The 121,896-nt window shown below is 37.0% G+C and overlaps 1 protein-coding gene and 1 long non-coding RNA gene across 5 annotated transcripts; both read right to left on the bottom strand.

Annotated features, from left to right (window-relative positions):
• Positions 1-25,783: 25,783 nt before the first annotated feature.
• AKAP11 (A-kinase anchoring protein 11) lies at positions 25,784-106,865 on the bottom strand. Of its 4 annotated transcripts, XM_078147610.1 has the most exons (14): positions 106,776-106,865; positions 94,207-94,317; positions 83,806-83,895; positions 73,155-73,272; positions 64,224-64,340; positions 62,772-62,819; positions 61,483-61,617; positions 52,167-52,434; positions 46,787-51,425; positions 42,013-42,162; positions 37,700-37,783; positions 36,741-36,787; positions 33,201-33,361; positions 25,784-29,675 (listed from the first exon to the last, which is right to left on the bottom strand). In XM_078147610.1, exons 4-14 carry the CDS (start codon positions 73,221-73,223, stop codon positions 29,535-29,537), a joined length of 5,859 nt encoding a protein of 1,952 aa, XP_078003736.1. In that variant the 5' UTR covers positions 73,224-73,272; positions 83,806-83,895; positions 94,207-94,317; positions 106,776-106,865; the 3' UTR covers positions 25,784-29,534. The 4 variants fall into 4 exon arrangements, with proteins under 4 accessions (XP_078003736.1, XP_078003739.1, XP_078003738.1 ...); XM_078147613.1 differs by lacking the exon at positions 73,155-73,272; XM_078147612.1 differs by lacking the exon at positions 37,700-37,783.
• A 461-nt stretch (positions 106,866-107,326) lies between these two features.
• Positions 107,327-115,271, bottom strand: LOC144454851 (uncharacterized). The gene is made up of 2 exons (XR_013483414.1): positions 113,826-115,271; positions 107,327-107,899 (listed from the first exon to the last, which is right to left on the bottom strand). It is a non-coding gene; the product is annotated as an uncharacterized LOC144454851 (long non-coding RNA).
• Positions 115,272-121,896: the final 6,625 nt, after the last annotated feature.

The following is a 121,896-nucleotide window of genomic DNA, read 5'->3' on the forward strand; positions in this document are numbered from 1 at the left end:
GCCCACTTGACATCATTCTCTAGGATGTATGACTTTAGATTAATAACCACACCATCATGATTATTTGTGAAGTTAAGATCTTTCTTATATAGTTCTCTATATTCTTGCCACCTCTTCTTAATCTCTTCTACTGTTAAGTTCCTACCATTTTGTCCTTTATCATGCCCATTTTTGCATGAAATATTCTCGATATCTCTTCTTTTCTTTTCTTTTTTCTTCAGGCAATTGGGGTTAAACACAGCTAGTAAGTGTCAAGTGTTTGGTCAAAGGCCAGATTTGAACTCAGGTCCTCCTGACTTCAGGGCTGGTGCTCTACCCACTGCACCACTTAGCTGCCCCTATCTCTTATTTTCTTGAAGAGATCTGTTTTTCCCATTCTATTGTCTTTTCTATTTCTTTGCATTGCTCATTTAAGAAAACCCACTTATCTCTCCTTGTTAGCCTCTGGAATTCTACATTCTACATACCTTTTCCTTTCTCCTTTACCTTTTGCTTTCCTTCTTTCCTCAGCTATCTGTAAAGACTCATCAGATAGCCATTCTGCTTTCTTACTCTTTTTCTTTGGGTTGCTTTTGGTTGCAATCTTGTGCAATATTGTTAGCCTCTGTCCGTAGCTCCTCAGATACCAGATGTAAGTCCTTAAGTCAATTAATCACTTCCATTTCATATTGACAAGGGGTGTTATTCAGGTCATAACAATATGGCTTGACAGACTTCCCTAATCTCTTCAATTTAAGTCTGAATTTTGCAATAAGAAGCTCATGATCTCAGTCACAGTCAGCTCAAGGTCCTGTTTTAACTGACAGTATAGAGCGTCTCCACCTTTGGCTGCAAAGTACATAATCAATCTGATTTTGATATTGATATCTGGTGATGTCCATGTGTAGATTTGTCATTTGGGTTGTTTAAAAGGAGTGTTTGCTTTGACCAACAAGTCATCTTGACAAAACTATTAGTTTCTGCCCTGCTTCATTTTGTACTCCAAGGCCAAACTTGTCTGTTATTCTAATTATCTTTTTATTTCCTACTTTAGTATTCCAATCCCCAATGGTGGATGTGACATCATTTTTGATGTCATTTCTAGAAGATGTAAATCTTCATGCAGCTGATCAGCTTTGGCCTCTTCAGTATCAGTGGTTGGAGCATAAACTTTGAATGGTTTGCCTTGGGTTCGAACAGATACTATTGTGTCATTTTTGAGATTATACCCCTATACTACTTTTCTCTCCCTTTTATTGACTATGAGGGCTACTCCATTTCTTCTAAGGGATTCTTGACCATAATAGTATATGCAATAATCACATTAATTAAATTCACACATTCCCATCCATTTACGTTCACTGACACTCAAGATGTTGATGTTTAATCTTTCTATCTCCTGTTTGACCATGTCCAGATCACCTTGGCTCACAGATGTCATATTCCAGGTTCCTTGGTAGTATTGATCTTTACAACATTGGACTGTCCTTTTGTGACCAGACACATCTGCAACTGAGCTTCCTCTCAGCTTTGACCCAGCTACCTCTTTCTTTTTGGAGCTACTTGTAGTTGTCTTCCACTCTTTCCCAGTAGCATATTGGACACCTTCTGACCTGAGGGGCTCATCTTCTGATGTCATCACTTTTAATAATGTCCATGGCAAAGATACTGGAGTGGTTTGCCATTTCCTTCTCCAGTGAATCACTTTTTGTCAGTATGCTCCACTATGACCTGTCCATTTTGGGAAACCATGCATTGCATGGCTCATAGTTTCATTGAGCTACACATTTGTTTTACTTGTAATTATTCCCTCCCTAGCTTTATCCTCCCACTTAGGCTATCCCTCTCCTATGTCCACTTATTTTCTTGTTGGGTGTGATGTATTTCTTTGTGTGGTTATGTCTGTTTCAAATAAGAATAAGGTTTGTCTGCCTGTTGCCCCCACTCCTTTCTCCATATTTGTATAATTTTCTCACACCCAATTTGTGAGAATAGCTGCTTTTATCCCTTTCTCACTTCTTTCTATACTAGAGCATTCCTTTTACCTCCTTTTTTTTCTTTCCCCTCTTCAAATTTTCAGAATAGAACCAATCTATATTCAGAATATCTGGATTTTTTGTTGTTGTTGACTACTCAGTACATGTTGAAGACATTAAGGTTCTGAAGAGACATTTGTTTCTTTTTCCCTCTATTAGAATGTCAGTACAACATCATCATACAGCTCCTTCCAATTGCTCAATAAATTTACCTATGTTTTTCTGGATTCATTTTTTTGTATTTCAAAATTCTCACTCAGTTCTAGTCTTTTCATCAGAAATGTTTGAAAGTCTTCTATAAAACTAAAGGTCCATTCTCTTCTTCCACACCCATATGATTACACTTAGCTTTTCAGGATAAGTTTTTGTTTGGTTGGTTGTTTTTTGTTTTTTGTTTTTGTTGTAAGCTTATATATCATTTGCCTTTTGGAATACTGTACTCCAATATCTCCTCTGGTTTTTAATAGAAGCTTCCAGGTCTCATGTTCCCATTTGATGATGCAGACATCAAAGTGCTTTGAGGGTCCTTAGCAGGTAGGGACCCTCAAAATAATTCAGAGATTTAACAAATGGGATAATATTGAGCTCCTTTAGATTACCTGACTTCATCTTTTATTCTGGACTTCTCACCGGATTCAGTTTTATTGAGATTAAATCAGAGACATGTAAATTATAATGCGCAATTTCAGATTACAATTTCAAACCTAGAAGAGCTGAGTAAGAAAAAAGAGACAAAGCACTGAACTGAAGGCAAAAATAAATTAATAAAATTAAAACTAAATGGAAGCAAACCATATGTACTCCTGAGGGCCAGTACAGTGGCTAATTTATTTGACAGTCTCATAGATGCAGCCTCAAAAGATGCCTTTTCCAAAGCATTACCCTGAGGAAGAAAAAACCCACAACCATCAGAAAACCCATAGAGGGTTTGGACAACAGCTCCTCTAATTTTTCACAGAACAGAATGGTTAGGTATCATAACAAAAAGATTCACCACAGGATTCCTATTAATAGTGAGCACCAGTGGAGTGATCCCTAAACTTTTATTATCACAGAGGTGACTATTAGTTAAAAAAAAAAACAGAGAAAGAATATATAGAAATAATAATATTTAAATTACATACAGGTGATACAATTGATAAAGTTCCGGGCTTGAAGTCAGGAAGACCTGGCTTCAAATCATTCTTCAGACACTAACTGTGTGATCCTGGGCAAGTCATTTAATCTCTTTTAACCTCAGTTTTCTCATCTATAACATTAGGACTTTAGACCTCATAGCCTCTAAAGTCCTTTCCACCTCTAAATTTATGATCCTATGTATTTACTGTGCATAATTCTATGATTCTATGATCCTACATGTACTACTGAGTACATGTAATACATATAATGTATATAAGTACATATAATGTATTATGTACATTGTAGAATATACACAAAACAGACATTTAAATATATGATAATGAAAGAATCAATTTTTTAAATTTTATTTTTAGTGGTACAAAAACCCCTTTTGCTCTCATTAAAATATTATTAATAAAAACATTTTTAGTGAGAGCAAATGGAAGTGAATGTGCTTTGTTATTTTTGAAGAGTTCCTGTGTATTTCTGGGGCGGGGTAGAAAAACTTGAAAATAACAATTGTTTATAATAATTGGTTGTTTAACTTACTTGATCAGTGCAGCTAGACAAACAGATGAATTTATTTGGAAGAGATTATTTCTTAAAAAAAAAAAGCTATTCAGTACAATAAACACAACTTTTCAGCAGAAGTCATGTTTCTCTTGAGTACAGAGATTCATCATATACAAGGCAAAAAGAAGCCAAAGTGAATTTTCCTTATTTCAAATCAGCAGAATGTTTTCAATATAAATTACATAATCTTTATTTGCATGTGCAAGGGACTGCCCCCTCTGTTATGTGGCCATTTTAGTTGCTTTAGGAGAGAAGAAAAATAATACTTGTGTAAAGAATACAGATAAAATCATCTTGAAAAGGAACACAGACCCTCAGATCAAAATGCTTAAGAAGAAACAGACTGTTCTGAGCACCAGAGAAATCTGTCCCTCAGATAAATGTGATGACAGGACCTGGAAGAAGGGGGAAGGTGATTCAGTCTGGGTGTTTTGCTCATTTAGGTTATTTGTGTTTCCATGGGTGTATCCAAATGCAGCTTACAGAGAATTGTGTGAAGGATGAAAGATGAAATAACTGAGGAAAACAAAGGTTTGATCTTCTAAGCATTTCAATTCATTAAGCAATTCATTTCCTAACAAACCAAAACCAGACCTCTTGAGTTCAGGCCTGGATCCCAAATATAGAGGGAGACAGACATTTATACATTAAAATCAGTTAATCAAATAAGACCAATTAATTAAAAGGAAACAATACAATATTAGGTAATCTAATTTCTAATTGGATGAAAGATCAGAGACTTTCCAAGTTGGGAAAGGGAAAGTAAACAGGTACAATTCCTTGAAATCAAAAAAGGAGGTGTTCTATTCTCCCCTCCCCAGAAAGCCAGGGATATTTCCCCCCCAGGGTTCAGCTCAGTGCTGGAAAGGGGAGCTCAACTGAAAGCTGCTATGTACACAGAATGAAGTGGAAGAAGTGTGCTGTATACCTCTAAGTATTGAAGGTAAGTCTAATTGACCTTTGGTATGAAAAAAGTGTAAAATTTTGGTGAATTGTTGGAAATAGTAAATCAGTTTGAATAAGATAGAAACACAGTTAAACCTTATACCAGGATATCTTCCCAGTTATCAACCACAGACCTCAAGGAAAGGTTACCTTATATTGTTCATACTTGGGAGCTGAAACCCATCAATACTCTGATGACTAATGTAACATCAAAGAAAACCATTCTACTCAATGTAACCATGCAGCAAGAGACCCTTCTAGACAATCTGAAAGAGAAGAGATAGCTTTTGTTATAACTATGGATTAGATGGACAAATAATGTGTTCCAGAATGAGGAATAAAGTTTTGGTGTGTGAGAAGCAGAATTCCAAATAGTCAACTTCTGGAAATAGATCTGGGGCCAATGATGAAGGTCCTCATGGACCCAAAACCCAGTAAAAATGTCCTTATACTCAATGAAGTTACTATAAGTTGATTCATCAAGATACTGTTAGGGGGAAAAAATGTTTACTGTTAAAACTGTACAGGAACAGCTAAGTAGGGCTATGGATAGAGTGCCAGGCCTAGAATCAAGAAGACCCATTTTTGTGACTTCAAATCTGGCCTCAGACATATACCAGCTATGTGACCTTGAGCAAGTCACTTAACCCTGTTTGTCTCAGTTCCTCATCTGTAAAATGAACTGCAGAAGGAAATGGCAAACTACTCCAGTATCTTTGCCCAGAAAACACCAAATGGGGTCATGAAGCATTAGACACAATTTTTTCTTGCCTTTTTTTTTAAGGCAATTGGGGTTAAGTGACTTGCCCAAGGCCACACAGCTAGTAAGTGTCAAGTGTTTGGTTTGAGGCCGGATTTGAACTCAGGTCTTCCTGACTTCAGGGCCGGTGCTCTATCCACTGCGCCACCCAACTGCCCCAGCGTTAGACACAATTGAAATGACTGAACAACAAAAATAAATATAACTTGCTACTGATACAGTTGTTAAGTGTACTCAAGGGAAGAATTGTCACTTGTAGTAAATGTTACTTTTCTTATTTTTGCTTTCTAATGAGCGAATGTTATAATTATTCTTGCTTTTGCCTTATTGCTTAGTAAATGTTTCATGTTTAAGTCAAAGATGTCAATGTGAATGATTTTATATAAATGAGAATCACGCCATTGGGAAGTTGCTGGCAAAATTCATGAGTTGTCAAAATTTCTCCCTCTCTCTCTCTCTCTCTCTCTCTCTCTCTCTCTCTCTCTCTCTCTCTCTCTCTCTCTCTCTCTCTCTCTCTCACACACACACACACACACACACACACACACACACACATATTATTCTCAAGGACTCAAAGCATCTGATGCCACCTGGCAATGGCCATGGTAATTCTCCTCCTCTGGGGAAATCCCCTATATCTGCCACAGTAGATACAGGCTGTAATTGAGCCAGCCCCTAGGGAGGGAGGAGGGCTTGTGGGTGACACACTAGGTGCCATGCCCAGGCTATAAGTATGTAACTGTGACCATGTGTGGGGATAGGTATATGCCTTGGTCCTTTTTTGGTAGATCCCTTTTCTAAAGGTCATGCACAATCATAATTTTCTGGTTGGTTCCCAATCTTTCCCTCACTTCCACGATGGGAATGGACATATGTCAAAGAGGATTAGCCACTGAGTGGGAAAAATCTCTCACTCAATAGACTTTAAAAGGAGAGATGACTTCTGCTTCCAATCTTTCCTTTCTCTTCCCTTCTGAATTCCATGCCCCGTGACTCCTCCAGCTCCCCTTTGGTCTCTCTATGAAGGAAAAGAGGGACTTCTCATTTTTTCCTTTCCTGTCAACTATGCCTGTTGCTCCAACAAGGCAACAAGACTGTATGCTTTCCTATAACAGCCTTACAGTGGATCTCAAGGCCCAATCTGCCTCTTGTGTTTCATATCTCTTGGTTCTGCTTAATGGATGGTATCATAACTTACTTTCTTATTCATATTTGTATATTTTAACTCCATTTTTGTAGGAGTCTGAGGAGCAGAAATGTTATTTTGAAAGGATTGTAGAAAGTAGGAAGGGGAATGATAAGGCTGGAATATGGAGACAGGTCGGAAAAGGTTTTAAATGCTTGAGAGAGGAGTTTATATCTGATCCTAGAATCATTAGGCAGCTAGTAGAGCTTATTGAACACGGAGGTTACATAGCCAGATCTGAACTTTATGAAAATCATTTTGACAGATATGTGGAGTATGGAATAGAGGGGAGAAATATTTGAGACAGAGAGACCAAATGGAGGGCCATTACAATAGACCAGGAGAAAAGGGGATAAGATTGGTAGCTGTGTGAGTAGAGAGAAGGGGATGGATTTGATGGCTGTAGAGATAGAAAAGACAAGATTTGGCAACAGCTTAGATAATCTGAATGAGAGAATATCAGGAGTTGAGAATGACACCAGGGCTACAAACCTGGGGAACTGGAAGGATGATGGTGTCCTTGGGAGAAATAGGGAGGTTTAGAAGAGGGGTCAGTTGGGAAAGAAAGATATTGGAAGAAACCCATAGTTCACACCCATCTGTGCCTGCTCATCCTGTGCTAGTTGCAGCTTTTTTTTTTTTGAGATGATCCTAAACTAACTCTAGGTAAAAACAATGAGTTCACATGAGCAACTTACCTATTTGAAGTCAGCCCCAAGAATTTGACCGAAGTCTACATGAACCCAAAGACCTTGACAAGGACAGGGAGCACTTGTTACAAGGGAGTTGAACCAAATCATCTCTAAGGCCCCTCTGAAATATGAAATAAATTTTTATAATTGACATACACAAAATTTTAAGAAAGCAGTTATTTCAACAAAAGTAAAACAGAGCTGCCGGGTTTTAGCCACTGTGAAGATACTCACTGCCCAACTTTCATGCAGAAGTTCCCTAAGTCGGGGGTTGAGGGGTGATCTCTGTGGTCAAATGGGAGGAGCCAGCTGTTTGCACAATTGATCAGTGTGGCTACCAAGAGGCTTTGCTGCTCAATTTCTATATCACAAAAGTCAAGCATCATGAGTAGTTCACTTTACTAGCCACAGCAAAGTCTCCTCATCTCTGGCAGCAGATGTGACTAATTGCCGAGTCCTTTCCATTGGGGGTATCCTGAAAATGAGAAGCATATCCTGGATGTTCCCACTTTGCTCTCCTCTCCATCTTCCTTTCTAAATACTTAGTCACTTTAATGAGACAGCATTATCTTCTTTTGACCCACTCTGCTCACCTGATACCCAGAGGTGATGAGTCAACTCTTCAACCTCCTACTCTTCATTGAAGGACTCCTAGCAGCTGATAATCTGAACGAAAGAAACTAGAAATAGTTTTATAACTAGGATGCAATCATCCCCCTATGTTATCTCCCTCCTCCCCCCACCCTACCCAACATTTTGGCTAATATTTATTAACAGAACCTACCTTGCCCCTAGCTCTTCCTGACAATGGTCATTGACTAGTTCTAGGAAAGAAAGATGTCAAACAGGGTTAGAAACCTTGGCTTTCTGATCCCAAATACGAAGAAACAAGCCTGCACTGCAATTATTTCTGTTTGGTTTATCTCTTTATGTTTATGGTAATTTCTCAAAGGTTGACCTCTTGATATGGAAAGATAGGCCTCTCACATTTTCCTTGGAGTTCAGTGTTGATTAGTGTCTTGGCTTCTGGCTGTTTACTTTTCTCCTGTGTGTAGAAGAAGATTCTACATGTTTTGTCAGGAAGAATACTACTTGTATTAATTGGTCACCCTGTCCTCAGTGTTGATTAAATCTGGGAATGATTTACTACAGAGATGAAGGCAAGATTCAGGTTCTGAGAAACAAGTCCATTGACTCCTCTATAGCATGATCCTGACTCCATATTTCAGACTCTCTTTGTTATCACAGACATCACAGGGCACAAAATCTATGTCCTAAAAAAAAGCCCACCAGAGTTCATCAAAACCAAAATGTTAGCTTCCTTTTCCCCTCTTCTGTGATGTCATTTGTTTAACTCAAATGAACTTCTTGCCATTAAAAATGGGGAAATACAATTTTTTTTCAATGCTATTTGAGCCTGTTTTGAGGTCTTGTGGACGGAAATCTCCTGATTATTTGGTTGGAATGATTCATGTAGTAGGGCAGTCTGAGGAATGACCTTTATCTTGTCCTTGCCTTTATTTTTCTTTTCTAGATGGAAACTAATCATTTGAGGTTGGCAGCATGCATTAAAAAATCCTTTTCAATGGATTTTTTTTCCATATTCTACTACTTTAGCCCAAAGACCTTCAGTCTTAGGCTGTATTCCAAAGACACCTCACACAGGCTGTTTTAGCTAGTCAGAAATTATAGTAAGCCCCTCTTTGTGGTTGGGTTGACCTAGGATCCACTACATTTCTGTCAAAAACAGATAGGGTTACAGCTTACTTCTGATGAGGAGGAAAGGTTTGTAGTGATGAAAACACTGGCCCTGGATTTCATGCATTGGAGCATTCCCATGAATGAAACCAGACAAGCCAACTGCCATGCCTGAACTCCATGCAAATGGCTGTCCAAAACTGCTGAATTCTTGGGTATTGAAAACACCATGTTTTCCTATCACAGTCCCTCCATGCAATGCTCCTTTCAGCAGACAGGATGGCTGGTTTGGTTAACCACACACACACAAATAAAATAAAACAGTAGTGCTTTTTCCTGATGCTCCAAGAATGTCCATAAGTTAAGAAGAATGACATGACCCAGGAGCAACTGACCATCCTGTCACCATATACGATGTCATATTCAAAGGAAAGAAGCAGTACACCCACTGAACAACCGACTAGAGATGAAATGGTCATGACATTCACTTACTCTAGGCAGGCGTTGGGGAGGGAATGATAAAGACATAACAGTTCTATAATAGTCCATAGGAAGCAATTCCAAAGATATGGTTAAGATTTCTAACAGCCACAAATATTTATCCTATTCATCCAAGCTGTTTTCAATATGCCAAGTCAGCTATTTACTATGGAATAACCATCTCATTACCTAAAGAAGTGTTTATTTTGATTGACTAAATGTAGAATAAATATATCGAAGTTTAGGGGCAATACCATCAAGCCAAGTATAACTAAATACAGATGGATTTGGGCTCCTGGACCCTCTTATTACATCTCCCACTCAGCTCCCTTCCCTATGAACTCATCCCCTTAGTCCATAAGAATCTTATGCTCAGTTCAAAGACTGCTAAAAGTGAAGGTTACTCTTTTTCCTTTTCTTTTTCATTACTTTTCCAGTAAGTATAGAGCCAAAAAGTAAAGTATTATCATTTATTATGATCACTATTTATTGCTTATATTTGTGAAATGTGATTAAACTTTGTGGGGTTTTAATTTTTTTAATTTTTAAATTTTATTTTTTCCAATTACACATAAAAACATTTTTAACAGTTTTTTTAAAAAAAAAATTTGAGTTCCAAATTCTTTCCCTCCCTTCTTTCCCTCCTCATTGAGAAAGCAAGCAATTTGATATAGATTATATATGTACAGGCATGCAAAACATATTTCAATATTAGCCCTGCTGCAAAAGAAAACACAGACCAAAACAAAAATAAAAGTTAAAAAAATGTATGCTTCAATCTACACTCAGATTCCATCAGTTCTTTATCTGAAAGTGTACAGCATTTTTCATTTTAAGTCTTTTGGAATTGTCTTAGATCACTGTAATACTGAAAATAGTTCAGTCATTCACAGGTGATCATCATATAATATTGTTATTACTGTATACTGTGGTTCTGCTCAACTCACCTTGCATCAATTCATACAAGTCTTACCAGGTTTTTCTGAAACCATCCTGTTCATCATTTCTTAAAGCACATCACAGTCATATGCCACAACTTATTCAGCCATTCCCCAACTGATGGGTTTCCCTTCAATTTTCAATTCTTTGCCATCACAAAAAAAAAAAGCTTCTATAAATATTTTTGTACATATAGGTCCTTTTCCTTTTTTAAAAATCTCTCTGAGATAGACCTGATAGCACTAAGATCAAATGGTATGCACAATTTCATAGCCCTTTGGGCATAGTTCCAACTTGTTCTCCAGAATGGTTGGATCTGTTCACAACTCCACCAATAGTGTTCCAATTTTTCCATATTCCCTTCAATATTTGTCATTTTCCTTTTCTGTCATATTAGCCAATTTCACAGGTGTGAGGTGGTACCTCAGAATTGTTTTAATTTGCATTTCCCTAACCAATAGTGATTTATAGCATTTTTCATATGATTATAGTTTTGATTTCTTCATCTGAAAGCTGCTTATTCATATCTTTTGACTATCAATTGGGGAATGACTCATATTCTTATTAATTTGACTTAGTTATATATTTGAGATATGAGGTATTTATTATTAGAGGAACTAGTAAAATGAGATATTTATTGGAGAAACTAGTAAAACTTTTAGTTTAGAAAACAGTAAAAGTTTAGTTTAGAAAGCAATAAAATAGTAAAAAATTTGTATCTATTTCTGCTTTCTTCCTAATCATGGCTGCATTGACTTTGTTAGTACAAAAAACTTTTAAATCCCATGTAATCAAAATTATCTTTTACTTTCCATAATGCTATCTCTTGTTTGAGCATAAATTCCTCCCTTATCTATAGATCTGACAGGTAAAATATTCTATGATCCCCTAATCTGCTTATGCCATCACCCTTTATGTCTAAGCCAGGTACCCATTTTGACCTTATATTGGTATACAATGTGAGATGTTGGTCTATATCTACATTCTGCCAAACTGCTTTCTAGTTTTCCCAGCAATTTTTGTCAAGTATTAAGTTCTTGTCCCAAAAGCTTGGATTTTTGCATTTATCAAGAACTAGATTACTGTGGTCATTTACTACTGTGTGTTGTGTGCCTAATCTATTCTACTGGTCTACCGCTCTATTTCTTAACCAGTACGAGATTGTTTACTGCTTTGTAATACAGTTTGAGATCTGCTACTGCTAGACTACCTTCTTTCACATTTTTTTCATTGATTCCCTTGATATTCTTGACCTTTTGTTCTTCCAGATGAATTTTGTTATCATTTTTCCTAGCTCTATAATTTTTGGTAATTTGATTGGAATAGCACTAAATAAATAAATTAATTTAAATAGAATTGTCATTGTTATTACATTGGCTTATGCCACACATGAGCAATTCATATTTCTCTATTTAAATCTGATTTTATTTGTATGAAAATTGTTTTGTAAATGTGTTCATATAGCATTTTATATTATCTAATTATTTTAAGTGGAACTTCTTTTTCTATCTCTTCCTGCTGGATTTTATTGGTTTTTATGCCCTATGTGGTCAATTTTTGTGTAGGTGACATATACAGCTGAGAAAAAGGTATACTCCTTTCCATTTCCATTCAATTTTCTCCAAAATGTCTCCAAAATTTTCATGTCTAACTTTTCTAAAATTCTTTTTCTCTCCTTAACTTCTTTCTTGTTTGTTTTTTGGTTAGATTTATCTGGTTCTGAGAGTGGCAAGTCAGGGTTCCTCAAAAGTATATTTTTACTATCTATTTCTTCCTGTAACTTACTCATTCTATCACCTCCTCTTTCTCTTATTCCCCTCCCTTCCTTCTGCCCTTGGTCAAGACAGATTTGTATACTGAGTATGTATGTTGTTCCCTCTTTGAGCCAATTCCAATGAAAATAAGGTTCAAGCATTTCCCACACACATCCCCATCTTCTCCACTCTAAAAGCTTTTCCTTTCATACCTCTTCTATGTGAGATAATTTATCCCATCCTACCTCTCTACCTTCCCTCTTCTTCTGGTGTATCCCTTTTTCTCACTCTTTCATTTAATTTTAAAAAATCATTCCATCATAGTCAATTCATGCCCATACCCTCTAAGTATACTCCTTTTAACTACCCTAACAATGATGAATTTTTTAGGAGTTAAAAGTCTTATGTTTTTATGTAGTAGTGTAAGTAGTCTAATTTCATTTAATCCCTTAAGATTTCTCTTTCCTGTTTGCCTTTTTATGTTTCTCTTAAGTTTTGTATTTGAAAGACAAATTTTCTATTCAGTTATGGTCTTTTCATCAGGCATGCTTGAAAGCTTTCTATTTTATTAAATATCCATTCCCCCCCCCCCCGAAGGATCATACTCAGTTTTTCTGGGTAAGTGATTCTTAGTTATAATCCCAGCTCTTTTACCCTCCAGAATATCATATTCCAAACCCTTCAATCCTTTAATGTAGATACTGCTAAATCTTATATTACCCTGACTGTGGCTCCACAATATTTGACTTGCTTCTTTCTGGCCACTTACAATATTTTCTCCTTGACCTGAGAGCTCTGGAATTGGCTATAACATTCCTGGGAGTTTTCATTTTGAGATCTCTTTCAGGAGATGATCAGTGGATTCCTTCAATTTCTATTTTACCCTCTGTTTCTAGGATATCAGGGCAGTTTTCTTTGATAATTTCTTGAAATATGATGTCGAGGCTCTTTTTTTTTATCATGGCTTTCTGGTAGTCCAATAAATCTTAAATTACCTCTCCTTGATCTACTTGCCAGGTCAGTTGTTTTTCCAATGAGATATTTCATAGTTTTTCTATTCTGCTTTTTTTCATTCTTGTGGTTTTATTATTTCTTGATGTCTCATGGAGTCATTAACTTCCACTTGCCCAATTCTAACTTTTAAAGAATTTTTTTTCATTGAACTTTTGTACCTCCTTTTTCTGTTTGGTCAATTCTACTTTTTAAGGAGACAAATTAGACAAAAAACTAAAAGGATAAAAACAACTAAATCACAAACACTATCCTATTCACTTTGTGAGGAAAGGGGATATATCAACTTAGTAACAAATTAATAACAAAATAACCTTGCCTATTCTGTATTCTATTCTGAGCTCCTTTCAAAAAGCCCATATTTTCTTCTTTCTAAGAAAGAAGGGCTATATTCTGGTTTAGTGGTCAAACATTTGGTTCTTACAAGATGCTAACTTGAATCATTTTAAAATATTGGAACTAGCACATGTTAAAAATTCAGTATACTTAAGGTGGGTATGAAGCAAAAATAACTGAGAAATGTCATTAATTTCACATATTAATGTATGTTTTCAAGCTCTCTGCCAGCATTATTACAATTTGTTTAGAAGTATATACTACTGGAAAATAAGTGCTTCATATTAAACTTTGCTCCCTTTCATTTGAATCATTGTCAAGAGCGTCCTAACAGGTTTCCTATTCTGTGTTTCTTCTAAATTCTTTATCACAAAATAAAACAAAGTTTTATTTTTAAAAATAAGTCGATTGACTTTCTGATTATCCATGAATTTCCATTAGTTAAGAGTAATGACATCACTCAAGAGGAAATGATCATTCTGTAACCATGTTAAATGTCATATTCATGGAATGTTAAGAGCTTGCTCACTGAGGATCTAGAAATGAATCAAGTAATCCCAAAGCATATTTCTCTGTTGCTTTCCCCATTTCCATCAGAAAAAAAGAATGGAATAATGTATAGAAAAGTGTTTGGTAATCATTTTTAAAAAAAAAACTGTTTCTTAGCACTTTGATAAGGAACTGGTTAACTACTAATATGGTTTCATTAAGAATAAGAATCAGTGAAGTATGTAACACAAGCATAGGGCTGACCTTCCTTTATTTCTTCTGTATCTCTGGATTTAGGCTGGCTCACTCACCCCAAGCTTGCTTTGTCAATATTTCATAATTTAAACTAATTCTGATTTACTTAAATGAGTTGGGGCTTAGAAATTACAGTTGCCAGTAGTACTACAACTAACTTTCAGGATCCTAGGGATAACCCCAGTGTGTGAAAGCTGTATGTCAACTACTGACAACTATAGTTTCCAAGACTCCACCACTGTGCTTCCTATTTAAATAAATCAGCCAGGCTGGTACCATTACTATGAAAGGTATATGAGCTACTTTGAATTTGTTATAGGATATGGCATAAGATACTGTTTTAATTCTAATATTTTTACAACTATTTTTCAATTTTCCCAGAAGTTATTTATTTTTATCAAATAGGGAGATATTATATATGTAATTTATATTTTCCAGGTTGTTCACCAATGGGTTACTAAATGGTAATTATTTTTGACTCTTACTTGTCTAGATTGTTTCAATGATCTCCTCTATATTTTTAAGCCAACAACAAATAGTTTTTATTGTTGGTGATTTTATAATGTAGTCTCAGGCCTAAAAGTGTTTATTTCTCCTTTATTTCTGCCTTTTTTCATTACTTTCCTTGATATTCTAAATCTTTTGTTACTCCAAATGAATTTTGTTATTATTTTATCAAGTTCTGTAAAGTACCCCTTTGATAATTTGATTATTATAGCATTAAAATGGTAAATTAATTTTGGACATATTTTCATTTTTTTTAATATCAGCACAGTCCAATCATGAGCACTGTAGGTTCCACCAGATATTTAAGTTGTTCCTTATTTTTTTAAGGAGTACTTTGTAATTGAATCTACACAAGTATTTTGTATATTTTGGTAGATTGATCTCCAGGTACTCTGTGCATTTTGTAGTTATTTTAAATAGGATTTCCTTTTCTATTATTTTTTTATTTTGTAATTATTACAAAGAAATGCTGTCATTTCACGGGTTTATAGCCAATAACTTTGCTGATACTATAATCATAATTAAAATCTATACTGATTTCCTAGTATCTTCTAGGTAAACCATTTCTCTCCTCTTATACCTTTATTTCTCTTCTTTCACTGCTATTCCTAGGTTTTCTAGAACTCGGTCAAGTAATCATGGGGAGAATGGGCATCCTTGATTTACTCTTCTATTTATTGGAAAAGCTTCTAGTGCATTTGCATTGCCTATGATGCTTACTTGTCGTTTTAGACAGATACTTACTATGATATTAAAAGGCCCCTTTATATCTATGCTTTGTAGCATTTTTTTTTAACAGAAATGAATGTTTTACTCTGTCAAAGGATTTTTCTGCATCCATTTAAATAGTCATGTGGTTCTGGATGTGTTTTGGTTTTAGAAGGATTAATTATATTAATGTTTTCCTAACGTTGAGCCATCCTTGAATCCCTAGTATAAACCCAACTTGGTCAAAATGAATTATTTCTTGGAAGAATCTCTGTAGTCTATTTGACAGGATTTTATTTGAAAATTTTGAATGGATATTCATGAATCATATTGGTCTAGAGTTCTCCTGTGTTTTATCCTTGCTTGGTTTAGGTATGAAGACTATGTTTGGGGACTTCTAGATCACATCAATAACAAGATGGAGGAGTAGATATTTTCTCTGATCCCCACAAAACCTCTCAAATCCCTTCAAAACAGAATTTATGCACCAAAGATAATACAACTTCAGCTGTCTCCATGTCTAAAACACTCAGAATCCAAGAGATGGTTATAAACAAACAAACAAACAAACATGAACTAGCACCTACCTCAAGCTCACTCAGCACCTCCTACTCTACCACAATGAGGCTGCACTAGCCAACTTTGATGGTGGGCCCTCCTGGGGCTGGACCTCAAAACAGTTTCACCCTCTTACCATGTTCAGGAATTCACTTTCATCAAGCTTTTTCTCTGACCCAAATCATTTCTAGGAGGATAGGAATGGCTTCAGCTAGACTCAGATTCCCTTTCCTTCAGTCCTGATGCAGCTCCACATGAACTCTAGCACTCTGCTCTGGTTCCTCTTGTTCTTTAGGACTCTTGCTGGATGCTACCACCCAATCAAAGCATATCACCACATTTCCACACATTACTCTCCTGAAAAGGTAGTGAGTTCCCTCTAACTGGAGGCCTTCAAAGAAAACATAGATGACCACTTGTTGGCTATGTTGTAATAGGGCTTTCTTTTGGGGTGTGAGTCAGATTAGGTGATAACTCAGATCCCCTCCAATGCTAATATTCTTTGATTAAATGATCTGTGATTCATATGTAGATCAGATGAAGGAACTTGGCATATTCAGCCTGAAGAAAATAAAACTTACAAAACATATCTTCAGTCGTTTAAAGGGCTTTAATGTAAAAATGGGCTGAGCCTTGTTCTGCTTGGTCACAGAAGGAAGAAGTTTGATGTTATTTAAAATATTTCCTAGGTAGTACTATTGATATTATATGTATGTAGACATACATGTGTATATATGTATGTATCTACGCATGTTCGTTTGCATGTTGTCTCCCCTACTAGATGTTAAGTTCCTTGAGGGTTAATATCTTTTGTCTCTTCTTATATCCCCAGCATGCACTTAGCACAGTACCTGGCACATAGTAGTTGATTCTTAATAAATGTTGATTGACTGATTGGAAGAAATACTGCATTTGAAGTTGAGTACCTGGCTCTGCTATTTATTTCCTACATAATATTGGACAAGTCACTAGACTTTGGTTTCCTGATATGTAAAAAATAAGGGGTTTGAATGAGATATTTTTTACAGCTCCTTCCAGCTCAAAATTTATGAACCTATGACCTTAGGAATGGGTGAGGCTATGGTGCATTTTAAAAAATTATATTCTTTTTCTTTATTACTTTTGCCTGTGAAGAGAAAAGGAAACCTAAGATAAATCCTATTGGTATTGTTATCCTCTGGGGATAGTCTGGGAAACTAGCTATGAAAAGAAGTTCAAATTACACATGGTACAATCTAATTAAAATAGCCTTAGAAGTGAGCATAAAAATTAGCCCCCTGTTAAAGTAATTACAGCCCTGTTAAATTTCCTTGACCTTTTCACACTGACCAGTTTATAGCAGGGATGTCCAAGAGGTATGAACGTGACAACTCAGTCCTGGTTTATATAGAGCTTTTCTTAAAAAATCCTGAGATAAGTAGTGCAGAAATGATTATCTCCATTTATATATGAGGAAACAGATCAAGACTGTGAATTGTCTCCACAGCTACAATGTTTAGAGCCAGGATTCAAAATTATGAATTCTGACTCGAAGTTTTTAGTGCAATTTCTATTAGAAGTCTTACTTGACTCTAACCTCATTTATATTGGATGCAACCTACTTTATTTTAGCTTGTGAAAATTTATAAAACATCTTTCTCAAGAGAACATCTGCATTCTTCATAATCCTCAGAGTAACCAAGTTGGGTGTTTCCCTGTCCATGTTTCTCCTAGTTAGACCAAGAAACTGTAAAGGTCCAAAGATGGAAAACCCCTGAAAATTCTGAGCTATAAAATTTCCTTTTTTTCCCTCCAGAATGGAAAAATCTATGGTGGAAAGACTAAGAATGGTCATGGTTGTTACATGACCAGTGTTAAAAACATGGCAGCAGATTCTGTGTTACTCACCTAGCAAACATCACCCACTCAAGCAAGCCACAGAAATGCTGAAGGAATTGCCATGACTGCTCAGTTGATGGTGGTTTTCTGAGTACCATCAGCCAGACCACAATCAAACATCTGCCAGAGTCTCCTATCTCTAGTTCTGCTTCCAGAATAGGATTTGAAATATAGCCAAGCTTGCCATCATCACTCATGGTAACTCCATTATGACCCGCACATGAGTCCCAGGTTTTAGCTGAATTATTTACAGTAATTCGCTTTGCCCCCATGGGATCAAGTAATCTGATGCCCTGGATGCACAGCCCAACTCCAACATGCTCAACTTCAACACTCAGTGAATCCTATCATTACGGTCAGACCTAGGGCCTAGCAGATGCTGACTTCAAGCTGGATGCAATGCCCAAATTAAGCTGTGACTTTATAAATTAGTCCATGAAATTGGTTCCCTAGTGCATCCCTAATGAGAAACTGTGCACAAATAGCTTAGCTCTTGGAGTGAGGTTGTGTTTACTTTGAGTCTGGTTAAATATCCATTATTAGCCAGAAATGAACCATGACGTCAGTTTGGTCTTTGTGGATTTCCTGATTTAGTGTTTATGGTAGAGACACACCATTAATGGTTTAAGATAGCTAGGGAGATATCCGGTCCAATTAGTATCATACGATAGTCATTTTTCATTTTCCATTTCCCTGGGAATAGAAGTTGTACTGTATTAAACTGTTGCAAGGAATGACTGAGAGGATTGTGAGGAAAAGTGCTTTTAAAACTTCAAAGTGCTATACAAACACGAGTGGCTTTTGTTGTTGTTTTTGAGAAGCAGTGCTGCATACAGTGGATACAGTACTGCAGTTGAAATCCAGAGGACCTGAGCTTAAATCCTGTCCAACAATTCACCAGCTGTGTGAACTTGGCCAAGTTATAACTTTCCTGAGCCTCACTTTCCTCATCTGGAAAATGGGGATAACATGTCTCTGGTACCTTCTTCTAAGGTTTCTTGTGAGGCTCAAATGAGAGAATGTTCTTAAAGTGTTTTTGCAAACTTCAGAACGTTTTATAGAAGTCAGCTATTATTATTGTTATTATTGTGCATAGTTTGTATTAACTATGAAGAGATGGGAGAGGGAGGGAATCATCTTTGATTCTTGTGAACAACAGCAATGAAATAAGAGGGGGAAAAGACCCTTAAAGGGTAATACTGAGCTAAACAGTTTGAAGAACACAATTTCCAGGGTCTGTCTTAAAGCAAAGCAATATATGAATGACCAGATTTATTTAGCTATTCTCCATCATTCTACATACCCAGGAGGACATGAGGAAGGCTATCATAATACTGGAACCTGCAGTCTTCTTTTTGTTCCTGAATTGTCCACCAGTTCACTAAGGACCTGGACAATCTAATAGCTTTTGCCCTTGCCTTTCTCTTCTGTGGAGCATGAACTGAAAACTTACCTCCACCTGCTTTCAAGAGGTGAGATAATATCTTTGAGGTACTTTAAGGCCCTCAGAAGAGAGCTGTTACAAGAAAGGGAGATGAAAGGCTTCAGACATGAAAGGCTGATGGTCTTAGGCCCCTTTGGAAGTTGACAGCCTCAGCAAGGTAAGTTTCACAGTCTCTGAACTGTGAAGACCTTGGTATTCAATTTGTCATACATTGAGTACTTGATTTGAGAAAAGCAGAGGTGGAGGGAGAAAGTTAATGTAATGGCTTCTTTTTCCTTTCTGTCCCCTCTGCCTGGGGAAAGGAGGGGGGGTGGAGGAAAAAGGAGATGGGGAGAAAAAGGCAGGCAAGTCATTTCTGAGCGGTTTGTTCCTGATCAGTAGATGTGCCAATTCCTTCCACCTAGATTCATTCAGCTTAAAGTTGATTCAATCATTTTTAACTAAAAGAACTCTATTGGGGCAGCTGGGTGGCACAGTGAGATAGAGCACTGGCCAGAGCACTGGTCCTAGAGTCAGAAGGACCTCAATCAAATCTGGCCTCAAACATTTGACATTTACTAGCTGGGTGACCGTGGGTAAGTCACTTAACCCCACTGCTTAGCCAAAAAAAAAAAAGAGAGAGAGACAGAACTCTATTTTCTTTCCTTCCCACCTCCATTCTCAAAGGAAAAAAAAAATCAAATTCCTTTTAACAAATATGCACAATTAACCAAACTAAATTTCCTTATTGGCTGTGTTCCAAAGATATATGTCTCATTCTGAAACCTAAATACATCACCTCCATGTTAGGAGGTGGAAAACAGGCTTTATCATGGGTTTTCTGGATCTTAGGACTTTCAAAGTTATTTGTTGTGGTTGTTGTTTCACAGTGTTGCTATACAAATTATTTTCCTGGTTTTACTTACTTTTTCCATCAGTTTATGCAAGTTTCAAAATGGTTCATTTTCATAATTATTGATGCTATGTTATAAATTCTTCTACTGGTTATACTTACTCCATTCAGCGTTAGTTCTTACAAGTCTTTCCAAGTATCTTTCAAATCATCTGTTTCCTCATTTCTTATAGCACAATATTATTCTGTTACATAGAACATCCATACGTGACAATTTTTGTTCAGCCATTCACCCAATTAACAGTGGCCAGACAGTTACAGACCTGCGAAGTGCAGAGTCTTGTTGAGATAAAACATGGTTCCCAACCTCATGGAGCTTACAGTCTGATGATGGATAGGGAAAAGGCAGAGAACTCTGACAAAACACAATAGTAACAAGTACATTACAGCATTGGTTTCCAAAGAAATGTTGGGAGAAAAGGGGTTTTGGCATGACCCCCAAAGTGCCAGTCAGTCAGAGACTAGGAAGCTTAGTCCCACGGTCACTTCCTTTAGCCAATCATGGGCTTATTTCCCACACAACTAAACTATCTCATCTACAAGAGGTTCAATACTTCATCTCTTCCCAGTGTTATCATCTTGGGTTGGTCATGATCTAAATATGACCCAGATACTCTACCCACCTTCATAGGGAAATTCCCAGGCACCATACCTACCCTTTCTGCCTTCCTCCCCAATATTATCTCATGGTTTCCTCAGGTATCTTGCAGGTGGTGCTCCCTGTGCTCTGAAGCAATGGCTACCCCAAGTAAGAGCTCCACTCCCCCAGAGGGAGTTGCGCAGAATAACCTGGCATGGATGGACTGCAACATGCTTTTACGATTTATCTCTGCCACCCCCTCCCCTAAAAAAAAAACACCCTAACCTTCTCTTGAACGTCTCTATTTCTAACAAGGTCACTACCACATGGGGCAGCTAGGTGGCATAATGGATAGAGCACACAGCCTGCAGTCAGAAAGACATGAGTTCAAATCCAACATCAGTCACTTAATAGATGCATGACTGTGGACAGGTCACTTAATCCTGTTTGTCTCAGTTTCCTCATCTGTAAAATGAGCTGGAGAAGGAAATGGCAAGCCACTACAGTATCTTTACCAAGAAAACCCCAAATGGAGTTATGGAGAATCAGACACACTAAAATGACGTAACACCACTACCACCACATTTCAAAAAAAAAAAAAAAAGGGTGGGAGGAAACCATTGCATTAGGAATGTATAAAGAAAGTGCTATGTGAGATATGAGGGGAAAAGTACAGGAGGACTAGGAAATACTTCAAAGTTTGCCTCAAACACTACATAGATTTCACCACTATTGATACTAACAACAAATGAGATATTTGTGAAGTGCTTAGCACGATATTAGGCACATAATAAGCATTTAATAAATGCTTATCTCCTTGCCATGCTTCCTTAGTATTCATTATAAGTCATCATCGCTTACACAATATATTTTTATTGAATTTTTCTGTGACCCTAACCTGTGACTTCACTGGCCAAAGAAACTCCCAAGGAGGCAACTCCCTCTACCAATGCATATCAACACATGTTCTGCAATCCCTGTAGCCTGGGAAATTTAGCTAGCACTGAAAAACTGAGTGCCATATAGATCATCACACAATGTCAGAGCTGGAAATCAATGTCTATACACTTTTTGATTGAGCACTCCTGATAGTACTTTTTTAAATGAACATGGATTCTTTAATATGTGTTTATTTGTGAATTATATAAAGATAGACTATTACTATTCATGTAATTAGTAATTACATGTTAGAGTACATTTTTAAAAAGGCATTTTAAAAGTATGACATGAAAATAGTTGATCCTAGAGTTAACAGGAAGCCATTGGTGTTTAATCCAGGGGTGTGACATGATTAGACCCATTCGGACCATCAATGAGAACTGCACTGAGGATGGATTAAAGTAGGGAGAGATCTGACGCCAGGAGATCAATAAGCGCAAAGCACGTCTGCTGGGGGAAGTGGAGGGAAATTTTGGTCATAGAGAACTGCTGTCAGTGCCTGCATCAGGGTTAAGTTATAAGCCCCCTGACAGGAAAGAATAAGCTATCAGTGGGAGTGGGGAAAGGTGGAGAGGGGGGTGTCGGCGTGTTAAGCAATCATGACTAAAGAGGACAGTATAGTTCAAATCTATGATTGGCTGTCATTGAAGGGTGGGATTCAACTCAGCTTTCTACTACATGAGCATTTACAACGCCCTTGAAGATACCTGGCCCCTGGGCATACAGTGCTATGCTACATCTCTGAAGTGAACTTCAATACAAATTATATATCTTCAAACTTAATGGTATTCTTGAAGGTACCCCAAGGCTAGAGTTCATGGTGGGAGGCATCATATGTGAACCTGAGGTATTTACTATGTGTGGCTATGAAGTACTCTATTCATTTCATCAGTCACCCCAAATCACTTTGATAACTAAAATATTGCTTACAACTGTTACTCAAGAATCAAAAGTATATCACATTTATTTACTGCCACAAAAAAAGGGATAGAATATTGGCCAAATAAAGCATAAAATAGTTGAGAAGTATATTTTTAACTTCAGTTGCATATTTCTAAGCATTTTATGTCATTTCAAGTCCCAAAGGCAGACATAAAAAAATATAAAATTAGATTCTACTTCATGTAAAGTCTGAGGTAAAGAGTACTATTTACCTGTACCGTACATACTAACATAATTTGAAATTTCCAAATTAATCACAATGCATTCAATTCTCCACAGTCTCTTTTTTTTTATAGAAATCCCTCAATTTGTGGAAAAATCTGCCTTTATTCAAACATACAAGATCGATCAATACTAAACAATGCAGTGGGAACATTTACCTCCTGGTGCAGAACTAACTTACATTCAGAGGATTATAGATACTGTGGAAGGGACTTTAGAGGTCATCTAATCTGGCCTACTCATTTTACAGATGAGGAAACTGAGCTGTGGAGATGTGACTTAAGGCCAAAGAGCCAGGATTCAAACTTGTTAATTTTGACTCCCAGGTCAGCACTCCTTCTATTGCATCACACTGCTTCCTAGTGGCTAAACTTTGCATTTTAATGTGAGTCTTTGTTCCCAAAGTAGTTCAAGTTAACCACTCCTCGCTACTTTAATGCAATGTTGATTTGCAGAAAGTATTTACTGGGCTTAAGGGTACAGCTACTAGTTAACTTTTCAAATAAAACCAGGAATTTACTCAGACTCTAAACAGGATACAGTAGATCTAACACTGGCCATAAAACAGGGTGAACTGAACCATCAAAAAAAATCACTAAATACTTAATTTTTCATAGAACCATACTAGATGCTCTGGAAAGGCAAGTTTATGAATCATAGCATAAAAGGTTACTGCCTTTTGTAGGCATGTTATACATAGGTCAGAAACCTAAACAGAACCAAAAAGCAGTAATGTGTAAATGGGCAAAAGGTCAACAACATGTCTGGGGATAAAAGTCTGTATCTGTAGATAGAAGGGTAAGCTAGCATATTTTGGAGGTGGGAGACAAGGGTTAAGTACCTAATAGGCATGATTAGGAAGAATGGAGAACAGCTCCTCCAGGACTAGGTCTACATCTTTATAGCTCAATATTTAGAGATAATTACTAGGAAGGAACATCTTAGAAATCCACACACAAACAAAGATAAGTTAGAAGTCTCTACTCAAACACAACCTAATCAAACTTATGGCAAAGAAGATCAAGAAAATGGCCAGAAAGCAGAACCAAACCTAAATGTAAAGACAGGGAGGAAGATCAGCCTAATGCCTAATACAGGAACTTAACATTGGACTTAAGCAGTCCAGTCAAGAGAGTGCTCCAGGGTACCAGTCTTCAGCCTTTGAATCCCCATCTTTTCTCTGATTTTGTTCCAATGTACATGAATGTTTTGCAGCTTCTCCCTTAGCTTTCCCTGCCTAGAGCTCTATTTTACATCTCTTTCCCCACCCACACCACTTTGGTGATTCTACATCCCTGTAGGTCCATTTCCTGCAGGGAAATATAATAAAGTCATGAGGCATTTCTGACATGCAGAAATGAGCTACCTACTGTCCAATAAATAGCATGTGTTGATTAAGAGACAAAATAAACCTTAACAGAAAAATTGAACCACATATTCCCCAACTCTTTATCCTAAAAAACATGCCTTCAATTTTTTGTTTTAAAACATTTCCTGTCACATCTTCTTTTTGCCAAGCTGCTTTTTCTCAGGTGATAAGGGATTTAACTCAGGCTTTGGTAGGGGGATGTGATAGTCACAGCAATTTATGGAAGTCTGAAGAAGTTAAAATTGCTCCCCAAACAGTCTAACTTGCCAGAAGACTGTAGTTAATTGGGATACAATCTTTACAACAAATATCAAGATATATAATTGATTTGATACATAAGAACAAAAGCCATTCCTCAAAAGTGGTTTTCAAAAGAAAGACAAGTTATCAACAACCATATGAAAAAAATGCTCCAAATCACCAATAAGAAAAATTCAAATTAAAATAACTCTGAGAGGAAAATAGCAAATGTTAGTAGAAGAATTGTGGGGAAATAAGCACTGTAATGCGTTATTAGTGGGGCTTTGAATTGGGTCAGTAATTCTAGAGAACTTAGAAATACATCCAAATGTTACTACACTGTACATGCCATCTGACCTATGGATGCCACTCTTAGCCATATGTCCTCAAAGACAAGGGGGAAAGGATTTACATGAACAAAAACAAGTATTGTTGCTAACATGATGGTATAGAGTCACACAGTCACTGGGGGAAAAGGCAGATAATTTAGCTGCCTTCAGTTCAACAAATGTTTGAGAGAAATGCCTTACACATCATACTCAAAGTGGGGAGGATATACTTATAATTGAATTGAAAAAGGAGCTTCTTCATATCATGCTTTTAATAGCTTCTCAAAGCAACAGCAAGTGTTTCACTCTCATAGAAGCTCAAAGCACATGCTGCACCTTAGCATCTCAAGTCACATTTTTCAGAAAGTAAAAAATAGTATGTGACAACAGTCCCTATAAGCAATAAAAAAAGACCTAGGATTTTTTTGTGTTTTTCCTCCAGTCTAAATTTTTCCTAATTCTCCTCAATCTTCAGAAATGCGATGATACTTAGATCAGTGATATCAAACTCTAATAGAAATGGATGTCTGTGGGCTGTATATTGTCTTAGAAAAATCATAAAATAACATTATCTGTATTTTTATTATGTTTTTATCGACTTTATTAAAGATTTCCCAATCACATTTTCATCTAGTTTGGGCTACACTTGGGAGTTTTACAGGTAGTATGTAGTAGGCCACAACACAAGTGTGGCCCCTCCAACTTAGATGAGGACAAATTACTTGCCCCTTTCACATTTTTTAAAGATAGCAAACCCATCCAAATACCACTAGTTTCTAGTTAACAGAAAAGATTATCACTTAGTGAATAACCAAAACCAAGTCCAACAGAATCCTGAAGCTACTGGGGAAGCCGGGAGATTAAAGACTTTTAAAATTTTTGTCCTGGAAGGTAAAATAAAAAGTGTAAATTTATTACAAAAGTATTTTTTGAAATGTTTATTTTAAGCCACTGCGAAAACAAAGACAACTGAGTGCAACTGGAGTTCATCATTTGGGAACTGAACATACCATGAAATTACTGAACAGCAAAAACTGCCACTGTTACAAAATACAAGACTGAGTTACATAAAGAGTTACTGTTTTCAGTAGACATCTGACTCAGTAAACTAAGGTTGTGAATTACTATACCACTGCACAAACAACAAAAATAGCAAATCTAATTAATATTAAATATTATTCAGACCTAACAATGAACTTGTAGAACTATAACTTCACTTATACAAAAGGAATGTACACAAATGTTACAAAACATAATAAGAGTAGCTAATACTGCATCCCTCTCTTCAAAACAAGAATACAGTAAATGCTTGAAAAAGTTTCTCGCTGACATGTTATTCTTACTTTTTTCCCCCAAAAGAAAAAAATCAGTAAAGAAAGAAACCAGAAAAAAAAAATTTTTTTTTTTGCCTTTTAGTACTAATAATCACCAATACCCACTAATTTATATAAACTTCATGTGCTGGTGACAGGATGTGTAATTTTGGGTGCTCTTGTATACCCTAAGGATGAACAAATAGCTCATTTCCACTGTACCCTTCCCTTTTCCTTCCTTCCCCTCCCCTCCACAAAAAGACATGGAAAGTTACCTTAGAAAATTGTAAATTTCAAAATATGATATATTAACAGATTGAATTACTGACAATGTCAAATCTTTAAGAATAATTTTTGCTGAACCAGCACCTAAAATATACATTGATGAGATAGTACTTTCTTCCAAATGCAAAGTTTAGTTCCAATTCCTTCAAAGCCACATGAGTAAACTACTCATTTTTATGTTACTGAATGGCACATTTAGTAAGCAATTTAAAACCCTCTCAGCAGCAAAATAAAACTCATTATTTAGGCTAAACTAAACTTTACAGATAATTTATTTAAAATTTGCAAGCATTTTTAAAATAAAGACACTACCACATATATCCAAAGGGATTTCAAATTTTCCCCCACTCTTTATCAAACCTTGAGAGTTTCTCTGTGGTTTGTGAAGGAATCATTTGTGTAAAACAAAGAATCTTAAAATAAATCAGGTACTAATTTTAAATATACCAAAAACATGACAAATCTCTTTTCGTGAAAGTGACCATCTAAAAGAATCAAATCTTAGCACATGCTTTAATCAATCTGGAAATAAAGATACACTAAAGCATATCTCATTTTATCTTCAGTCTTTTTTGATTTTTATTCTTACACTTCTTGCAATGGCTTGAGATGGAACTGATTTACAAAGAAATCAACACAAGTCACAACTTTGAACAGGTCAGAACATGACATTACATTTCATCAGGATTTAAATCTCCACAAATTGGACATTTTATGAAATTAGATCAAGCAGTTTTTGTCATTAAAAAACGTCAATGACAGCTGTTCCAAACATAGTTAAAGAATAACCTAAGCAGTCAAAATGAACTGGAATATCACTGAAAAAAATCACACACACACACACACACACACACACACACACACACACTCACACACACACAACAGAGAGGCATCTTTTAAAAAAATTTTTTTGAACTGTGGGATTGATTGAATATACTGTTTGAGCCTTATTATTTTCTCTCTACAAAGAAACTTAAATAATGCCTGTAATACCTACTTAAAAATGACTTATATTATCACAGTCCTGATATGAATATGAAATTTCCATTATTTTGTTTACTCTTAGTAATCACATTTATTAACAACTCTGTACTTCTATAATGGATCTCTGAACTCAGTAATGTTCCAAAGAACTGTGAGGGAGGAATCTAATCTGAAAACAAGAATTACTGAGAAAACTACAAAAATTTCTATGTGTGGAAAAAGATCTTCAAAGCAATTAGTTATACTGCCACTTCAGAATAAAACAAATTCAGAATTTTGGTTTGCTGCTGATTGACTATGCATGTTAAATGCAATGACAGACTTTTTAAAATAAAAACGGATATGAAAAATACAATCTAAAATCTAATATGCAATTAACCCACTTTATGGTTAATAAGAGAAAATAATCCTAATATTTATAGCAGCCCACTAGTGCTTCATCTCACTGTATGAAAAAGTAATAAAAATTCTGCCTAACATTTCCTGTGTTTCTCAGTCCAATTACAAAAAAATAATTTCAAGAAGAAATAAAAGAAATGGTAAAGGTTTGTTTAAGTTTGCCACAAATCATAAGGTATTGCAATACTTTTTAGCACTCTGCTTTAAAAAAAAAAGAGAAAACTTCACTGTAACAATAATACTATTACTCAATGTAAGTGTTCTGAGAAAAGGCCATGCCTTCTATTCTGTGCATATTTGATGCTCAGGAAAAAAGACAACAGAAACCGAAGTACCCACAAGGGATGTGTTGAAGGCCTTCCAGCTATCAGTAAGACTGAAAGCTGAATCAAAAATTTATGATTAATATAGATCTCCTAATCTCTAGCTTGTATCAACTTTCAATTTACAAAGACAAGCAGTAGGAAACATTTCATCCAAAGGATTGGTGAAATACTGTGTTGTAGAAAAATAGCATATAAGGTTTCAAAAAAATTTTTAAAAGGCCAATACGACATTTTCTGGAATTTGGGAAGGTCTTACCTTTTCAGAAGAAAGTTGATACCAGACTGTAGTGCTGTTGTAAAATCTGTCAATCAACTGTATGACTGTTTCTCTCTATGAAAAGCACACCTGCTCTAGCATTGGTTTTCAATTTAAATAATCTCTATTTTCAGTATTATATTATAGGGTAAAATTGGAAATTTAATACGTAAATAGCAACAAAGAGAAATCAAAGCTCTTCTTGTTGTGATGTCAGATTTTAAAGCACCTTTTTAATGTTCAACAGTGAGTTCTCCCTAAGACACAAGTAAAATACAATGAAATCTTAGAAATAGGGCAAAAATCATTTGCAAAGCCAAGGGGATGTTTACTTACACTCTCTCTCACATACAGACTTTCATTCCAACATAAATTGGCAACATTAGCAAATAATTTGTTTTGTTTGATCAAAGATTATGAAACCTATCACTTCTGGTGTTTGTAGCAACTTTAAAATTTTAATGTATCTGCTCTTTAATAAATTATGTTGTTCTGTTTCAAGCAGTTACAGTAGGAAGTTTGATAGTATCTTAACTATGAAAAATAAAACTATGATTTAAAAAGATTGGCCAAATGACAAATTTTTCCAGAAGAAAAAACTAGCCTGAATCTTATTAATAACTGATGTTAAATTAGTCATTAATACTATTTTTTCCCAAAGGGGCACATATGTTGCAAAATTGTAGCAAGTAAAAGTGTTATAAATCTTATTAGCCAGCTAAATTCTATTAACAGCCATCTCAGTAATAAAAGAGTATTCAATAAATCACAAATGCAGTTTTTAGCAGCACTATTGGACACAATGAAAATTCTGTGAGACAAAGTCACCTGAGAGCTTCATCATCAGACTTTCCTTCATATACCAATTTCTTAGTCTAAATATGACAAACACATGGATAGAAGAATAAATGAAGATAATATTCCAATACAGATTACAAAGATATGAACTGGATTATCATACTGTGTATATATCACAAATAACTGAAAAAAGGTTATTTATTTACCTTCAACTATGCTAATAATGTTAATGTTTGTTAGTTAACATTTTATCCTGCATATATATCTTTTCATTCAAAAGGAGGAATAAAATGTACAAGTGGCTGGATTTGTTTTATGCATTTTCCAAGATCCAACAAAACAGAGGTTTGCATCTCTCCTCATCAGAAGCCTTTTCCATCATTTCATAATATTTAAGAACTGCCTGCAAGAGGTCTCCCACTTTCCACTCTTTCTCCCGTACTCTTTTTGAAAGCTAGCAAAAAAAAGAAAACACAGAAAGAGTTAACCAAAAATCTGACAGCTATGAAAACACTATTTTTCATTGCTAAGAACCTCACTGTGATATATTATTCAAAATCAACAAATTTTCCTCAAGCTAAACATTTTTCCAACCTGCTGTCTAGAGGTCTATCACCAAGAAAGGACCCTGTACAGCGATCCAACTACATAAACCTGGTACTTCAAGAACTAGTACAAAGGCTTCACACAACAGGAAATTCTCAACCTAAAGAATTTTGACACACACTCCGTTAAGAACAAGAAATCATAATAAAAGATGCCAATCTTAATAAAGGGATCGAGGTTTTCCTTTCGCAACATAATGTGAGTTTGAGAAAGAATACACCTGAGGTTCAACTGAAATATGGTTTTCCAACTTAGGAAATTTTCATGGTCATGTAAAATATGACTACGTTTAAAATAACAAAAACTTCAATTCCACATTGTTTTCATTCTACTGGAAGGAGTTAAAATCTGATGAGTGAGGGTTTTTTGGAAACTGAGCACCAAACCAGAGTGCTTCAAGGCCACCCCTCTATTGTAACAAGCGTGACTTCAGTTCTTCTTCCCATATGGACAAACTGAGCTAGACTGGTAAAAGAGGGATGGTGGGAGCTGAGCCTCAGAGCAGTCTTTGTTAGTCATTCTAGGGTAGCTCCTTCAAAGCTCTCAGGATTCTAACTACCTACTGGGACTACTATTCATTCTCTCCGCTACAGGAATGAAGGAAGAAAATAAGGAAATAAGTTTTTATTCAGAGTCTCCTATGAGCCAGGCACTGTGCTAAGGCACTTTACAAGTATTACCTCATCTGAGTCTCACAATTCTATGAGGTAGGTGCTATTATTACTGCCATTTCACAGCTGAAGAAACTGGCAGACAGTTCAGTGACTTGCCCAGTGTCACCCAGCTAGTTAAATGTCTAAGGCTGGATATGAACACAGGTCTTCCTGACTCCAGGCCAAGTACTCTATTCACAGCACCACCTAGTGGCCCCTAGGCTGCTCGTCTCCTTCCTGTTTTTTCTACATAACCCTAACACTCCTGAATTCACAAACTTAAGTCAAAAATTCTAAAAATATAAAACTACAGGCAATATATACTTTTAAAAGATATTATGTTGGTATACTCATATTTAATCACAAATCTGTTTTATCAATCACTCTGTGGGTAATTCTACTTCTTTTCAATTTATATTTTATACAATGCCTTCCCACAGCCAAATGTACACTGTAAATATTCAATACATTTTTTATCCCTCCCATTTTTCTTTTTTGATGCCATCAAAATATACAGAAATCAAAAATGAAATATAACTATGACATTAAACACTCCACTATTAAAATAACAAACACTTTTTAACCAAGAAGAAATATAAGACACTGACAAGCAAAGAAAATGAAGACTATGTTACATGCATTAACCCATGAATTCCACCATTTTCCCCCATCGAATGCTTCAAGGAAATTCCAAACCAGAATTCATTCAGTATAATTGCTATAGTTGTTTTTTTTTTTTTAATTTCACTTATACTAAAAATGCTGATGAGAGGAAACTGACTGTTAACACTGGCTAGACAAAGCAAATAAAAATCACCCCTCTCAAAAGTTAGCATGCCAATTATGTGAAAGCTGTTAAGCCCTGGAAGTTTGGTCTGATGAATTTTCACTAATCCAATATTCAATCTGCTTAAGTTAACTTGGAGCTGTATCAAAAACTAATGAAAGAAAGACAATTATTAACCATAGAGTCATCTTAGAAGTCTGTACAGCATGCCCTAAAAAAAAAGCAGGTGTGATATTTAAAACAGTTTACAAGTTATATCTTCCCCATTACTCCTGAGCTCTTTCTTCATGAAAATTTGTAATTTTATAACTTATCTTAATTACTTACTCCTCCTAACAGGACTTGCTCTATTTACACAGATGCATCAAAACATTTCATCTCCATATTCAGAACTCAAATTATTTTACTTAGCTAATATAGTACTTTAGGTTAAAAAGTACTGTCATAAAGACTACCTTATTTGACTCCCACATAAAACTCTATGAGACAGATAATATAAGTACCATTATCCCCATTTTACAGATGAAAAAACTGAGGCCACACAATTAGCAGACCAGATCATTTTACCAAGTTTTAGTGCTAAGTTCAATATTCTTTTCATTATGCAAACCCTGAATTTACTTTAAGAGATGTATTTCATACATCTCTATAAAACATGTAGAATATAGTCTTTTATTAGACAAATTCATGTAATAAAATCTGACTATTCCTATTCAGGTTTTAGAGATGAAACATGCTTTGCACATGATAAGTGCTTAATAAATGACTGCTGAATTAATGAATTCAAAGTAGCTGAAGTGTCTGTTCAGCTCAAAAGTTAGGACGGAAATATTTTCACACTGAAAAATACAAAGTACAGATACATAAAGCCTTTTTGCTTGTATATCTAGCTACCTATACCAGCTTTCCCTTAGTTCCCAGCTTCATCATTATCAACAGGAATGTAAGAATGAAATGGCTAGCAATTCAGACCATTTGGCTAGGAGGTGGGGGTACAGGAAAAAGACACTAAAAAGTGTATGCATGTTCGCACATGCACATGTCCATGCACATATGCATATACAATTACAGCAATGCTCTGGTAGTACATGTACCTTCTATCCCAGATGGACACAAGGAAGGCAAAAGGTCCTAGGTTCTTAAAAAGCTAAGCATTCTCAAAACACACACACCTAAAGAGCTTTATACCTATTATTAACTCTGCCATAAGCAAGTCTATGATGTTCTTTAAATTGCTAAATTAATTATAATTTAATTGCAATAAAAATACCAAAATAATGGTTGCAATAATAATGGCAATAAAAATTTCCAAGCTGTTATCACAAATAATAATCTCCTTTTCAACAAAACAACAGTAGAATTAATTGCCTTTGAATCATTTGTGGAAAAATGACATATATAAAATAGAATTATTTTTTAAAAGACAGAAAGACAACCCAGAACGCATTCTATAATATCAAAACATGCCTCAATACTACAGCAAGTTGATAAAATTAGACCATTAAGATTGTGCTATCATATGGCACATCAGTAAGGCAACAAATATACCATAATATTCAAAATTCCAATACTAATGAGATGAACTATAAAGCTAATGGCTTCAACTTAATCTCACTAGACTGGCCCAAGTCCTGACATCTACAAGATTAATTTATCACTAATTCAAATGTTGATGATATTGTTGACAAAAAGTAGACTATTTTTTTCACTAAGAGAAGACCTGAAGATTTTGTTTAGAATAAGCCCACTAACAAAGATTAAAAGGGTAAATCGTTATGAAACAGAAAATTGCAGTTAACTTAAGTTCCTTGATTCTTGTTTCATAGGGAACTTATTGGAGATACTGAGTCAGACACCTTTACCAAAACATGATAATAGAGGACTAACAGATGGGTGATAATGACAAGGTCTGCAGTCCTCTAACTGTACTCACCAGCATGAATTCTTTCTTGGCAGAGTCATGCAAATAAAGCTGTTCCACCTCTGCCTCAGAGGCAGCCAGCCACTGAAGGGCAAGCCTCAGCTGAGAATCCACAACACATGAGGCCGTATCAATATTCACTATTAGCAGTTTCTTCCCAACTTTCTCCAAACCTAATATTTAAGACAAAACAGGAGATGAAGCATATGAACCAAACTCAGATCACTATGTTTTCCAAATATTAATAAGGAGGTTCCATTTCTTATGATTCTAAAAAAAGATGATGGGAATCTATTTTTTAACTGTATCACCAAAAGTGTAAATCTCACAAACTATAACAGTTCTTTTAAGCTAGTAGAAATGTCAACTCCATTATACATTTCTTCTGCTGCATATTTATAGCTAAACATATACTTCTGAAGCTTTAAACAGAATGTCTAAAGTGCTATGAATAATCAATGTCTAAAAGTTAGAACTATGAGTCACATATGTCAAAGAAAAAAAAGTCACCAAAAGTCCTAAAATAAATTTCTTATAAAATGAATTTGAAATACATATATACATATGCATACACACATATACATACATACATACATATGTGAATTTTAAAAAACTATATAGTCAGATTTCTTTTCTGTAAATATAGGTAATATATATTTCACAGGAGGAACCAGTCCCTGTTAATTAAAAAAAATCTGTTTCAAATGGGCTTATAATATATTAAAATAAACTTTACTTTCATGCTAAACTGCTGAAATGAATGCACAGAGCAATTATTTACACAACTAGTAATTAAATTAGTTACATATGGGGGAGAGAAGAAAATTCCTAGGAAATTAACATTCTGGAATAAAAACACACAGCAGTATCCTATTAATTGGAAAAGCAAAGACCAGAAAATACAAATTTTATATTAACTGGGTAAGAATTAAGTCTAAGATCTGCACTAACTAGCTCTGTGACCTTGGAAAAGTCATTTAATATGACTAGGCCACAGTGGTCTCATTTGTAAAATAAAGAGGTTTGGACTAGTTTGCTTCTAGCTATAAATATTATAACGTTAAATACACACACACACACACACACACACACACACACACACGCATGCATGCATGTACACACATTACGAACACAAAGTCAGAATTCTAGTGCCAGACGGGACCTCAGAGATTATCTAATCCTAACTTTACAAATGAGAAAAATGAAACTCTGGTGGATTATGATTCGCCTAAGAGTGCACTAAGAAAGTAGTATTTAGTGAAGGAGTAATAACCTAAATTTAGTACTTCAATATCAACAACTTCATGAGCAGGCAGAGCCAGGACTAGAACTCAATGTTTCTTGGTCCCCAGTCTTGGGTTTTTCCCATTAAATCAGACTGAAGACCAAAAAAGACATACAAAGATATACAACTGGAAAGCACTAGTCTATGGTAATTAGGGTCTTGTCTATGTGCCAGACTCTCTATCTTGATTACAGCTGTTACAAAGCAGGGGGAAGAAGTATAAAAACCACCACTGTTTTAATAAGACTTACTATACAATAAAACCATAATTAACTAGAATACAATCAAAATACTCAAGTCATTAGAAATTTTCTGTTAGACCATATGAAAAAAGAAACAACCCTCCCCCAATCACATACACACAAACCAAGCTACTTTCAAAGATTTAAGAAAAAATTTCATGATATGCCTTGACTCAAAAAGAATATACTCATCCCAAACTACGTATTTCTATATCTACAGTATTATGCTATCAAAAGTGACATTTACAATGACCACAGAGACACACTAAAAGGTCCTCAAAGAAAAATTCAATTATGTTCATTGTATTATAATCTAAAAGAAATGCATAAACTTATTTTTAAATTTTCAACAATGATTAAACCAAAAAAGTTTGCTGATTCATCTTCAACCCCAAATTTCAACAAAACTAGAAAATCGAGAACATTAAATGAATGTTGATATATTGATATGAGTTTCTATATACATTAGATACACAGAAGGCATTAAAGGAGGACTCAGGGAAGGAGTAATAATTCACAATTGTATAGCATTTTCCTTCTCCAGTTAGGTAGCACAACTATTTTGTAGTGCAAAAGGGTAGTGCCTCTGTTTTGGACAAGGAAACAGGTTCAAAGTGCTTATGTGAGTTGTCCCTGGCCACGAAGCTAGTAAGACTTATAGCCAGGATTCACCCCACGTCTAACTCCAGGTACTTCTCTGGTCACAAGACTCTTTACCAGAGTCTAGAACTTCCCATGATCATTTCTGTTTCTGCCACTGTTGATCTTCACCCAAATGTCTGACACTATGCTTCCCCTTTGGTCCCTAGACTTCCTCATAATAGTATATCCTTCTTAGTATACAATCCAACTTAGTGCCACACCAACACCACAACTTGTGGCCACTTTTCATCCAGTTCCTTTTCAACAATGACTAACCTTTCAAGAGTCATATTCTAGTACTAAGTTTATAAGTTATAAGGTTTTTTAGATATGAAATCTTACTGATACCTTCTAAGGTCAAATTGATTCCCTGTATTAGGATATCCAGCTGACCTTGCTTGTTAGCCATGTTTTGTGCATAGGGGCATAAGCACCAGAGGCCACATTTTTACTGCTGGCTTTTACTGGATTTTGTTTCCTGTGAATTTCTGGGCATGTCTGCTATTCTTTCTACACAGTGGAGATTCTCAAAGGTATTTAACCCTTTTGATTAAATTTGCAAGACTCCAAGCAAATAGATTTTCACCAGCCTTTATTAGGCATATTCCAAGCCAAGCTGGTAGCTGTCATTCCCACATCATTGTAGGTATGAAAAAACTATACACTAACATGAAAATGTAACGTAACTCTTCAAAAAGTTATATTCCAAGACTATTTAAAAAATGACTCTTTTACCTGAAAAGACTGCTGACTCCAAAAAGCAACATCAAGTATCCATACAACATGTGTTATATTAGTAAGATAAATATTCAACTATTACCTAAAATAATGTGAGTGTGGAGGGATTAAGTTAGGTAAACATTTCTGGTATTATTTATAAGCTGAAATTCTTACATTGGAAACTAAAGCTATTTTACTATATTTTTATCTTCTGGTTGAGAATAAAAGACCATGCTAATGTTATGCCATAATTATAAAAATAAAATACTATGCCTTTGTGGTGGATTTTTAGAATTTTGGGGACATTTTCATACTTTCAACAAAATATTATGTGAACTATGATTATACCCAAAAGAACATCAAATGAATTGCTTATAATTATTTTAGGGCATATATTAATATGAATTTAATTACTTTAGCAAGTACTTAGCCTACTTTATAAAGAACGTAAAATTACATAAGTAATATTCAATCAAGACTATTTTGGGACTCTTGTTATGATTTATATAAACAACCTTGATAGTGTGTAATTCACTCGTCAAACAGAAGAATACACGAACGCAAAAAAAAATCTTAAGAAATGTGAGAATAATGGATGTGAAAATATTCTATAAAACATTAAATGCTATACAGTGCCAGATATTTTTAGTTAAGATCCATTACCTTCTACATCATGTTTATGTTCTTCATCTTTATCATCTGTTCCATCACTGTATTTTGAAATAAAAAGACAAATATTAATAAAATTTTAGCCAACAATGTACAACGCCAGTTCTAAAACACAATAATCATGTATATGAAAATGGTAACACATACAATGTTTAAAAAAGAATCAAGAGGGGGTGGCTAGGTGGTGCAGTGGATAGAGCTCCGGCCTTGGAGTCAGGAGGACCTGAGTTCAAATCCGGCCTCAGACACTTAACACTTACTAGCTGTGTGACCCTGGGCAAGTCACTTAACCCCAAATTTTCAAGAAACAACAATTAAAAGGAAGCTTTGCTTCTCACACCATTTCATGTTATAATCTGACCTGCCAATGCATTTCAAAGGATAGGTAATCAGTGATCCAGAAATCCTACCTTAATGTGACAAATACCCAAGTAATTTTAGACACAGAATTTAAATGCAAAAATAGTCTACAACATTTGTCTTAGATATAGATCTCAGAAGACAAGGCTTCAGTGTCACTCAGTGGCTTTATATCATGCCATGAAGATTTATTTAGGCATTCAATACATAATAACACAGATATTTCTCTTTAGAGTAGAGAAAAGTTCATTTTTCTTACACATGAGATCATCCATACAAAATAAAACCTCCATGAACTGAAGAAAAACAGAAATTCTGTAGGAAGCAAGCTCTTTAGGCAATAATAACTGATAGATTAAAAAAGAGCAAGCAGAGCATGCAAAAAAGATAACTTACTTTATAATTAGATGTTATTCATACTTGACATAGCCATATCTTACCAAATGTAAGTTCGCTAGGCAAAAATCACGCCAAGATTAGGAGAAAAGCATGTTGATGTTCATGTGCATGGGTGACACACTTTCATTTATAATTATAATTTCATGCATTAGTGATGAAAAACTCATCTGTTTAAATTTCTGGACTAGACCAACCTGTCTGATGTTGGAAAGGATAAATTCTCCTCATACATATCTCCTTCTAAACCAAGACTGCTCCAGCTACTGCTGTTACCATTACTGCCAGAGAAGAAGAAAACAGAGCTGAACTAGAAAATGAACAATAGATCTAAAGAGATCTTGCTTTTCCTTCAGAGCTGTTGCTGTCCTTATTATACAATGAGAGAGGCAGAGATAGCTAGGTGGTGCAGTGGATAGAGCACTGGGCCTGGATTCAGCAAGACCTGGGTTCAAATCCTGCATCAGACCGTGTAACCCTGAAAAAGTCATTTAGCCTTTGTTTGCTATAGTTTCCTCAACTGGAAAATGAGGATAATAACAGCACCTCCCTCACAGAGTTGTTGTGAGGATCAGACAAGATGATGTTTGTAAAGCACTCAGCAAAGTGCCTCACACACAGTAGGCACTAGACAAAGGCTTATTCCTTTCCCCACCCCAACCCCCCAAGGATGTTCTGCCACTGTCAAAATTGACTGGAGCACCAAGCAGTACTCAGAAGTAATTAGGGATGGCTGATGTTGTCCTGAAAAGAAATGTACAGAGACACATGATTTGGGGTGGGATTTGTCCCCCACTGTTTGTTTTCCAGTGACAACAAATGATCCATTATAGAACAGCATATGAAGGAACTTTTAAGGAATAAGTTCCACCGTGAACAAATAAGCTTCAGACAAATTTTTAATCAAACCATCTTCAACTTCAATGTGAAGATGGTTTAGAAAAGAGAAAAAGCTACTAAAATAGAGTTTGGAACAGACTACCTTCTGCTATATTGTTGTGTTGCTTGTTTTTAATGCTATGTAAAAGTACTGTAATTACATAAGCAACCTTCAATTCCTATTTTACATGTCAATTAAGAGGTAAATGGAGACAATAGCATTTCCAGAGTAAAAGAAGTCTGACAAAAATGAAATCACAAATGAATGGGGCCATCTAATAAACAATTACTGCAGTTTTGGGGTTGGCTAGTCTTTAATATGAAACAGATAATTTGTTACATCTCCATGCCTGCTACCTAATAAGAAGGAAAAAAAAATAGCAGTGGCCATTTCTAAACAGGAAAATAATTGTGTTTTAAAACTGCAGCAAAGCAACTACAAAGAAAATGGCAACTGCACTCAGAAATAAAATTAGATGCAATTTCTTACAGAAACTTTCAACATGCAATTTTAAAATCTGAGTAATTAAAATAATAATAAATCTGTTAGCTCACAGTAAGCAGTTATAAAACATTTCTCAAACTAAATGAGATTGCAGAAGATATCTCTTGTAATTACAAAAATATTTACAAATACACTTTATTTCTAAAAATATGAACAGCTTACCATGTCACATATATTAAATAATAAAGCTGCACAATTAATTTTACAATCTGTAATCATTCTAAGCCTTTCAAGCTAGCTTTCTTATAATTTTTAAGCTATTCCTATTAACTTTAATTTGTTAACTGGTACTATAAAGAAGTCTATGCTGATAACATCAATGTACAATAAAAACATTGTCCATTGCAGAGTATCATGGGAATATGTTGCAAGTCGAGCCTAAAATTTCAAGGTTTTTTGGAGCTGTGTCACACAATGAGCTAACACTAACTTTATACTTAATTAAAACTCTCAGATATTTTTCATGCTGAACATCCTCCATTATGAGTTTCCAGCCTAGATTTGTATCATTCAAATTTCAAAACTGGATAGAGCTGGACTCTATTCAAGGTACTGGTAAAAATGATGGATAAGAAGCAATAATAAGAGCCCTGTGGCATACTACATATTCTACCATATTTTTCATTGATCAATTAATACGCATTCCTTGAGCATATTATTCAAACATCCACAAATCTACATTTCAAGCACCTTGCTGAAAGTAAGCTGCTGTGCTTTCTAAAGATGACTGATAATTACTGTTACAAGAAATAAAACCACAGTTTGTAAACTGCAATCTCTTTTCATGTTCTCTTACCTATTTAAAAAATATGGAATGAATTCATTTTCTGAAATGGTTTTAAGAAATAACAGTGGTTTTCATAGGTATAGTAAACTATGACCAAACTAATATACTATCAGTACTTGTTGGCTAAATTCACTACCAAGCAGACTTTTTGGTAACAAAATGCTTAAACAAATATCAATATTTAAACATGTACCTCATTCATCAGGATATATTTGAACTATCTCTGTGAGAAATACATGAATGCAAAAGCACTGATTAAATGCTTACTATGTAAGCTCTACTTTGAGGTGCACTCTTTTAACTGGAGAGTCCCTGGCCCAATCATTTCATGACATGCCCTGGCCATGTTCCCTTCACTCCTGGATCTACTCCTCATTGCCTAGTCTTCTTCTATCTCCTCCACAGCAGCCTTTCCCTTCCCCTGCCCCTATCTATCTGAACAATGAATATAAAGTAGTGATGAGGGCTATAATTTTCTTATACAAGTTTCATATCCATATTACAAAGTAATAGATTTTGAAACGTATGCCTAGTATCTAATGAAAAACAACAATTCTTAGTGGAGTTACAAAACAATAGTACAAAAAGTGTACTACTAAGAGTATTAAAGTGGCAAGAGTTTGAGCCCAGAGTTTATTAAAGAATCCCGTAGTTTCTAAAGACAAACATCACAGAACAAAACAGCATCAAGAGACAGAAATTTTGTGTTGTAAATGAAAACTTATAAACATAAAATCTTAAACTACTTCCATTTCTGTAATTATAATTGAATAAAAGTACTTAAAATCTCAGAATGATAAAGAAATTAAATAAAAATTTAAAAATTCCTAGGAGAAATACATGATCTTGAGGAGTATAAGAAAATAATAAAAACAAGAAAACTTACTATTTTCTATTTTTTAAGTTAATGAAAAGCTAGTGTCAAAAAGTATGTTTTAGTCAGTGTTTCATAGGTTTTTATCAGGAATACACTTTAGTTAAGGTTATGAATAAGGAGAAATAAAATTTTAAAATAATAAAATTTTCTAAAATATTATTATGAGGGAAGTTGGGTATGATACAAGCACCCTCTGCTGTTCAAAATCATACTTGATTTTATAATGGCTATAGTTTTGCAACTTGTATAATATAAGGGTTATGAGTCATTTTTCATTTAGTAATTGAGCCACTTTTTTCAAAAGTCCTTTTAAAAAAGGCCTAATTTCAACATATCGTATGTCAATTTGCAAGTTTTTTCCAGCTGAAAAGTTTTACAGATAATTTTTCTTCCTACCTTCTTCCCTCCAGTTCTAAATCTGTGATCCTATGAGCAAGGGGAGCACACACACACATGTGCATGCTCTCTTTCACACATACACACACACACACACACACACACCACACACACACACACACACACACACACACACACACACACAGAAAGGAGATTAGATTATCTGGTCTGCACCTATGATTTCATCAGTGTAAGGAATTCCTGGTTTGGAAACTCCCTCCACAAATGCAAATGAGCAACTCACCTACAAATTACAGTTTTAAGAGAGTTGAGTAGGGTACTGAGAGTTGACCCAAGTACCCAGTTAATATGTGTCAGAGGAAGGACTTGAATTCAGGTCTTCTTTACTCCCAGGCAGGACCTTTTAGTCATTATATGCTGCTAGATTTTTAAAGTCTATGAAAAGACTTTTTAAAAGGTCAAAGGTTATAAAAAATATAAATAAATTTTTAACTCAATTGTTGGCATAGCAGAATTTAGAGAATTTGGAATTAATATTTATTAACAATTTTAAGCCTTCTGCTGTTACTCCAATATAAAATCTTTTCTTTATACATTGCCTAATACCTTTTACTATAACATTACCTCAATATAATAAATACGGCAAACTCATCATGAATTACAAAACTGGTTAAATAGTGACAAACATTTCAATGCTGAGTTTTACTACTATACACTGTACATTTCACATCTAACTTCTTTGATTTATAGAAAAATTAAATATTTTTATCCTATAACATAATAATTGCTGAAATGGCACTTTTCACCCCATATCACAAATGTGAGTAACAAGAGTTTTAATTTTAATTACATGATTTGCTTAGTTACTGTTGCTGCTGCTACTACTACTATACTTGATTTTGTGAAGAACCCTTTACTCCATATAGTGCATTTCCTCTACTTACAATAAATACTTGCTGCATAGAATAACACCATATCTAAAATTTGTAGACGTTTCTTTCATCTACAAGGTTAAGGTATGAAGATTTTCTATAATGAGCCTACAAGGAAGTATGTAGGGCCAAACAAACTAGGTAATTGCATGCATGTGTAAAATTTCAGTTACCTGTCACTGAGATGAAGAAAACTGCTGCTCTCATCCTGATGGTCATCTTCGAAACTTAGATTGGACCAACTACTGTCATCACCAATACTCAGACTCATCTGCTGGCTACCAACAGACTCAACTGACTGAAATCCTTCTTTTCCTATTGAACTAAACAGAAATTTGAATCAATATAGCATTCATTCTACATTATGTTTCTGTATCAATTCAATGAAAAAATGAATAGAAATGAAAACCACAAATGATTTGCGAAAGCAAGAAATGTCAAGCTACCTACTATTCCACTTCTGATAATAGCTCACAGGGATTCATAATAACTTAAAAAATATATTCCAAACAGCTCTAACTTTACCTTAATATTTTCCTCTATGATCCATGAATTATCTAACCCCATTGGACTAGATGATTTCTAAGGCCCCTCTCATCCTGCCTAATAATCTATGACTTCTGTTTCATAATACCTGTTACACAAGGTTTCCTCAATTGTAAAATGGGAATAATATTTTCACTATCTTTCATTTGTATGACCCCTTCAGAGCACTATAAGGAAATATTAAATATATCCTATTTATTAAAGTTCTATATAAATGTAAGCTATGAATAATATCAGAACAACTAATAATGTAGAAATAACTAAAACAACATTATGCCTTAAGAATTAACTCTCATTTAAAAGATTCCCAGATTTGGTGATGAAGTCCATCCTCACTTTACAGTCTTTCTGATTTCATAAACTTTTATCATATTCCCTCTGCTAGCATTTCTTTCTTGAATGAAAGGATATATTTTTAAAAAATCTATTCTTACATAAAAGTCCTTCTACCCTTTTGATCATTTTATCTGTTCTTCTAGAGTTTTTTCCCTGGATTTACTATCTTTCTTGAGGCACAAGAAACCGAAAAAAATTGTTTGCCAGTAAACATATTAATATTTTGTATAAGAGTATGTTTTTATGTTGACAAATTTTTCTTATTTTTTTTCTTTTTTTGCTTTGTTTCTTACATGTTTCCCATAAATACTTCATTCTGCTAGCTGAAACGGACAGTGGATTAGTGGTTTCAAAGCACAGTCAAGAATGAAGGAGCTAGCAGTACAGTGGATAGTGTTGACATAAATTCAGGAAAACCTGAGTATAAATTTGACCACAGAAAATTATTAGCTATGTGATCCTGCGCAATTCACTTAATTTCAGTTTTCTCATCTGTAAAATAGGGGATGATACCAATAGCACTGACCTCCTTGGATTATTATGAGATATTTGTAAAGTTCTTTGCAAACCTCAAAGAATTATTTAAATAGTAGTTATTGATGATAATTATAACTGATATTTCAGAATATGATTTACATTTTCTCCTCCTAAATTGATAACCTTACACCTGCCAACATAACATATTTCTGCTACTAAACTGATCATTCATAGCCTTATAACATGTTCCTAAATACTTGCATAAATCTGGGCTTCCATCAAAAAATTTAAATTCATGACATCTGCCAGACCAAAAGAGGGAAAAACAAGAAGGCCCGCTGATATAAGTTATGCAATATTAGTTATTATTTTAAAAAAATTAGAACCAGAAACTACCTTCTTTCCCCCAAACAAACAGAACCTATAAAAGTCCCTGCCACTGTGTGCGCGTGGGATACTGAGGTAGAGGACTATGGGTAAGGAACACCGTATATATACTGTCAAAATTTTCTGATATGTTGGTTAATTTTGATGAACTTACTTTTATTCTATTTTAAAAGACTGCTCTTAGAAGGAAGGATTCAATGAAAAATGTATTTAATATAAAACCAAAAGATCAACAAAATGCATTTTTACAAAAACTGTGCTTACTAGTCACTTGCAACCAGCTGCCCTTTTCTTTCTCCTCTTTTTCACTGCTAGGCAGAATTTGAAAAAATTATTCTGACAACATGTAAAAGCCAAGAAGTAATAACTGGTTCATAAAATCGGAACAATTTACATTGAATATAGCACTGTTGTTGCTGTTTGTCCTTCATTCTCAAAGAGGACCATGACATCAGGAAAGTGATGCCATGACATACAAGTAAATTGTATTTAAGTGAGGCAGGGCTGTGCAAAGTCACCAGCCTCACTTTCTCCTCTAGAGCCATCTAGGTCCAGTGGAGAGACACAGATCAGGACAACTGGAGATTGTTCTGGATGCAGTGGGAGACCTTGGCCTTTTTAAGTTGAGGTCTTTCCCAGGTGTCAGTTTGACTGAGGGAATGCACATTCACGATTAAGACTAGGTAAGAACTGAGGCAGAGAATGGCCTCTTTTACCTAGTCAAAAAAAAAAAAAAGGAAAAAATCAGTTTGGAAAGGGAAGATCTTCAGGGTTTCTGGCCAAAACAGAAACAATTGGTATTTACATTCACCCTGAGCCAATCAGGGCCTAAACAAGGAGCAAATGGGGCTTGGCCTGGGACTATAAATGAAAGGAGAGAGTCCAACAAAATCTTACATTTGTCAAGTATTTCTGTAGCTCTTGACTTTTAAGGAAGTTTTTCCATTAGAAGGGAATTAAAAGTAATTCAATTCAAGAAACACTTATTCAGTGCCTACTATGTGCACTGAAACAAAATTAGGAATGACACAGTTCCTGTCCTCAAGGGCCTTACAATACACTAGTAAGTATGACGTGTGAAAATGACAAATATGTCAGATGTAGAATGTGATGGGGACAAAGAAAATATCCAGAGAGTACTCTAAGAAAACATGAGATGGGAGACAATTTTCAGCTGAGGGGATCAGGGAAGAATTCATGGAGAAAGGAGAAGCCAAGCAGATTCCAGAAAAAGAAATGGATTTTAACAGGCAAAGACAAAAAGTCAATGTATTCTAGGTATGAGGAATGCCTTATCTTGACATGCTATCTCTCATAAGGGTGATGAGACATTAGCATGTCAAGATCAGAAAACACCTAATAGTACAATATGGCTAGAATGCATATTAGGTAACGGGGAGTAATATGAAATAAGGTTAAACCACTAGGGAGGCACCCGATTGTAGCACACTTTAAATGTCGGGATGAAAATTTTCTATTTTATTTTATAAGCTATCGGGTACTTCTAAAGTTTTTTGAGTAGGAGTGATTATGTGAAGAATTTAGCAGAAAGAGGAAAGATTGGTGGCAAAGGGACCAGATAATGAAGTGATTACAATAGTCTATTCAATAATGAGGACCTGATCTGGACTGATGTCAGATGAAGGGTTGGAGATAAAGTAGAAGCAACAAGAGGAACAAGACACAGTAAACAAAGGGATGCAGAGAGTGAGAGAAGGGGAAAGAGTGAAAGATTACTCAAAAGTTGTGACCTCCAATGTCATCAGATATTTAAGTTGCAAGCAGAAGATCTTGGTCTTGATATTTTAACAATTTAAATACAGAAAAGTTCATTAATAAAATGATACTGTAGCTGCATTTATTCTTTCAATGTTAATCTAGGTATCTCATATCATAAAGTAGATGACAATCAACTGATTAATCACATAATAAGTAAGGGTTGGACATTACCACTGGTGTTAAACTCATATAGAAATGGGAGCCACAGAATCTGAATTGAACTGACGCTGTTAAACAGAAAGCAGGGAGAAATTAAAAAAAAAAAAAGGAATGCTAAACTGCAAAGCTCCAAGATGTCAGAGAGAGCATCTTAACCCAATCTTTTTATCTAACAAAATTATTGAGCCTTGAGACTGTCTAGACTAAGCCAATACAAACCAGAACAGGCAACTCCTTCTATAACATGCCCAAAAAATACTGGTCCAGGTTCTGCTTTAGGAATTAACTACACTGATCAAGAACTCATCTTCCAAAGTAGTCCACTCCACTTTGAGACAGCTCTAATTGTTAGGAACTTTTTTCCCCCTTTTTGTGAAGCAAAAATCTGTCTGTACCATTGAATGCTAGTGTTTGAAGGGGCCTCAGAAGTCATCTAATCCAAGAATGAAAGTGAAACTGTCACGTATTTAGTGTTCTGTGGTTTAAAAGCCTCTTGCATGTGTTGTCACATGTGATTCTCACAAACATCCAATGAGTTAAATAGTGCAGATATTACCCTGATTTTGCAGATGTGGAAATGGGAACACCGAAAGATGAATGAGGTGCCAAATATTACATGGCTAGTAAGTAGTAGAACTAATATTTTAATCAAGGTCTTCTGCCTAAGACTCCTTCAACTCTACCACAGCTGCCTTTTATAAGATCTATCCATCAGTAGTAGTAATAGTACTCATAACACCAAGCTCAGTTCTCAGCACAGAGTTCTGTACAGGAATGCCTTGGCAAATGAATGAATTTTGCAGGAAGAGGAGAAGGAAAACAGGTAAATGGGAATTGGCACCCACCAAAAAAGTTGCAGTCTCTTAAGTTCCACTAGGTGGGGAGAAATTATCTAAACTGAGATTCTAAGCACTACTCCAGAAAATGAAGAAAACTTGAAAGCATCAGGCTTGGTTTTCAGGAGCTCAGAAATCAAACTCCATTCTCCTCCATGCCCCCCTCTTCAGGGAGGGTAGAATCCTCAGAAGGCAAAGTAGGAAGTGCCCAAGACTCACTAGTGTCTAGTAACATGCTCTGCACATAGTAGGCACTTAAAGTTTAATGAATTGGAAAAAAAAAAGAGTGACCAATACTTGAAACAGGGAAAGTATAACTTCTCATTCCATAAAATATATGTGTGTGTATGTGTATATATGTATATTTTTTTATATATGTATATATGTATATGTGTATGTATGTATGTATAATACATACAAAATTTACCTGATGTTAACACTGTGACCAATGTTTGTCATAGCTGAAGTCATTATTTCTGCAGTAAGGCTGTCAGCAAAGCTCACGCCATCTTTCCCAATTCCACTATCAGCTGCCATACTGGTATTACTTAATTCTCTTTCTGCTTTTTCAATAGCTGCAGCAACTATTTTTTCAGCCAATACCACCTTCTGTTCAAGATCAATATGGATCCTGGGAATATCAAAGTGAAAAAGTCTAGACTTCTGACAGCCAGTTACGAGTTTTGAATTAGATACTGGTTTGTTTCTAGCAGAGGACTCCGTTCCAAAAAAGTACTGTGATGATTTTCCCATACAATCCTCATGTTCTTTCAAGTTACAATACCTGCAAGCTGTACCAGAAAATGGTGACAACTTTTCAGCATAAGTAAATCTGTCAGCTGATCTTCTGTTCTTAGAAACTTGGAGAACTGCAGATTCCAAACTTATTTCTAAAGTGTCATCTACTATTTTTTTGGCATACTGCTCTATAGCTTGAATAATGCTGTCTCCATACCCGTATTCATTTAAGCTGCTTGTGCTGTGGTAAAGTTTTTGTTTTGGAGAAGAAAGCTGAAGAGATTTAGAAAATGCTGATTCAACAGAAGCCCCCATATCTTCATCACATGTAGATTTTTTATAAAGGCAAGAATCTGTTAAAGATTTTGGCAAGCCAACAGTGGACATTTTTAGCTTTCTTGTGACATCCCGTGTTATGCTGTAAGCAAGAGAGTCTGAAAATCTTAACAACTCCGGACATTCAATTCTCTGTGTAAGTTTAGCCTTTTCATCAGCTTGATTTTCACAAAGATGACCTATATTTCTTTTGCCTTGTCCTTTTTTATCTATTTGATACTTATCTTTATTCAAGAATTTTAGCAGTTCATTCTTACTGTTCAACTGTGAGCTTCGTACAGGGAATGTTTTTCTATTATATTTGAGTTGGATTTTCCTAGCTGCTTGTTGTAGTCCTGATTTAACAGATCTATAAGCAAGTCGACTAGCATACTGATCCCTTATTAACTCACTATTAGCCCCTTCCCTTTTCAGAACTTGGATAATATGACCGGCATACTCATCTGTCACACTTTCACAGCTGGGATACTTGGATGTCAGACCTGACATGTAGGAATTCTGATATAATGAATGGCTAAGTGGATCGGCTTCTCTTGGCCACTGTTCAAACTGTGTATTCCACTTCTCTTTTGAGCAACAGTCTCTATCATAATTATTCTTCTTTAGCCTCAGTAGTCTACAATGTTTTGATTTTACCATTTTCTTAGCCTCTCTGATGATGTCCCCAGCCACTTCACCTGCATAATCCTGTAAGCACTGTAGAGTCTCATCTTTATTTACAAGTGTAGTATATCCAGATGTTTGACTCTGAACTTTTGAAAGAGATTTTGTACTAGGTCCTTGGAGGTTTTTACTATGTAAATAAGAAGCAGCCATGTCAGTTGCCAAAGAAATTATATGTGTAGCTAAATTATTTGCATATTGAGCTGTTTTCTCTGAACACACTGACTTCATGTGCATTTCTGGATATTCTTCATCTTCACTGCTTTCAACTTCTTCTGAAAGAGACCTCATGAGCTTCAACATAAACTCTTCTTTTTCTATGGTATTTTGCTCATTTTCAGATAAGCCACTAAGAGATGGATTTCGAGGTGTAGAAGGTGGTGTAGCAGGTGCAAATTCTTTTGCTAATTCTCCTTTGAGCTTTTTAGTTAATTTCCTTAGGTTCTGCTCTGAACTAGTCTGGGGTGGTACTAGAGGAGTTGGTGGGGGGGTATCAGGTATTATATTCCCATCTCTGATTTTCTGTTTATCTTCCACCTGTGAAATGTCTTCACCAGGAAGCACTGTAGGTGAGAAAGCATGAGCAGGAGAAAACCAGATTTCTTGCCCAAAAGGCAGAGGACCAAGCACAGTTTTATTCAGGTCATGTTTTTTCAATGATTTGTCAAGAGGCTTTATTGAAGAGTCCATTGCCTCAGTGAGTTCCTCTGTATTCTGTCCTTGGTATGTTACATCTAGACAAGGTGGAAGTGCACCTGAAGAAAACTTGAGAGCCATGGATCCTTTATATTCTGGAACACAATCCTTTACTAATGAAGATATATCCTGAGTAGACTGATCCAGACCATCTTGAAAGTTGGTTGGCTTATCTGGGATCAGCTGTGGCTCCTCTTTAAGGGCAGGCAAAAATTGTTTCTCTGTTGTTTCATGTTTCTTTATCAAACTAGATACATCTTTTCTAATACTGACTAAGCATGTTGGTATACCTGCACTGTGTGCCACATTTTTATTATTTGATGCTACAAACTTGCTCTCATCTATGGAGTGCTTTATAATATATTTAGATAAATGATCAGCAAAATTGTTTTTAGAGCTTTCACCATGCTGTAGAGATGTTCCACCATATGGTAAAGGGTTTTTTCCTTCTGCTTTGTCCTTCATTAAATAATCTGAAGATTCTCCAACTGTTTTGGTAACTTTGGAGGAGGCAATTGCTTCATAAGTTTCTGTTACTATCATATCTACCATTGTTCCAGAGAAACTATTGATAGCTGATAGACCACAGGCTAATTCTGAACAGCTATTGGTTCCAATGCTATTTGTTAATTTAAGATCATTCTGGTTATATGAAAATTCATCATTATTTTCATTAATTGGATTGCAGTTTGAAGGCAGATAAGTATTTTTAAGACAAGCTACTTCCTCTTCCTTATTTTCTGTCATAAAGTATGTTTGGGTAGAATCATTGTACATTTGATGACTATTATCTGATGGCAGATGAGAACTTTCCTGACGTGCAATAGATGAAGTATGATATCTGCCAAGGGCACTTCCTGCCAAGGGCACTGGTATGGAAGTTACTACACCAGAAGTACAAAACAAGGCCTGCTGTACTGTGTATTCTTTTCTGTGGTCCTGTACTGGATTCAATGCTGTCAGTACTTGATCATGACAAACAGGAAAAGAAGTTGAGGTTTGTGTTGACTGCAACACACTTTCTGCACTGACATACTTGATGTTATCCATAGAGACACTAATTGCTGCTTTTGTGGTAAAAGTCACATCAACTTGTGATAGCTCAATGAATGCTTCCTGTATGACAGATTCAGACAAATCCTTTGCATATGACCTAACTACTTTGTCTTCATAATCAAAAGGACTGTCGTGTGTCCCTGTGGGTGTTGGTGGATGGGAAAACTGGCACACTTCCATAAGGCCTTCAAAAATAAGTTCTTCAGCAAGGTCTGCTGCAAACCTGGCAGCAGTGTTAGTAAATATCTGCTTCTTGACACAGTGTAAATCTCGTAAAGCGCTGGTTAGAGCATCCCCAACCAGAAAGTTGGCCAAACCACTGATGGCCCGCTCCTTCAGCAAAAATGCTCTCCGCCTTCCAATTTCATTAAACGCCATATCAAAGACTGAGGACGTCAATTTTACCGCTAAGCTACAAAGTGCACTGGTACATGAAGAGACTCCCTTCTGTAAGTCTTTAAAAGCATGGCCAAAACTTTCTTCCACAAGGTCAGCAGCATATTTCTGAATATTCTCTTTTATCATCAAAGATTTGTGTTTTGATCTTGCTTTCCAATCAAGTTCCCTGTGTTTAAGGTCTATAGTTAGAATTTTTCCCTCTGTGGATACAAGACTATCAATGCAAGATATATTTTCAGCATGTCTGGGGACTAACTGAGAATGAAAAACAGAGCCGAGTATTTCACATGAAACATCGTTTGCATAATCAGAGTAAGTATGATAAATGTTATCATGATTTTCATTAAACCTCTCTCCACTGACATCAACGTGGCAGTAGCATTCAGTAGTAGTGCAGCTCCCCAGAGGGCTGAAAGCTGAAGATCGGATGGGACTAAACAAACCACTGTCCTCCCCAGATGTCTTCACTGGGCGAGGGGAGTCTGGGACATCATACAAATTACCGTAGGGAGATTCTGGTTTACGAGGAGTTGGTTTTCTTACATTAGCTGGGAGAGTGGGACGATCAAACTTGAATTTCTGAGGATTCATGGTAGTGGTAATAGAACAAGATTTCCCAGGTTTGTGAACTCTTTTTTTGGATGGGTTTCCTACAACAGGTTCCCATTTAAGTTGACAAGAAGCATCCGAAGCTTGTTCTAGCTCATCAAACTGATCAAAACTGTCAAAAAATTCACCTATTTCAGAATCTGAGTCTTCTATACCATCTTTCCCTACAGGAATCTTAGGCAACTCAAGTTTTGCTTTTAAGCTTTTTTGATACCCTTCTTCATCTAAGAAAATAACAGGGCTTGGGCTTGAACATTCTGATTCCGATGAATCAGCAGAAGATGAAAATAGTGTTTTTTGTAAAGTAACACTTGTATCTGAAGGCTGACATGACTTATAGAAACTCCTTTGAGTCCAAGGTTCAGAAATAGATGTTGTGACTGAATTTTTCACATTAGAAGGTCGCTCTTTAAATCCCAAAACATTTATTAGGGAAGGTGGAGACTTGGCCGCTGACTTCTGTCGCATAGAGCTAACCAGGACCTCTGAATCACTGGCTTCTAAGCAGTGGGCAGGGATAGTCTGTGAAGCAGCATCACACTGGCTCCGCAATGCAGCAAAGCTCATTCCTGAAGCAAAAATAAAATTATTCTTCAACAAAATAATTTAACTTATTTTATAATAGCTGACTTTAATAAAATGCATGTATAGTCAAAGAACTACCTTTTGAACTTACACTATTTAACCAAAGTTTTTATCTTAAGTCATATGACTTAATTGTTCAAAAGATTCCACACTTCCTCTCTAAGTCTGAGGTCTACTAGTCTCTGAGTAAATAATAACATTATAATTGTCCCACTTAATGAGCATAATCAGGGGTGTGCTAGAGATAGCTCATACCAATTTGAGACAACTGATTGTTAAATTTCCTGTGTAAATTATTTACACCTCAAAAATCAGCAAATGCTACAAATCAGGGTTTGATTTACTGTTTTGCTAATTGTCTAGACTTAAGAAAACCAATAAAGAAAATGTTAATAATGCAGATTGAACTTAAGTGTTCTATGCATACATTTCCCCCTGGAGAGCTGGTTATTCAACATTTGCCAGTATACCACTGATTATAGTGGATTTTGCAACAGAATTAAAACTTTGAAACTTGTGACATCACAGTAGTATCACTACCTAAGAAAACATAAAAATAGAAAAATTAACATATGGGCTTCACTGAGGAGTTGCAAATTTGGGGAAGTAAATTTTCCAGAATCAGGAAATATCAGATTAATCAAAGGAAAAACTGTCTTTTTAAAGAACATCAATTATCCCTGGAATGCTACATATATCTCAAGAAAACATCACAAAAAACTTACCATCACTATGCATCTTAGAAGGCTCCTCTTCATCCAACTGTTCAAATGCAGTGACAAAATCATCCTCAATAGAAGACACTGACTGGTTAGTGTCATCATCATCTCCATGAGATTTCTCCAGCTGACGTTTCTGACGTAAGTATGTTTCCAGGGTATATCTGATGCCTGTGGAATACTTGCTTAGTAGATTAAATATAAAGTCATCTCTGAGTCTTGGGAATGTTGCTGGAGATACTCTCATCACACAAAGCACACTAGAAAAATGATTCTTGGAGAAGACAATAAGAAATTTAAAATATTATTTTCCAATATTTGCCTGTAATGAAAGTCTAGAAATAACACAACTAAAGGGGAAAAGATGCTACACAAGTAGTAGCACACTTGTCTGTTCTCGTCTGCTAATTTCCAACATTTCTGCTTACTCCCTTGTCTTTTTCTAGAACTTATGCTCATTTCTCTTCTTTTTCTTATATATATTTCTCTATGATCCCTCTCTATCCTGACCACCTATAAAAATGCTAATCCCTCAGACCCAATTAAAATCACTCCTCTTCCAGAGTTTCAAAATCACCTCAAGCTAAAGAGATCTTTCCTATCTGTCATGGAAATTATCACTTGTACCATTCATGTACAAATTATTTACATTATCATATTGTTGCAACAATTATCATACTGTTGTATTAAATTATCATTTCTCTCTTGTATCATGATTGAATTTTTCACGTTTTATGGACTGTCTCCCCAACTAGAATGTAAGTTCAAAGACATCGTCTAACATGGTGTCATGCATACAAGTAGATTTTACACATATGCTGAATGAGTAGCCTCATTTATACACCTTGGTTAAATGAGGTCATGGAAACATGGAATAGATACTGGACCCATATCACTGACATAGGAAACTCACCAATGAGGAAATTCTCTCTACCACTGTAAACCAACACCTTCTCTGTAAGTTCAGAGTCTTAGAGAACAGCCTAGAACACTGAGAAATTAAGGAACTTTCCCAGAGTCACAAGGGTGAGGGAAGTCAGTGTCAGAGGTAGAACTTTAACCCAGTCCTTTTTAGCTCTTAAGCCAACTCTTTACCATTATGACATACTGCCTCTCAGGGTCAGCCAGAGCAAATAACCACATCACCAATATGTCAACACTCATTAAGCCAAATGTCATTTTTCCTCGTATTTCTCATAAAAATTCTTCTAAAACTTAAAGATTTTTATTAATTTAAAATATACAAGACAGAAAATACATTTCCGTAGAGATGACAGGAGACTGGTGGGCAAAGAGGCTAAGGTGCACGTGGCACTAAGAATCACGTGCTTTTTAGACCAACTACAAATGTTAACTTAGATACTGATACTTGAAATGTAAGATCCTTAACCACTGGCCAACTAGGGGGCATAAAACTGAAGGAAATGAATTATCAGTGCTAATATTATTTATTAATAGCTAGCATTTATACAGTGCTTTAAGGTTTTACCAAACGCTTTACAAATATTATTTCATTTTATCCTTAAAACAGCCCTGGGAGATAGGTGCTATTGTTATGCCCATTTTACAGACGGGGAAATTTAAGCAGCAAGTGGTTAAATGATTTACTCAGGGTCACATATCTATTTAGTGTCTGAGGCCCGATTTGAACTCTGGGTTTTCTGTCTCAAAGTCTAGTGCTCTATCCACTGTACCACTTAGCTATCTAAAAATGAAATAAGACAGAAGGAATTTATAGCTAAAAGAAAGGATGGCTCATGAGTTCTTGCAGAAGCAAATAAAGAAGCTGACTTTTATCATAAGTCCAAAAACAACAAGAATTATTTCCCAGCACCTCGGCTCACTTTGTATTGCAGTATTCAAAAGTATAGGGTATCCCAAAAGTCTGAGTATAGTTTTAAGCTATTCAAGCTAAAATTTGAGTCTCTGTATTAAAACACACATACAAAATAATTATAGTTTATGTGCCAAAACTTTTGCAACAGATACGGAGGTAGGAAAAATTTTATGAAGAATATAATTAAACCTTCCAAATTAAATTAACATATCCTTAAATGCTGAGAAACTTCAATGTAAAGATGGGTATGATGGAATTCCACAAAAATATGTTGGAAAATCAGGTTCGAAAACTAAGAAAACAGGAGAAACCAAAGACTTGTAAACCATGCAAAAGCCTTATGTCCATGTATTATGAATACCTTCTGTTAGAAGAGTCAAAAGGCACTAGACTCAGCAAGTACCAAATGACATCTCTTAAGAGTCATTCCCAAGTAAGTTGTTTCTGCAATCAGACCACTGACTTGTCAGAACAAATATTAAAATCAATATTAAACTAGAGAATAAAAATAATAAAATGCATCACTGGGCAACTGTAACCTGACCTAACAAGCTGAAACAAATATAGGCAATAAAGACACACATTAACATAGATTATTACCATGTTGAAAAGAATTAGTTGATGTAATTCACTCCCAATAATGAAAAAAACAAGAGTCTTTGCCCCAGCCAAACACTGCATCTCTTGTGAAAAGGAGGGCCATAGCAGCCTGAGACAATACCAACTTAGAATGCAGTCTCATGTGTAAAGTCCTACAAAGGGTGGCAGAAGAGCAAGGAAAGGAAAAACAAGTTCTCAGAGACATTGATGAGAGTTCCAGCAAAGGACAGTGACTGGGCATAAAATAGAAAAGCACTCTCAAAATTTCTGTCATCAAGGTTTTTAGGCATCACAGTCAGGAGAGCCACCACACCTGCCATTTAATATCACAGATGCAGATGTGCTGTTTGGAAGTGCCAATGAAGAAAACAAAGAGGGAAAGAGCAAATGAAGTCTTCACTCAAGAGGAGGCAACACAACTTAGGAAGCAATTCTCGAGTTACACTGAAGAGAGGAAGTGCAACAAAAAGCATGGAGAAAAATCTGAGACCTTATTATTACCCCCCCCAAAAAAAAGGTGGATGAAACCAAATGAATGACTACTGGTCTTCTTTCTGCTTTTTCATCTCTACCAAATTCTTCTGAGAATGATTTACACCCACATGTACATGCCAATTGCACATTTTAAATGAGATATCCTGAACTTCTAAAACATTACATCTCTAGAACAAACCTCATTAACTTATCAATCAAAACCACCCACTTCTTCCAAATTTTCCCATTTTCAGTGAAGGTACTCCTATTCCTCCATTGTCCCAGTTTATTAACTTGGCATTATTTTTGAGCCCTCCATCACCTATATCCCCCATATCCAATCAGTTGCCAAATCTTGTTGAATGTACTTCCATTAACACCCCACTCTCTACTCACACAGACACCATCCTAGTTCAGGACTTCACATCTTGCCAAAAATAATGCAATGTGTCTATCTGCCACAAGTCTCTCCTCATTCTAACCCATCCTCCACCCATATGCTGAAATAGTTTTCCTTTACTATGTTACTCACTACTCAATAAACCATAGTGGTTCCCAACTATCTATGGGACAAAATATAATAAATCTACCTTTCCAGCCTAATCACACATTATTACCCTTAATATACTCTATGGTTCAAAGTGTTCTTCACATAACAGTACTCCAGCTTTTGTTTCCACACCTTTGCACCTATTAATCCTCGTCTTAGGAATGTACTCCCTCCTCTTCAAAGAACTCCACTTCATCTCTACTTCAAAGAACCCCCTTCTTCCTCAAAATGTAGCTCAAGCATCATTTTCTTCATGAAGTCTTTCCTAAATAATACGCCCCCCCAAATGCTAATATCTTTCCATCCATAACACACAAATTTAGATGTGTACATATTGTCTCCTCTGACAGAACATAAGCTCCTTCAGAGTAAATATTATTTCATTTTTTTTCTATTCAGAGTAAATATTATTTCATTTTTTTTCTCTCTCCAGCAACTAAAACAGTGCCTGGAACATAGTAGGTTTTTAATAAATAACTTCTTGATTACAACTTCTCTACACTTTGGTAGATAGTTTTCATGAATTAAAACCAAAATAACCTGGCCATGACCTGATGGTCAATGTTATGATGATGACCCTCTCTCAACTTATTAGGCTAATCTCAAGATGATAGCAAATTCAAAGTTGTTCCACCTTGGTAGGACCTGCCAGAGTGTGTACTCCACTAGATAGCCTTTGAGAACTTCGAGTCATCTTTATACCACGATGAAGTATCAAGAATAAAAATTCTGTGAATGCAGAACTATTAAATATATGAAACATACCAACATTCTAGACATTAAAAATGACATCTTTAATTACACAAAATAGGGACAATGATTGGACCTGTGATATCACTGGTATAAGGAGGTCCTAGTGAAGCACTTCTGCTACCAATGCAGGTCCTCACCTTCTTTGCTATCTAAAGTCTTGGAAAATTACCTGGAGTATTGTGCAGTGAAGTGGCTTGCCCAAGATCACAAAGCACCGTACAATACTAAACAACAGAATTACACAACAAATATACAAAATATTTACCTCATTTCAACCACTAATACCACAATGAAGCATACAAGTGTGGTAGGTTAGGTGTTAGACCCTCTAAGAATTTACCGTAACTCTAATGGATATGTAGTACGTTGGAATGGAAAAAGAGCAACCTACATAATTCCCCTGACCTTTAGTTTCTTCATTTGTAAGGTAGAGTAAATAACACATACTAGCGTTGTGTTATCTACTTCAGATGGCTGTTGTGAGAAAAGTACTTTGTAAATCATAAATATAAGCTACTATTAAATGTCTGTATAATATGATATAAAACAAAATATGAAAGGACACAAAAAGTATTAAAACATTATTAAGAGTTCAGAAGTAGGAAGGAACTCCCTGAAAAGAAAGTAAGATTATAAGAAAGTGATATTTGAACAACACCTTGAAGAATAAGTAGTATTTCCAATGTTGGCAATACCTGGGGAAAGTCTATTTCCCAACCATTCCAGTTAAAATGAATAACATGAACAAACACATGCAGTAAAAGCATGGGGTGTGTTTGACAAAATACAATAGACAAATCTGTCTTGAGCACAGACTATGTGAAGGGGAGTTCCTGAATTATGACTGGAAAGGGAGATGGAAAGCCCAATTACTGATAGCATGGATAGTGGAAAAAGCTCTGACTCTGGAGTCAGTTCCATCCTGTCTCTGACAGTACCTTCATGACCTTGGGCAAGTCACTTAATATCACTAGGTCTCCATTTCCTCATTTGTAAAATAGAGGGATCAGATTTGATGGCTTCCGAAGTCCTTTCTAGTTCTAAATGTATGAATAGATAAGGTTATGGAATAAAATACAAACTTCTTGGCCTGGCAATGAAAAGTCATCGATGATTTACTTATGCATTTGCAAGATTATTCTGGAAGCAATATGCAAGATGAAAAGATTGAGATAAAAAAATTCACTAGAAGTTTACTACAACCATCCAAGCAAGAAGTTAAAAGGATATAAACTAATCTTAGTCAAGGATCACAGGGAATATAGGAAAAACAATTTAAAACTCAATGGATCTTACACGTCTCCAAGTTTGAACCCTTCACTTTACAGATGAGGAAACTGAGGACCAGAGACTAACTGGCCTCAGGTCACACAGCAGTAAAGGACTGAAACAGGATTCAAATTCATGCCTTTTTGACTTCAAGGTCATAACTCTATCCACTTCACTACTAGGATGGAAGAGAGAGACAAATCTCAACAACACTGATGAGGTAAAATTGACAGGACCTGACAACTGATCAGACACACCAGGGGAAAGCTAAAGGAATAACTCAGGCTAAGATTCTGAACATAGGTAACTGGGAGAAGAAGGGTGTCATTAACAGAAAGAGTGAACTTATAAGGAAGAACAGATTTTTGAAACTGCTTCAGTTTAATACATATTAGGTTTGAGATCCAGTAAGGAATTACAGAGAGTGATCTGGAGTTCAAAAGAAAAGCTAAGATCAGAAATATATATCTGAATTTCATCCACAAAGATGAAATTTGAAGTTATGGAAGTGAATTTCACTGAAAGATTAGAAAATTTCAATATGGAGGAAGACAGAAAGAAATAGTGGTAAAAAGAGGGAAGAAGAAAACCAGGAAAGTGTAGCATGATAGAAATCAAAGAAGAAAACAGTTTTTGAAACAGAGGTGTTCAATGTCAAATCTTGTAAAGATCAATAGGTAGCATGTATATAGCACTTTAAAGTTACAAGGTGCTTTACAAAAATTATCTCATTTGATCCTCAAAACAACCCTGGAAGGTAGCTGCTATTATTATACCCATTCTATAAATGAGGAAACTGAGGCTAAGTGACCTGCTCAGGGTCACACAGGTAGTAAATGTCAGAGCCAGATTTGAACTCAGTTCATCCTGACTCCAAGCCCAGAACTCTATCCAGCCACATACTTCAAGAAGAAAAACTAAGAAAAAGGAGTTGGGCTCTGCATCTAGATCACCAATGATCCTTTAGAAATCAGCTTTAGTGGAACAGCAGGAATATAAACTAGATTACAATGGATGAATTGTGGAAAACTGAGTTTGACAAGAAGGCTAGAGAAGGAGTATGATTTAGCAGGAAGTCAGGTCCTGGGCTGTTCCTGAAAACCATTTGACTAAAGGGTTCAGGCTGCTCAGAGAGGTCACTAAACAGAAGAAGACTGACAAACTGAGAAAACAGGGAGACTGAGGGACTGACAGTCTTTGAGGACAAAGAGCAGCTTCTGCAGGCATGAAGAAGTGGTACAAGTGAGATAACTGGAAAATGTAGTCACTGGATTTCAGAAGGTTAGAGAATTGTGAAGTGGATATGTTAAAATCAAATGAGGATGATGAAGGGTAGGCATAGAGAGGAAGATTGCAGACTGGGTGCTAAAGACTTTAGAAAAAGTAAAAAGGATCCTGAGGGTCAGACAACACCCCAAATGAGGTGAAGGATTCAGTGATGTGGCTGGTTAGAGTGAACTTGGAAAGGAGAGTAATCTTCAAATCAATAAGTAGCAGCTTTTAAGTTTAAATTTTTATGCCTTTATTTAAAATTTAAACTCATAAGGCAGGTCTATGGTTCTCTGATATTTGAATAGCAGCTATTACATAGCTTTATTTTACTAAGAAATGTTACTGTTATTACAGTCTATGACAATGTTTAGAATATACCACCTTAAAGTATACCTAAGATTAGGTCAATCAAAGAAAACAGACTTTACAGATATGTCAGTGTTTAAGAGAATAAAGTGTAAATCATGATAGAAAGCATGGATCTTAAAGTTAAGTGTGTGTGTAGGTAGGTGTATGCATTATGTTCATGCATATATACACAGGTATGCATTATAGATTAAATAAGAACAAAGAGTCAAAAAAAGGAAATAGGAGATTATAAATTAAAGGAGGGCTTTTTTAAGATCTCAAATAAAAATGCAACCTCATAGTCTCTAAGCATAACTTTTAAAGGAATCTTTGAAAATACTTTTTATAAATATCTAAATTTCCAAGACATAAAATCCTTCATTCTGATGCATAACAAAGAGATCACATACTTGATTAATACGTAATTGCTTCCTATGCTCTTTAGAGCTGATCCTCTATCCGAACTTTTTTTTAATGTCCATGTTTATTTTAGAAATAAAATGCTATGTTAAAATTACAAATTCCTAAGTCATCTGGCTTTATGTGACTCTTTTATCTGGGAGATGAGGTTAAATACAAACCCTAAAACAGATAAAAATATGTATTGCAAATAGAGGACATATTATGAGAAGTTAAGTGCCTATAACCTATATACAGATGTTTGAAGAAGGTGAGCCATAAATTCAAAAACATGATGTATACATACAAAGGAATGGGTAATAGTCATATAATTTCTCATCTACTCAAAATTAATATAAACTATTCATTTATTCTCTTTGGTCAAAATACTTCTATTCTTTGATACTAACTCCAAATCTTTATAAATATTTTCTTAAGAAAATCTTGAGCAACTAGACAGCACAGTGGATAGAATGCCAGGCCTGGAGTCAGGAAGACCTGAGCTCAAATCCAGCCTCAGACATTTACCAGCTAGCTCTGTGACCCTGAGCAAGTCACTTAACTCTGTCTGCCTCAGTTTCCTCATCTTTAAAATAGGCTGGAGAAGGAAATGGCAAACCACTACAGTACCTCTGTCAAGAAAACTCTAAATGAAATCATGAAATCAGACATGACTGAAACAAGTAAATAATAAAATAATAATAAAATAATAATAAAATAATAAAAAAGAATATCTTGAAGAAAAAAAATAAAAAACCAATGATGTTTTGGTCAAAAACATAAATTCCGATACGAAAAATTCTGGGCAATTTTGATAATATAAAATTAACAAAATTTTGCACAAATAAAACTAATGCTGTTAAAATTAGAAGGGAAAAAGGTACCTGGGAAAATTTTTGCGCAAGTTTCTCTGATGAAGGTCTCATATCAAAGACATATATAAGAGTAACTTAAATTGAATAAGAGAAAGAACCTTTCCCAATAGATAAATATGGTCAAGGGATATGAATCTACAGTTACCAAAGAAAAAATTCCAACCTATCAAGTGAATATTATATGAAAAAATACTACCATTCACTAATAACCAAATAAACACAACTTAAACCAAATTGGCAAAAATGACAAAAGAGGAAAACGGAAGAGCTTTGGGAAAACACTGCATTAATGCACTGTTAGTGGAACTGTGAATTGGCCTGGCCATTATGGAAAGTAACTTTGCACTATGCCCCCAGAGTCACTAAACCAATGCATACCCTTTCAACCAGCCCAACCACTACTAGGCCTATAAACCAAAGAGACAAAACAAAAAGGAAAAAAAAAAAATATATATATATATATATATATGCACACATACATATATGTATATATACAAAAATAGTTATGACAGGTTTTTTCACAAATTTTGCTTAAGAAATGACAAAATGAACAGTTTTAGTGGAAACCTGAAAGACCTTTATAAACTGATAACAGAATGAAGTATGCAAAACTAGGAGAACAATTTATATAATAACAACACTGTAACAAAAAACAACACTGAAAGATATTAGAAGCGATTAATACAATGATAAACCAATTGTAAATCAGAGGACTAAAGATGAAACACACTAACCATCTCCTGCCAAAGAGTTCATGGACTTAAAATGCATAATGTGATACACATTCTTTCAACATGGCTAATGTAGGGATTTGTTTTGCTACAACACATATTTGTTATAAAAGTTACAAAAGTTTTCTTTTTCTTTTTATTGTTCAATATGTTAGAGGGAAGGGAAAAGCTAAATGCTTGTGAAAATGAATACATTTTTTAAAACTATATTTACCTGTTTTTGAGGGTTAGCATTTGTTTCTGATAACTTATTCATATCCTTCAGAAGAATAATTTCATTTTCACTTAGATTGCGGAAGTGAATAGAATTCAGAAGATCTGGGAGTTCCACAGAAATTGTAGTTAAATCCTAATTTTAAAAACACACAGAAAAAGAATGAGAGAATGCTTAATTTGGTCCCTAAACTTGAAAATATAGAGTATTTGGTTAACAGATAAAAATATAACATAATAGGTAAACTAGTTTAAAAAAATCTATGGAAAACCAACTTTCAAAGAATTTTTAAAAATACACTTAACTTAAATTTTTATCTATACTGCCCAGTGTTTATAAATTTGAGCCAACAGTTGTCAACATGCAAAATTATTTATGAGAGGCACCACAGAGTAGTGGGAAGGGCACTACACTTAAAGTCAGGAAGACCTCAGTTCAAATCTAGCCTGAGACACTTAATAGCTATGTGACCCTGGTCAATTAATAAAGCAACAAGAATTTATTAAGTGCTTACTATATTCCAGGGTGCTAGACCCTAGGGATAAAAGTACAAAGAATGAAACAATCCCTACTCTTAATGAGCTTACATTCTAATGCCAGAAATAAGTATATATGAAAACATACATAATACATACATTAAGCTAAAAAATATACGGGTTACATATATTTCCTCAAGCTCAGAGCAACTCTGATATCATAAAAGAAAGCCCAAAGTTAACTCAAATTCAGTAAATAGAGTTGTGAAATCAAAAGAATATACATAGCACATACATACTAAATTGTTTTGCTATAACATAGGTGACATTCAATCCCTTCACTGTAATCCTAACAAAAATTATTCTGGACTAAATCAGGCCAAAAATGTGGAAATGGATAATAATTAATCTTATAAAATTAATATTGTGTACTTATACTACTTAAAAGTCAAAATGCATAAGATTGAGATAAAGTATTTTATCAAAACCACCATTTTTTTAAAAATCATAATTTTTTACCTTCCCATCATGTATAATTTGAAGTGAAGAAGAAAAATCAGCCTGTGAACTGCAGCCCAATTCAGATTACTTTTGTGACTATGATTACTATGACTACTTTTTCCATGAGAGGAAAATTCAAATGAACATGTTGTAAGTACAAAAGTTCCAAGGCATTCTCTTTTAAAAATCAAGTTTCAGTTTTAAGAATTAGAGATAATGGTATACTATAATGATATGAACATTTTCATGGCATCACAAAGCTTGTTGAGACGATTTATAAAGGCTGCTTTTCACATTCCACATTTTATTTACCTGCATATGACCAGCGTCTGTTTCTTCATTGAAACCTAGAAAGGTAACCTGGAAAAAAAATAAAATTCTGCTAAGCTGAAATTTTCCTAATTGTCAGATCAGGACAGGGGAGAGCTTAAAAGAAGGTCAGAAGCCCATTAAGCAGAAAAATTTTATTGCTTATTGCAAGATAATGATTTTTCAAATGTGATTCTGAATGTCTTATACCACAATCTTAGATAGAAACAGAAGGATCTTAAGATGATCACAATTTTATGAACATTAAAGGATCAGGTTATCAGGCTGTACTAGCTAGTACTTTAAAGTTCTATATGGTTTTACCAAAAGTCTCTAAAGAACACACTCTCCCCCCTCAACAGAATAAAGAATAAAGTAAAAGATTCATTTCTTCCTCTTTCCTCCTATCTTGTCTAGCTCTCTCTTCTCCCAAATTACTTACTGACTAAACCATAATCCTGTACTTCTGAACTGCCTCTTTCCCAAGGAATTCCACAATTGGGCTGCCTCTTCTGACTGGTCCTCCAATAATCACATTAATCTTCTTTCTCACTCCACTTAAAATTCCTAGGCTGACCCTCCGAACATCAATAACTTAGTTCAATAACCTTGTAATGCCTCCCCTCCACTTTGGCCATAGACACAGAGTATGTACCAGGTTTTGTTTTGTATAAATCTGCTCACTTTATCTAAGGGAAGAGTCAGAGAAAAAACTCTTAATAATTACTTCAAGGGGGAATTATTTATGTTATTTAAGCTACTGAGAGACAGCATGGCCCACTGGATCAATGGTCAGAAAGACCTAGGTGAAAATTCAGATACAAATACAGATACACACACACACTTACGCACATACGCACGCATGTATGTATATATGTGTGTAGGTATATTGTACGTATGTATATGCATATGCATATGTATTTAGGTATATGTATCTATGTAGGTGTGTATGTACATATTCTTGCTCTGTGACCATGGGAATGTCTCTTAGTCCTTCAGTACTCCCAAGTAATTCTCTATAACTCTAAATCGGAGAGTTTGCCAATGTGCATCAGTGGAAGGAATATCCATAGTAGCAGTTGATAAAATCAACCATCCAGTTCACACCCCAACCCTACCAGTTGCTACTATTAGTGAAAAATTCAGTTTTTTTATATAAGATTTAAAACCAAAAACACTTGAAGAGATATACTGCAAAAGCATATTGCCTTTAAACATTTTTTTCAACAGGGTGACAATATTATAAGTAGCACAATTCTCAGTGATTTACAAAGAATTCTATTTTACTGACTTCTTACAGAAAGGAAAGACCAAATTTAGTCTTCTACGGTCTTACTTGCAATACATTCAAGTATTTAATGCTAGATTCAACAGAGATGACTTTTAAAAAATAAAAATATTCAGTCCTTTCTTGTGTACATCTAATTAGGTGTTTAGAAAGTAGTAATGTCAAACCTCAATCATATTGGCTTGTCCCTCTGGCTTTAAGCATTCTTCTGTTGACACACTGCATAATTCCTTTTGGCTCTGTAACAAAGACTTTATAGACTGGAGTATACCTTCAATGAAGTTCTGAAAGGAAACCATATATTTTATTTTAAAACAAACTAATCCATGAAAGCATTCTGACTTTAGATATCCCCATATTAAATATTTATTGAACATTTAATATGTACAAGGTACTCTATGCTAAGTGCTATGGGGAAATAATGAAAATAAAAAGACCTCTGCCCTCAAGAAGCTAACAATCTAGGATATAAGAGATATGTGTATAAAATAACTGTAGTATGAAGCAATATAACAATAAGAGTTAGCATATATAGTGCTTTAAGGCTTCACAATCTTTCATATGTGTCATCTCATTTGATCCTCACAACAACCCTTTGAGTTAAGTGCTACCCCCATTTTATAGATTAGGAAACTGAAGCTGAGAGCATCTAAGTGATTTGTTCAGGGTAACACAGCTAGAAAGTGCTTGAAGGAGAATTTGAACTCAGGTCTTGTTGACTCCAAGTCCAGAACTTTTAAGCACCTAATACATGCCAGGCACTCCGTTGGGCATGGAGGATTTAAAAAAAAAAGAAAAAGAAAAAGAAACAGGTTCTGCTCTGAGTTTATATTATATTGTGACAAGGAGTTAAGTGCGCTCAGACAAACTAGACTAGGAGTCTTCAGCTATGGGTTCTGGCACCTGTTCTGCCATTAACTGCCTTTGGTGGCTCTGGATTAAGATTTCTTATTTCTAAGCTCCAATTTTCTCACCACTAAGATAAGTGGGTGGAACCAGATGATCACTAAGGTTGCACAGGAGTCTACCATTAGACTAGAAAGACAGCAGTGATTAAAAAATCCAGTGGTACTACTAATATTCACCTGCTACCAGACCCTCATGTGAGCTACTTTGTCAAATTTCACAGTCAGATAGTGTCATCTTTAATTTTGTATATAATCAAACATTTGGACTAAAGAAAAATCACTAACTTATTGTTCTGATCATGTGTACTTCTGGCAAGTTAAAACTATAAATGGAGACAATACACTAAATAATTAATAATGAATAAATTCTTCTAGCTGCCTAGAAAACTGGAGCTAGATATTTTAGGCTCCTCTTGGCTAGACTGGGGGGGGGGGGAATCTTAGGGAAGTCAGAGAGGGCCCTTTCCTTCCTCAATGAGTTTGATATCCCATTTACAATTTTTCTCTCATCAACTCCTGCCTTCACGTAAAGACTTAAACATACATACTGACTCTCCCTCAAATACCCTAATCACTCAGTTTCTCAACCTATTCACTTCCCATGAGATGCTACTCCATCCCACCTCAGCCACATCCAAAGACAACCTTTGATCTTGCCATCACCCACAAATGTACTACCTCCATGTTCTAAAATTCTGAAATCCCCTTATTCAACTAATCTATTGAGTTTTCACCTCCTCCTCTGGCTTCCCTTACAAAATCTTAGTCTTCATCTGCACTATGACCTCTGATCGCTTGACCCTTCAATTCTCTTCCAGGCCATCTCCAGGGTACTAGCCACTCTCTCCTCTTTTTTCCCTGACTTCTTCGTGAACCAGTTCAACTCCACACTGACCTCTTATCTTGAATCTCTTGACCCTTATCATATTGCCAATTATGGTATCACCTTGGACCTCTCCCACTGTTTGTCACCCTTGCTCCTACACAGGTACTACTGAGTGCAAGTGGAGAAAATCATACAACCGTTCTGACCGCCTCCACTGCAAACTTAAGTTACACAACCTCAAGTGGGCCCTTACTGCTGCTCCTTCTAAACCTGCCTCATCAACTCACTATCCCATTCTCCACAGTGGCTCTTTAAGATTTTTTCATCCTTCCTCAAATCTGACATGGTTCTTCCTATTCCCACTCTCAGATGAAATTCTTATCTCATTTTACTGAAAAACTGAGGCCATTCACCATGAGCTCCCCTTTCTCTTCTCTTTTTCATCTCCCTCACTCAAATTCTTTCTGCCACTACATCTTCCTTCACCTCTGTCTCACATGATGAAGTGGCCTTAATCTTATCAGGCTAAGACCTCTACTTGATCAAGCAATCCTATTCTATCCCATCTCCTCCAACAAATTGCTCCCTCTGTCATCCCCATTCTATTACTTATTTCCAATCTTTCCTTCTCTACTAGCTCCTTTCCTATTGCCTATAGAAACACCCATCCATATCTTCTCATCCTGAAAAAACCCTCACTTGATCTTTCTGTCCCTGTTATCATCCTATATCTTTTCTGCCCTTTGCAGCTAAACTCCTTGAAAAGGGTGTTTATAATCCAGGAGTCTCCATTTTCTCTCCTCCCACTTTTTTCTAAATATCTTATAATCTGGCTTCTGACTTTATCATTCCACCAAAACCGCTCTCTCCAAAGTTATCACTGATCTCTTAGTTGCTGAATTCAATGGCCTTTTCTCAAGCCTCATTCTCCTGGACCTTTCTGTAGCCTTTGACACTGCCACCCCCTCCTCCTTGATGCTCTCTTCTCTCTAGGTTTTCTGGACACAATTCTCTCCTTGTTCTCCTCTTATCTGACTGTTCCTTGTCCCCTTTGCTGGATCATCTAACCATAGCTGTCCCTCAGGGTTCTGTCGCAGGTGCTTTTCTTATTCTCCCTCTATACTACTTCAATGGCTGATCTCCCCAATTTCCATAGATTCAATTACCATCTCTATGCCAATGATTCTCAGATCTACCTTTCCTCTGACTCTCTCTGCTGACCCAATCTCACATTTCCAACTGCCTTTCAGATATCTCAAACTGGATGTCTGGTAGACATCTTAAATTCAACATGTCCAAAACAGAACTCATGATCCTTCCCAAAAAGTCTTCCCCCACCCATCTTCCCTAGTACCTTAGAGGACAAGAGGAGAACAGACAGGACCCTGGAGATTAGGTCTAGCCAGGAATGCACCATATGTATATAGCATTCTAGCATAACGAAAGGCTACATGTACACTGAGAAAGAAGAGGTCCCAGATCCAGTATAGAGGGGCCTACTCTTGTGTAGGGTACAGGAACAGGTACCATCTGTCAGTTCTTTCTCCTATTACCCAGTTTTAGGTCATAGATCCAGAGCTGACTGAAAAGGTGACCTGTGACTACATGTAACATTCAAGGGTAAGAAGCAGGTGAGAGCCTGAGTCTGTGTACCAAGCAAAGAGCAAGCTCAGAAGCAAGAAGCAGCTGTGTGTCTTGGACCTCAGGAACAGAGTAGAGTTCCATTGCTAGCTCCTAGTCAGGTTAAAGCCTACAGAGGAATAATAACATCAGGAATCCCAGATCAAAGAGAAACTCGAAAATTCTGTCACTTTGAACCTGCAGAGCTGATAGTCATGTCCAACAACAGTCTACTGAAAAATTCCAAACAGGGTAAGCCAATAGGCCTTTTGCTCTGAGGAAAACCCAAATCAGAAACTTGAGAATTCAGACTAGGGGAACATTGGTCAGACACTGTTCTGGATCAGCCCACTCTGGGAGCAGTGAAAACTTGCGGGTCCATGGCTGAAGTATTCCTGAGATCCTGAAATAACACAACATCTCAAGAAAAGAGTAGCAGGACCAAACTATGCATTCTCTCCATAAATATGCAGAACCTGGCCCTAACAAAATGTCCAAGTAAGAAAGTAGGCTAGAAGAATTAGTAAAAAAGAAAAAAAAGAAAGAAAGAAAGAATTACACCATAAAAAGCTGCCAATAATAGCTTTTAAATAGTGCAGTGAATAGAGCACTGGGCATGGTACTAGATCTCAGTTGCTTACTAGCTATGTGACCATGGGCAAGTCACTTAACCTGTTTGCCTCAGTTTCCTCAAATGTAAAATGAGGATAATCATTGCACCTACTTCACAGGGCTGTTGTGAGGACATCAAATGAGATAATATTTGTAAAGTGCTTAGCACAAAGCTTGGCACATATTAGGTGCTTAATAAATGCTTTTTCTCTTCCCATTCTCTGTGGTGACAGAAATGCTCAAGATACAAACCCAGAAGAGAACGGCTCCAAAACAACTAAAAGCAAAGCGTCAAAGAAAAACACAGATTGGACACAAAGTCAACTAGAATTTCTGGAAGAAATGAAGCCAGAATTAAAAAGCCAAAGAAGTTAAAAATGCTTTTACAAATGTAATTAGCAAGCCATTCCCCAGTTGATAAATGATCAAAATATATAATCAGTTTTCAGATGAAATAATCAAAGCTATCTATAGTCATATAAAAATATTCTAACTCATTACTGATTGGAGAAATGCAAATTAAAACAATTCTGAGGTACTACCTCATACCTATTAGATTGTCTAATAGGACACAAAAGATAAATGATAAATGTTGGATGGAATGTGGGATAAATGAGACATCAATGCACTGTGGGTGGAGCTGTGAACTGTTTCAACCATTCTATGGAACAATTTGGAATTATGCCCTAAAGATTGTAAAATCATGCATACCCTCTGATCCAGCAATACCACCACGAGGTGTGTATGCCAAAAGAAATAAAAACCAAAAAGGAAAAGGACCTATATGTACAAAAATATTTACAGTAGCTCTTTTCTGGGAGTAAAGAATTAGAAATTGAGGGGATGCACAACAATCAGGGAATGGCTGAACAAGCTGTGGTATGTGATTATGATGGAATACTATTGTACTGTAAGATACTGATGAGCAGGATGCTCTCAGAAAAACCTGTAAAAAAAAACCTACATGGCCTGATGCAAAGCGAAATGTATTGTGTACTGTACTGTGTTTAGTTTTCATCTGAAAACTGATTATATGTAGCTATTATAGCTATACACAGCTATTATATCGCTATGAATGACTTAGCTATTCTCAGCAATTCAGTGATCCAAGACTTTTTTTAACTTTATTTTTCATTAGTTTTTTTTTTGTCTGTTTTCCTTCACAACATGACTATTACGGATATGTTTTGCATGACTACATATGTATAACCTATATCAAATTGCTTGCTTTCTAAATGGGGGGGTAGAAGGAAAGAAGGGAGAGAATTTGGAACTCAAAGTTTTAAAAACAAATATTAAAAATTGTTTTTACATGTAACTGGGGGAAAATAAAATACTAAATAAATACAAAAGAAAAAAGAAAAAACACAAATGTAATAAGCATGCCAGAAGATAAACTCTAGTGGCTCTTTATTACCTCAAGCATCAGATATAAAATCCTCTGGCTCTTAAAGCCCTTCATAACTTGGTCGCTTCCTACCTTTTCAGTCTTCTACTTTATTTCTCTCCACATAATCTATCATCCAACAACACCAGCTTGTTTACTGCAAATTGCACACAATACCCTTATCTCCTGAATCCCTACCTTTACACTGCGGGTCTAGCAAGTCTAGAATTCTCTCTCTCACTTACCTCTACCACCTGGCTTCCTTCAAGTTCAAATCCTCCTTTCTATACAAGATCCTTCCCAGGGTCCGTCTGCTAATTCCTTCCCCCCAAGAATGCTTCCCAATTAAGCTATCTATATCTTGCATGTACATAGTTTTCTCTATGCTGTTAGCTCCAATAGAATGCGAGGGCTGGGATCATTTTTTGTTTTTTTCTTTGTATTCCTAATCCTTACCATAGTGCCTGGCACATAGTAAGCACCTAATAAATGCTTGGTAACTAACTAGAAAGAGAATTTATTAGGCATTTACTATGTGCCCAACACTGTACTAAAAGCCAAGGATACCAATCTAAGCTTCAAACATTTACTACCTATGCTCCCCTGGCCTGACAAGTCACTTGGTCTCTCACAGTTTCAGTTTCCTCTTCTGTAAATTGAAAATAGTAACAGTAACTGAGCCACAGGGTTATAAGAACAAAATGAGATAATGTATGTGAAGAGTCTGGCAAACCTTAAAGTACTATATATATCTAACAACAGATGACGATAATGAAGATGATGACGATGATGACTACTAGATACAAAAGTAGTCAATATAATCCTTGCCATTAACCAAGTATGTTAGGGGCAGTGAAAAATGAGAGAGTTCAAGATATTTCTAAGGAAGAATTAAGAAGAACTTCTGACAGTTCAGATACAGTAGACAAAAAAAAAGGTAAAGTCAAAAGGGATGCCAAAGTTTCTACTCGAAGAGACTGTTACACTAGCATTAGTGACATTATTAATGGGAAGAGAATATGGTTTATTAGGAGAATATGAGAAATTTTATTTTGAGCAGGTTGAGTTTGAGGTGAGAGCAGGACATTCAAGTTGAATACAAAATTAAGAATTATCCACAAAAAGGTGGCAGATGAAATTATAAGAACAGATAAGCCTTCTACATGAGAGAAAAGAAAGACAAAAACAAATCAATATACTGGGGAATTATCATAATCAATGGCTGGGAATAGGAAGAAAAACCACTGCCAAAAGAAACAAAAATGTCACAGAGGTAAAAGAACTAGGACAGTGTAATACCATAGAAATCAATGAAGTAGAGACTTTTCCAAAAGTTTATGCATTACAGCTCAATATAAAGAAAAAATTTACTAATAACTGAAATAGATTAGCCCTATTCCTCTTCCCCTAGAGAATTTCAAACAGAGGCTAAATGTCCATTTCTTAAAGATATCATAGAGCAATTTAATATATTAGGAAAGAAGAGTGGACCTGTGAGGTGGCTTCCAAATCTGACATTCTATGATCCTATCAAATAAAGGATGATTGATAGTATCAAATGATTTAAAAGGAGAAAGATGATTGAGAAAAGGCCAAAAAATTTAGAAAGCCTCAAATGACATAAGTGGCACGTAAGTGTACTTTATAAATGTTAAAGTGCTCTATAATTATCAGCTATCATTATATACTAAAGTAATTTTTTTAACAGACCTGTGATTTCATTAGTGAATATACAACTCCTGGCAGGGGAATTCCCTCTGCCAATGCAGATCATCAGCTGTTGTGCACCTTGTAGTCTTAGATAATTCTCTGAAGCACTGGGAAGTAACCTCAGAATCACAAAACATGAATGTTTCAGAGGCAGAACTTGAATGTAGGGCTTCCTGATTCCAAAAACAGCGCTCTAACAATTACACCTCACTGCTTCTTGAATGAAATTAACTTTCAAGAGAAAGAGACTTGCCCAAGGTCACACAGACGGTACATAACAGAGGCAGAACAGAAGAGTCAGGTCTTTCTGGTTTCAAGGCTAGCTCTCTTAATATAGGCTTGTTAAGAACAGGAAGACTGAAGGTGGAAAAATTTTTAACAGATCAAAGACTCCAAAAGCTTGCAGCAAAAGAAACAGATATAGGATCACAGCTAGGGAAATTACTTAAGGATAAAGAAAATGCATGCATGTTTGAATAGCAACATCTAACATTTATACAGAGCTTTGTTGTTGCTGTTGTTCAGCCTTTGAAGAGGACCAGTGACATCACACAGCGATGCCTGACTTGAGCGTCAGCTGGATTGAAGTAAGGCATAGCTGGGTAAGTCGCCAGCCTCGCTCTTTCTTTCAGAGTCATCAAAGATCAGTAGCAAGTCAAGACAAACTGACAAAAGTCAAGACAACTGACTTTGGTCTGGGATGCAGTGAATAGCCTTGGCATCTTTGATGTCTAACCAAGTTCTAAGCTCTCCACAGTGTCTGATTCAGCCACCTTCATGGCTGCTAGAACAAATTATTCTCATCTGCCAATTTTGCTGGGGGAAGTCTTCATGTGCTTGGAGCAGACATCACCCTAACTCACAATAACCTAGATGGCCTATAGAACTGTAGAAATGGCAAGCTACTATTAGGAGCAGTTTTGGTTTAGTGGGCTAGCTAGATTTGTAATCAGAAGATGTGGGTTTCTATAGGTCCAGCTCTGCCACTTACCAGCTGTGTGACCTCTGGCAAATCACCATCTCCAAACTTAAGATTCCTCATCTATAAGCTATAGATGAGATTACACATACACAATCTACCTCCCAGAATTGCTATGAGGATAAACTGAAATAATGATTATGAAGGGCTCTGCAAACTGTAAAGAATTATCTAAATACTGTATTTTATACCTGTCTCAGTTTTACAAAAAAGGAAACAGTTTCAGAAACTGAAGTGACTTACTCAAAATCAGAAGTCCATTAACTGAAAGATCAAAGACTTGAACCCAGGCTTTCTGACTAAATCCAGTAACCTTCTCACTATATTATCTTTCCTGTTTTAAGGTAGAAAACACTAGTGAAGCAGGAGACAGATGTGGGAGTTAAATAGCAGAGAAAATAAGATGTAGGATTTAAGGTATAGGTGGGCCAGACTGGCTTCAGAAAATAAAATATTTCTTCCTTATACCAGAAGAAAGGATCAGAAGACAGAAGCAACAAAAATCAATCAAATGCGGTAAAAATGAGAGTACATCATGGATATGACAGATTAATGGCCTTAATTTTCATGAAACAACCAAGAAAGTTGAGAGGAAGAAGAATTAAAATCTTAAAAATTCCCACCAACAAAGTTTAGAGTTTTGAATTTCCTTTGGATTTCCAACTTATCCAGTGATTAGTGCAGAAATTAAAAGGCTGATGAAAGTTTTAATGAAGTTATCAATTTTTAATGAATCTATCTGTTACTGAAACCAAAGTGAAGAATCCTATAACAACAGCAATGGTAAATTATAGATTCTTTGCATTATAAAGAATTTGCTCAAAAACTAACCAAAAGTTTAACTGCATGATATAAGGGAAAGTACACCATACTCTAAATCAAGACACCTGAGCTCTAATTCCAGCTTTGCCTCTAACCAGCTATGTAGTCATATGGAAATTACAATCACTTAGGTCCCGAACTATATCAACTGTGAAATGAAAAGGTTGTATAGCTAAGGACTTTTCTGGCCACAGAAGGCTATGAATTTCATTAAAAAGATAACCATGCACTTACTTTTTTGACAGACATCGTAGTCTTCATTGTCTTTATTTTACTGCCTTTAACAGTCTGATAAGTATCCATAGCTATATGTAGTTTGTAATCAATCAATGAAGAATTGCTCCAAAAACACCTAAAACACACAGAGACACATTAAAAGAGGCCACCTACCCTGACATAAGCAAACCAAATAATGACTTTACACTAATTAATGTTATTCAATAGTTAAACTAATTCAATGTGGCAATATGGAAGATTGTTGTTTAATTGTTTTTCAGTCATGTCCAACTCTTCATGACCCCCCTTGGGAGTGTTTTGGTTTTCCATTTCCCTCTCCAGCTCATTTTACAGATGAGGAAACTGAAGTAAACAGCGTGAAGTGACTTGCCCAGGATCATACAGCTAGCAAGTGTCTGAGGTTGGATTTGAATTCAGGTCTTCCTGAACTCTAGGCATACTGCTCTGTCACTGCACCACCCAGCTGCCCTAATTTAGAAGGTATTGATTGTTTTAGGAGGAGGGGTGGCCTAAGGGAAAGAGTGATGAACTTGGAGTTAGCAAAGAACTGGGTTCACACACCTCTCAACCTACTAGGTACATAGCTAAAAACAAGTGATGGCAGAGTAAAAGCAGTGACTTGCTTGAGCTCTCCCCCAAACCCCTCCAAATACCTGTAAAAATGGCTATAACAAATTCTAGCAGCGAACATAAAAAGAGTGAAACAAATTTCCAGCCCGAGACAACCTGGATGGTTGCTTGGAAAGGTCTATCACGCTGGGTGGAGAGAGGATCACAGTTTGGAGTAGGCACGCAGGAAAACCTGGAGCAGGCCTCAGAAGACTGAATCCCAGGCAGCTGTGGCAATTTCTAGACTTCTCAACCCACGAATGCCAAAGACAACTTAGAAGGTCAGTAGGAAAAGTCTGAGACTGTGGTGAGAGAGAAGCTAGGTCCCAGGCCCAGTCCCAGCACGCAGCCATGGGGCAGTGGCTGCTTCTACAGCTTCCAGCCCACAGACTAAGGGGGAATCAAGTGACTGATCACAGGGGGATTGCAGGGATCTCTTTGCTGGTGCAGGATTCCCTTGCTTTGTCTGTGCTTGGATCGGGGTCACAGATCTGGGTGGCTGTCCTAAGGTGAGGAAGAGTGCTGGCGTGGTGGAGCTTATAGTGGTGGTGCACAGGTAATCCTCCTCACAGTTCCAAGGCAGAAAAGAGTGCTTGCGGTCCCTCACAGACCAGAGCACAGGCCAGGAAAGGAGTAAACCCTTCTCATACACCTTGGAAGAACTGAAAATTTACAGATCCTAGAAGTATCTCTGAAACAGCTGCCGAAACCTGAAGCTTGGGACAGTACATTCTCCACGCTGGAAGCAGACCCCTACCTTAACAAACTGCACAAACAAAAGTCAGACCATAGAATCTTTTTTTGGTAACAAAGAAGATCAAAACATACAAGAAGAAGAAGACAAAAGTCAAAGCTCCTACATCTAAAGCCTCCAAGAAAATATGATGGGTTCAGGCATAGAAGAGCTAAAAGGATTTTGAGAAGCAAGTAAGAGAAGCAGAGGAAAAACTGGGAAGGGAAATGAGAGTGATGCAAGAAATCATGAAAAACAAGTCAACAGCTTGCTAAAAGAGCCAAAAAAATACTGAAGAAAATAACACCTTAAAAATAGCCTAACAAATGGCAAAGAGGTCAAAAGCAATGAGGAGAGAATGTCCTAAAGAGCAAATTGGCCAATGGAAAAGGAAGTCAAAAGCTTACTGAAGAAATATTCCTTAAAATTAGAATGGAGAATTGGAAGCTAGTGATTTGAGAATCAAGGCACTGTAAACTAATCAAAAGAATGAAAAATAGAAGAAAATGTAAATACTCTGGAAAACAACTGACCTGGAAAAGAGATCCAGGAGAGATAATTTAAAATTATTGGACTATCTGAAACCATATCAAAAGATCCTAGACATCATATTCAAGAAATTATCAAGGAAAACTGCCTGGTATTTTAGAACAGAGGGCAACACAGAAATTGAAAGAATCCACAATCCTCCTGAAGAGATCCAAAGGAAAACTACTAGAAATTTAGCCAATTCCTGAGTTCCCAGGTCAAGGAGAAAATATTGCAAGCAGCCAGAAAGAAACAATTTAAGGATTGTGGAAACACAATCAGGATAACACAAGATTTAGCAGCTTCTACATTAAGGGACTGCAGGGCTTGGAATATAATATTCCGGAGGGCAAAAAAGATAGGATTACAACCAAGAATCACCCACCCTGGGGCAGCTAGGTGATGCAGTGGATACAGCACCAGCCTTAGAGTCAGGAGGACCTGAGTTCAAATCCGACCTCAAACACATAACACTCACTAGCTGTGTGACTCTGGACAAGTCACTTAACCCCAATTGCCTTGACAAAACAAACACACAAACAAAATTATCTCACATAAAACAGACAAGAAAAGGCTTTTACAATGCAAGGGAAATGGGAGAAGGTGAGAGGGAATGAGTGAATCTTATTCCCATTAAATTTGGCTTAAGGAGGGAAAAACAAACACACTAGATTAGGTATGGAAATCTATCTTACCCTACAGGAAAATAGGGGGGAAAAAGGACAAGAGAGCAGGATGATGACCGAGTGGAGGGCAGATTGGGGGAGGGGCAATCAGAAGCAAACACGTCTAAGGAGGGACAGCATCAAAAGAGAGACCAGAATAAGTGGAGGGGTGGACGGGATAGGATTAAGGGAAATATACTTAGTTTTTCACAACATGACTACTATGGAAGTGTCTTCCATGACTATACGTGTATAACCGGTATGGAGTTGCTTGCCTTCTCAGTGAGAGTGCGTGGGGAGGGAGGAAGGGAGAGAATTTGGAACCCAAAGCTTTAAAAATAATTGTTAAAAAAAATTGTTTTCACATGCAACTGAGAAATAAAATATACAGGAAATGAGGTATAGAAATCTATCCTGCCCTACCAGAAAACTGAATGGGAAAGGGATAAGGGGGGGTGGGGTGTAAGACAGAAGGGAGGGCAGATTAGGGGGAAGGGGTATTCAGAATGCATGCCATCTTGGGGTGGGGGGAGGGACAAGATGGGAAGAAAATTTGGAACTCAAAATCTTGTGGAAGTGAATGTTGAAAATCAAAAATAAATTAATTTTAAAAAGAAAAAAAATCATCACAAAAGAGGAGGGAGTAGAAGAAGGGAGAGGAGAACCTGTGATTTCATCAACTTGGGCAACTCACCACACAATTTTTTTTTTTAATACTGATCCAACTGAGAAAAACTGAGATGTTTTTCCTAAAAGTAAGTAAATCTTCTACTGCCACACAAAACCATAAGCTATCATAGCAAGTTGAAGGGAACCCATAGGAAAGTAGGTGGTGCAATGGATAGAGTGCTGGGCCTGGAGTCATGAAGACTCATGTTCCCAAGTTCAAATCAGGCCTCAGATGCTTACTGGCTATGTGACTATAGGCAAGTCATTTAACTCTGTTTGCCTCAATCTCCTTATCTGTAAAATGAGCTGGAAAAGGAATGGCAAACTAAGTATCTTTGCCAAGAAAACCCCAAAAGAGATCATGAAGAGCCACACATAACTGAAATGACTGAACGACAATACAACAGTAAAGTAGGAAAATTCAAAACAGAATAGGAAAAACTGAGCTTTTTCAGACTACTAGTTGAGGCTATTCTCTTTTGCTCATTTTTAGCTAATAGAGAAGTCATTCTCCTCTGCCCTCTCCCACGTTTTACCCTGCCTTCTTGATATAGGACACCTCCTCTCTCAGGGGAAAAAAAAAAGTCTGGAAATCTTATAATTCATTATTCCTGTCTGCATCAATGTCCATCTGCAGGATCTATCCAAAATAATTCAATGGAATTGCCAATCAAGCTGGAATATCATAATTCGGACAATATGTCTTTTTTAATCTAATTTTTTTTTTGTTTCTATTGTTTCTTCTTTCCTTTGCTGGCTCCTCCTCCCCTTCACAATGCCCTAAATACTACCGTTCTGAAAAATTTGCCTTCTTTTCTCTAGCTATACTCTCCTTTGGCAATCTCATTTATTCCTATGGCTTCAACCACCTGGAAGACAACTCTCAAATCTAAATATCCTGACTCATATCTCCATGTCTATAGGACATCTCTATCCTGAAATTCAACATGTTCAAAATCAAGCTTATGATCTTTCTCATTAAATCTGCTTTTCCTTCTCTGAATTTAGCATTTCCATCTGTAGCACACAAATCACCTTGGGGTTATCTTTGACTCTGCTCTTTCCTTCACTATATCTGGAGTCAGAACGCTTTGGTTCACATCCCAGCTGCACCACACAGGAGGTGCTTGATAATTCTGTATTGATCTCTTAGGGCTACAATCTCCTCTTTAAAATAAAGGAGTTACACCAACTGGATAAACAAATTGTGACACATGACAGTAGCAAAAAAAATTACTGTGCTAAGAAATAATGAATATTAAGAACACCAAGGAGCATAGGGAGACTTATACAAGTATCAACTGATATAAAGTGAAACAAGCAGAACCAGTAAAACAATATGCACCATGACAACAATGTAAATGAAAAAAACAACAACAAAAAATCAAAACTTGATGCTGGGTAATTATAATAACCAAGCTTTGTGCCAAGAAAAGAGAGAGGACTTGTGTCCTTGGCGGACTTGTGCTCCAGATAGTTGTCTAAATGGAGGCAGGCAATTTAGCTCAACCACATCTATTCTACAAAAACCTAAGAGTTGTACCAGACCAAACTGTGATCAAGAAATTGAAGGAGAAACTCCTGTAAGTTATTTCTTCCACCCAGAACTACACAAAGGGATCTGTCTGAAAAGCCAGCACCAGCTCAGGCAAACAAGCTGGCAGCTTCCTATTGTGCTCCCAGAGATGGGCCAGAGGCAATGCTCTATAATCCAGAAGCAGAGAGAATGGATGGCTCCCTTAAGAAAGTTCCCTGGTGGCTGAAGACCTACAGCAGGGACCTTGAAAGCTCAGCCTGAATCAGTGCCCAGCCCGAGTGGGGTGGCACTCAACCTGAAACACCCCAGACCTTAGTCTCTAGAACTATCCTGAGACAATACAAGAATCCTTCAGACTGAGTATTCTAAACCTCAAAAATACAGGGTGGGGAGAGGGGGTTTGGTTAACTCAGGGGAGTAGAAGTCAGCACGTGACCCAAAGTGACCCAGGCTTACAACAAAACTCACCCCACACACTTCAGCCCCCCTAACCTTTTTCCAGTGCCATGGAGACCCTGGCTCCTGACCACAACAACCAGACAGCCACAGTGGCTCAAGAGCAAAAGGCTTCCAAGGGCCAAATCTCATAGTAGCAATATTGCAAAGATCTGAATTGTTGGTGCTAGGGCAGATATCCCCACAGTACAGTGCTGCAAAGCTCCAGACTATCTGCGCTGGGCCAATGAATTAAGGTACAGAGTGAGCAGGACAGGACATTGTGTGCATGGCAGGGATATCTCTAGCACTCTACCTAGCCAGAGGGAAAGACTATAACATACATCTAGCATCAGCTCTGACCACCCAAAAGTCAATTGGGGCAGAGACCTAGGCTGTTGAGCTATGAATTACCCAGCACGAGAGAAAGCTGAGATGTTTAGAGATCTAGCCTCCAAGGAAATCACAATTAGAGGAGGGGTCAGAAAGCAAAATAAAAGGGGGGGGGAGGTGGAAGGGGGAAGGCAAATTACCAAAGATATCAGGAAGAAGAAAATTTAAAAACCTTGAACATAAACAGATACATCAATAGGAAAAACAGTAACAACATAAGGAACAATGGTCTCCAGATTTAGTAAACAAGTTCAAGGATATATGAATAAATACTGCAAAACTAAGGAAAATAATCCAACACTTGATGAAACAGCTAGTCTTGTGGAATTTGAGAACATGGAACCACAACATTATGTTCCTGAATGGTTCAAAAGAGAAATGAGAATTATGTGAGCAGAATTTATAGCATGCACAGCAAAAATAAGAGGCAAAATAGAAAAACTGGAATTTGCAATGACAAGCATCTCCAAAGAAACAAATGAGTGAACAACAGAAGTAAAGGACAACCTAGAAGAAGAGAAGCAAAAAACAATAACATTAATAGAAAATCTACTCCCTACGCAAGCAAAACATATTGATGCCAAAGAAAGGTTACATAGAAACAGCCTAAGCACCTCACATCTCCTAGAAGAACACAACAGAACAAAAAAAAAAAACCAAAACCAAAACTTAAAACTGTAATGAAGGAAATAAGAGAACTCTCCAGAACTTCTGAACATAGAATATGAAATTTCAATTGAAAGAATTCACAGATCACCTCCAGAAAAAAACCCAAAGCTGCAAACTTCAAGACACATAGTGGTTAAATTTAACAATTCAATTCAGAAATAACAAATTCTACAATCAAGCAGGAGAAAGACTTCTAAATTTAAAAAAACAAAAAAGACATTCAAATAATGCAAGACTATTCTGTACTCACTAGAAAATACAAAAGAGAACAAAATGTATTCCAAAGACCAATGGAGCTCAGGATGCCTGCAAATTTGAGTTTACCATACATGAAATAACCATTCAGGAACTGACATTAATAATAAAGAAGAATTAGAAATATCTTTAGAAAGAAAACTAGAACCGTAGAGACCATTTGCTTCCTGAACACCCCAACCAATAGAAATGCAGGAGTGAATAAAATGCAAGAGACAAGGAAAGCACACACAATGCCAGCAGAGAGACCAGTAAAAGACTTCTTCACAGGAGTGATGGCAGAAATCTGACAGAGGTAACAGCGAAAAGGTAGATGGGGGCATAACAGACAGAACATGGCAACACCCTGCCCACAGTGAATCAGTGTTTTGTTTTTAAATTATTGCCAGCGATGGAGACACTGACTATGTCTCTGAGTCTCCAATTTTCTTGCCCAAAGCTGTTTAATCGGGGGTTTTTTTTCAGCCAAAGACAAGGTTTATTAAAACATCCGTCATATACGGCAGACTCTTAAGGAGTCTGAATATTAGTGAGCTATTGGCTAGATTATAAGAATCTGGGCAGTGGCTAGATTATAAGAATCTGAGCAACTTAATGGAGACAAGATGGACCTCACATACAGAGAGGCTGTGGAAGAGATCTAGGAGTGGCCAGGTAGTCTGTAGGGACTGTGAGGTAATAGAATGCCAGGGACCTGGACCATGTGGCCAAAGGAGAATGGAGCCTAGCTAGGATTAAGGGTGGGAAGCAGCCCGGGGGCCATAGGGAGGTAAGACAATGGAGGGCTAGGCTAGGTTAAGGGTAACAGAGAATTGGGAGATTGGGCATAGCCACAATGAAAGGCCAGTTGATGGGATTATAGCCTCAGGGAATGCCAGAGATTTGGCAAGGTTGGAAACTCCAGGGCTTTTCCTTTCTGGGGTCCAGATCCCAACCCCATCATTCCCCCCTCAAACAAATGAGACCCAAATTCTTTGGGGATAAGGGGCGAAGGTCTTGGCTTCTGAAACTGCTTCCTGCTGTCAAGGGAGTAGAGCTGTCCCTGCCTCGAGGGGTCCCAAAGAGGAGGTTGACTGGAACTGAGCACAGGCTGCATCCAGGGAACAATGGGGGAAGGGGGAACCTTGGCTGGTACCTGCTGGTTGCTATCAACTATAGGTGAATGGCCTGCAGTCTGGAAGAAACAAATCTGACAGAAAAGACTGCAGGTCCCAGACATGACAGGATAAAACTTCCTTAACTCTGTTTCGATTCAGATAATTCAGTTTCCCAATGATGCAGTATCAAATTCACTTCACAGACAGACTCGGGAATAGTCAGGTGGGTAACATTCCTTTTCAAAGGAACATAATGGGGGAACTGAGCCAGCAGGATCCCATCTTAGACTGCAAAGCTGTTTAATCTTTAGCAATATTTTTGATAGCTTCTAGAAGCATCATTTGTGGCCTCAGAAATAACCATGGTTTGAAAATAATTGAAGATAATTGAGGGAAACACTCATTTTCAAAGGATTTTTGTTGCTGCTGTTCAGTCAACTTCAGTCATCTCTGATTCTTCAAAATCCCATTTGAGGATTTCTTAGCAAAGACACTGGAGTGGTTTGCCATTTCCTTCTCTCAATTCATTTTGCAGATGAGGAACTGAGGCAAAAGGGTTAAGTGACTTGCCAAAGGTCACACAGTCAGTAAGTATCTGAGACCAGAACAGAACTCATGAAGATGAGTCTTCCCAATTCCAACCCCAGTGCTCTATCTGTTATACAACCTAGTTTTCCCTTCCAGAGGCTAATGAAAATAAATATGTAATTTTTTTCTCCCATCCAAGTTAGTTCCCTTCCCTCTCAACCCTTGAAGTATATCTACGAAACCCTTGGAAGGTCTGTGAAACTGATATTAAGAACCTCAGTTCTAATTTCAAAGTCAGCACCCTTTCTACTACACTATGATCTAAAAAACATTCCTGGTACCATAATTGCATACGGTTCCCCTCATCTGGGGATCTGGAGTTTTCTGCTTGACTCTTAAAGGGCTTTTTCATTGTGACCAAGGACAAGTTAAAACACTTGAAGCTTCAATTTCCTCAATTAGAATGGGAATTATACTTGCACTACCTTCCCTATAGGACTACAGTTAAGCATGGATAACTCTGTAAACCTTAATTTCATAATTTCAATGATTGTGATTTTGTCAGTCACGGTACAACTCCTCTCACCCTCCAAACATAAATAAAGGAAGGAAGCTGCAGTCTATAGCTGTAGTCTGTATTTAACAACTGGATAAAAAAAGTGTTTCTCCAACACAGTCTACCAGTTTCTTTGAGGACTTCTCTTTCCAGAGATTCCAGGTATTCTGTCATAACAGTTCCTGTCCTGCAACTGGTAGAAGCCTTCCATTGATAATATTCCACCAAGTAGAGGGCCCTGGACAGTAATGGTGGCCACAATAACCACTATGAACAATAAAGATGATTGCAGCAAGAGTTCTTCAGCTAAAGGAAGGAGGAACTCGAGGCCACTCAAAACTTTCAATTCTTTTTCACCATGTATCAGTTGGAAAAATTGGACTATTTTCTTTATCTGCAAAATGAATAAAAACTTCTCACAAAGTTGTTAGCAATATACAAATGGTTACAAAGTATTTTAAAAAGGGCCAAATTCCTCCCTCCCCCAATACATACAGACACAGACACATCTACAGCCACAGTCAAATGTATCATGTATCCCAAAAACAGCACATATATTTTCTAAATAAACCAGGAGAAATTCAATTTTATCATGGATCTGTACAAAGTTCTATACTTAACAGCAAGAAACATCAGATGCAAAAAAATGGTTTAACAATGCTTTTTTGGGGGGAGGAGCGGGGAGGAGGAATAGGACCCTCCAACCCCTAACCCTGATGATCTCACTGATACAGGAAACTCCCAGTCCCAATGTAGCAACTCCCTCTGCCAACACAACTCAACAATTTTTTATGTATAGGCAGTGAGTATCAGGATCATTGAGAGGTTAAGCAACTTGTTTGTGGTCATGCAGAAAGGTTTACTTGACTCTATGGTTGGCTCTCTAACCCCCTGTGAATCCTACTTCTCCACTAGCAATAAAAGACATGGAAATTTAGAGAGATTTCAAGTACTCATATATACCTATTTGAATTAGCAAAAATAAATACAAATAACAAATTCCAATGGCATTAGGGATGAGAGAAGTGCAGCTATATTGTTGGTGGCACTGTTGGTAACTTACTCTCAAGAGAGTAATTCATTCATTCATTCATTCAACAAACATTTTTGTTCAACATCCACTTTTACAAGGCACAGTAACTAATTTTTTTAAGTTCTAATCTTTGCACAAGGAAAAAACCCAAAAGGAAAAAAATTAAATTTACAAATATATTCATAGTAGTAATATTTGTAATAGCAAAAAAACCTGGAACAACACAAATATTTCACAATGGTAGAATGGTAAAACAAATTGGTATAGCAGTATAATGAAATACTATAAAGCTACTAATAATGACAAGTACGTCCATATGTGAAAAGATTTTCTTTTAAAATAACATTAAGTGAAAAAAAATAGAGTAAGATATACATGTTGATTGCAACTATGAGACTTATAATCTATAGACACACACATGCACAAGCATATATATGTGTATATATATACATACACAGATATATAAGAACATGAATAAGGATCAGAAGAGAATGAAGAATGGTAAGAGTAAAGTGTTCATTAAGGAACACTGGGGAACAAGTAGTTTATGATAAAAAATATGTAAGAAATGCAGTATTCTCAAGCATTTTAATTAAAAACAATTTTATATATATATATTTTTTAACTAAGAAAACATAAGTATAATAGCAGCCAATATTTATATAGTTACTTATATAGTTATTTATATAGGGTTACGGAGCACACAAAATAAGAACATCCCTTTTAAGTAAGCAGATCAAATATTTTTATTCCCACATTACAAACTGAGATACAGCACAATGTAGTAAAGAGAATATTGAAATGTAATTTTAAAAAAACTAAGTTCAACAAAATCAGTTGTTACCTATAAAAGATGATAATTAGAGATACACAAGCACTTTACAAAATGTAAAAAATGTGTGCTACTATTAACTGGGGGTCAGAGTAGTTAAGTAACTTACCCCAAGGTCACACAGCTAATAAATGGCACAGCTGGGACTCAAATCCAGTTCTTCTGACTTCAAGTCCAGAGTTCTTTCCTCTATACCATACTGCAAGGAAAAAGGGAAAAGGAAAGAGTAGGCAAGCTGGGAGAAAAGTGAATTAATAAGAATAATTTATCATATATCTACATGAGGATATACAGGCTATCTATTCTTAGAAACTGGCAGAAACAATTACATCCTTAATGCATTTAGGATATAGAAAAAGTTACAAATAATTACATTTCTTACTAAAAACGTGTGAACAGAGATATAGACATATTTGATAACAATGAAGTCTTTCTAAAATGAAAAGGTCTAAGCTTCTAGGCAGTGGAATGAACAGTTGCTTCTCAGATGAATGCCCAGCTCCAATATCTAAAAACAAAAAAAGCACTCAACACGAGGAAATTCAACCATAAACAATAAAACCTACTGATCCCATATACACTACACACACGTGAGAGGCCTGCATTTTAAGCTTTACCTACAGGTGGTCACTGTACCTTCTGAGCAACAATGAAGGTGCTCTCTCCTCCATCTAACTGGGGAGAGATTTGAGCTTGCCTTGTCTCATGACCGAGAAGGTAAGCAACTGGGGTAAGAGAAACTCAGCAATTCCAAAAACATCTAGAAGAGGAGGCATTTTTTTTTAAGGAAAGGGGAGGATATAGTTGACAACTGCAATAATGTCCTCGGCGAGCTTCCATTCACCTAGAATTCACTTGGACCCAACAGCACACATCTTTAACAAGATTAGCGTTGCAGGCAGGATTCTGGCTAACCCCAGTTTCCTCTTAGTTTAAGTTCAATGCTGGGATGAAATGAAACATTTGTAAGTGACAGAAGAGAGGACGTTCACTTAGTTCAAACACAGCAAGGACATACAGCAAGGATACAATGGTACTTAGTTTCCCTGGACATGCTCTACCTCATCTCAATCCAGAAATGTGTCTGGTCAGTATATAATCATGGTTCAGCAAGTCACGTGATCTTAGGCAACCAATAAGTCTGAGAGGCACAGACTATATAGTAGGCTAGGTTTTTTGTGCCCCAATGCCAAAAAGTTGCATCAGGGAAGCTGGGGCCAATCATGTTGTATGGAAGGAATGGTGAAAATCTTCAGGAAATGATCTGGGAAACATACTGTCCTACTCTCTGTTTTAAAAAAAAAATCATGTCCTTTCAGTATCCAGGTGCCTCACCTGCAAGTCCCCCTTCCTCAGGGACCCTTAGTCAAGAAAACAGCGGTCCTATCACGAGTAGGTAATGGAAAATGAGCAGTCCTGGTATATGGACAGGAAAAAACAAGAGCTATACATAGACGCTACTAGGGCTACGTGAAGCAGCTAGGTTGTACAGTTGATAGAGAGCTGAATGTGGAGTCAAGGATACCCAAGTTCAAATCCAGCTTCAGACACTTAGACCAGCTATGTGATCCTGGGCAAATCACTTAGCCTCTGCTTCAGTTTCTTCAACTGGAAAATGGGAATACTAATAGCATCTACCTCCCAGGGTTGTTGTGAGGATCAAATGAGATAGTATTTGTAAAGTAGTAATGCAGTACCTGGCATAGAGGAGGTATTATATAAATACTTATTCCTCTCCCCACTCCTTTCCCCTAGGGAATGAGACAAGCAATGAGATGACCTGACCTGACCTAACACTATATGAAGAAAACAATGCCAAGACAGAAAGGCTAGATATGAACCCAGCCCCCTAAAAGATGAACTCAGCAGGAGATAAAGGGAAAAAAATGAAGCAATATAGAAAAGCCAACAATGAACAGATATTATGAAGCAAAGGAAAACAATCTCAAAATCCCAAAAGAAAAAGGAAAGGCAGAATATTTCATGGAACCTCAGAAATAATAAAATGCATCAAGAAACCCTTAAAAAGTTCCTAAGAGAAACAAAAGATTTAGAAGAAGAAATCAGAATGGAAATTAGGGCAGAATTTAGGGTAAAAATCAAGGCCATCAATGAAGAATCAGTAAGAAAAAAAGACAATTTAAAACACATGCCAGAGAATACCTCTAAAAAGGGAAAAGACTCTAAAAGAGAGAATGCAAGATTTAGAACTCAAAAAGCATAGAAATAAAGCTAATATGACAAAATAAAACATTTGAAAAAAACACTAGTTTGAAACAAGACAAAGCGACAATAAATATATGAATGCTAAGATAATTCAAGAATCATATCACTTTCCCAGAAAAACACAATGAACTAAATAATCTTGAATAATATCCTGTAACAAATGTTATGTAAGAAAACAGAGCAGGAGTATTAAAAACAGAAGGCAAACTACAGGTCCAGTCTGACAGCGAGCGAGGAGTATTCTAACTCCCCCACCAAGAACAGTCAATCAGGGTATTAGTAAAAGTGTAGCGCTGGAAAGGGTAGTATGGGAAGTTATGTCATCAGGAGGAAGCCAGATCTCAGTGAGTACAAAAAGCTGTAAGGAAGGAGAAAGGAAAAGGTTTAAGATGAAAGCCAGCTTGTTAACTATGGAGGAGGCATTCCAGAGAGCACAGTGGAAAAGGTGAATAGCTTTAAAATCGGAAGAGAACAAAAGAGCAGGTAGAGAGGGGACTGAAACAGGAGTTTGAACAATGACAAAAGAATCACTGGAATAAGAAGGGTATGAAGTGGTGGGAGCACTTTAATCATTGAGGAATACATTAAGTCAAAGTTGTCCCAAGGAATTAGGCAATAGTGTGCAGATGGAAAAGTGGGGAGGGAGGGAGGCAGGAAGGAAGTGGAAGGTGCAACTAGATACTCAAAAGGCACAATTTTTTTTTTCAAAAAATAAGATAGCATGTTTCCCAAATATCATAAAAGGTAAACTTAAAAATTATTACATAAAATTTTAAAGCTTTTGCATGAATCCAATCCAATAAATATGTATTCATTAAATGCCTACTCTGTGTCCTAGGTTGAAGGTCTAATCTGTGGGATTAAAGAGATGATTCGTCTCTCCTGCTACATCTCAACATTTAGAAGCAAATGTTCTCTAAGTGGATAGTTACATGGAAAATATTATCAACTAGTTAGGAAAAGGCAAAAGCAAAAACCAACACATAACTCCCATATACTACAGCAGGATTTATTGATAAATCAGCTAGGCAGATCTTGCACAGCTAGCGAGCAAAGGGCTGTAAATACTACTAAGGCCCCTCAATTGTAAAGGAGGCTGGAGAGAGAAGAAAAGGTAGGGCAGAAATTCTCCTCCAATGCTACAGAGATGCTTGCTAACTCTACCCTAGTCATCAATATACCACTACAAGTACCAAAATCTATTTAAGAACTGCAGGGCAAATTCAACAGCAATCCATTTGAGGTTGGACTGTTCTCACTTACATGGGGGAAAGCTTCCCTTCTTATACAGTTTATCAGTAATGTCTTGCTTCAGCATCTGGCCTTGCATATTGAATGGACAGAGTACATACACCTAATAGCCAATTTCATGGATGGTCTTTCTGAATTCATGACAGCTCTCTGGAGCAACCTGGTCCTGCCATACATTCATTCAACACCCTAAGTGGCCTTCTACACAGGCTGTTATTTGAACTAGAGGTCTGCACTGGACTATTTATACCATAATGAGCTTAAGGAAAACACACATTTGGTTACCTCTGTAGGTGACAATAATGTCCTGGTAGGAAGCTTGCACAGTACGGATGCTATTAATTATCTAGAGAATGGCCCTGGGGGCAGCTAGGTGGCACAATGGATAGAGCTCCAGCCTTGGAGTCAGGAGGACCTGAGTGCAAATCCAGCCTCAGACACTTGACACTTACTAGCTGTGTGACCCTGGGCAAGTCACTTAATCCCAACTGCCTCACCAAAAAAAAAAAAGAAGAAGGAAGGAAGGAAGGAAGGAAGGAAGGAAGGAAGGAAGGAAGGAAGGAAGGAAGGAAGGAAGGAAGGAAGGAAGGAAGGAAGGAAGGAAGGAAGGAAGGAAGGAAGGAAGAGAAAGAAAGAGAGAGAGAGAGAGAGAGAGAGAGAGAGAGAAGAGAAAGAAAGAAAGAAAGAAAGAAAGAAAGAAAGAAAGAAAGAAAGAAAGAAAGAAAGAAAGAAAGAAAGAAAGAAAGAAAGAAAGAAAGAAAGAAAGAAAAGAGAGAATGCCTCTGGAAGAAGTTACTACATTCTTGGGAGGGAAGTTCTCTTGCAATAAAACAAAATACAAAAAGATAAAAAAGTTTTACTTTCAGCATGCAAACTGTGAAACTCTAAGTTATTTATATTAAAAAAAATTATCAACTCTTAATATGCAGTGAAAACGATTACAATAAACTGTTGTTATAATTAACACAAACGTTTCTTTTGCTTAAGGAAGGAATCTCCCAAAGTAGAGGTCATACTTGCAGTTTCAGTAAAAATAAGTGACAAAAGGACCAAATCCCACACAGGAGATACCTCATTTACCCTTACTTCAACAGGTATAAATTTAAACATCATAGCACCTTGAATTATGAGGTAAACTAAGGCAATAGCCAATGAAAAGGTGACCTAGGACACTACAATTAAGAAATTATGCAGGGCACTGAGGATACAAAATAAAAATTAAATCATTCCTACCCTCCAGAAGCTTAGATTTTACAGGAGAAATACAACATGTAAACACATACATAATAATTTACAAAGGAAAATCAATACAGCTAGAATAATGAGACAAACTGTAAAGTGCAAAAATCTTTGCATGAAGCATCTAATATCTGATACAATGGATTACTGTCAATACTACTCTGACTCCATTTTTACATCAACAATCACACCACCATGAAATTTGTGAAAATTTGTGAAAAAACACCAACTCTGAGGTGTCTGTCACACAGCCCAAAATCAATTCAAGCAAAATCTAGCAATATAATGATAAAATGATTACTGGAGAGCACAGAAGGGACACAAGGTCTGCTTCGAGAGCAGTTTCATTTTGGAGAGGTTGTAGATTAACAGTTAAAATAGGTTCAATAATTCCAAAATCTTGGAGATCTGGATTTGTGCTTTTCAAAGATGTGGACAGTACTGATAAGGTCCTAGAATTTAAATAAAAAGGATTTCAAAAGACACAAACTTGTAAACTTATAAAAGGAAAAGAGTTCTCGCAAAAATAATCTGTGGGTAGTCTAAGTCTAAACACAGCTAAAGAACCAATCAAGAATATTTTATTGGGTTTAGAAAGGTTGTGAATATTGAATACAAAACTAAACAAAATAGACTTTTTAAAAATCACATATATAGATGAAGAATTTAAAAAAATTGTTAGGAAACAGATACCATAAAATTGGTTTTGGGAAGCGTGAAATCAAACCGCAGTGCCACAGAAAAAAGGAATAGGTGTAACAGCTGTCAGATGAGATGATGCCAAAATCAAATTCAAAGCCAAAACTGAAACCAAGACTTTTATAATTATGTTGTTTATAACTATGGAAACTACAGAAATGAGACAAGGTTACACTGTCTACAATGGTCAATAATGTATGTAGAAACAACAGTATTCCAAAGAAACAATTAAAAAAAAAACTTGGAAAAAACAGCAACCTATCTTGCAGGATAGCACAAAACAGAAATTAAAATTTAGTTTAGCTTTCTTATTTTTATATTATCTTTTGCCATGTCTTATGACAAAGGTGTTTTTTTCTGTGCTCATACAACTCTCATTTGTATAATTTAACATGATCATAAATCTAGAACTGGATGGAACCACAAATGGATACAGCTTGTGTGTGCTCCATTACTAAGTATCCTAAGCATGTTCGGAATGGAAGGAAAGCCCCTAAGCCTTTTGAGCGGATTCCGTTTGATGAACTTATGGGAGGCTATTTACAAGAGTTACATAAGATAGAAAGATGTGTATAAGTTGTGACCTTCTTCACTGGAAAAGAATACCTATATTAATGAAATAACAGATCTTTTTTGAATTTTTGAGTAATGGATATTAAGACTGAGAAACACTGTAGTATTCTTGCCTAGAGTGACACCGGATTTTTTTTTTCTATTCTTTGTTCTGCTTTTGTCCACTATAGCTTGATGCCTTTTCAACTGAAACATGAGTCTGTACTTGGAGAAGGCAGGTTGATAGTTTATCTTCTTTCAAAGTCATTCAACTCCTCTGGCATGGGAGTGGTGGAAACAGATTTTGCAAATGAACTAAGGTTGAAGTTTCAGTTTTATCTAATGGCCAAAGATCTCAAGTAATCCCAGTGGGAAATGGTTAGATTTATAGACGTTTACAGGCAATGGTGAGTGATGTTTTAGAGGAACAGATGTTGCTTGTGACATGTCAAATATTGACTTTGATATTCATGATGAAAATGAGTACTTTTTTATGTTTATGTTTAGGCTGGTTTCAAGGTTACCTATAGGCAGCAACAGAAATGGAAATTTGGATCATTTGGACAAACTGACTTTAATTAAACAGATATATATTATGCTCCTAAGGTGTGTGTAAGAAGTATAAAAATATGAGATTATTTTCTCATGATTCCAAATTTTTTTCCATAACAGTTGAACTGCTTCACAGTTCCATCAGAAATTAGTACACTGGGCATTTCTGTCTTCCAATAACTTATTTTTGGGGGGCACTGTTTGTTATTCTAGGAAAGAATATATTGAGTATCACTTATACTATAAATGTGTTCTGCAGAATTTTAAAATTTCTTTTTGTTTTCAAGTGAGAGATGGGTGAGTAGTCTTGTTAGGATTATGAATTACGGTTTTTATGAAAAGTTTACTCCACACTTAGACCACTTTCCCTATCCTGCTGTTGTTTCCATAAAAGTTCTATTCCTTTTCTCCATTCTAGCATATAGGCATCATGGAGTTCTTGAAAACTGAACTAATGGAACATGGGTGGTACAGTGGAAGAAGCACCAGATTTGGAGTCAGGACCTGGCGATATTGAAAGTGACTTTAACATCAAGACACAAAGGCATAATGGTGTACGGTAGGCATTTAGCAAATGTTTGCTGATAGATTCATCATTTGTTCTCTGGTACCAAGACTAGTAATTAAAATTAATCTGAGTTAAGCTACTTTTTCAGTGTGGTTGTTTACATTATTGTGATTATTGGGTCTCTTCTGCTTACTTTATAAATTCAGACAAAGTCTTCCACTAGTTCTCTGAACTCCTCATTTCTGTCATTTCTCACAACACAACAGAATTCATTTATCACATCCATTATTATAAAAAAAATTTTCAGTCATTCTCTAATTGATGGGCCTTCACTTTGTTTCCAGATGACATAAATATTTCAGTTTATGTGGGACTTTTTGTACTGTCTTTGGCCTCCTTGAGATCAAAGTGGATCATTTTTCCACATGATCCAAATTGTTTTTCAGAACAGTTGGTCCATTTCAAAGCATATATTAGTGTTCTTGTCATTCCACAGCCCTTTCCAACGTTGAAGCAATATTGTTCATAATCTTCCATCATTCATGTCTGTAACATTTTATAAATAAACTTATATCCCAAATCTGCGTGGCCCTTAACTACCATCTCTCTCTGCTTAACAATTGGGTCAAGTGTTCATTAAAGCACTTTTTGGGGCCACATCCACCAGAATGAAAGCTCCTTGTAGGTAGGCCTTTTTTCCCCTTTTTCCCTATACTACATGCTTTGCTAACTAATTACAGCACAGACTTATGTCAGCTAAATTTCTGTATAAAATTATTATAATTGGTATGCTTTCATTCACTTATAGCCCTTTATTCACCATCAATTTGTTTAAATAGATCAGAACAAAGTTTTTTTTTCTTTTCATTTTTTTTCCCAGCTTAAAAGCTTTGATCTCTGCTCTAACAAGTCAATGGTTTTTCTAAAAACTGCTGACTCAGGAATGACTCCTACATTTGTAATAAGTCATTCCTTGTCAGTTAAAATATGATCTATTTCATCTTTTATGTAGGCATATGGTGCTCTGCCCTGATCAGCACCTTCTCAATCTTTTCTTGAAGCAATAATTATGATGAATAGGCAAAAGGCTCTTGTATATTCTACAAGTTTTTGGCCTCTCTCATTCTTTACTCCTGATACATATTTTTAATTGTCTACTTCCATTCTCACCTTCAAATGGAAGTCAACTAATGCAGAGTGATGTGAACCCAACTAAGAAAACAATTTCTACAACTAAAACACTGTAAAGGAAAACTATGAAAGATTAAAGAACTATGATCAACACAACAACTACTTATGATTCCAGAAAAACTGATTCGTGTTTCCCACTTCTTCGGATAAAAATGATGGACCAGAGGTATAGAACAAGTATTATATCTTCAAATATAACCAATATGAACTTGGGTTTTTTGTGCGTAACTATACTAATTATTACAAAGGAACATTTCTATGGTGGGGAATGGGAGTAATAATAATGACATTAAAAAAAAGTGAAAAGTATGAATGAATGATTTAAAAAATAAACAGAATGGACCAAAATTAAGTATAGAAAGGAACAGGTAATTAGGGCAGTAAAAAAACTACCATGTTAAAGTATATCCCACCCAAAAAAAGCTGTACACAATGAAGAATCACAGAATTAAATACACAAAGTACAGAATTCTATACTTTTGTATAAGGAAATGTTCATGATGACATGTCAATTTGTAATAAAAAGGAAAAAAACTAAAGGAACCAACAATAACAAAAAAGAAAAATTTAATGCCAAGTGGCCAGCCTCTGTACTTAGCTTGATAGAGTTTGTTGCCACTATCTCCATCACTTTTAAGAGGAGATTGTAGTCAAGGAGCTGGTAAGGGTATGACTTGCCTGGTACGTGCTCCCTCCTATTTCTCCCTCAGGGTACTTTGTTGTTTCCTATATATCCAATATATTTGTTCTTTTTTTTGGGGGGGGGTTAGGCAATGGGGGTTAAGTGACTTGCCCAGGGTCACACACAGCTAGTAAGTTATTCCATTACTATTCAGACCAGCACTCTCCCAGACTCCAGACTTTTAAACTATGTGCTAAAAGTTGATATGCAAGTCACTTGCTTGAAACAAAGAAATGATTTAACCACAGAAGGTATTACAAGTTAGTGTGGCACAATAAATAAGATTGCCAGGCTTAGAGTCAGGAAGCCCTGATTCCAAATTTGGCCTCAGACATTTACTAGTTGTGTGACCCTGGGCAAGTTAGTTAAACTGTTTGCCTCTGTTTCTTCATCTGTAAAATGGGAATAATAATAGCACCCATCTCCTAGGGTTGTTGTGAGAATCAAATGAAACAATAATTGTAACATAGTGCCTGACACATGGTAAGTGCTATATAAATGTTAGGTTGCTGGTTTGTTTTTGTTAAGTGACATCCAATCTTCTTTTGCTACAACCATAAAGCCTAGGGATCCTACAGAACTAAAGACATAGTTCCGATGTTTAAAAAAAATGAAATAAAACATGAGAAAGTCTCATATTTATATCAGGTAACACCTATAAATGGAAATGAGGAAAATCACACTTGGTTTTCCAATAGAAAGATCATCCTTGGTGGGGCTAATTTGCTGCCCAAGAGTCTGAATATAAACTTTTAATGGCAATGACGACAAATAGTATATTAAATCAATAATAAAGTATATGCCATCAGCTACACATAAAAACTGTTTAAACTAAATACATATTTTTACTTGTTTTATAAGTTGGTTCAGGAATAAGAATAAGGTGAAAGGCTTATAGACTACTCATGCCTATATTTCATGAATACTTTCTTTAATAAGAAGGTATCAAATTCATGGCCTCCCAAGTGTGGCAGAACTAGACTAAAATGTAATTTGAAAATTTTAACAAAATGCAAACAAAACACAAATAATGTTAATTTGTGGTTTTCTAAGTCAACATGCAGCTGCAGAGACCTGTTTCTATTTGAGTCTGACATCACTTAAGTAGCTCTTGAACAATCTATACCTTTCCAACCTGTTCAACTCTTGTTCATGCTAACCTATAAGTTCTCCACAGAGGGACCCCAACTGGATGAAGGATTTCCTCTACAACCCAATGATCCTGAATTTTCATGGATACCAACAGAGGATGGCAATGGCCCATCAGTTATCACTCCTACTCACTACAGGTTCAGATCACCTCCTTTTCCAACTCTTTTTCCTCCTCTGATGCTATCCCTCTGTGCTACAGCCTACTCATGCTTTAAACGTGCTTCCTCCTTTTGGGTGACAACTTCAATCATTTGGAGACTGTGGTATGGTATAACTGATAGGCATACAGAATCAGTGAAGAAAAATGATTTTTTTAAAAAATGAACTTTCTATCAATCAAAAAGAATTAAAAATGGTCTTTCTCATCTATGTAAAATCTTTATGAGAATAATTTATATAGGTGTTAAGGTTATCATCAATGAAAACACGAAGAGGGAACACGCAAGGCTTTCACAAACCAGGCACTGGGGTGCACTGCAGAGTGGTAGGTCTGGAGTATGAGAACCTGGGGTCCAGCTCAGCAGAGAGAACAGGTCACCAAACAACTTCAACAGAAGACATCAGCAGCTCTGAAGGAAAGCAAGAATAAGAAAAAATGGAGGAAAGTTCCAGCACGGATGCAGCCATAAGAGTTTGTTTCACCTTGGCTAGGTATCCCCAGCCACATTCATATTCTACAAGTGTGCTCCCTGTGTGTCTCCCCCTTCCCACTGGCAATGTATTTACTTGTGAGAAAGTATGATGCTACATGTACTGGAAAAGGTTTCTCTGCACTACTTTTCTCATGCTATTTAATTATATGTTTTTGCTTTTGAGGAAAAATATTAAGACAAGTTCAAATCCCAGCTGTGCTACTTACTGCTCAGCCACCATGTTCTTTCATCTTTAAAAGGAGGAGATTAGACTAGTTGAGTTTTTACCCCCCAGGTTCAATTTTTTTTTTGCTTTATTATCTTTAACATTCTTTCCTTTTTAAATTGAATTCCAAATTCTCTGCCTCCCTCCCACGACCTCCAACATCCAATGAGAAAGCAAGCAATATGATATCAATTACACATGTGAAATCATGCAAAACATATTTCCAAAAAGAACAAGAAAAATAAGGAAAATTGAGAAAATCACACTTCAATTTGCACTCAGAATTCATCAGTTCTCTCTCCAGAGATGAACAGCATTTTTTCATCAGGAGTCCTTTGGAATTTTTTGGATTACTGTATTGATCAGAGTAGCCAAGTCTTTCACAGTTGATCATCATTACAATTTTGCTATTACTGTGCACAATGACCTCCCGGTTCTTCTCACTTCACTTTGCTTCAGTTCATATAGGTCTCTCTCTCTCTCTTTTTTTTTTTGTGAGGCAACTGGGGTTAAGTGACTTGCCCAGAGTCACACAGCTAGTGAGTGTTATGTATCTGGGGCTAGATTTGAACTCAGGTCCTCTTGACTCCAGGGCCAGTGCTCTGTCTACTGCGTCACCTAGCTGCCCCTGTTCATATAGGCCTTGCCAATGTTTTTCTGAAACCGCCCCTCATTATTTCTTATATAACAACAGTGCTCCATTACAATCATATACTAGAACTTTGCTCAGCCATTCCCCAACTGATGAGCATTTTCTCAATTTCCAATTCTTTGCCACCACGAAAAGAGCAGCTATAAATATTTTTGTACATATAGGTGCTTTTGCTTTTTATTTGATCTCTCTGGGATACTAACACAGACATGGTATTGCTGGATCAAAAACCTTTCTAGCCCTCTGGAACTAGCTCCAAATTGTACCCCAGAATGGCTGGACCAGCTTGCAACTCCACCAACAATTTATTAATGTGCCTATTTTCCTTCATCCTCTCCAGAATTTATCACTTCTAGTAAGTGTGACACAGTACTTCAGAGTTGTTTTAATTTGCCTTTCTCTAATCAACAGTGACTAAAGCGTTTTTATATGACTATAGATAGTTTTGATTTCTTCTTGTGAAAACTGTCTATTCATATCTTTTGACCATATGACCATTTATCAACTGGGGATATTATAATATTATACATCTGAATCAGCTCCCTATATATCTGAAAAATGAGGCCTTAATCAGAGAAACTCGCTGTTAAATTTTTTGACATTACTTCAACATCTATGGTACCTTTTAACAAAATATTGTTTCCCTGATTGTCTCTTTTAATTAGGTCTATTTTTGCTTTCGCTTTGTCTGAGATCATGATTGCTACTCCTGCTTTTTTTACTTCAGCCAATGCATATTAGATTCTCCCCCAGCCTTTTATTTTAACTATGTGTGCCTTTCTGTTTCAAGTGAGTCTCTTATAAACAACATATTGTTGGATTTTAGTTTCTAATCCATTCTTCTGCTTCCATTTTATGGATGAGCTAATTCTATTAACATTCCCAATTATGATTATTAATTGAATATTTCCCTCCATCCCATTATCTTCTCTCTCTCTCTCTTTCTCTCCCGTCCCTCCTCAAAAGTCTATTTTGCTTTAACCACTCACTGCCTCCCTTAATCAATCCCTCCATGTTCTCTGATCCCCTTCCCCTATTTTCCCTGTCCACTAAGTTCCATTTCTATACACAACCTGAGTCTGGATAGTCTTCCTTCTTTAAACCAATTTTAAAGAGAATGAGGTTCAAGCATTGCTTGCCACGCCCCCTCATTTGCTCCTCCATTGTAAAAGCTCTTCCTTATGCACCTCTTTTATATGAGAAATTTTTTCCCATTCTACTTCTCCCCCCCTTCTCCCACTGCATCCTTCTTTCTCACCCCTTCATTTTTTCTGGCATGCATTCTAACATAATTGACTCACACCCATGTCTGGGTATATGTTAACCTCCTCCTAACTGCCCTAATAATGATAAAGTTCTTAGGAGTTACATGTATCATCTTCCCATACAGGAATATAAATGGTTTAATTTTGTCAGGTCCTTTATGATTACTCTATCATGTTTACCTTTTCATGCTTCTCTTGAATCTTGTATTTGAAAGTCAAAACTTTTCTATTCAGCTCTGACCTTTTCATCAGGAATGACTGAAAGTCCTTTATTTCATTAAATATCCATTTTTACCCTAAAAAATTACATTCAATTTTGCTGAGTGATTCTTGGTTATAATCCTATCTTCTCTGCCTTCCAAAATATCATATTCCACCCTCTGCTCCTCTAACGTGGAAGCTGCTAAATCTTGTGTGATCCTGTCTGTGGTTCCATGATATCCGAATGGTTTCTTTCTAGCTGCTTGAAGTATTTTCTCTTTGACCCAGGAGCTCTGGAATTTGGCTATAATATTATTGGGAGTTTTCATTTTAGGATCTCTTTCAGGACTTGATCAGCAAATTTTTTCCATTTCTATTTTGCCCTACTTTGATCTAAGATATGAAGGCAGTTTTCCTTGATAATTTCTTGAAAGATGATGTCTAGGCTCTTTCTTTGACCATGGCTTTCAGGCAGTCCAATAATTCTTAAATTATCTCTCCTCGATCTATTTTCCAAGTCAGTTGTTTTTCCAATGAGATATTTCACATTTTCTTCTGTTTTCCCTTCCATTAACTTTGATTGCTTCTTGATGTCTCATGGAGTCAGTAGCTTCTACTTGCCCAATTCTAATTTTTAAGCCTTTTTTTTTTTAAGGGAGATTTTTGTACCTTTTTTTTTTCATTTGGCAAATTCTTGCTTTTTAAGGAGTTCTTCAGTGAATTTTTATTCTTCTTTTACTATTAGGCCAATTCTGTTTTTTAAGGTGTTTCTTTCTTCAGTATTTTTTGTGCTTCTTTTCATAATTTTCTTGTATCACTCTCATTTCTTTTCCCAATTTTTCCTCTACCACTCTTATCTCTTTAACTCTTCCAGAAATTCTTGCTGGCCTTGAATCCAATCAGCATTTTTCTTAGAGGTTTGTTTGGTAGCAGTTTTCACACTGTTGTGTGCTTTGAGTTTGTCTTGCTATATTCCCTGCCACCTTAATAGTTTTTAATGATCAAGTTCTTCTTTGTTGTTGTTGTTTGCTCATTTTTCCAGCCTATTTCTTGACTATGAACTTTATATTAAAACTGGGCTCTCCTCACCTAGGGGTAGGAAAGCACCATCCCAAGATTTAGGCTTTTTTGTGCTGCTGTTTTCAGAGTTTATTCTAGAGGGGTCTGAACATTTTTGTTGCTTCCAAGATGGCATGATCCTGGGAGAGGTATGGTCAAGCTTTCCTGGTCAAGCTCTGGTCTTTACCAAAAAAAGACAGGCCCCTACTCCCCTGAAGCCACAAGTGCTAGCATACCTCTCTGCTTTGGTACTGTGACCAGGGCTCATGCTCCCTTGTGACCAACCACCAGCACTCCTCTCCACCCTACAACTATGACCCAGAACTGAATAAGAGAACAGATTTGCCCATCAGCACCAGCTATACTAGTGCTAGCAAAGGTTCCCCTGTAATCTATTTCTCAGCAATTGTCTGACACCCTCACCATCTCTGGGATAAAGGCTCCTGAAATTGCTGCTGCTGCTGCTGCTCCTGGTCACTGTTCCCACTACCTCACATGTGGCCTCCAGAGAAACCTCCACCAGATTTCCACATCAGTTTTATAGACCTCTCCTGCCTATCTCTTAAGTTTTCTTATGCCAGAAAAATATCTTACCCTGACTTTTGTTAGCTCTGCGGCTCCAAAATTTGAGTTGAGGCATTATTTTAAAGTAGTTTGGAGGGGAATACTGGGAGAGTTCAGCAGGGGTCTGCCCCTAATCTGCCATCTTATAAATGACTTATTTCTAACATCACTTCTACCTCAAATTAAAATCCTATGATATTATACAAGAAACCATATCTTTACAGTCACACAATTAACTAAAAAGTATAGAGAAGATGAGGTCACACGATGTTTAACTTTTTTAAAAGGCATTTAATTCAGTAGAGCACAATGTTGTCTTAAAGTAATTCCTCTGAAGCATCTCTCATGCATATGTCAAAATCATTAAATTTAATATTTATTGAAAGATACCTTTCTCAGTCTCCTTTGTTGGCAGTCTCCTTTGTTGGCCCATCACCTTATATCAGACCCCCTAACTGTAGGTCCTCCAAAAGGTTCTATCTTAGGTCCTCTTTTCTTCTCCCTCTATACTTTTTTTCTTGGTATCAGTTAACCAAGAATTTATCTATCATCTCTCTGTAAATGATCCACAGATCCATATAGCCAGCCCCAGTGTCTCCCCTAAACTTTAGTGTGACATCACAATTGCCCGCTGGACATTTCAAACTAGATGTCCTACAGAAATCTTTAACTAGCCACGTTCAAAACTGAACTTATTCCTCCTAAACTATCCCCTCTTCCAAATTCCCCATTTCTGCTTAAGGCCTCAGCACCCTTTCAGTTTCCCAGGTTCCTATCCTAACCTCAGCACTTCTTTAACTCCCCACTCTCACTTCCCTGCCATATCTAATCAGTTGCTCTATCTTGCCATTTCTTACTCCAAAACACCTCTTACAACCAGACTTCCCTTCTTTTCACTCAAACGGCTACCACTTTCAGATCCTCTTTACCTCTCGCCTAGGTTTACAGAGCCATTGTAATGACCTCTTTGTTTTATGTCTGTGAAACATGTAAGGTCTACCAGTGCCTTGCGAAGAAATCAAATCACTTCCATTTGAATTGTCTTAGGAAGATTCTAAAGATCACTTGGCATGATAAGGTACCAGATACAGAGGTCCTTTCTCAAACCAAACTGCCAACCATTCAAACTCTACTGCAGAAAGCATAACTCTGATGGACTGGCCACATTGTTCAAATGCCAAATATATGTTTGCCTAAAAGACTATTTTACAGAGAAGTCACACAAGGCAAGTGCTCATTCAGAAGTTCTCATTCAGAAGAACTGGTATGAGGACATTCTCAAAGACTCTCTGAAGAACTCTGGAATCAATTGTGTGACATGGGAGACACTGGCAAAGGACCACCCAACATGGCATGCCTGCATCAAAGAAGAAGCTGTGCTCTATAAGTGATGCAGAATTGCAGTAAGTTTAAAAGTAACATTCAATGTGTAAATTTAGAGCTATTTCCACTTCAAATGTTCATGTGGACTATTTGTGTCCAATTTGTGGTAGACCCTTTCAAGCTCATATTGGTCTGATCACCCACAGTTGAACACATTATACCTTGACCCCAACATAGTGGTATCACTTTGATCCTCTTTGAGAATGAAGGACAACAACCAATCAGGTCACTGTGAAGGCTTCCTAAGTAATTTCCCTGTCTTAAGTCTCTCCACATTCTGATCCAGCCTACACATTGCTGTCAAAGTAATTTTCCTTAATGCCCAGGTAACTCTCCTACTCAATCAACTCCAGCAGTTTCCTACTGACTACAGGATAAAATATAAAATGCTCCAGTTAGCTTTCAAAGCCCAACATAACCACTTCAACTAAATTTTATAACTTCATTGGACATTACTCCTGCACCCACACTTTGTGATCAAGACAAACTGCCCTTCTTGCTATTCTTTGCGTACAACACTCCATCTCCTATCTCCACACCTTGATTCCCCAGCATTTAGCACAGTACCTGGCATATACTTATCGGCTAATTGACATTCCCTCTGATTATGAATATGAAGCAAAGAATTAAACAGGAAGTTATAGGTTCAACAATTGTATTTGGCAAAAACACAAACATTACAAAGCTAGATTAAATCTGTTTTGTAAAGCCTTGCTTTCTCTAGCCCTGTCCCCATCAGACATCCAATACCTCTGGTGACTCAAAAACACATTCTTCCTCCTTTCCCTCTCTCCTGTAATTTTATCATTTCCAAATATTAACCCTCCTAGTATTCTTCCTTCCTTACAACAAAACTTTCGTTCTGCTAGAAAGCCCTTCCAGCTCCAAATCCTAGGATTTCTCATAATTAAATAAGCAAATTCAAGAGAATTTGATAAGAGAGAAAGCACTATCAATAAGAGGTTCAAGAGAAAAGTTTCCCAAAGAAAGTGACACCTGATCGAAACTTTGAAGAAAAAGAAGGATTCTCAGAAATGGAAGGTGCCTCTCCAAAGGCATAGAGGCAGCAAATGCAACACAAAATTCTAAGAACAAGTAGAGAGTGGATGGAACAGAGAGGATGAAAGAATATAACGTTAAATAACTGTGGAAATGTAGATTACTGAAATAATCCAGGCAAGAAGCAATTATCTTTACTAAAAGGGTAAAAAGAGGAAAGTCTGGAGTACAAAAAAGATTGTAGAAGATAAGAAATTTCATTTTGGACAGGCTGAGTTTGGGATGGAGATGTCCAGCAGGGAGCTGGTGAATGAATGAAAAAGTATTTAAGTGCTTATTATTTGCCAAGCACTATGCTAAGCTATGGAGATAAAAATAGAAAAAAAGGAGACAGTCCTTGCTCTCAAGATTATATCCTAAAAGGGAAGACAACAGATAGGATCACAGGATAATAAAGCTAAAAAAGGGTCCTAGAGATAAGTCATCAAGTCTAAATTCCTCATTTTACAGATGAGGAAAGCAAGGTCCAGAAAAGTGAAATGATTTCTCTAAGGTAGAAAAGTGATGGCCAAGGAAGGGCATTTTCTTTTGGAAAGGTAAAAGGATGGTTACTAGAGCAGTTAGAGAGCAGACTAGCATACCCTTACAATTAATTTGACTGCAGTTCTAGATTTAGAAAGAGGGGAGGAAAGGTGGCAGGTTCATACACAGATATAGGTGACTTGGGAAAGGATATGTAGGTCTACCTAGACGTAATGGGCCACAGGAGGCACTCAGGATGGGGAGGGAGGAACCAGTGCAGGAGTTTCAGAGGTGAAACAGTTAAGTCTTCCAAGGTGTCATCTCTGGTTCTAGGATATAGCACTTGTCAAGATGGCCAGGGAGTAAAAAAAGTGATTCTTGTCTAGTTGATTGATGGGATCAGAAGACAAACTACAATATGGGAAGCTTTTTTTCTGAGTTTGCCCATGAAAGGGAAAAGAAATAGAGAACTACAGATTAAGGAGATTAAGGGTCAAATAAACGTTCTTTAGAGATGAGAGGGTTAAGAAAGCAGCCAACAGAAGAAAAAGATTTTAGTTAAATAGAAGAGAAACTATGAATAAATAGCTACCTTCCTGAAAAGATGAAGCACAAGTAGAAGGAAGGCACTGGAGAAAATGAAGAAAGAATGTGGGATGATGAAAAGGGTAGTGAAGTACAGAAAAGGGGAAAGATGGAACTCATGATGGATGTATTTCATTTTCCTAAAGCAGAAGGTAGTATCCTCCATTGAGAGAGAGAAGAGTGAATAGTCAGCAGGTTTGAGGAAAAGAAGAAAAGATATGGAATGGCAATATGGAAAGATTTATAGGGTCAACTAGGAAAAGTAAAAAGACTAGCTTACTGCAATAGTGGCCCAGTTAAGAGTAAGTAACATAAAATATTAGTTAGCACAGTCAGCATGACTTTCTCTAATAGCAGTCAACAAGCATCTATTAGGTACCTGCTGTGCTACAGGCTAAGGATACAAAGAATGGCAAAAACAGTCCCTGCCCTGAAGGAGTTCACAGTCTAAAGTGATAATGAAAGCAAACAACTATGTACAAATAAGATAAAAACAGAATAAAATGGAGATAATCACGGGGAGAAAAGCACTAGTATTAAGGGAGACTAGGAAAGGCATTCAAGTAGGAGTGAAAAAGGTAAATAGTTAAACCATAGTTGAGGATTTTTATTGAGGCAAGAGCACCAACAGAACAAGGGGGCATAAGACTGTGGATAGGGGACAGTACATACAGTATACAGTCTAAAGTAGTTACCTATAAAGTCAAGACTTCATAGGGAAGAAAATGAGGCCGGGCTGGAAGTAGACCAGAAAAGAAGGGATGGAATGCATGGAAAAGGCAATGAAGACAAATATATTTAGGAAGAGTAAAGCAAAACAAAGGGAAAGATAGGCTGGGGGCAAAAAGAATGATTTTGCAATTCTAGATGAAGTAAAGTTATAGGCGATGATGAAATCAAAGGTATGACCATCTTGTGGTTGACATGAGGCAAAGGTACAATTCAGGCAAGGCTGAAGATTTAGGAAGACAGGTTGTCAGAGAGGACATCATATGTATATAATCAAATCATCAAGTGAGAGAACGGGCTGAGTTAAAGAGAAGACTGAACCAGGAACTTAACTCCTTGAAAAAAGGAGGAAGAAATGAACTAGAGGTTTGTAGATGATAACAAAAAGCTATTGATATAGATGAACAGAATGAACCTTAAAGGAAGATCAATGACAATAAAGGAGGAGTCTAGAAGAGGCAGAAAGGAACAAGAATCATGGCTACTCGTCCTGGCCCAGTGTGTCAGGGTCATGACATATATAGCCAGTTTTGAAGGAAGTGGTCAGGATACAGGCGTCTAAGGACCCAGGTTTCCACAAATACAAGAAGATGGAAGACATGTGAGAGGACAAGGTCAAAGACAAGGTAAAATTTGTCAAAGACAGAAAATAAGTTCCAAAAGGCACAATGGAAAAAGAAAAGATGAGGATACAGGAGGAATTTTACAGATTTCAGAAAACGAAGTCCTGGCAGGCCAAATAACTAGCCCAAAATTAAACTGCTTTATCTGATTAAAGCAAAGGTTCTTCATCTAGGATCCATAAATTTGGTTTAATATATGGCATTTTGATAAATGACTTTTATAAAATGGGCATCCTTTGTTATCCTGTATATTTATTTTATTCATTCAAAAAAAAAACCATTATTATGTGAAAGGGTCCATAGATGCTTTAACAAATCACCAAAGACTGCCAGGACAAGTCAACAAGCATTTATTAAGTGCCTACTATGTGCCAGGCACCATTAATCACCAGGAATACAAAGAAAGGCTGCAGACAGTCCCTGATCTCAAGGAGCTCACAATTTAATGGAAAGGCAGTAAGATTAAAAAGGACCAAGAAAGGCTTCCTAGAGAAGATGGTATTTTAGCTGAGACTTAAAGAAAGCCAGGGAATCAAAGAGGAAAGGATGAGGAGAGAGGGTTCCAGGCATGGGGAACAACCACTGAAAACACTTGATTCTGGAGATAGTATATCATGTTTGAGGAATAGAAAGGAGGACAATGTCACTGGATCACAGACTGCAAGGAGAAAAGCTAGGAACTTTAAAGGCAAACAGAGGATTTTATAATTTGATTCTGGAGTACGTAAGAGAAAGTCATTGGATTTTACTGTTTTGTTGTTGTTGTTTTTTTAGTGAGGCAATGGGGTTAAGTGACTTGCCCAGAGTCACACAGCTAGGAAGTATTATGTATCTAAGGCTGAATTTGAACTCAGGTCTTCCTGACTCCAAGGCCAGTGCTCTATCCACTGTGCCACCTAGCTGCCCCTCATTGGACTTTACTGAATAGTGGGGACATGGAGACCTGTGCTTAAGGAAGATCAGCTTGACAGCTGAGAGTGGAGGATGGACTGAAGTAGGGAGAGACTTGAGGCAGAGAGATTAATTACCAGGCTATTGCAACATTCCAGGCATAAAGTGATGAAGGCCTGCAGTGGTGGGAGAGAAAGGGGATGTTAGGATATTCAAAGAGATGTATGAAGGTAGAATCAAAGGCAGAAAGAACAGAACTTGGCAAATGATTGGATGGGGGGAGGGGGGAAATGAGAGAAAGTGAAGAGTCAAGGATGACACCTGCTGAGAACCTAGGTGAATGGGATGATAGACTGCAGGGGACATTTTTTCTGGCTCTCCTCCATGTCTGGAATTCTCTGCCTCCTCCTGTTCTACCTACTGACCTCCTACTGGTTTCCTTTAAGTTGCAAATAAAATCTTATCTTTTATTTTTACTACCCATCCTATGTTAATTATAGTGCCTTCCCTCTATTAGTTCCCTTTATATAGCTTGCTTTGTATACGTTTGTCTTCCCCATTAGACTGCAAGCTATTTAAGGGGAGTTAACTACCTTTTGTCTCTTTCTGTGTCCGCAACATTTAGTATAGTGCCTAGCACAAAATGTAGTAAGCTCTCAATAAATGTTTATTAAATTATTTATTAATTGATAAAATTTGTTAATTGATAAAAGATGTCTACTGAACATGCAGTTCAACACCAAAAAAAAAGGTTAAGAACCATGGATTAAAGTAATAATAATGATGACCTGATAATTTTATAGTCTTTGAAAGCACTTTACAAACAGTATCTCATTTGAGCCTCACAACAGCCCTATGACAAAGGAAAAACAGGTACTTTTACAGATCACTGACAAATAAACCAGCCTCTCATCTGGTTTTCAAATTGTCCTTTTAAACTACATAACTCTAGCACATTCACCTGATGGCCCTCTTTGAAATCTAGCATAAAAATATATTTTTAAAAAGATTTTATTTTCAATATAACTTTGTGTTTTTATAGAGCACTTTGAAAACACATCAAAATCAATATCAACATAATAATCTTAACGAAGTATATCAAAGTGCTACCCCTATTGCACAGTTAAAGAAGCTAACTGGGTAAAAGTGTTAAAGAAATTGCCCAAGACTAAACACAAGGCAAAGATGAAAATAGAATTTAGGTTTTTTCAATACTGGGCTTGTAGTCCCTCTTATACTGAGATGGATAACAATATCCGAGATTTCCTTCCTCTATTGCTATTTATAATTTTACTGAGCTCAAAAGGATAGATTACCAATAAAACAAATCTTCCATAGCTTCATTTGATATCAGTAATAATCCTGAGAAGGTACATTTCACAGATCAGTAAATCAAGGCTCAGGAAGTGACTTGTCCATGGTCCTACAACTTATGTCAGGTATAGGATTTCCAACCCAGGTCTCACTGATTTTGGATCCAACTTTTTTTTCATCAGTACATCATGCTGCCTCCCTCCTTACCAAGTAATGTTTAGGAGATTATATTCTACCCATAAATTTCAAATTAGAAGGGCCCTTAAGGGCCACCTAGTCAAATCCCACTCGTTCTACAGAAGAGAAACTGAGACCCAGTGAGGTTGTGATTTACTCAGTAACATAAATAAGCGTCAGAGGTAGAATTTGAACCCAGCTCTTTAGCTCCAAGGCCAATTGTCTTTCCACTGTACTACACTTGCCTTCCATAGTGTAGGAGATATGCTTAAAAATCTAAAGGATAAACCTCTTCCTTTCATTCTACAAAAGAAGACAAAAGAATTTTGTTTGGTTCTATGTAGTAGGTATGATAAAATAGATTCAATGGCAATGATTTCTGGAATATTGGGGAAGCTGGCGTTTATACAAATGAGTCAGAATGCTCGACAGGAAAAACCAGGTTAAAGTGTGTGCATTGTGGCTAGTGGGAGCAATCTACAGATATACCATTGACAGAAATGACAGCAACCAGGGCCCCTTCTAGCGCTGTCATGAACCCAGCCACCCCTCTTCCTTAGCGCCGGGCTCGGCCACAGAACGATGCTCACTGGGGAGAAAACAGAAAGGTACCCACGCTCTGCGGCGGCATCCGCAGAGGCTGCTTGACTGCTCCAGGCAGGGGGAGCCTGAACAACAGGGCTCAGACCGGGTCCCCGGGGGTGGAAAGGGGAGGAGGGGGTGCCTGAAAGCACGAACCCCAAACGAAGAGGACACGTTCGCAGAGCTCGGCCCCCCTGGGTGGGCGTGGGGTGTACGGGGAAGGAGGGGGGGAAGGGAAGTGGGGGAGGGGGCTTCCTTCAGCTGTGTCCAAGCTCCCCCCACCCCCTCCTCCCACGACAGCGCCCGCCCCCGCCCCCGCCCATGTGCAGCTCTTACCCCCTCCCTCCTGCGGCAGACAGCCCGAGGAGACGCTCAGGAAGAAGCCGCGGATGCAGCGGCTTCTGCCGCTGACGCTAAAGACACTGCGGGACTGGCCCTGGAGGGCCCCTGGAGGGAGAGGGGCTGGACTCGAGTCCAAGGCTGGGAGGGGGATGGGAGGGGGCGAGATTCCTCTCTCCATCCTCCCCGCCCCTCCCCCTCCTTTATGCCTCACCTACCCTCCCCCGCCCCGCCCGGCCCCGGCTTCATTATTCCTAAGGCAGAGGGGCCAGCGCTGTGCTCACCTTGGGGCCGCGGCAACCTCCATTGCTTCCAGACATGTCACCAGCCCCGACGACGTCCAACGGCTCCCGCAGAGCGCCCCCACCCGCCCACCTTCCTTCCCTCCCCCCCTCCCTCCCCGCCCCCGTGGCCCGCCCCCGAGCCGCGCACCGGCTTCCGCCGTAGCAGCATTAGCGCTCGGCTCCGCCTATCGTGCGTTCCGCCCCGCCCCAAAGCTGTCGTTCAATCGACTCTCGCGAGAGGGAGAAGATCAGCTCTCGCGAGATGGCGCATAAGGAGGCGGGGCTAAAGAAAATCCTTTGAAAAAAAGGAGAAAATGGAACTTCAGGAGGCCTACAGCATAGCGGGTCTGTCACGTGACAACGATACTGCATTCCCATTGGCCAGAGGGATCGCTCAGCTGCAGGGGCTTTAAACCAAGGTCCGGCATTGTGTTCTTCAGGTGTATTATGCTCTTTTCGAAAGGCCTGCTGGGTGGTTGTGGGTGACTGTGCAACCTCTGCCCTGGGTGCTGAATCCAGGCCCAGGCATTCAAGGGAGTTCCTTCCTCCAATCAAATAATCATTAAGCTTTTATTAAGTGCATATTATGTGGCAGGCACTGTAGTAGACTGCTCTCAATTCAATTCAATAAACATTTTTTAAGAGCCTACTATGTGCCGGGCACTGTGCCAAACAATGGGAGATTACATTCAACTGAGGGGATACAACATGAAAAATGACTGCACAATACATACGAGATAAATACAAAGAATTGGGGTTGGGGGTAGTCTTGACAACTGGGGCAATCAGGAAACGTTCCTTAAAAGAGGCACCTTGATAGAAAATGATGGTGTTAAGGAGGGTGAGTTTGGCAGGAAAGATGGATTCCATTTTGGACATATTAAATTAGAGCTGCCCATGGGATGTCGTCGATGTAGAGATGTCCAAGCAAGCAACTGCACATTCAGAACTGGAACTCGGGAAAGAGATCAGGGTTGGCTGTATAGACTTGGAGCCATCTACATACAGGTGAGGTGGTCATTGAATCCTTGGGAGCTAACCAAAGTAGTGAGGGAGTAGAGAAGGCTCATGACAGAGCCCTAGGGATAGACTCCCACAAAGGAGCTGAAACATAAATAATGATCCTGCAAAGGAGATTGAAAGATCAGTTAGACTGGTAGGAAGAGAATCAATTGATCAATAAGCATTTATTAAACGCCTACTATGTGCCAAGTACTATACTGAGTAATGATACAAAGAAAAAAATGAAGCCAACTTTGCTTTCAAGAAACTTATATTCTGTGTGGAGGTCAAGTAGAGACATGTATGTGCAGGTATATTCAGAACAAATAGAAAATAAATACAGAATGGTTTGAGGAGAGATGGCACCAAGCCTCTCATTTTACACTGAGGAAACTGAGAACCAGGAGAAAGTAAGCGACTTGCCCATAGCAGCTCAGTCACTTGACACAGGCAGATTTTGGACCTTTTGCCCTCTTCTTACATCAAGCCTAAACTTCCCTCTTTGCAGCTCCTACTTATAAGTCCTAATTCTGCCCTCTGGGGCCAAACAGAATGAGTCTAATCTTTCTTCCCCACGTTCTTTCATGTCCATTTCCTTCAGGTGACCCCCATTTATCATGTCTTCAAAGTCCTTTATCATTCTGCTTGCCTCATTATTACCAGATTATCATTCTGGGTTACCACCCTGGTACATTCTCCATTTTATCAATGCCTTTCCTGAAATTATCATTTAGTCCAGGAGTTCGTAACCTTTTTTTGATGCCTGGACCCCTGTGGCAGTCTGGTAAAACCTATAAACCACTTCTCAGGATGATATTTTTAAATGCATACAATAAAAACGCCAGGTTAAAAAGAAAACCAATTATACTGAAATAGTTATCAAAACTTTTTAAACCATGTTCATGAATCCCAAATTAAGATCCACTAAATTCTAGTTCAAGCATCTTACCCTACAAAGAAGGAAATGAGGCCCAGAGAAACTAAGAAACAAGGTCGAGGTCACATAACTATTCAGTGGCACAAACAGGATTTCAGTCCAAACTCCTTATCTCCCAGCTACCTGGTTTTTTCTACTTCACCACATTGCCTTATAGTCTGCAAACAAGCCCATGAAGCCTGTTGAGGAAGACTTGGGATTTTTGGTCCTTTATTTTTACCTTAAAATTCACCACATAGATTCAATTCAATTCAACAAGTATAAATTAAATCCTTACTATGTGCTAAGTGCCGGTGATACAAAGAGAAAAGTGTAATGATCCCTGCCTTCAAAGAACTCACATTCACTGGGGAGAAACAGCATATCCACAGATAAGCAAATAGGAAATGTATACAAAATAATTTTTAGGGGATGGAGAAAGCACTAACAACTAGTAGAATAAAGAAAGAATAAGGGCCTATACAAAGGCATGGAAGCCAGGAGATAGACAAGAACAGCAAAAAGGCCAATTTGACTGTTACATTTAATTTCCTTTGTCCAGGTCAGGAGTGGTAGAAAAGCTGTATGACATTATCCCTTGGCTTATCTTCTTAAGTGATCAAAGAAACCAGAAAAGGAAATGGGGGAGGGAGAGAAGGAGTAGGGAGTTATAATTGTTAAAACCCTGACTTTAGCCACAGTTATTTGCTTATGATCAAAAGAGATCCCAGTCAATATTGTGAGAAAGAGAAATTAATCTTGGGCTTTGTCCCTCCTAGTCATTCAGTACAGGGCTATTCTGTGTCTTAACTCTCTCTCTAAAGAATTAGCTGGTAAATAGTTGTTTGAATTTTAAAAGGAAATTCTTGAAAACCCCAAATCCTTCAGGACCTTAAGGGGATGAACCAAAGATGATTTCTCTTGAACTAAAAAAATAGAGCAAATAAAACAACTATCTACATATGTATGTGTCTATCTATTAGCCATCTATATGTAGCTATCTACTAATCTAAATATTATCTATCTACTGTCTCTCTACTATCGCTCAAATACCTATAAGTCACCTATCATCTATCTGTATAAATATATATACATACATAAATATACGTGATCTATCTATATAAATAGCAATCTATAATCTATCTAAATATCTATTATCTATCTATCTGCTGTGTATTATCAATCTATCTACTATTTATCAATCTATTATCTATTTATTTATATCTATTCTATATCTATCTAAAATTGATTATCTATCTACTATCTGTCTATCAATCCACTATCTCCCTATTACCTAACTATCCATGTGTCTGTCTGTCTATTTGGTGAGACCTGCTCTAAGTCTTTCAAGTCACACCACAGCACACCACATCCCATCACAAGTTCTGCTTACTTTTAAGGCTAAGTCTTGTTCAAGGGGGGGCCCTTAACAACCTGAATAGGAGGCAGGCACAGCATAGTGTGAAGGAAGCAGAGAGAGGAAGTAAAAGGAAAAGACCCACACAGAGCCAAGGGAAGATGCCAAATGAAACTGAACACGGCAGCTGAGGATCTTTAAAAAAGATTAGAGTAGATGCCAGGAATTCTTTTCTAGGAAAGCTTGTCCCTCTCAGGGTTGTGGAAACGGAAGGGCTACCACCTGTTCTGTGGCCTATCACCTTCCTCATCAGATGTTCTGCATTTACGTACACAGTTAGTAAATCAAGGAATGATTCATATATTCCTAGTCATGGCTTTATTAAGAGGCAGAAAGATAATACCTCAAAGAGGAAAAGGAGAGCTGAGGGAAAACTTTATAGTCTGTATAAGAAACTGGCCATGGCACCTTTTAAAAAAATTTAAGGCAAATGCATAGTAAAGAATGAATACGACACCAACAGAGATATATGGCATAATGAATAGAAAGCTAGCCTTAGGTTTGAGTCCTGATTCTGACATACATTGGTTGTGTGGCCCTGGGCCAATCAATTAACCTCTCAATGCTACAGACGCTTTCTAAGCTGCAGAACAGTTGGTGATCTACATTCGTAGAGGAAGTTCTCTTCATTGGAACATATCAAAATAATGAAATCACAGACTCAGACCAAAAAAAAAAAAAGAGTAAAAATATACTTTTTGGGAAGTAAAATACTAAGATAAATAAGGTTATGTTAATAACTTCTAGAGTATGAACAACTTAGTTGTAAAACTTTAAAAATGCTAACTGGGAAAGTTCTTATGTGTTTTACAATATTCATAATAATTTAATAGAATGTCCTTTTTAAAAAAAAACAGTAGTTTGCTTGGGTGACCTTAGAATTAGTAAAACTTGGGACCTACGTTTTAATAGTTCTTTCACTCTTATTGTTAAGACAATGGAGTCCCAGAATCTCAGAGTTGTAGCAGACCTCAGAAACCATCTGGTACTTGAATAAAAATCTACTCTACAAAATTATCAACAAGTAACCATTCAGGCTTTGCTTGAAGACCTCCAATGAGGGAGGTCTATCCTACTCTCTCTCAAGATAGCCTATTCCTCTTTTAGAAAATTCAAATTATTAGGAAGTTTCTCCTTATATCAAGCCTCAATTTACCTCTTTGCAACTTCCATTGAATACTCTTGGTTGTGCCCTCTGAGGGCCAGGAACAAGCCTAATCCTTCTGCCATATGGATAATCCTTCAAAAACTTAGAGACAATTACCTAATAAGTCTTTTCTTCTCACACTAAATATCCCCATATTTTTAAATTGATCCTCATATGGCATGATTTTGAAGGCCTTCACTATCCTGGGTGCTCTCCTGTGGACACTCTCCAAAGTTATCAGTGATCTTCCTAAACTATGACTTCTAGAATTAAAGGAAATCCTCTACATAGTAATATACGAGGAAACAATAGAGCAAGATTGTTACCTCCCTAAGCCTGGACCTTATGGCTCTCAAGTCAGCCTAACTTATTGTTGACTGTATATCACAGTATTGACTCATGTTGAGTTGGTAGTCCACTAAACTGCTGTCTAAAAACATCTAATCCATTCTTGTATTTGCAAAGTTGATTTTTTTAAAGCCAAACATACATTTATCTCTACTACACATCACCTTATTATACTGTTATTATACAGCACAATGTTATTGCTATCTTTGGTTTTCCTGATTCTCATGTTATGGATTAACGATACCTACTGGTTTTATGTCATTTGAAAATTTAATAAGGAGGGAGAGAAAGTATCCATTCAGGGTCAAGACAAGGAGATGGCCAGAAAGAGGCATAGAGGTCTGGACCTGTGAATGACCAGCAGGAATGACTTATGATTCCTTCCAGAACTAAGCTACAGTAGCATTCAGCTGACAGAAATGGAGCAGTTGCAATAAATGGTGGGTGGAGAGCCTCAAAAGTAGTGAGGAGAGAAAGATAAATGTAATGATAGGTCAATGAGAAAGGAGTTCCACTGGTAAGCAATTGGAAGTAACAAACCTTGAATTTGTCCCTCATTAGAGTCCCACCTCGGCCATTATATTGAGTCATGGAGATGGTTATGGTCCATAAGGTGAGGAATAGAAGGTGGCTCAACTAAGAAGAGACCACTTGACTTTCTAAGGGCTAAGATGCAAGATTTGTTGTATTTATTACTTTGTAAACGGAATTTTCATTTGAGCCTTGTGAGCTAGAGTGCCTTTAAGGCAGAGTTGGTAGCCACTCTTGAAGGGGTAAGGAGAGGGAATATAATAAGCAGGTCTATCAATTCCCAGGTTTCACCAGACAAATGAAAAAGTCCCCAGAGCATAACCAGACCCTTCATGTCAAAAGGGAATATCTATCATAGCAGTTACATAGTAATGCAAGGTAATGCAAGTCCCAGATGGAAATAATTTGACACATATAATGGTTCCTAGTTCCTTCCGTATTTTATTCCTAATCTTCATCTGCTTTTTGGTATCTAGAGAAGGTTTGGGCCGTTGTCACTAATCACCCCCATCTTCTAGGACCCTTCTCTCCTGAGCTGTGGAAAAATCCCTTTTCCTCTTAGTTCAATTGAGATAAGACTGGAATTTTTCCAAAGAATGTGAACTATGAAATGAATAGGGGGGAGCAACACAAAAACATGAAAATAAACAAGTTCGCTGAGAGAAGGACGGTGACCCTAAATTAACATCTAGCCAAAAACTCATAGCCAAATCAGCTTGTGGGGCACTTGTCCTTTTATTCAACTCTGGACTGCATGCTAAACCCGAAACTTTAGCTAAAGCTAAAACTTCTAGTCCAAGGTAGATTTGGGTCTGCACTGCTTCTGGTACTAAAAGATCATCATTCCCACCTAGGAAGTGCTTCTAAGGGTGGTGGAATTCTCAGTCCCTCCTAAATCTGCTTCCAATTGTGTGACCAAATATGGGAACAAGAAAGGTCACACTTTCTGATCCCAAGCTACACTACACTTTCAGTTGTTCCAGGACTCTGGTCCACCTTGATGAAGAATCCAAATGTTTTAAAAATCGCAAATTATCTAACAGAGGCAGGAAGAAAGGAGAACTTCAATGTTAGGAGCCATTGCTTGTTGAAGGAGAATCAGAAATGAAGATAAAGAATTTCAAACAGTTTACTATAAAATCGTATGTAATACATCAGGAACGTATAATTGAACTTACAAATCTTCAGTGACAACTTTTCAGGAAGTCCTGTGAGATAATTTCATGGAGATAAAATGATAATCAAATGGCTCGAACAAATTGTCCTCAAATTGCTCCAGCTCTCTTGCTCTGGTGTGTTGCACAAACTGCCCTGCGCTAAGAGCTTTCTCAACATCTATTACTCTCATCATATTTTACCAGAAAATAATCCTAATATGGAAGAACTCTAAGAAATTGTATTATGGGAAACAATATTTTTTGTTGATTGTTGAGCCAGAGGAATGTTGTATTCCTGTTTAGCTTAATTAATGCTTAAATAGTTTGGTAAAAACAAATCTGAAAAACATCTTCAATTTAGCATATACTGAGTTACATGCCTTCCAGGTTCTGATTAGGTTCTAAGCCCTTTGGAACATCCCAAAGATTCAGGTCTACACTTGAGAAATCCAATTTGGGTCTAGATTAGTCTCCAATATGAAGAGAAGCAGGAAGAATCTCAGAGATTTCTGTTCTGTTTAGAAATACTCACACTTCACTTTACTTCATCCTCCATATCCAGTCAGTTGCCAAATGGTGTTCCTTTTGCCTCCATTATGCTTCTCAAATCCATCCCATCACAGCCATCACCTAAGTTCAGGCCTTCATCATCTCATACTCAGACCACTGAAATAATGTTCCAGTAGCCTTGCGGTTGGTCTGCCTACTTCCAATCTTTCCTTTCACCAGTCCCTCCTTCACATAACTGCCAAAATATTTTTAAAGCATGGGTGTAGATAATGAAATCCAGAATTCCAGAAGTATCATCAAAATGTAAACAAAATACTAGATGTAAAATTCTTTTTAGTGGAGTAATCTGGACTTCTCTGGGCATGCCCAGTTCTCCTAACATGGAGACACCCTTGCAGAACATACTGTCCTTAGAACATACTGTTTGTCTAACATGGAGCCTGCTGTATCCTCTACCATATGGGTGGGGTAGTCTTTAAAACTAGCCAAACTGAGTCATTCACTTTCTTCTACTGCTGTCTTACTGGCTATGTCTTCTTCCCATTTCACCCATAGTGAGGACCATGAAATGAACCAGTGAGAGGGTAAAGGCTTTCCTTCCCATGATTCCTTTTTACCCCAGCTCTGTGAAATGGGCGTGGGGTATTTGTTTTTGTTCTATGCTGTTTATCCTCTTAGTTTCAGGTGACAGAAGTGATCCCTACAGAACCAGGAGTTTGAGCCATGGTGACCTACACCATCCTGGTAAGGAAGATCAGAGAAATAATGGTGCCTGTGACTTGAGCCCGAGGCAGATATAATTTTCTTGCTTTTTATTTATTTTTGTTTGTTTACTTATTTATTTACTTACTTATTCATTCTTTCATTCATTCATTTGTATATTTACTTATACATAGCAATATGACTAATATGGAAATATGTTTTGCATGGTTTCACATGTATAATTGATATCATATCATTTGCCTTCTTGGTGGGTGGTAGAAGTGTAGGAGGAGAGAGTCTGGAATTCAAATTTTAAAAAGAAAAGAATGTTAAAAATAAATACTAAAAAAAATTTAAATGAAAAAAAAAGAACACTTGGGGAGAAGTGTAAGTTTCATCTATCTGGCCTTCAGGTGGTATGAGCCAGAGTGGTCTAAGTTACAGACAAAAAAGTACTACATCCTTTACTAGAATATGTGTGGGGAGTTGGGTGGGGGAAGGACAGTACAGACCATGTCACTTCTCTGCTAAAGAATCTTTAGTGTTTCCCTATTGCTCTTAGGATGGGAGTTCTTAACTTTTTGCATCATGGACCTCTTTGGCAGACTGATGAAACCTAGGGACCCTTTATCAGAATGATATTTTTAAATTAATAAATACATAGGACAACAAGGGAAACTAATTATATTGAAATAATTAGGGGAAAAAAGCAACCAAATTCTTGGACCTCAGGTTAAGAACTCTGGCTCTTAGATAAAATACAGACTCCTCAGTTTGGCATTTAAGGTTATCCAGTCTTTGTCCAACCATATTTCACCTTACATTCCTACATGTCCTACTTGCTGTTCCCTAAATTTAACATTCCATTTGCTGTTTCATGCTTTGCACAGGCCGTTCAGTCCTCTTAGAACACACTCTTCTATCCCCTTTGCCTCATAGAAGCTCATTTTTCTAAGAAACAAAGGCAAGAGAGGAATATATCCGAAGGCTTAAACTCATGTGCCACTGATTACAGAAAGACTTTCCTAATGCCTCTTGCTGCTAGTGCTATCTTCTTCCTCAAATTATCTTATATTTACTTATCAATGTGTGATATGACTATAGTACAGTATTAGCCAGCTGACAGCTATGTATCTTCCAGTAACTAGCACAGTGCCTTACATATATTAAAGGCTCTACAAATGCTCATTGAATTGAATCTGCACCCTCACACTAGGTCCTCCATACTGAGAGATCTCTCCTCCACAAATTCTTCTTCATTTCCCTAAGCAGGCCACCCTTAAAAAATATCACTGCATCTCCAGTCTTCAGGTTTACACTGACTCTCAGACATTTCCTCTGTTCACACAGCAAATCCCAAAATGTATTACTGAGGCTCCCAAACCTGTTGCCTTTTCTTTCAAATCCCCCTGCTTACCACACTCAAACTGACTTTCATGAACCTCCAAACCACATACTTCAGCCCTGGGCCTATCTTCTTATGCTGTATATATGCCCTGTAGAACTATAATCACTCACCTTTCTCTGCAGCCACCTCCAGACTGTGACCAGGAAGGAAATATTCCAGGCAAAGTAACAACACCTTCCACTAGTCTTCCCTTCTCAGCCTCACAGTGTTCCGAGTCCCTGACACATATCACCATTACATTTCACAGCCTGCTTTGCTGATAATATTTGCATAATATTTGGGCACGGCTCTAGCCAAGTTTGCCACCTGCTAAATGTGTTTCCCTGTTGTCAAGCATGCATCTCTGACACATCTACTGAGAGCCTATTAAGGAAGACACTGTCTTAGGCCCTGTGGGGAATACAAAAAATAGTTAGACACAGTGTTATGCAATCTAGTAGGAATGTCAGGACAAACAAAGGAAAAAGTGAAACAGCAATACAAGACATTGATAGATAGTAGTTCAGTAAAAGAAATGTCACATGTATGTATAGGTTAATTTCTAATCTAAAAGTACCCCTATACTTTTGAGATTTTGCTATTCACTATAGCAATTTTTACACATTTTGCCATGACTCACCTTAGAGGTAGAAGAATCTTACATGCCTATTTTGAAATCTTAAATACCTATTTCAAACTGTTCCTCTGTTTGTTCCTTTTATTACTTGCTACTTTTATTACTTAAAAAAATCAAATAATATTTCTCTTGTCCCTCATTTACTGCATTCCTACTATGTCCCTTCTTCTTTGTCTTTATCCTTTTAGACCTTTGTAACAGCAAATCTGTCATTAGATTGTACTTCTGTAGATTTCCATTGGGAAATCCCTTTCTTCATCACCATTCTATAATCAACATGTTTGAAATTTGACATGGGATTTCCTAAGCAACTTGGAACTAAAGAAAGGCAATTTGGATATGGGTTTTCAGTCTGTGTAAGACAGGTCTTTTTTACATCTTCTCTTTCTTTCTATCCTTAGTACATCCAATTAAATAAAGCTAGTATAGCTCTAGTATGGACCAGTGAGCACCCTTCTCTCTCTCCCTCTCTCTCTCTCTCTCTCTCTCTCTCTCTCTCTCTCTCTCTCTCTCTCTCTCTCTCTCTCTCTCTCCTTCTCACTCAACCCAAACCTGCCCTAACAATGGGGGATGGGGAGCAGATCTTAGTTGGGATGGAGGACTGGCCATAGCCACTACCACTCAGCTACTACTCAAAGTCTCATAGACCTAGGAGAGGGATTCATTTTTACTATGCACCATTTTAGCTTTTGAATCCACATTGGTGTGCTTCCCACTTACACAAAATCAATCATATTGACACCATTGACTCAAATGTAAAATATTTACTAAATGATAAGGCAAAAGCAAGAATAAATATAACATTTACTCACCAGAAAGCAAAAGCAGAAATCAACTTAATATAACTGTTCACCCATAAATTTGAGTCACACTCTCCCACCAATGGATATAGTGTCCATGCAAGAAAGTAGGCACATACAGAAACCTAGCAGAGAGATGCACAAGTAGGAAAACTCATGTGCCTGGGAAATCTAAGGGTTTGGATGATGGGCCTTATTGTCCTTGGTTTCTTTTTTAATGAGCCTGCACCATGTACCACTTATTTGTCAAAACCATCTACTATTTGTCCCTTTCTGCTCCTCATTGTTCTCCTACTAGGCAAAGCTGCTAATCTTGGCCTATTGAAATGGCATTAAGCTCTTAAAGCACACAGCCTCCCTTGGCAAGGTGTTGAGGAAGTATTGCACAGTTTTAGCAAAAATATAACAGCATAGCTCCCAACCAAACAACTTCAAAGTGTGATTTTTCTTCTTTTCCTTCCCCTTCTCTTAAACTATACAGACAGCACAGGCACCCGTGAAAGGTTTCCCCTTTCTTAAACCACAGATGGCACTAGAGAGCAATACTCCTCAACAGCTCTTCACAAAGCAGAAGGATTCAACTCTCCTACAATGGGCTTACAGCAGCAGCAACAGAGGCTTTTGGGCTTCAGTCAGCACTCTCCTCTGACTCAGCTTTTCTCCAATCAGCTCTCAGCAAAGAGATGCCTCTCTTCCAAACAGCACAGCTCTCAGCAGAGCAGCTGAAAATCTGTCAGCTTAGCTTAGATCAGCTTTTTTTATATTGTCTTCTGTAGACAGCTTCTTTCTCTCCTTGCCTTTTGTGCCTCCTGTTTTTATATTCTTCTGACATATTTTGTACTTAGCATTTCCCACTTTCTAGCTTTACCTGGCCCCATCTGGGATCTGATGCCTCGAATTGAGGCCTTATAAACAGTGACCCAACTCTAATTTATGCTATTAAACTAAAAGAAAAATCCATTTTATTCCAAATGACTCCAATAACCCTTAGATAATCATCCCACATTCCCCAGTCATTTGATTTGTAACTTATCAACTATATCCTTCAAAACTCTGAAAACAGCAATATGTAAATAATCTGCTGAACCAAAATGCACTGCAGCCTTTTAAAAAACTCAATATTTACTCAATCTGTTATTCAATCAATGTTCTTCTTTCAGACCAGCCCTCCATGAGGCAGAGGACTCAGAGAACTCAGAGTAACTTTTCTCTCAGATACTCCAAACAGACTGTGTTTCTCCACCAGAATTTCTATTAGAGGGCTATATTCCATGTCAAGGTGATTTTATGAGTGTTCCTGATGCAAATGTTCTTTTTGGTCCTTTTCAGCAATCAAAATTAACATATAACAAAGAAGGCAGTGCCTACATTGGGAATAGGGCTATCAGGGAGCTTGAAAGGGCAAAAGCCAAATTTCTCAACAAAAAATTACAACGGAATACATAGAACCAAATATATTCAGCATTTAAACAGACAAATCTATTTATTAAATGAGGGCTGAAGAGAAAATGAGTTAGCCGAAATACAAAATTTAACCATCCAAACCAATTATCCAATAAGCAGAGGTATGTGTGTGGCCTTTGGCAAGGTAGTAATGTCTCCAATATTGTAAAATGAAAGGGTTGGATTAGATGATCTCTGAGGTATCTTCTAGCTCTAAATATATGATTCTTTTCCTTAGAACCCACAATACACTTGAGTCTGGGATTTGGTGGGCTATCATTAGTGAAAAGCCTCCATCATTTCTGGAACATAGCAATTATGATGGAAGGAACTCTGGACTTGGAATCAAAAAGATCGGACTTCCACTTCTGACACTTCCATTAACATCGTGTGTGACTTTGGGTAAGTCATCTTGCCTCCTTAAGCTTCATTTTCTTCATTTGTTAAAAAGAGGGAATTGTACTACATGATTTCCCAAGTCCCTTCCAAATATCATAATCTATGCTGTTATAATTTTGTTTTTGGCTAGGCAATGGGGTTAAGTGACTTGCCAAGGGTCACACAGCTAGTAAGTGTTATGTGTCTGAGGCCAGATTTGAACTCAGGTCTTCCAGAATCCAGGTCCGGTGCTCTATCTCCTACGCCACCTAGCTGCCCCTATGCTGTTATAATTTTAAGTGGCACAGTAGTTTTCCTAGTCTCTTTCCCTGACCCCTGGAATCCTTAACCCAAACAAACATGTCACTTTACTGGACATATTGGTTGATGTGGTTTTACAGTGATGCAGTGATGCAGGACTCATGAATTACTCTATGTTGGGCTCCCTGAGGCCTACCACTACAGTGCTGTGGCTGAAATGGAACACTACCCATTGAGCTTTTCTCGGAAGTATATATAAGAATTAATGTAGGTACAGGAGTTCACATGAGACCCATGTCCCTGGATTTCAGGTAAATGGTCCACTTGGATGGCAAACAGTTGAGCTTAAATGTACTATAACTGCTGCTGGTGGATCAATTCTGATAGCTCCAGATGGAATCCAGTGGCTATGAAATATATGGTGTATAGAAGGGCCTTTCAGGCTGTCTGATCTGCTAGGTGACCAAATTTGGCTTTTCATGAGAACCCATCTGCCTGAAGATTGCAAAGTCTAGGACCATAATGATGGTTAAGTTGAATAGGCTAAAAATTAAGGTCCAATGGACCTATCATTAATTAAACTTACAGGAAATCAAAGTGTTCTTTGTTCTCAAGATCATCGTGGAGAATGGCTAGGTTTTATTGCCCCTTGACATGGTGCTTTCGTGCTTCACAAGCAGCTTTAATGTTGAGCAAGTTCTTCCAATTGGTATGTTGTTTTGCTCTGGTAAACTTATAGAATCCCTATGTGAAAGGCACATGTATAGAGGACATATGCATGCACAGAGAAATGCTCTGTGAGAAAATATCTCAATGAATTCTTCCCACAGACCCAGGTAGGTTGGAAAAGAGGATGAGGTAAATCACTTTTGCAGTTTATTCAATGTGCCTTCTGCTTCAGTTATATAATAAAAAACTTGGGATCTTCCAGCAGGCATGTCATATGCATGGGGGAAAATCCAGTGGAAAAGAGGCTGTATTGTGGGAAGGAACCACAGGTCTTTTGTGGAGGTAGGGTTTCCAATAACAGCCAAGAATCCACTGTAGGGTTTTTGTGGAGTTGGGATTCCTCCACTGCAACATGTATTTTTCTTACTTGAATCTGTAAATGCCTAGAAATCCATTTCCTTTTTTCTCAAATTGTCATTCCTCCAGTGCAGGTGCCAGAGAACAAACTGGATCACTTTGGCAGCATCTCAGGTCAAGGATACAATCAAGATATGTTACCACCTTCCTGGTCCTGATGATCTTGTTAAAACTTCTAAACCTAGCAACCCTCCACAAAAATAAAAATTCAAATACAAAAATAAGAACAAAAAAGATTGTCCATGAAACTAAATTTTTGTTATTTGCAGTTTGTTAGCTCACATGCTCCACTGATATCCATGCAATGTCAACAAATTTAGGAGAAGGTCCCAGGCAAAATGGGTGGAACCTCTGTGTGGTTCTCATAGGCAGCCACAGACAAGAATCACATAGGAAGGGTTGCATTGCAGTCTGTACTGTTGGATAGAGTCCCTGTATCAGCGAAATCATTAATCCACCAAAATGTTTTAAAAGGTATAAATTAATAATGAGATGATAATAGAATGTCCTGTTTATTTCCACAAACTCTTCTGTGGACTCCAGGTTAAGAACCTCTGTACTAAGGGACTAATGTGGATGAGTAACTACAAAATAATACAAATAAAGGCAAGTGATATTGGTAGTGAAGAAAAGGACTGGTTGGTGAAGGGGAATCACAAAAAGCCTCATAGAGGAAATAGAGTCTGAGTTGAGCTTTAAAGAAAATTATAGATTCTAAGAGTTGAGATTGAAGAGGCATAGGTGATAGCAAGTATAAAGGCATTGAGATGGCATCATGATGAATAACGAACAGTCAGCTTAATTGTACCTTACAATATGTTAAGGTGGATAACGTGTAATAAAGGTGGAAAGGTAGATTGGGTCAAAGCTGTAAAAGAGCAAGGAGAGGAGAGATGACAATGTTTGAAATTTCATTGGAGAAAGAATATAGTGAATCAATATGGAGAATGGGAGAGTGAATCAATTAGGGAGTAGTATGACTGTTATGCTTCATGTGGATCCAGTTGGGATTAAGTAACATAAATTTGTAGTGGACACAATCAGCACAGTACCATGATTTCCTCCATCTCCATTCAGCAGCACACAATTTCATTTTGTGTACGATAATGTATCTTACAAATGGAAAAATGAAAATCAGGTGGCGTTATTTGTGTGATTAATGCTGGCATGTCTAGCATTTCAAGAAGAGGTTTTATCCCTTTAAAGAAATGGGAGACATTCCTCTTTCAGTGGGAATTGAGGTTCAGGGGAAGAGTACTCAGTATCAAATCAATTAACATGCCCTAACAGTTTGATTTCTATTTGAAAATTTACAATTCACCAAGCCATGATTAAGCTAATTAGACCTATATATTATCTTTCTTGTTGGCTAAGAAATGGTTAACAATTAACTGGTCTC

The sequence above is a fragment of the Phascolarctos cinereus genome, unplaced genomic scaffold (assembly GCF_003287225.1).
Source record: "Phascolarctos cinereus isolate Bilbo 61053 unplaced genomic scaffold, phaCin_HiC Scaffold_7;HRSCAF=346, whole genome shotgun sequence".
Lineage (NCBI taxonomy): Eukaryota > Metazoa > Chordata > Mammalia > Diprotodontia > Phascolarctidae > Phascolarctos > Phascolarctos cinereus.

Coding starts and splice junctions, on each gene's coding strand:
- AKAP11 (XM_078147610.1), bottom strand. CDS start 73,223: ATGGATACTTATCAGACTGTTAAAGGCAGTAAAATAAAGACAATGAAG. Junction 33,362..36,740: donor ACATAAACATGATGTAGAAG/GTAATGGATCTT, acceptor CTTAAATATTAG/GTTTGGAGAAAGTTGGGAAG. Junction 29,676..33,200: donor CCAAGAAAGAATTCATGCTG/GTGAGTACAGTT, acceptor TTTTTTTGCTAG/CTTTCAAAAAGAGTACGGGA.